Here is a 144,179-nt window from a genome sequence, read left to right as displayed (position 1 = left end):
ACTTAACTATAACTATGACTTGATCCTATTACATAAATAAGGGGGTTAGGGTGGGACCCTAACAGAGTAGCCAAAGGAATCTGAATAGCCTAAAATTTCAAAAGAGCCTACTCCACCAAAGAAAATCATGAGCAATCCTCCCATTTTGCAGACTCCTCTAAATGAGGAGAGGAACCTCAAAAGAGACAGAGAGGAGGCCACTCCTTCTAGTAGGCCTGTTGCCAAAAACTATGCTAAGAGGCAAAGGTTGAATCCATATTCAGAGCAGGAATACACTGAGGAGACGACAGGAACTTCAAGAGTAGAGAGGACAGAAAGCAGACACACCACACCTTCATGAGGGAGACAAGAACCTTCCACCTCACAGGCTCAAATGTTGGAAAGGAAACAGAGTGTGGAAGTATCCTCCTTCAGGGCTCCTACTGGGCAGAGCCTAGATATCAAGGAAAAATACAAGGAAATCAAAGCAAGGAATGAAAGGCTAAAGGTGCAAAGTTATGCACATTATCTGAAGATGGCTCCAACAAACCAAACAAGGCTAATGTCAGCCTTTGATATAAAAGAAGGGAAAATGCAGATGAGTTTTTTGAAGCCAACCATACAGCAACCTAAATCCATGGCAGATTATCTTAAAACATATTTTGAGGTATTACCAAAGGATATCCATCCTATTGACCAAATTGAGCTTCACAAACAGACTGATGAAATGGTTTATTCAACACTAACCAGCAAGGCAATCACAACCCACCAACTCCAAAATTCATTAAACAACATATCAGCACAGTTCCAAGGCCTCCTCACAGGCCAAAGACACTAGAATAAAGTCCTCAGAGGACTTGGTCATAGAGTTGGGACATGATCCCAAAGATGTAAAAGTCGCAGAGAAGCTCATCGAGAAGAAAAATGATGATATAGCTGCACTAAATAAACAACTTAAAATTCCTCCTCTGCATCATCCTCAAACAGCTGAAGTGTTAGAAACATAGAAGGAGGAAGAACTTATGGACCTAGTACTTAAGTTGAATGACCAATTGAAGGAAACTGAAAAGGAATTGGATAATTTGATACAGTCCAAGCAAAGTGAGCTGGCCACCGCTCCTCGGGCTATAATACCTACAGTTTCCATAGCAGTGCCCTCCACCTTGGTTGTTGCATTAGCACCAACACTTCCACGAGCAACTGCTTTGCCAGTAACAGGTACCCCAGTAGGCACATCTACATCAACCCACACAGGGGCTTCAATAGAGAAAATGGATGAACTTGTAAAAGCCATGGAAGAAATGAGTATCTAGGCCACTGAGCTTAAGAAACTCAGAGAACAAGTGTCAAGTTTAGAAACCAATTGTAAACTTGCACAAATACAACAGAAAGAAGAAGCTCAGAAGAACCAAAGGATGGTAGACAGGATAAAAGCCCTTGAAAAGGACTTAACATTACAAGAGCCATTGGGAGACATGAAAGAAATCCTTTGGGCCAACATCATTGATTCCATCAATGAGGTTTGGCCTTCTATTCAGATTATTTTTGAACAAACTGAATTAGTCAAGATGGCTACAGAAGCAATCCACAAGACAGTGGAAGAATTGGGAAATAAACCTGAAGAAGCCAATCAGTTAATCACATTTTTGAACAAAAAAAATAGATATCAGCTTGATGAACTAGAAATAGAAGACCGAACAGCAACAATCATAGAAATCAAAAAGGTTCTCACCAAAAGGAACCTAATGCTTAATCTGGAGAAAAGATGTCAGAGCATCCAAACAAACATTGACAACTTTATGCTAAAGTATGGCATCTTAAGAGAAAAAGGACTTCCCAGTCCTATGGTAATAAATGACAAGTTGATGACCCAGGAAGATTACAATGAAAGGTTAAACAAGTTGGCCAAAAGCCAAGCTAGTACTTCAAGGGTGAAATCTTTTCCCATTGGAAAAGTGTTATATGATGGTCTTGAGAATCTATTCTATATAGAGCATGAAGTCAAGCACTTGTTCACAAGCAAACCAAATTTTGCCAAGTACACAGAAGCTGATGAGATTTACAGGAAAATGATAAGGATGAAATTACCTGACAGTGAATGGTGGACAAGTTTGACTGATTTACTATAAAGTTACTAAGGTAAATCTGTATGGTAAAACATTGTTGTCAGGTGAAACAGGTAATACAGGGTCAAAGTAGAACAAGTAAAGAGTATCAGTAGGTAGAAGATAGAAAGTGATTCCAACACACAACTACAAAGCAACTGAAAGAGCCAAATCTGAGTTGCAACAGCCAGCATAGTCACAATAAAAGGGACAGCAAGAAGACAGTTTTCCATCTGTCTCTATCTTCTTGCTAAAGATCTTCTCATTCCCTCGAATAATTCTCATGTAGTTATGAGATATTTTTGTAAATATTTTTGTATAAATACTTCACAAAACAAAGTAATTAGTGTGGATGAAAATGCATTTCTGTAGACATTTTATTTTGAGCCACTGAACTATTGTACTCAATACTGGACTGGTTTTGCTAGATATGAAATAAAGCTAAGGACATTTCACTGGATTCATGTGCACTATGGAACAAATAAGTATTATCTTTTTGTGTTGATTTACTGTTATCTCTTCATGTTATGAATAGTCATATGTGTTTCTTATAAAATCTGTAAAGTAAACAAGGAATAATATCTCAGAATTAGCTTAAATTCTCTTTGTTTTAACTGTTTACTTTCTATATGTTTTCAACTAAGCTATCTTGGTTTGGGAATTATTAATTGCTCCCTTACTTCCATAGTTTACCCCCTTTTGGTCCATAGTAAAGGATCCTTCATTTCCCTTTGCTATTGATCATCCTTCCTTTCTTCATCTTAATCCCGGTTAAGGATTCTTCAATGGAATAACATGTTTCTCACACACCTACCATTACATGAACTATGATCCCGTATTACTATATTCTTTAGGGGCCACCCAGTATGATCTACCAATTTGTAGATCTACCGTTAAATATTACCTGTCCATGCTTGCTCTGGAATACCACCATCTAAGGAACTTGAAGGCCCTTTTTTTATTAGATAAACATTAGTATCTACAACATTTGCCCAAAATTTTAAAGGCAATCCTGTATGCAATCTCATGCACCTTGCACGCTCCATGATTGTCATGTTCATCCTTTCTGACACACCATTTTCTTGTGGTGTTCCTGGAACTATCTTCTCTCTGCAAATTCCATTCTCTAAATAGTACCTACCAAACTCTGCTACAATATTCACCTCCATTGTCTGATCTAAGACACTTGAACCTTTTTCTTGTCTCATTTTCAATCAAAGCTTTCCATTTCTTGAAAGTATCAAATACATCATATTTATTTCGAATACAATAAATCTAGGTTTTTCTAGTTGCATCATCAATAAAAGTAACATAATAACGAGATCCACCAAGAGATGATACCTGAGCAAGTCCCCATGCATCTATATGCACAATCTCTAATTTTTCACTCCTCTTTTCTTTCCCAACACTGAGGAATCTGGCTCTCTTCTGTTTTCCATAAACACAATCCTCACAGAATTTTAAATCAACATCATTCAAACCTGGCAACAAATTTCTTGAGTGAAGAATCAGCATCCCATTCTCACTCATGTGCCCAAGCCTATGATGCCACAATGTCATATCTTCTCCTCTAGAGGTTAAATCATTAACATAATTATAAATACTATTTCATAAATACAATGTACCAACCTTTTCTCCTTTTGCTATTACCAAGGATCCTTTAGTGACCTTCCATATTTGATCTATAAAAGTAGTCACACGGCCTTCACCTCCCAACTACCCTGTTGAAATAAGATTTTTCTTCAGATCTCAAACATGCCTTACCTCCTTCAATAGCCATTGATTTCCATTCTGTTGTTTTATGAAAATTGTACCCATTCTAATGATTTTACAAGGCTTATCGCCACCCAATCGAACCTGTCCAAAATCTCCTTGAACATAATCATGAAAATGTTTCCTATCAGGTGTGGCATGGAATGATGCCCCTGAATCTACCACCCGGGAATCAATAATATTTTCTAAATAAAGAATCAAAGTGTCTTGCAACACATCAACTGTTACATTCACTTCATGATTATTTTCTTGCCGCGTGTCTCCTTTTGTTCCCTTCTGAGACTTGCAGTCTTTCTTTAGGTGTCCTTTCTTCTCGCATTTCCAACACACTACCCCTGATCTATACTTGGATTTTCCTTTTCTTGACTTACTGCGATATCCATGGCTCTTTCCTCTTTCCATTTTTCTTCCCCTAGCCTTTGCAGTCAAAGCATTACCTGATGTCTCACCAGAGATTTTCCGTCGCATTTCCTCGCTAAGGATTGCACCGAAAACATCATCAAAATTTAAAGTACCAGATCTAGACACAGAGTTACTAATGGCCATAACTAAGCCATTCCAACTTTCTAGCAATGAGCACAAAAATAACAGAGCCCTAACTTCATCATCAAAATTTACCCCTATAGAACTTAACTGACCAGTAACTATATTAAATTAATTTAAATGATCAGCAACATATCCACCTTCTGACATTTTCATACTAAATAAATGCTTCATAAGAAATACCTTATTTGAGGCCAAGGGTTTTTCATATAGTTTGGCCAATGTTGACATTAAACCCTCTGTTGTCATTTCCTTTGAAATATTAAACGCTACCAACGCTGCTAGGCATAGCAGTATTGTTCCAAGTGCCTTTCTGTCGAGAATATCCCATTCTGTGTCTTTCATACTCGTCGGCTTCTTTGCCTTTCCACTCAATGGTTCATACAGATCTCTGTGATATAGATAATCTTCCATCTGCATCTTCCACAATTGGTAGTTTTGGCTGTTAATTTTTTCAACCCTAAACCTACCATCTTCTGCCATTGCTCCCACTCGAACTCCTGCGAGTTTATCAGCCAAATACACCTTCGGCTCTGATACTAGTTGTTAGAAAAATTATGTATTACAGAGTAATGGAACACATAAAATATTGCAGAAATATAAACACAAAAAATGCATAAAACAAGAGAGACACACATATACGTGGTTCACCCAGTTTAGGCTACGTCCACGAAGAAATATCCAGTACTTCCTTTTATGTTATCCAGCAAACTGAAGAGATACAACCTATAGCAGATCCATTGTAATTCCCTCTTTGCTCTCAATCTCCTCTCTCTTCCTCACTCAAAATACAGATCTACATAGAGGCAATACAATTCCCTCATATACAGTGAGGGGTTTCCTTCTATGGCAAAAAACCCTAGATTAAACATAACTTCTACCGTCAGATCTCCACCTAATGGACGACCCAGATTGACTACAAAATTACAACAGTTTACAAGGCAATTTTACATCTATTTTTGGCTTCGAGGGCGCTGCCCCCGATCCCCCTGCCAGGGGGGGGCTCCCAAAGGTCGTAGTCGCCCCCCCTAAACCCTCCCTGCAGCGAATATTTTATAGGCGACGTTGCCACCCCATTATGAACTGGGGTCCAATGCAGTGATACCTTTGAATACAGAATATAATCAGGCTCCACACCCAACAACTCATTTATATTATATAATTCTATTCTCATTAATGCAATCACATCCAAGTTTGGGACTTACTTTTCCTAGCCTAACATGGTATCTGTGCTAAGTTTAGGTATTGTCACTTAGTGTGACTCCTAAGCTTGACTGTCCTTCTTCCCATTAGTTTGTCCATCACTCTAAAAAATGTTCCCTTCACATCTAATGATGGTATTTTATAAATACATATTGCATACGATACAATAACGCTCCCTCCTATAACTCTAAAATCGAAATGGATTTGGTAAACTCACATGATTCTCCTTTCTTAGAATATCAAGGCATTTAATGGAATTTGGGTTGGTCAGAACAGAAACCTTCCCAAGTTTAATCATTCACTTTCTATGTTTGTTAATCTTGCTCTGGCATCATCATCTAATCCATCTTTGTTGTCACAAGCAATTGTGTTCTCGCCTTCTATTTAGAGCTTGCTTGGATCATTAGGGTCATATGGAGTGCACCTTATCTTTAGGGGTTATGGGTCTATATTGTTATTGGGATTTATGGTTGTTATACTCGAAAAAACCTCCTCATAAACTCAAAGTATAAGAACATGTTTTAACTAGAATAAACCCTGGTTACAAGCCTATTTGCCACAATTCACCACCCTGAAAGATATGCACAAATCATGGTAATGCAAGGCAGGGTTTGGTAACCTGCGTTACCCTAGAAACTGATACTCTAAATATTCATTAAGGCCATGTTACTTGACTTTCATGAGCCCACAAGAAAAAATCATGAGTTAACTCACATAATATTCATTGTTTACTCAAAGTTGACTCTGAAAAGCTGGAAAATATCACCTCAATCCCATCTATGGATGTTTTTTATCCTAATGGAGACTATTAAGCTGTGAGAAAGAAAATAAAGTAGAGGAAACATCTTCCATCATCTTGGCTTTTCCCAAAGTTAACTGGTGAAGCGATTGGTAAAATAAGAGCCTCCCATTGCCTATATATTGGAGGCTAGGTTATTGAAATCAAGATCGAAATTCATGCATTGTTATGCTGCCAACATATTGATTGAGAGGGAGGTTAAAGAGCTAGGATTTGGAGGAATTTATGTTGCAACCATCTATGGTTGTATTATTTCATCACTGAATACATAGATTCACTAATGTTTCATCCATATCATTGTCTCAAGCTTATGTTCCTTATGTTTATGTTGTACTGATTTGGATTATGATTGTTGTTTATGCATTTAATGGTAATATGTTGTTTACTTGCTAATGCTTTATATTGCTGAAGTATATATGTTGTGAATATCATGTTTTTCATTCTTGTGTGTATGTTTTTTCCTTGGAATTGGTTGAGGAACCTTTCTCAACCACACTGACTATTTCGGCTAAGTTGTGTGTAAGGACAGGCAAGTTGTTATTCACCCTTCCATTGTCAATTTTAGTCTAACATTAGTTTAATTGAATGCATCTACTTCTCTTGCAGTAGATCCCTTGATCTATTTGCCTTATGTTATGGGAAACATGAGAGGGTTTTCTAATTTTTCTAACCGAGAAGAAACCCATATAGCATAATTGGTTACTCCACTGGGGATCATTCTGATTCCCGGTTTTGTTTCTACCTCTTAGAACTTGAACCTATGCCTCCATTTGGTCTTGTCACCTTTGAATTCCTATCATTTGTGTATCTATATGCTAGAATTTCTAGTATGAGTCTCTACTATAGCCTTGATTTTTCTTTCTATGAGAAAAACCAAAGTAACAAACCCTACTAGTGCCTTCATGTGTGAGTTAATAGAGGTTTCATTCTTATATAGTGCATTGCCCTAGCTGTTAACGCACTATAAAGCATAGAACCCCTCGTTAGTGCCCTAAAAAGGTTTTTCTCTACCATGCATGTGAATTTTATTATTTTGGCCTTTTTCTATTTGCTAGTCTTGAAGTCCTTTTTGTCTCAACTCTGATCTTTTTAGCCACTTACATATAGTTTTCCTTCAAAAGAGTAGCTTAGTTACATTATTTGAAAAAGAATTTTTTTTTTTTTTTTTTTTTTTTTATGTCATTTTGGTTTATTTTGATTAGTTTGATGATGAGTTGTTTATTTTGAGTTCTAAATGTCTCCATGTGATGAAATATATTAGAATCTACATTAGGATTTTTTTCTTTGGAAAAGACGTTATTACTCTCTCTTTGTAAAAACTTTTTCATCAAGTTCAATTGAAAATCATTTTTTCTGCATGGTTTGAGTCAAGTCTCATGAACATCATATGTCAACACCCCTACGAAGACACTAATAAAGTTCCTTTAAAAAAACTTAATAAAAGTAATATGTAATTCTTTATTTCAGAAGAACACACAATAGCTTAGGTTAGGGTCTTGGGTTAGGCTGTGAAAATCAACTCCCCAAGGCTGTAAGACTAAAATGGTGTTATTATAGAGAGAAAACCATTTTGTACTCACATCATCTAGGACTTATCCTCTAAGACAGGAGTTAAAGGCAAGATAACATGATAGTGTGAAAGAAGGTATACCACCTTTGATTACATTTCAGTGGGTATTCTGTGTACTGGGGATCCCTTTAGGGATATTGGAGCCGAGTTGGGGATTGTGTTATCCTACCCACACAACATATTTTTTATTCCCATGCCCCCCAGTGGTGTCTATGATTTGAGGTGAACTTAGTGGCCATATTCCTAGGAAACTACAGGAGGCAACTAGGGTGGGCTTCCCTGGTACCTAGACAGACCAACCTACTTCATCTTTGGTTTTTTGGGAGGGTGCTCATCTTCATGAGTGTAGAATTTTATACAAATCTAACTCCGAGACCATGTAGAAAATATGATGTAGGTTAACCCGATAAAGCAATATAAATCAAAGCAGAATACTACAACCTACTTCTACTATCAATTTGTGGAAGCTTAAAGATTGAGATGAACAATATAACCAGAAAGAAGAAGAATCAATCACACAATACACATGAAAATACTTTGGGGAAAGCCTCAGCTAAAAACCCCACACTATTGTATTATCATACAAGTGGAAATATATAGGAATTATACAAATACTTAGCTCTCACAGCTAGCCATCTCTCAGTAAAATCCTCACAGATTCTCACAGGCAATCTTGGCTTCTCTCCATCCTTCCTCTCTGCCCTCCAAGCTCCTATTTCCTTGTGTTTTTCCTTGTGGATGATTTCTTGTTTACCAAGTGGAAAACCTCTCCAAAACTGCACAATCCTCAAGGGATAAATCCTTGACTGCATGCATGAGTTTTCTCTTTGAGAAAAAACAGACAATTGATAGTACATTGTCCTTGAAATTTATCTCAACTGGGTCTTTCTCATAATAGAGATGCATGAGTTTCTGATGAGGGAATCTTCAGTTAACTGGAGTAGCACTAGTCGAGTGCATGCATACATCAACTGACTGTTAACTCACTTTTAGTTCCTCAAATAGTTTGGAACTAATTTATCTGGACTTAACTCAGTAAATTGATTTAACTAATTACAACTCAAATATAACTCAATCTTATCTCCTTACTTTAAGGGATAACTCTTGCATGACTTCAGAAAGACTTCTAACTTGAATTTCTCCAACTAATTAATTTGAAACAAATTAATTAATTATTTCCAAGTAGCTGTTAAGACTAAATTTCATTTTAATTCACAATTTAATTCAAGGACAAATTAAATTGGAATATTCTTGTTGCCACATTTCAACACTCCCTCTCAACAAGAAATGGATTATCTGCCACCCCGATCCTGTCTCTATGGAACTCGAATTTACACTTTGACAATGCCTTTGTCAAAATGTCAGCATCCTGCTTATCTGTCGAAATATACAGTAGCAACATGATCCTCTCGAACTGTGAAAAGCCATGGGCAACAAATATTACCTTATGCTTCTCCACACCACCATCAGCTGCTTTCTTTACCTTGTAAAGCCAATGGGAACTCACCACTAACTTGTTCTCCGGTCTCAAAACCATGTCCCAAACACTGTTACGAACTATGGAGTCATACTCCTCCACCATAGCATCAACCCAAATCGGTTGATGCACTGCTTGCTCAAAGGAAGATGGCTCGGTCTCAACACATTCCCCAGTAAGGGCCATGTATCCAGTGTACCTCTTAGGTGACCTCCTCTGTCTGCACTGAGAAGATGGAGCTCCCACATTCTCTCTTCCATCGTCCAACAATCTATCAACTTCTCTTGTGCACTTTCGTCCATCTGTGGAAGACTCTGCTTGAGTGGCTGTCTTCACTCCTAGAACCTCTGCATGTAGTTGCTTGGCATTAGTCTAAGGCTCCTCCTCCTTAGGAACCAACAGTTCCTCCACAGCCTGTAGTTGGAACTCCCTCTCAAGGGAAACTCGCATGGCCTTCTGCTCATCAAACTTGAGATCTCTGCAAACCACTATCCTCCGACTAGTAGGAAAGTACACCCGATAGTTGTGAGGTGTATCAATGTACCCCACAAATATCCCCAACTTTGTTGTCGGCTCAAGCTTCTTCCGTGCATCCTTTGTCACACGGAAATATACCGATGAGCCAAAGATCCTGAAGTGACACACATCTGGTCTCTTACGGGAGAAAGCTTCCTCTGGTGTCTTCATCCGAAGTATGCAATGCAGGCTTCTATTCAGAAAATAGACCGATGTGCTGCATGCCTCATCCCACAAGTGAAGTGGTAGGCCTTGGTCATGTAGCATTTCCCGTGCTACCCCTACAATAGTTCTCTTCTTCCTCTCGGCCACCCCATTCTGTTGTGGGTTATGAGATGTCATCAACTCTTGTTTAATTCCTTCCGTTGCATAAAAGTCCCTAAACTCTTGAGAGACATATTCTCCACTGTTGTCACTTCTCAAGGCCTTGATCTTCTTCCCTGACTCTTTCTTGACCAGAGCTTTGAACTCACAAAACTTTGTGAAGTTTTGGTCCTTCTTCTACATGAAATAAATCCAAAATTTATGAGAATAGTCATCAATGAAAATCACATAATACCTTTGCTTCATTGTGGATGCCATTGAGAATGGTCCACACACATCAGTATGAACTTGCTCTAATATAGCCTCTTCTCGATTGTCTCGATCATAAAAGGAAGACTTGGTGTACTTTCCCAAGGTACAACCTTTTCATGTGTCAGCTTGCTGAGGTTTACTTTTGGGAAGTCCTGTAGATATCTATTGCATTATCTTCAAAGCCCCATGATGAAAATGGCCGAACCGCCTGTACCACAACTCACCAATATCTTGGCTTTAAATCAATTCTTCTTTTGTACTCAATGTTGACAATCATCTACCTCTAGTTTATAGAAATTCTTCACCCGAATCCTAATCCTCATGGTCTGACCAATGGCTATGTGTCTTAGGAACACCTTTCCTTTACTAAAGACAACATCATAGCCTTTGTCCTCCAACATTACGACTGATACCAAGTTCTTCTTCAGTCCAGGCACATACATCACATCTAGCAAGGTGAGAGGAGCTCCATGCTCCCTTTGAAAAGCAACCGTGCCCACTCCTGAAACACTATACCTTCCATCATCACCTATCTCTATGGGCATCTTGAGGTCTTTCTCCTCGAAGGCACTGAATAAATTGTTATCGCCGGTCATGTGGAATGGGGCTCCACTTTCAAGATACCAGACACAACCCATCATCGATGACACCATGCATGCGATGAGGGTAAAGTCCATTTTGAACTGAGAGGCTAATGCCTCACCTTCTGATCCTTTCGAGGATCCCTTCTTGGACTTCTTTGATGGGAAATTAGTCGCATAATGTCTCATCTTGTGACAATTAAAGCATCTTACTTTAGACATGTCAGCCTTCTTCCCTCCATGAGAAGAATTTGATTTAGAATGGGAATCCTTCCCCTTCCCTTTCCTTTCCTTACTTGATAAGGCCAGATTTTCTTCATCATCATTCTTGGATGAAGAACCATCTCGTGTTCTCCTCCTACATAAGATCCGACCACAATCATTCCCAATCTGGCAGTTTCTCCCTTCCATTCACAGAATCCTGGTAGCTGTTCCAACTCTTTGGAAGGCCAAGGAGAGCGAGGCTCACCATATCATCATCGATAGTAGTTATTCCCACACTTCCAAGCTCATCTCTACAGGTGGTGAGCTTGTTCAGATATGTGGAAATAGTATCGCCCTTCTCCATCTTGATTCTTCAAAGCTTATCCTTGAGCGCCAATTCCCTTTGGTCGCTACTATTCTGGTAGAGGTCCTTCAATGTCTTCCTCATTGAAAATGGAGTATCCTTCCCATGGAGACTCAAGAAAATATGGTCTCGAACTCCCTCAACGATGATTCGTCTTGCCTTTGCCACACACTTCTTCCACTCAGCCAACTCTTGTGCATTAGTTGAAGCTGGCTTTGGGATTTCTTAATCAATGAATTCCTTCAAGCCATTGTCTTCTAATGCAGCCTCCAATCTATCTTTCCATGCTATGTAATTCAAGCAACCTTCCAAGGCATACTCGAGTCTCAAGCCATAGAATGCCATTCGCCAACCTTGAAGTATGATATGAATTCGATTTTCACCTGCAACCCTGAACTTCAAACTTCAAATTCTCTTCCCAGTATATTGTTCACAGCTCTGATACCATGTAGAATTCTCTGCAAATCTAGCTCTAAGACCATGTAGAAAATCTGATGTAGGTTAACCCGATAATGCAATATAAATCAAAGCAGAATACTATAAGCTACTTCTACTATCAATTTGCGGAAGCTTAAAGATTGAGCTGAAAAATATAACCATAAAGAAGAAGAATTAATCACACAATACACATGAAAATGCTTTAGGGAAAGCCTCAACTAAAAACCCCACACTATTGTATTATCATACATGTGGAAATACATAGGAATTATACAAAGCCTTAGCTCTCACAACTAGCCAGCTTTCAGTACAATATTCACAGGTGCTCACAGGAAATCTTAGCTTCTCTCTAGCCTTCCTCTCTACCCTCCAAGCTCCTATTTCCTTGTGTTGTTCCTTGTGGATGATTTCCTATTTACCAAGTGAAAAACCTCTCCAAAACTACGCAATCCTCAAGGGGTAAATCCTTGACTGCATGCATGAGTTTTCTCTTTGAGAAAACACATACAACTGATAGTACACTATCCTTGACATTTATCTCAACTGGGACTTTCTTAGAATAGATGTGCATGAGTTTTTGATGAGGTAATCTTCAGTTAACTGAAGTAGCACTAGTTGAGTGCATGCATGCATCAATTGATTGTTAACTCACTTTTAGTTCCTCAAACAGTTTGGAACTAATTTTACTGGACTTAACTCAGTAAACTGACTTAACTAATTACAACTCAAATATAGCTCAATCTTATCTCCTTAATTTAAGGCATAACTCTTGCATGACTTCAGAAAGACTTCTAACTTGAATTCATCCAACTAATTAATTTGAAACAAATTAATTAATTATTTCCAAGTAGCTGTTAAGACTAAATTTGATTTTAATTCACAATTTAATTCAAGGACAAATTAAATTGGAATATTCTTGTTGCCACATTTCAACAACGAGAGTACTTGGCCCCTTCTTACCGTGGTTTGGGCGCAACTCGGGAGTACTCTAAAATTTCTAATTTTGGCCAGCTTTCTCTTATAGTTCTTCGATACTATGTTTCATCTCCAGCAAGTTGTGACTATTAGACAAAGTCTAATTTCTTGCTGATCTCGTAGAGTTTTGATTTTTTAGGAGTGTGTAGTTTTGGTTACTGAGACGATATTAGAACATCAGTTAATAATTTTATTTTTTAAATCTATATCATTCACCGTGGCTCCCACTGGGCCCCGTCATCAATCTTGCTAACTGCAAGGTATTTTCCAAGTGAATCAAATTCTCCTTTTACACGGGGGATTTGATCTCTAGTTTCTAGTTTTGAATAATTACAAATTGACCTAGAGTTTACTCTGTTGGAGGACTCTTTCATTAAATTTTTCGTACCCCTATATAATCCTCCACTAACAGATCCTCTTGGGCCTGTTTTGATCTAGGTATCACTTATTCCTACAATTCCTTCACCTGTTTCCACTCCAAACATCCCAATTACTAATAGTGAGTCATGGTATTTTGTGGACACTTTTGGTCCATTTCCATATGTCCCACATGTTTTAGTTTATATACCATTTTTTAGTTATCCCACTATCCAAACCATGTCTCCTGGAGCCTTAGCTATGCCAACTATGGGTAGCGGGTTGGAATTTTCCTCTTACCAAACCTTCTCCTTTTGTGTGAGCTCTTAGACCTTCGACTCATACCCCACTGGGAGTGGAAAGTTCGCTAACCTTCAATAATCCTTTCAGTTGGAATGCACTTCTAAGTTCAACCCCACCTCCACCACAGGGTGGGGGTCATGTTTGTGGTACTCATCTGATAGTTCGGTGCATTCCTTCACCCATAAAACCCACGATACAATGAGGTATTTCTTTGATCAATTATATTCCTATTGGTGTTTATCCTGCAAATGTTATTCCAATTATCATAAAATGTGTTAGTCCTATGCCTAACCCGCCTTATGTGGCCAGTGGTGTCCTATATCCTAGGCATGTTGCATCTCCTTGGGGCCTTCCAACTCAACTATCAAAATCTGTTGGAGGAAACCTCCATTCAGAGGGTAACCAGTTTATTAGTAACATCCCTTGGGCTAAGGGCATGCCATATGTCCTAGCACTTTATACGACTCCACCTCCACCACAACGGAATTACTATCTGACCACACCCATGTACCCTTCTAGAAACCAGTCGATGGATGGACCCTCTAGTCCTTCAAGCCACCCTAGTTTACCCTAGTCATATTTTTTGGTGCCTACTCCATTACTATCTGACCACACCCATGTACCCTTCTAGAAACCAGTCGATGGATGGACCCTCTAGTCCTTCAAGCCACCCTAGTTTACCCTAGTCATATTTTTTGGTGCCTACTCCATCGTACCTTGATTGGTAATTCTATGAAGAGATACATTGAGTTTCCACGTGCCTCTATTAACAACTTTAACTCCCTTGCCATGGAATTTCTTAAACTTTTTCAGTTACCAATCCATTATGAAACCGAAATGGAATTACTAACTACTCTATGCCAGAATACTTCCACCCACATCTCTGATTGTATCCATGAATGGAGAAGATGACGAAGGTTAGTGAAGGCATCCATTTTAAACTACCTACTTGTTGATTGGTTCTACAAGTCACTTTTAACTACCATCGTGAAGGATGTTTCCATGTCCAGAGCAGTCACTTAAGACTAGGTCATTAGACATTCCCAACATCTTGATATTATATATTCATAATCGAGAATTATATATGACTTGATACCAAATTATTTTGGAACTTTGAATGCTTCTAATACTCAGCAGCCTGATCCACACGCCGAAGGGCTCGTTGGTGCTAGAAATACAATTGTTGTCAACCAGTTAAGTGGGAAATTTTCTCAGTTATTCATTACTGTGGCTCCCACTTCAAATACAACGACCCGCCCTATTTCCACTCCTACTGTTGCGATAATTTCAGTCTAATCTACAAAATCAACCAGCAGTAAGAAAAAGAAAAATAAGAACAAATATGCTCCTTCTAAGAAGCCACAAACTGGTCAAAACACCCCAACATAGAAAGTTACTTGTGCTGCCAAATATGATAAAGGAAAATAGAAAGTGGTTATGTGTACTTGTAAAATTTGCGTTGAGGACCATTTAACTTACAATTGTCCTCATTTATAGGAATGAGAAGATCTTCTTGCTCAGAAATATTTCAGGACCCCTGTTGTCCTTAATATCCCTTTCCCGGCCTAGCGGTAGTAACACCTTATTGCAAACCCACCTCCACCCACGCAATGTGGGAACAATGGTTCTCATCCCTCTCCTTCAAGAGCATGATTATTGATTGTCTATGATTTTAAGGTAATTGACTTACAAAGCAGGCCAAGAATTATGTGACTCCCTTCCCTAACTCTCTAGACCCCTCGACAAGCTCCACTCCACATCCATATAATGATTTACATATCGAGAGGCCCGTTGTAGACCCTTTGAATCGTCCCTGAAAAGGGACACTTCGTTGTACTTCGGAGAATTAGTCTGCTCATGCTGCAGAAAACTATAATATTGTAGAATAGCTCACGCAGGCGCCTTGTGCCATTTCTGCTCTCAAAGTTTTACAAAGCTGTCCTATACAACCGAAGGATTTGCTTACAACCATAGGGGGAGTTGACCATTAGGACTCTAGTTTAGTGGTATTTGAGATGGATAAAATTACACCTCGCCTTTCCCATCAACTTTCATTTCAAGTGTAAGTTCAAGAGAAGGGAAAATTCATCCACTGCGCCATCATTAACAAATGTGCTTCAACCTATGTGAGGGCTACTTCTTGTTGGATCACCTTGGGTTCTCATTTTATCCCCGTCATCGAATTCCCTGAAATATTTTGATGGCCACACCTTCACTCCTAAAGGATATCTAACTAGATTCCCCATCACTCTTGGAGGAAAAATTGTACCCATTTATATTGAGGTTGTATATCATTTGCTCGACTATAATATTTTTCTTGACTGTAGCTAGACTTAATAAACGTAGGCCATTGTCTCATCGATATTTAGGGTTATCTCCTTCCTTCATCAGGGAAATATTATCACTTTAGATCAGCTATTCTTCTTTACCCCTAAGTTTCAACCATTAGCATCCAACAATGTTCCTCTAGTGGGTGGCTCTCTTAACACATTTTTCAGCATCAATACCAGTCTCTTGAGGGCATCCTCACTTTTAGGGTGGTTCCCTCTTCTGCCGCCTGAGGTTCCTCTGAATGTTTCATGGTATTCACTATTTTTTATGGCCTTACCAATCCTTGGATCCTCTTGACCCCTTCTACCATTAATTCTTTTGGAGACCAGATTCCCCTCTCACCTGTCGTGTTAGCATATCAAGCTATCTAGATGACATATGATTCGCTATATTCCTTGGTTCAAACCAATGGTACCACCAACTCTCCCATCATGCCTCTATTGACTTTCTTAACGATGTATTTCCTTCTGACGAGGCTATCATGGAAGTCATGTCTTTCGATGAACTGCCTTGGGATGAATTTCACCATCGTGCCTTGGTGTCTCTCCAAACTGACGTGGGCACTTATCCTTTACAAATATTGTCTATTGATTGCCTTGACATTGTACCTTCCCCTTTTACAACCATCCATGAGATTGATGGAGAAGGAAATTGAGAGAAAGTGATGTTTATCGATATCTCAATCAAGGCAGTTGTCATGGAAAACATATAGATTGGAACAAACTACATTCCCAAGGAGATCGCTAGCTTCACTAGTCTCTTCAAAGCGTTTTGCGACATTTTTTCTTGGGCTTAGAAGGGAATGCCTAACATAGAAAATTCTATTGTCGAACATGAGATAAAGACTTATATTGGAGCCAAACCCATTCAACAACGACTTTGACTAGTCCACCCTCATAAATATGCTACTATCAAGGTAGAAATTCAAAAACTTTTCAAGGCTAGTTTCATCTACCCCATGAAATTGATAGAATGGGTGTCTAACTTAGTCCCCATAAATAAGAAGCATGGAACCATCTATATATGCGTTGATTATCACAATTTGAATATCACTTCTCCCAAAGATAACTATCCAACACCTTGCATCGACTAAGTTATCAACAAATGCACTAGTTGTAATGGTTTTTCCTTTATGGACAATTTCTTGGACTACAACCAAATCACTATCAAGCCAGCCAATCAATACAAGGTTTCCTTTATCTTTCCCTGGGGTATGCTTTCTTATCGCAAGCTTCCCTTTGGTCTTAAAAATGTGGGAGCAAATTTTGAGATGGCTATGGACTATACCTTCCTTGATATCAATCACATTATGCGGACCTATTTGGATGACCTCCTTAATCATTCAAAGCATTATTCTGATCACCTAGCTCACCTTCGAGCATTTTTTCTTAGGTGTTGATTTTATCACATCAACCTAAATCTACATAAGCGTGTTTTATTTGTTGAGTTCAGCTAACTCCTTGGTTTCATAATTTCAAAACATGGGATTCAGGTTGATCCCACTAAGGTCGAGGCAATCCTAGAATTCCCCCCCTCCACAATCCATCCTTTAGCTCCAATGTTTGCAGGGGAAGGAAAAATTTTGATGACATTTTGTCGTTAACTATGGAGAAATTACAAAGGGTTTTATGCACTTATTAAAGAAAGGAATTGCCTTCTCATGGGATGATTAGGCTCAAAGCTCATTTGATGCCTAGAAAAAGGCTTTGACTTATGCACCATTATTGAGTCATTCTGATTACACACATTCTTTTCGTTATATCTTGCGGCATCACCATCCTCGATGGGTATGGTGCTTGTTCAAGAACATGACACTCATAGTGAGCATGTGATTTACTACCTTTCCAAAGAACTTATTGGGTTTGATCTTAGATACTCACATGTGGAGAATATTTCAATGGTAGTATTATTTTATATTAGTTCAATCTGTCACTAAATACTCTTACTCCATGTAACTTTCATTTCTTTAGAGAACCCTATCAGACACATCCTATGTTGTCAAATCACTTGTGGAAAGTATTCTACGTGGATTGCTATTATAGGAGCTTCCTCGATTCAATTTAGATGACATAGACATGATCCCATTCCAGATGAATTTGTCTATCTATTCGACTCTTCTTACATGTGGTATGGAGATATCGTTGTGTATCTTCAAACCAAACGTTTCTGCCCTAATATATTAGAGGGAAATCATTGTTGTATTCACCACCATGTGAAGCATTACTTAGTTCTTAACAACATTTTTTACTAGCGTGGTGTTGATTATGTTCTTTGGCGATGTCTCACTCATGTTGAAGTGGAACATGATATAAATGACTAGCATGATGGGGCATGCGACGGTCATCTTTCATTTATTGATACTACCCAAAAAATCTTGTGTGCTAGATACTATTAGCCATCTCTTTTCAAAGAAAATATTACTATAGTCAAGAAATGTCATCCTTGCCAAATATTTACCAAGAAAATGTGCACACCCCCTAACCCTCTTCACGTGGTAGTTATTGTTGGTCCATTTTCAAAATGGGGAATTGACTTCATCACTTGCAATCCATGGACCCATGAAGCCCAAATGTTAGTGTTATTCTATATTTTGGCCATCTTTTAGGTATATTTTTTGGGATAATTTTATCTAAAATCCAACAAATATTTTTTGGAATTGCAAGTTTAACATGTGTAGTCTACACAATAAAAGTTCCCAGGGCGATTTTAAAGGATTTTTATCTATTTAATTATTCAGAAATGTGATTAAGGGATCATATCTCTTAAGATGAGCAACATTTTTGATGTTTTCGACTCTAAAATAGGTTTGCAACTCAAGTGATTTGATTCCTCTTGGCCCTTGATAGAGCCATGGTTAAGATGGATTTACAGTGGTCTCTATCTAAAGTTGATATAAAATTATGTTACTTAATATAGACATCAAAATATTTTATTTATGGAAAAGAAAGAGAATAAAATATGTGTACATCTCCTTCATACTAGGTTGTAATATCAACAACGAACTATTAGAATAGATTAAGAGAGAGATTATTGACGCTTTATGTTTGTAATTAAAACTAACCAAATATGGTATTCATTTACTTTTATTATGGTCGACATTGTCTTGTTATTTAGAGAATATTTTATCTTTATTTAAAAAGACAGGTTGAAAATGGAAAAAACTACAAATCTCTCTCATATTTGACTATAAAATGTATCTATAAGTGCAATAAGGTTTATTTTTTTATTTGCTCTATGTAATATATATATTTTTGGTGCTTCTTGTGTAGAAACGTCAAGGAATCAGTCGCTCATATTTTTATCTCCCAGTTATACACTCCATATATCTGGAAAATTATAAATTATAACTTCAACCCTTCATCTTCTTCATGTCATAAAGTATCCCTGCGAAATTACGTCAGTTACTTCTTATTGAACTTTGTCAACAGTTATGATAGATCCTATCTAGTGGGCAAGAAATTCGACAATATTTCAAGATAATATTATCCTGGCCATGGTTGTAATGGTTACCATCAATTTCACTACTAGTGCATACAAGGTGGAATCCAAACGTAAGAAGCTAGGAATTTGAAGAATGCATCCTTTGAAAGAAAACACTCCATGGGTATTTTTTGACAGTGGGAGTTAGGGACATCCACTGATTTTCATGGATGGTGCTTTAAGGAGGGGGACAAACAACAAATTTGAGTTCTCATTCTGTTGGGAATTATTGTTCCAAAATTACTTTGAACTAAAAAAATACAGACATTTGGAAACACACAATTTGTAATTAATTGGATGCATGATAAGGTAAGTATCATCTTCTCACCTCTATCATATCATTCAAGAAATTGGAGTTGAAGCAACCAAACATATCTTGAGAGATCAACATTGATGGAGATCCCTTTTGAGAGGAAGATTTACAACTTTGACTGGGAGGATTGGAAATTATTGAGTTTTTGGTCAACTAGGCTCTTCGAAGGAATAGTCATACAATTTCAAGTTTAAAAAATGATGGTTCCTTTCTTTTATTTCACATAAACCTTAATGATAGTAGCATGTATTTTGTGAAGATACCTCTCCTTCTTTTCGTCACCTTCATGCTTAATCCTGTACACCCATTTGTTTTGTAGAGCCTTTCTACCTTTTGGGAGGTTTACCAACTCCCAAGTTTTATTTTCCTGCAAAGAGTTCATTTCTTCTTCCATTGCTTTCTTCCATTCTTTACTGTGCTCGACTTTACAAGCTTCTTGAAAACAATTAGGTTCACCTTCATCAGTCAACAAAATATAGTTTGAAGGAGGATACCTTTGTGAAGGCTTATGAGGCCTAGAAGATCTGTGAACCAACTGTGGTGGTGCATTATCAGGTTGAATCTCCTGTAAAGGTTCCTGCAAGATTCCTTCTTCTTGTTGTTCATTATTTTCCACTTGTTGTTCTTCATGCTCCTGAATTTGCTGTTCATTTTCTTGTATTGGTGGTATGTTTTCCTGCTGCTCTTCAAACCTGTCAATAACCTTCTTAACCTCCAACTCACCTACAGTCCTCTTGAACATTTCTGACTCATTAAATATAACATCCCTGCTTCTAATAATTTTATGTTTGACTGGATCCCATAGACGATAACCAAGATCTTCATCCACATATCCCAAAAAAATGCATTTCATAGATTTATCATCTAGCTTAGTTCTATTTTCTTTGGGAATATGTACGAATGCTTCACATCCAAATATTTTCAAGTGAGAATAATTCAAATTCTTACCAGTCCAAACTTCTTCAGGGATACCACCATCCAAGGCTATAGTTGGAGATCTATTTATGAGGTAGCAAGCGGTCTTGACTGCTTCAACCCAAAAATTCTTCTCCAAACCGGAATTGGACAACATACTTTGCACCTTTTTGATACTAGTACGATTCATCCTTTCTGCGATACCATTTTGTTGAGGAGTACCAGGCATAGTCTTCTCATGCTTTATGCCAAACCTGTTACAATATTCCTTAAATGCATTTGAGCAATATTCTCCACCATTATCTGTTCTTAAACACTTCAGCAATTTGTTAGTCTCTTTTTCAACAGCAACATGGAATTTTTTAAATATTCCAAACACTTCACTTTTATTTTTCATAGGATATGCCTAAACTTTCCTGGATGCATCATCTATAAATGTTACAAAATATGATGCTCCTCCTAATGATTTGATGTTAACAGGCCCAAACACATCCGAGTGTACCATTTCTAACACATTTTTCTTTCTGTCATGGCCACCTCTAAGGAATGAAACCCTTCTTTGTCTACCATATATACAATGCTCACAAAGATCAAGACTGTAGGATTTCAAACCTGGCAATAAATTTTTACCAACAAGGATTTTTAAGCCCTTCTCACTCATGTGACCCAAACGCTTATGCCACAGATCTACTGAATTCCCTTCTTTTGTGACAGCAACCAAATCTAATTTTCCTATCAATGTCTTCAATGTGTATAATGTTCATGTCTTGGGTCCTTTGGCCACGACCAATGCACCTTTGCTAATTTTCCAGCCTCTTTTTCCAAAGCTTGTCAAATAGCCTTCATCATCCAGTCATCCCATAGAGATTAAACTCATGCGCATTTCTAGTACATGCCTGACCTATTTCAACAATATATTTTGTCCATCTTTCATCTTGATCTGGACATCTCCCACTCCAACAATACTGCAAAAATGATTATTCCCCAAATGCACTCTACCATAATCACCGGGATTATATGAAACAAAACTATCTTTGCATGGGGTTATATGGTGAGATGCCCCAGAGTCAAGGATCCAATCAAAGCTACTGCTAGATGTATATACACATGCATCCTCTACTGAAACAGTAAACAACACATCACCATCTGTGGCTACAGCAGTAGTCTCACCTTCATTTGTGCTGGATGACTTGTGATTTGTACTAGACAGTCTTTGATCCTTTTGTCCTTTCTTCCAGAATCGACATTCTTTCTTCATGTGCCCAAGTTTGCCACAATGAAAGCAGATGATCCTTCCTCTCCTTGATTTTGATCGGCCTCTCGATCTTGATCGCCCTTGCTGGCCTCGATCCATTCTCCTACCATGATCAACTAGAGCTAGAGCCTCTCCTCCCTAGTTTTCCGCAATTGACTTGCGTCACAGCTCCTCATTCATTAAACTACTGCTGACATCATCAAACTTCAGGGTCCCTATAGTTGTTGAAGTGCTCATAGCTACAATTAAATTTTCCCAGCTATCTGGCATAGAACACATTAGCAAAATAGCTCTAATTTCATCATCTAAAATTATTTTAACAGAGGCAAGTTGATTAGTAATAATATTAAATGTATTCAAGTGCTTAGCAACTGAAGCACCCTCCTTCATTTTGAGATTATAAAGCTTCTTCATCAAGAACACTTTTTTTGATGCTGTGTTCTTCTTGTTAGCTCTGCTATACAACAACGTTTTTCTAAGGTCAGAGACAGGCTTGCTCTGCTCGGTTGTCTTCAAAGGAAAGCTTGCATTTGGTCATTTGGTTATTTGAAAAAGAATTTTTTTTTTTTTTATGTCATTTTGGTTTATTTTGATTAGTTTGATGGTGAGTTTTTTATTTTGAGTTCTAAATGTCTCCATTTGATGAAATATATTAGAATCTACATTAGGATTTTTTTCTTTGGAAAAGACGTTATTACTCTCTCTTTGTAAAGACTTTTTCATCAAGTTCAATTGAAAATCATTTTTTCTGCATGGTTTGAGTCAAGTCTCATGAACGTCGTATGTCAACACCCCTACAAAGACACTAATAAAGTTCCTTTAAAAAAACTTAATAAAAGTAATATGTAATTCTTTATTTCAGAAGAACACACAATAGCTTAGGTTAGGGTCTTGGGTTAGGCTATGAAAATCAACTCCCCAAGGCTGTAAGACTAAAATGGTGTTATTATAGAGAGAAAACCATTTTGTACTCACATCATCTAGGACTTATCCTCTAAGATAGGAGTTAAAGGCAAGACAACATGATAGTGTGAAAGAAGGTATACCACCTTTGATTACATTTCAGTGGGTATTCTGTGTACTGGGGATCCCTTTAGGGATATTAGAGCCGAGTTGGGGATTGTGTTATCCTACCCACACAACATGTTGTTTATTCCCATGCCCCCCAGTGGTGTCTATGATTTGAGGTGAACTTAGTGGCCATATTCCTAGGAAATTACAGGAGGCGACTAGGGTGGGCTTCCCTGGTACCTAGACAAACCAACCTACTTCGTCTTTGGTTTTTTGGGAGGGTTCTCATCTTCATGAGTGTAGAATTTTATACAAATCTAACTCTGAGACCATGTAGAAAATATGATGTAGGTTAACCCGATAATGCAATATAAATCAAAGAAGAATACTACAACCTACTTCTACTATCAATTTGTGGAAGCTTAAAGATCAAGCTGAACAATATAACCAGAAAGAAGAAGAATCAATCACACAATACACTTGAAAATACTTTGGGGAAAGCCTCAGCTAAAAACACCACACTATTGTATTATCATACAAGTGGAAATACATAGGAATTATACAAAGACTTAGCTCTCACAGCTAGCCAGCTCTCAGTACAATCCTCACAGATGCTCATAGGCAATCTTGGCTTCTCTCCATCCTTCCTCTCTGCCCTCCAAGCTCCTATTTCCTTGTGTTGTTCCTTGTGGATGATTTCTTATTTACCAAGTGGAAAACCTCTCCAAAACTGCACAATCCTCAAGGGATAAATCCTTGACTGCATGCATGAGTTTTCTCTTTGAGAAAAAACATACAATTGATAGTACATTGTCCTTGACATTTATCTCAACTGGGTCTTTCTCATAATAGAGATGCATGAGTTTCTGATGAGGGAATCTTCAGTTAACTGGAGTAGCACTAGTTGAGTGCATGCATACATCAACTGACTGTTAACTCACTTTTAGTTCCTCAAATAGTTTGGCACTAATTTATCTGGACTTAACTCAATAAATTGATTTAACTAATTACAACTCAAATATAACTCAATCTTATCTCCTTAATTTAAGGGATAACTCTTGCATGACTTCAGAAAGACTTCTAACTTGAATTTCTCCAACTAATTAATTTGAAACAAATTAATTAATTATTTCCAAGTAGCTGTTAAGACTAAATTCGATTTTAATTCACAATTTAATTCAAGGAAAAATTAAATTGGAATATTCTTGTTGCCACATTTCAACACTCCCTCTCAACAAGAAATGGATTATTTTCCACCCCAATCCTGTCTCTATGGAACTCAAATTTACAGTTTGACAATGCCTTTGTCAAAATGTCAGCATCCTGCTTATCTATCGAAATATACAGTAGCAACATGATCCTCTCGAACTGTGAAAAGCCACGGGCAACAAATCTTACCTTATGCTTCTCCACACCACCATCAACAGCTTTCTTTACCTTGTAAAGCCAACGGGAACTCACCACTGACTTGTTCTCCAGTCTCAGAACCACGTCCCAAATACTGTTACGAACTATGGAGTCATACTCCTCCACCATAGCATCAACCCAAATCGGTTGATGCACTACTTGCTCAAAGGAAGATGGCTCGGTCTCAACACATTCCCCAGTAAGGGCCATGTATCCAGTGTACCTCTCAGGTGACCTCCTCTCTCTGCACTAAGAAGATGGTGCTCCCACATTCTCTCTTGCATCCTCCAACAATCTATCAACTTCTCTTGTGCACTTCCGACCATCTCTGGAAGACTCTGCTTGAGTGGCTGTCTCCACTCCTAGAACCTCTACATGCGGTGGCTTGGCATTAGTCTGAGGCTCCTCCACCTTAGGAACCAACAGTTCCTCCACAGCCTGTAGTTGGAACTCCCTCTCAAGGGAAACTCGCATGGCCTTCTGCTCATCAAACTTGAGATCTCTACAAACCACTGTCCTCCGACTGGTAGGCAAGTACACCCGATAGTTGTGAGGTGGATCAGTGTACCCCACAAATATCCTCAACTCTGTTGTCGGGTCAAGTTTCTTCCTTGCATCCTTTGTCACACAGAAATATACTGATAAGCAAAAGATCCTGAAGTGACACACATCTGGTCTCTTACGGGAGAAAGATTCCTCTGGTGTCTTCATCCGAAGTATGCAATGCAGGTTTCTATTCAGAAAATAGATCGTTGTGCTGCATGCCTTAGCCCACAAGTGAAGTGGTAGGCCTTGGTCATGTAGCATTTCCCGTGCTACCCCTACAATAGTTCTGTTCTTCCTCTTGGCAACCCCATTTTGCTATGGGTTATGAGGTGTCATCAACTCTCGTTTAATTCCTTCCGTTGCATAGAAGTCCTTAAACTCTTGAGAGACATATTCTCCACCGTTGTCACTTCTCAAGGCCTTGATCTTCTTCCCTGACTCTTTCTCGACCAGAATTTTGAACTCACAAAACTTTGTGAAGTTTTGGTCCTTCTTCTACATGAAATAAATCCAGAATTTACGAGAATAGTCATCAATGAAAATCACATAATACCTTTGCTTCGTTGTGGATGCCATCGAGAATGGTCTACACACATCAGTATGAACTCGCTCTAAGATAGCCTCTTCTCGATTGTCTCGATCATGAAAGGAAGACTTGGTGTACTTTCCCAAGGTACAACCTTTTCATGTGTCAACTTGCTCAGGTTTACTTTTGGGAAGTCCTGTAGATATCTATTGCATTATCTTCAAAGCCCCATGATGCAAATGGCTGAACTGCCTGTACCACAACTCACCAATATCTTGGCTTTGAATCAATTCTTCTTTCATACTCAATGTTGACAATCATCTACCTCTAGTTTATAGAGATTCTTCACCCGAATCCTAGTCCTCTTGGTTTGACCCATGGTTATGTGTCTTAGGAACACCTTTCCTTTACTGAAGACAACATCGTAGCCTTTGTCCTCCAACATTGCGACTGATACCAAGTTCTTCTTCAGTCCAGGCACATACATCACATCTGGCAAGGTGATAGGAGCTCCATGCTCCCTTTGAAAAGCAACCGTGCCCACTCCTGAAACACTATACCTTCCATCGTCACCTATCTCTATGGGTATCTTGAGGTCTTTCTCTTCGAAGGCACTGAATAAATTGTTATCGCCGGTCATGTGGAATGGGGCTCCACTTTCAAGATACTAGACACAACCCATCATCGATGACACCATGCATGCAATGAGGGTAAAGTCCATTTCGAACTGAGAGGCTAATGTATCACCTTCCGATCCTTTTGAGGATCCCTTCTTGGACTTCTTCGATGGGAAATTAGTCGCATAATGTCTCATCTTGTGACAATTAAAGCATCTTACTTTAGACATGTCACCCTTCTTCCCTCCATGAGAAGAATTCAATTTGGAATGGGAAGCCTTCCACTTCCCTTTCCTTGCCTTACTTGATAAGGCAATATTTTCTTCATCATCATTCTTGGATGAAGAACCATCTTGTGTTCTCCTCCTGATCTCCTCCTGCATAAGATCAGACCACAATCATTCCCAATCTGGCAGTTTCTCCCTTCCATTCACAGAATCCTGGTAGCTATTCCAACTCTTTGGAAGGCCAAGGAGAGAGAGGCTCACCATATCATCAGCGACAGTAGTTATTCCCACACTGCCAAGCTCATCTCTACAGGTGGTGAGCTTGTTCAGATATGTGGAAATAGTATCGCCCTTCTCCATCTTGATTCTTCGAAGCTTATCCTTGAGCGCCAATTCCCTCTGGTCGCTACTATTCTGGTAGAGGTCCTTCAATGTCTTCCTCATTGAAAATGGAGTATCCTTCCCATGGAGACTCAAGACAATATGGTCTCGAACTCCCTCAAGGATGATTCGTCTCACTTTCACCACACACTTCTTCCACTCAGCCAACTCTTGTGCATTAGTTGAAGCTGGCTTTGGGATTTCTTAATCAATGAATTCCTTCAAGCCATTATCTTCTAATACAACCTCTATTCTATCTTTCCATGCTATGTAATTCAAGCAACCTTCCAAGGCATACTCGAGTCTCAAGCCATAGAACGCCATTGGCCAACCTTGAAGTATGATATGAATTCGATTTGCACCTGCAACCCTGAACTTCAAACTTCAAATTCTCTTCCCAGTATATTGTTCACAGCTCTGATACCATGTATAATTCTCTACAAATCTAGCTCTGAGACCATGTAGAAAATCTGATGTAGGTTAACCCAACAATGCAATATAAATCAAAGCAGAATACTATAAACTACTTCTACTATCAATTTGCGGAAGCTTAATATAACCAGAAAGAAGAAGAATCAGTCACACAATACACATGAAAATGCTTTAGGGAAAGCCTCAGCTAAAAACCCCACACTATTGTATTATCATACATGTGGAAATACATAGGAATTATACAAAGCCTTAGATCTCACAGCTAGCTAGCTTTCAGTACAATCTTCACAGGTTCTCACAAGCAATCTTAGCTTCTCTCTAGCCTTCCTCTCTGCCCTCCAAGCTCCTATTTCCTTGTGTTGTTCCTTGTGGATGATTTCCTATTTACCAAGTGGAAAACCTCTCCAAAACTACGCAATCCTCAAGGGATAAATCCTTGACTGCATGCATGAGTTTTCTCTTTGAGAAAACACATACAACTGATAGTACATTGTCCTTGACATTTATCTCAACTGGGTCTTTCTTAGAATAGACGTGCATGAGTTTTTGATGAGGGAATCTTCAGTTAACTAAAGTAGCACTAGTTGAGTGCATGCATGCATCAATTGATTGTTAACTCACTTTTAGTTCCTCAAATAGTTTGGAACTAATTTTACTGGACTTAACTCAGTAAACTGAGTTAACTAATTACAACTCAAATATAACTCAATATTATCTCCTTAATTTAAGGGATAACTCTTGCATGACTTCAGAAATACTTCTAACCTGAATTCATCCAACTAATTAATTTGAAACAAATTAATTAATTATTTCCAAGTAGCTGTTAAGACTAAATTTGATTTTAATTCACAATTTAATTCAAGGACAAATTAAATTGGAATATTCTTGTTGCCACATTTCAACAACGAGAGTACTTGGCCCCTTCTTACCGTGGTTTGGGCACAACTCGGGAGTACTCTAAAATTTCTAATTTTGGCCAACTTTCTCTTATAGTTCTTTGATACTATGTTTCATCTCCAGCAAGTTGTGACTATCAGACAAAGTCTGATTTCTTGCTGATCTCGTAGAGTTTTGATTTTTTAGGAGTGTGTAGTTTTGGTTACTGAGAGGATATAAGAAAATCAGTTAATAATTTTATTTTTTAAATCTATATCATTCACCGTGGCTCCCACCAGGCCCCATCATCAATCTTGCCGACTGCAAGGTCTTTTCCAATTGAATCAAATTCTCCTTTTACACAAGGAATTTGATCTCTAGTTTCTAGTTTTGAATAATTACAAATTGACCTAGAGTTTACTCTGTCGGAGGACTCTTTCATTAAATTTTTCATACCCCTATATAATCCTCCACTAACAGATCCTCTTGGGCCTGTTTTGATCTAGGTATCACTTATTCCTACAATTCCTTCGCCTGTTTCCACTCCAAACATCCCAATTACTAATAGTGAGTCATGGTATTTTGTGGACACTTCCATTTCCATATGTCCCACATGTTTTAGTTTATATACCATTTTTTCGTTATCCCACTATCCAAACCATGTCTAATCCTCGAGCCTTAGCTATGCCAACTATGGGTAGCGGGTTGGAATTTTCCTCTTACCAAACCTTCTCCTTTTGTGTGAGCTCTTAGACCTTCAAATCATACCCCACTGAGTGTGGAAAGTTCGCTAACCTTCAATAATCCTTTCAGTTGGAATGCACTTCTAATTTCAACCCCACATCCACCACAGGGTGGGGGTCATGTTTGTGGTACTTATCTGATAGTTCGGTGCATTCCTTCACCCATAAAACCCACGATATAATGAGGTATTTCTTTGATCAATTATATTCCTATTGGTGGTTATCCTGCAAATGTTATTCCAATTATCATAAAATGTGGTAGTCCTATGGCTAACCCACCTTATGTGGCCAGTGGTGTCCTATATCCTAGGCATGTTGCATCTCCTTGGGGCCTTCCAACTCAACTGTCAATATCTGTTGAAGGAAACCTCTATTCAGAGGGTAACCAGTTTATTAGTAACATCCCTTGGGCTAAGGGCATGCCATATGTCCTAGCACTTTATACGACTCCACCTCCACCACAACGGAATTACTATTTTACCACACCCATGTACCCTTCTAGAAATCAGTCGATCGATGGACCCTCTAGTCCTTCAAGCCACCCTAGTTTACCCTAGTCATATTTTTTGGTGCCTACTCCATTACCATTTTTTTCTACTATTGAAATCTTAGATTTGAACAAGTTAACTAACAACCCCATCAACCACAACTTGTTGTGGCCTCCAACCCCACACAAAATTCCTGCTGACATTCTAAAGTTTTAAGGCAAGCAAGGAGATGACCCAATAACAAATGTCACTACATACCATCTTTGGTGTGTTTCCAATTCCATAATTGATGACAGTGTCTGGCTTAGGCTCTTCCAACGTACCTTAATTGGTAATTCTATGAAGAGATACATTGAGTTTCCACGTGCCTCTATTAACAAATTTAACTCCCTTGCCATGGAATTTCTTAAACATTTTCAGTTACCAATCCATTATGAAACCGAAATGGAATTACTAACTACTCTATGCCAGAATACTTCCACCCATATCTCTGATCATATCCATGAATGGAGAAGATGATGAAGGTTAGTGAAGGCATCCATTTTAAACTACCTACTTGTTGATTGGTTCTACAGGTCACTTTTACCTACCATCGTGAAGGATGTTTCCATGTCCAGAGCAGTCACTTAAGACTAGGTCATTAGACATTCCCAACATCTTGATATTATATATTCGTAATCGAGAATTATATATGACTTGATACCAAATTCTTTTGGAACTTTGAATGCTTCTAATACTTAGTAGCCTGATCCACATGCCGTAGGGCTCGTTGGTGCTAGAAATACAATTGTTGTCAACCAGTTAAGTGGGACATTTTCTCAGTTATTCATTACTGGGGCTCCCACTTCAAATACAATGATCCACCCTATTTCCCCTCCTACTGTTGCGATCATTTTAGTCTAATCTACAAAATCAACTAGCGGTAAGAAAAAAGAAAAATAAGAACAAATATGCTCCTTCTAAGAAGCCGCAAACTGGTCAAAACACCCCAACTTAGAAAGCTACTTGTGCTGCCAAATTTGATAAAGGAAAAGAGAAAGTGGTTAAGTGTACTTGTAAAATTTGTGTTGAGGACCATTTAACTTACAATTGTCCTCATTTATAGGAATGAGAAGATCTTCTTACTCAGAAATATTTCAGGACCCCTGTTGTCCTTAATATCCCTTTCCTGGCCTAGCGGTAGTAACACCTTATTGCAAACCCACCCCCACCCACGCAATGTGGGAACAGTGGTTCTCATCCCCCTCCTTCAAGAGCATGATCATTGATTGTCTATGAGTTTAAGGTAATTGACTTACAAAGCAGGCCAAGAATTATGTGACTCCTTTCCCTAACTCTCTAGACCCCTCGTCAAGCTCCACTCCACATCCATATAATGATTTACATATCGAGAGGCCCATTGTAGACCCTTTGAATTGTCCCCGAAAAGGGACACTTCATTGTACTTCGGAGAATTAATCTGCTCGTGCTGCAGAAAACTATAATATTGTAGAATACCTCACGCAGGCGCCTTGTGCCATTTCTACTCTCAAAGTTTTACAAAGTTGTCCTATACAACCGAAGGATTTGCTTACAACCATAGGGGAAGATGACCGTTAGGATTCTAGTTTAGTGGTATTTGGGATGGATAAAATTACACCTCGCCTTTCCCATCAACTTTCATTTCAAGTGTAAGTTCAAGAGAAGGGAAAATTCATACACCACGCCATCATTAACAAATGTGCTTCAACCTGTGTGAGGGCTACTTCTTGTTGGATCGCCTTGGGTTCTCATTTTATCCCCGTCATCGAATTCCCTGAAATATTTTGATGGCCACACCTTCACTCCTAAAGGATATCTAACTAGATTCCCCATCACTCTTGGAGGAAAAATTGTACCCATTTATATTGAGGTTGTATATCGTTTGCTCGACTATAATATTTTTCTTGACTGCAGCTAGACTTAATAAACATAGGCCATTGTCTCATCGGTATTTAGGGTTATCTCCTTCCTTCCTCAGGGAAATATTATCACTTTAGTTCAGCTTTTCTTCTTTACCCCTAAGTTTCAACCATTAGCATCCAACAATGTTCCTCTAGTGGGTGGCTCTCTTAACACGATTTTCAGCGTCAATACCAGTCTCTTGAAGGCATCCTCACTTTTAGGGTGGTTCCCTCTTCTGCCACCTGAGGTTCCTCTGAATGTTTCAATGGTATTCACTATTTTTTATGGCCTTACCAATCCTTGGATCCTCTTGACCCCTTCTACCATTAATTCTTTTGGAGACCAGATTCCCCTCTCACCTGTCGTGTTAGCAGATCAAGCTATCTACATGACATCTGATTCTCTATATTCATTGGTTCAAACCAATGGTACCACCAACTCTCCCATTGTGCCTCCCTCTATTGACTTCCTTAACGATGTACTTCCTTCTGACGAGGCTATCATGGAAGTCATGTCTTTCGATGAACTGCCTTGGGATGAATTTCACCATCGTGCCTTGGTGTCTCTCCAAACTGGCGTGGGCACTTATCCTTTACAAATATTGTCTATCGATTGCCTTGACATTGTACCTTCCCATTTTACAACCATCCATGAGATCGATGCAGAAGGAAATTGAGAGAAAGTGATGTTTATCGATATCTAAATCAAGGCAGTTGTCATGGAAAACATATAGATTGGCACAAACTACATTCCCAAGGAGATCGCTAGCTTCACTAGTCTCTTCAAAGCGTTTTGCGACATTTTTTCTTGGGCTTAGAAGGGAATGCCTAACATAGAAAATTCTATTGTCAAACATGAGATAAATACTTATATTGGAGCCAAACCCATTCAACAACGACTTTGACTAGTCCACCCTCAGAAATATGCTAGTATCAAGGTAGAAATTCAAAAACTTCTCAAGGCTAGTTTCATCTACCCCATGAAATTGATAGAATGGGTGTCTAACTTAGTCCCCATAAATAAGAAGCATGGAACCATCTATATATGCGTTGATTATCACAATTTGAATATCACTTCTCCCAAAGATAACTATCCAACACCTTGCATCGACTAAGTTATCAATGAATGCACTAGTTGTAATGGTTTTTCCTTTATGGACAATTTCTTGGACTACAACCAAATCACTATCAGGCCAGCCAATCAATACAAGGTTTCCTTTATCTGTCCTTGGGGTATGCTTTCTTATCGCAAGCTTCCCTTTGGTCTTAAAAATGTGGGAGCAAATTTTGAGATGGCTATGGACTATCCCTTCCTTGATATCAATCACATTATGCGGACCTATTTGGATGACCTCCTTAATCATTCAAAGCATTGTTCTGATCACCTAGCTCACCTTCGAGCATTTTTTCTTAGGTGTTGATTTTATCACATCAAACTAAATCCTCATAAGTGTGTTTTATTCGTTGAGTTCAGCTAACTCCTTGGTTTCATAATTTCAAAACACGGGATTCAAGTTGATCCCACTAAAGTCATGGCAATCCTAGAATTCCCCCCCTCCACAATCCATCCTTTAGCTCCAATGTTTTCAAGGGAAGGAAAAATTTTGATGACATTTTGTCGTTAACTATGGAGAAATTACAAAGGGTTTTATTCACTTATTAAAGAAAGGAATTCCCTTCTCATGGGATGATTAGGCTCAAAGCTCATTTGATGCCTAGAAAAAGGCTTTGAATTATGCACCATTATTGAGTCATTCTGATTACACACATGCTTTTCATTATATCTTGTGGCATCACCATCCTCGATGGGTATGGTGCTTTTTCAAGAACATGACACTTATAGCGAGCATGTGATTTACTGCCTTTCCAAAGAACTTATTGGGCTTGATCTTAGATACTCACATGTGGAGAATCTTTCACTGGTATTATTATTTTCTATTAGTTCAATCTGTCACTAAATACTCTTACTCCATGTAACTTTCATTTCTTTAGAGAACCCTATCAGACACATCCTATGTTGTCAAATCACTTGAGGAAAGTATTCTAAGTGGATTGCTATTATAGGAGCTTCCTCGATTCAATTTAGATGACATAGACCATGATCCCATTCCAGATGAATTTTTCTATCTATTCGACTCTTCTTACATGTGGTATGGAGATATCGTTGTGTATCTTCAAACCAAATGTTTCTGCCCTAATATATTAGAGGGAAATCATCGTTGTATTCACCACCATGTGAAGCATTACTTAGTTCTTAACAATATTTTTTATTAGCGTGGTGTTGATTATGTTCTTTGGCGATGTCTCACTCATGTTGAAGTGGAACATGATATAAATGACTACCATGATGGGGCATGTGACGGTCATCTTTCATTTATTGATACTACCCAAAAAATCTTGTGTGCTAGATACTATTAGCCATCTCTTTTCAAAGAAAATATTACTATAGTCAAGCAGTGTCATCCTTGCCAAATCTTTACCAAGAAAATGTGCACACCCCCTAACCCTCTTCACCTGGTAGTTATTGTTGGTCCATTTGCAAAATGGGGAATTGACTTCATCACTTGCAATCCATGGACCCATGAAGCCCAAATGTTAGTGTTATTCTATATTTTGGCCATCTTTTTAGGTATATTTTTTGGGATAATTTTATCTAAAATCCAACAAATATTTTTTGGAATTGCAAGTTTAACATGTGTAGTCTACACAATACAAGTTCCCACGGTGATTTTAAAGGATTTTTATCTATTTAATTATTCATAAATGTGATTAAGGGATCATATCTCTTAAGATGAACAACGTTTTTAATGTTTCGACTCTAAAATAGGTTTGCAACTCAAGTGATTTGATTCGTCTTGGCCCTTGATAGAGTCATGGTTAAGATGGATTTACAGTGGTCTCTATCTAAAGTTGATATAAAATTATGTTACTTAATATAGACATCAAAATATTTTATTTATGGCAAAGAAAGAGAATAAAATATGTGTACATCTCCTTCATACTAGGTTGTAATATCAACAACGAACTATTAGAATAGATTAAGAGTGAGATTATTAATGCTTTATGTTTTTAATTAAAACTAACCAAATATGGTATTCATTTACTTTTATTATGGTCGACATTGTCTTGTTATTTAGAGAATATTTTATCTTTATTTAAAAAGACAGGTTGAAAATGGAAAAAAACTACAAATCTCTCTCATATTTGACTATAAAATGTATCTATAAGTGCAATAAGATTTATTTTTTTATTTGCTCTATGTAATGTATATTGTGTTGGTGCTCCTTGTGTAGAAACGTCAAGGAATCAGTCGCTCATATTTTTATCTCCTAGTTATACACTCCACATATCTGGAAAATTATAAAATATAACTTCAACCCTTCGTCTTCTTCATGTCATAAAGTATCCATGCGAAATTACGTCAGTTACTTCTTATTGAACTTTGTCACCAGTTATGATACATCCTATCTAGTGGGCAAGAAATTCGACAATATTTCAAGATGATATTATCCTGGCCACGGTTGTAATGGTTACCATCAATTTCACTACTAGTGCATACAAGGTGGAAGCCAACATAAGAAGCCAGGAATTTGAAGAATGCATCCTTTGAAAGAAAATACTCCATGGGTATTTTTTGACAGTGGGAGTTAGGGACATCCACTGATTTTCATGGATGGTGCTTTAAGGAGGGGGACGAACAACAAATTTGAGTTCTCATTTCTTTGGGAATTATTGTTCCAAAATTACTTTGAACTAAAAAAAATACAGACATTTGGAAACACACAATTTGTAGTTAATTGGATGCATGATAAGGTAAGTATCATCTTCTCACCTCTATCATATCATTCAAGAAATTGGAGTTGAAGCAAACAAACATATCTTGAGAGATCAACATTGATGGAGATCCCTTTTGAGAGGAAGATTTACAACTTTGACTGGGAAGATTGGAAATTATTGAGTTTTTGGTCAACTAGGCTCTTCGAAGGAATAGTCATACAATTTCAAGTTTAAAAAAGGATGGTTCCTTGCTTTTATTTCACATAAACCTTAATGATAGTAGCATGTCTTTTGTGAAGATACCTCAGGTCTATAAAAAATGATGGTTCCTTGCTTTTATTTCACATAAACCTTAATGATAGTAGCATGTCTTTTGTGAAGATACCTCAAGTCTATATGTCACATGAAGGAAGACAAGGAAAAGAATGCCTTCAAATTATGTATTTTATATATCACTAAAATTGTATCTTTTTTAACAAACCCATTAGTTTTCACAATGTATATTTTCACTATCAAAATATGAATTATATAGTTGGCTCTTCGAAGGAATAGTCATACAATTTCAAGTTTAAAAAATGATGGTTTCTTGCTTTTATTTCACATAAGCCTTAATGATAGTAGCATGCCTTTTGTGAAGATACCTCAGGTCTATATGTCACATGAAGGAAGACAAGGAAAACAACGCCTTTAAATTATGTCTTTTATATATTATTAAAATTGTATCTTTTTTAACAGACTCAGTAGTTTTCACAATGTATATTTTCACTTATCTATATATATAAATATGTATATAAAACAATAGAGCCAAATATTTTATTTATGAATTTTATGGTTCACATTAAAATATCTTTTACTATTAATATTTTTAAATACAATATATTTATTTTCTATTGAATTACACATCTTTTTTTGCTATCAAGTATTTTTTAATTGTTGTTAACCATTATAATTATAATTATATATAGTAAAACATTTTTAAAATATAAGAATTTAACATACAGAAGGGAAAATATAAAATCTTTTTTACTTTAAATTATTTAATTTTTTAAAATGTTTTTATAAAAATATTTTATTTTATATGAATGTAGATATATCCATCTTCTTCATATTCATATTTGCTTTTATATTTAATTATAACATATATTGTCAATTAAAATTATGAAAATTATATTCCAAAATAAACATTTTTATTCATGTAATTAATTTTGTTTATAAACAATAATAATTTTAAATTTTAGAAAATATTGTTAATTAAAATTTTAAAAGTTTAAATAGATATATTTATTTGTGGAATTAATGTATCTCTCTCATATTCATTTTTGTTTATAATTATTGCAAATATTTTTAATTAAAATTTTGAAAGCTTTATTAAAAAATAGACCTGCTTATTTGTGTAATTAATTATGTTTATAATCAATAATAATTTTTAATTATAGTAAATATCGTCAACTAAAATTTTGGAATCCCTATTCCAAAATAGACATGTCTATGCATGTTATTAATTCATCTCCTTTGTATTCACTTTTGTTTTTTATTATAGGAGATATTTTCAACTAAAATTGGGAATTTCAAAAGAGACATACCTATTCATGTAATTAATTTTGTTTATAATCATTAATATTTTTTAATTATAGCAAATTTTGCTAATTAAAATTGTGGAAGTCTTATTCCAAAATAAACATGTCTATTTGTGTAATTAATTCATCCCTTTCATCACATATTTTCAATTAAAAATCTGAAAGCTCTATTCCAAAATAAAGATGCTTATTAATGTAATTAATTCTGCTTATAATCAGTAATATTTTTTTATTGTAGCAAATTTCCTAATTAAAATCAATAACAATTTAAAATACAATTATAATTTAGTTAATTTTAATATTTTTTTTTTAAATATCATGAAATAAATATTATAATTATATTATAAAATGTTTATTAATCATTATGTATATTATCATTATATATTCACTAAATATATACTTATTTTTACAATAAACATGCTTATTTATGTAATTAATTCATCTTTTCAATATTCATTTTTATTTTAAAGTTTAGGATACATTTTCAATTAAAATTCTGAAAATTCTATTCGAAACTAGAGATGTCTATTTGTGTAATTAATTATGTTTATAATCAATAATAATGTTTTATTGTAACAAATATTCTCAATTAAAATCAATAATAATTTAAAATACAACTATAATAATTTTTATTGCAGCAAATATTCTAGATTAAAATCAATAATAAGTTAAAGTACAATGATAATTTAGTTAACTTTGATGATTTTTAAAATCTTGCAATATAAGATGTACCATGAAATAAATATTTTAATATCTATTATAAATTATTTATTAATCATTTAATTTATATAACTAATTAATTTACTTATCTTTATATATTTCAAATCTATAGTTTTTTACAAAGTGGGAAAACTTATTATAACTCAGTTGTCAAACCAACAATGAAAACCATCATCTCATCATAGTTATTCAAAGAAATCACCGAATATTGCTACATTATGATTAAACCTACGTGGATGAGGATTGAAAGAGACAATATTTGATCATTCAAAATTATCAACCACTCATGGACAAATAATTATCAACCTCAAAAATATCAAAAGTATCAACCACTCACAGACAAAAATTTGTCAACCAAAAAAATATCAGAAGTGTCAGCCACTCATGGAAAAAATATCAAAAGTATCACCCACTCATAGACAAAAATTTATCAACTTTAAAAATATCAAAATTAAATATCAAAATTATCAGCCACTCATTGACAAAAATTTATTACCCTCCAAAATATGAAAATTGTTGAAGTCCTATTCAAAATAAACATGCCTATTTGTGTAATTAATTCATCCCTTTCATCACATATTTTCAATTAAAAATCTGAAAGCTCTATTCCAAAATAAAGATGCTTATTAATGTAATTAATTCTGCTTATAATCACTAATATTTTTTTTTTTTTTATTGTAGCAAATATTCTTAATTAAAATCAATAACAATTTAAAATACAATTATAATTTAGTTAATTTTAATAATTTTTAAATATCATAAAATAAATATTATAATTATATTATAAAATGTTTATTAATCATTATGTATATTATCGTTATATATTCACCAAATCTATACTTATTTTTACAATAAACATGTTTATTTATGTAATTAATTCATCTTTTTAATATTCATTTTTATTTTAAAGTCTAGCATACATTTTCAATTAAAATTCTGAAAATTCTATTCGAAAATAGAGATGTCTATTTGTGTAATTAATTATGTTTATAATCAATAATAATGTTTTATTGTAACAAATATTCTCAATTAAAATCAATAATAATTTAAAATACAATTATAATAATTTTTATTGTAGCAAATATTCTAGATTAAAATCAATAATAAGTTAAAATACAATGATAATTTAGTTAACTTTGATGATTTTTAAAATCTTGCAATAAGATGTACCATGAAATAAATATTTTAATATCTATTATAAATTATTTATTAATCATTTAATTTATATAACTAATTAATTTACTTATCTTTATATATTTCAAATCTATAGTTTTTTACAAAGTGAGAAAACTTATTATAACTGAGTTGTCAAACCAACAATGAAAACAATCATCTGATCATAGTTATTCAAAGAAATCACCAAATCTTGAGCTACATTATGATTAAACCTACCTGGATGAGGATTGAAAGAGACCATATTTGATCATTCAAAATTATAAGCCACTCATGGACAAATAATTATCAACCTCAAAAATATCAAAAGTATCAACCACTCATGGACAAAAATTTGTCAACCAAAAAAATATCAAAAGTCTCAGCCACTCATGGACAAAATATCAAAAGTATCACCCACTCATAGACAAAAATTTATCAACTTTAAAAATATCAAAATTATCAGCCACTCATCGACAAAAATTTATTACCCTCAAAAATATGAAAATTGTGGAAGTCCTATTCAAAATAAACATGCCTATTTGTGTAATGAATTCATCCCTTTCATCACATATTTTCAATTAAAAATCTTAAAGAATATGAAAATTGTGGAAGTCCTATTCAAAATAAACACCCCTATTTGTGTAATTAATTCATCCCTTTCATCACATATTTTCAATTAAAAATCTTAAAGCTCTATTTCAAAATAAAGATGCTTATTAATGTAATTAATTCTGCTTATAATCACTAATAATTTTTTTATTGTAGCGAATATTCTTAATTAAAATCAATAACAATTTAAAATACAATTATAATATAGTTAATTTTAATATTTTTTTAAAATATCATAAAATAAAGATTATAATTATATTATAAAATGTTTATTAATCATTATGTAGATTATCATTATATATTCACCAAATCTCTACTTATTTTTACAATTAACATGTTTATTTATGTAATTAATTCATTTTTATTTTAAAGTCTATCATACATTTTCAATTAAAATTCTGAAAATTTTATTCGAAAATAGAGATGTCTATTTGTGTAATTAATTATGTTTATAATCAATAATAATGTTTTATTGTAACAAATATTCTCAATTAAAATCAATAATAATTTAAAATACAATTATAATAATTTTTATTGTAGCAAATATTCTAGATTAAAATCAATAATAAGTTAAAATACAATGATAATTTAGTTAACTTTGATGATTTTTAAAATCTTGCAATATAAGATGTACCATGAAATAAATATTTTAATATCTATTATAAATTATTTATTAATCATTTAATTTATATAACTAATTAATTTACTTATCTTTATATATTTCAAATCTATAGTTTTTTACAAAGTGGGAAAACTTATTATAACTCAATTGTCAAACCAACAATGAAAACAATCATCTGATCATAGTTATTCAAAGAAATCACCAAATCTTGAGCTACATTATGATTAAACCTACCTAGATGAGGATTGAAAGAGACAATATTTGATCATTCAAAATTATCAGCCACTCATGGACAAATAATTATCAACCTCAAAAATATCAAAAATATCAACCACTCATGGACAAAAATTTGTCAACAAAAAAAAATCAGAATTCTCAGCCTCTCATGGACAAAATATCAACTTTAAAAATATCAAAATTATTAGCCACTCATTGACAAAAATTTATTACCCTCAAAAATATGAAAATTATGGAAGTCTTATTCAAAATAAACATGCCTATTTGTGTAATTAATTCATCCCTTTCATCACATATTTTCAATTAAAAATCTGAAAGCTCTATTCCAAAATAAAGATGCTTATTAATGTAATTAATTCTACTTATAATCACTAATAATTTTTTTTATTGTAGCAAATATTCTTAATTAAAATCAATAACAATTTAAAATACAATTATAATTTAGTTAATTTTAATATTTTTTTAAATATCATAAAATAAATATTATAATTATATTATAAAATGTTTATTAGTCATTATGTATATTATCATTATATATTGGAAAATAGAAATGTCTATTTGTGTAATTAATTATGCTTATAACCAATAATAATGTTTTATTGTAACAAATATTCTCAATTAAAATCAATAATAATTTAAAATACAATTATAATCATTTTTATTTAGCAAATATTCTATATTAAAATCAATAATAAGTTAAAATACAATGATAATTTAGTTAACTGTGATGATTTTTAAAATTTTGATGTACCATGAAATAAATATTTTAATATTTATTATAAATTATTTATCAGCCACTCACTGACAAAAATTTATCAACCACATGTCGCAATGATCTATACTGCTTCAACACGGCACTCCAAAATCCGCTTACCTTTCAACCAGACGGTTCTGAAATTCTTTCAAGTTTTCCGGAGATTGATCCAACATGGTCTGTAATTACAGACGGGAAATGATTCGCTTCACATTCACTGCAAATTCCCATTTCTGTGGCTCCTTAATGCTCTTTATACTAACATTGCCATTAGTTTTCGATTTCATACACTCAATACCTCCGTCGGATATTTATAATCTTCTCCACCCATACCATTGCAGTAACGATAGTATCACGAATGGAAGTGCTCAGCAAAGGAACTTGAACGTGGTTATGAATTCAGTGCTTGACAATGTTAACAAGACGGGCTTCAGTCATTCAATTCATGGACAGAACAGAGATGAGATTTATGGCGATGCTCAGTGCAGGAGAGATCTGAATGCCTCTGCTTGTCGGGGATGCGTTTCAAAGGCTATAGAGCATTTACGTGTATGTACTGGAAGTCTCAGTTACGCAAGCATTTATCTCAGTGCATGCATGTTCAGATATGCCACTCACGACTTTTATTCAAAATTAAATGTATCGGATGCATCCCGCGCTATCTTTACATTGTGCAACAACATTACAATAAACGGCACAGAGGCAAGGGGTGTCACGGAATGGAAAATTATTTCTGTTTTGGAGAGGCTTATCGAGAAAGCTGGGTCCAGTAAGTTGGGTTACAGTACACTAAATGATTATGGGGTTTATTCTCTGGCTGATTGTAGCAGGACATCTACTATGAGCGAATGTAGTCAGTGCCTAAACAATATGTACAATCATTTCGGCTACTGTCCAGCTGGTACTAGCCAAGGATTCGTCTTCTTCGATGACTGCATAATTTGCTATGACAGCCACAAGTTTTACGGTGATGGTGTGCCTCTGCCCTCACCCCTAAAGGGAAGTGAAAGTACAAGTGGTAATATTTTCATACATATTTATATTACCTTTGCAGATTAGTTTAATACATATTTAATATTACCTTTGCAGATTAGTTTAGTGATGCCAATTATTGTTAGCTGCAGCAAAACGTCACGCCAAAGTGTTGGGATTGAGCATTGGTGCTGCGGTTGTTGTGGTGGTCCTGCTTGGGTTGGTTGTATTTTGGAAAAGGAAAGTCACTAATCCCAGCAATAGGAAACAGCTTCCAGGTAAGATGAATTTCTTGAAAAAATAAAAATGAAAATCCAAATAATGAAAAATCAATCTCTTTTACCCGATGTTGAAGTAAGCATTTTTCGAATTAGAAATATACTCTAGAGCCTATAGTGATGTGTGTTTTAAATATTACTCCCTCATGAAATCCTTCTCTACAAACATTTGAGAAAAAATGAGAAAATTCAGTAAAGATGAATATACATCATTTTATTTTATTTTTATTTTTCCTCCAACCTTTTTTTTCATTAAAATAAAAAAGAGAGTACAATATCATGGGTCTACTTAGTAACTTTCTTTTGTTACATTTGACGATATACCTATTTGGACATATCGAGTAAAAATGCCAATCTATGCCACCTTATCAGTAAAAATGCCAATCTATGCCACCTTTTCATCTTCTATGATAGAAGTAAAAGATCCATGTTGTTTAAAAAGAAACCAATTTGTTACATTTAGTATTTTCATTATTGTTCACCCCAAAATTAAAATAGGGCCCTCGTGGGCTTACCAAAAAAAAAAAAACAATTTTCTCTACTAAGAGTATATAATGCTACCAACTTTAATCATGACATCTTGTTCAAAAACTGTGAAGTAGATCTTACCAAGCTCCTTGGAAATATCTCGTTTGGATAGTAGATTTGTAGTAAGATTTTTCTCCCTGTAAATATGACCAAATTGAATGTGTTGGAAATTACTTACAATTCATCTAGTTTGATAAAATGGGTGGATTAAATCGATTACAATCCTTTACCCAATCAATGATGCCCTTAGTATCACAAAAAACCTGTAATCTTTCCAACCCCAACCACTTTGCAGTAATAAGTACACCCCACAACGCGATAATCTCTTTGTTATTAGTGTCAAATCCTCCCTCCCACCACGAGTGGTAAAAGTTACCTGGATGAATTGCTATAAAATCTCCACATCTACATGTTCTCTCTATGCATGCCCCATCAAAGTATCCCACTGGAAGTCCTTCCATATGTCTTTATACTTGTTTTGTCTTCTTTTTGTGCACATCTTTGTCAAACCTATCTCACTAAAATATGACACAACCTTGATCACATCAGAACAGACCGTAGCCATTTTTTTCTAAAAAAATTAGTGCATTCCTACTGCACCAAATGGTCCAAATGATGTAGGATGGAAGCGAGCGATTTGTTTTTTGACATGGTGTAATTTTAAGGGCATCTAGAACCTCGCCCCAAATTGCCATAGCATAAGGTAAACATAGGAACAAATGATCCATGTTTTCAAGCCCCCTTAAGAATGTATGGCAGATGTTAGTACCTACAAATCCCTGGTGCTAAAGGTTCCTCCAGGTTAGCACACGGTCATGTGAAGCCAACCAACTGAAACACTTGAGCTTGTATGGCAACTCCCATTTCCATGCATCCTGGAACCATCTGAAGTGGTTGCATTCCTCTTCTAACATAGGCATTCTGTAATAAATTTCCTTGACCAGTGGTTGTCCTTTTCTTATCAGACCGTCTCAAACAATATAGTCTTCTTTGTTAGTGATTGTAATGCCAACAAAACATAATTGAGAAAGGTAATACTCCCATTCCTCAACGTAAGCTCCTTGTAACTCCATCTCCTTCGTTGATGTCCAACACTACAAATTGATGTTATTATAGTGAATATAGTAGATCTAGTGAAGGAGGTATATGTCTTTGTCGTGGATAAAGTAGAGCATATGATATGATAAGGTGTGGTTCCCAATTAATCCCTTCAATGCATCTAAGACAATCTCAATCTTTGTACCATCACCAACGTCCCAACGAATGATACCCATCAACCATTGCAGGTTTTTCATCATGCTACACCAGATAAAGGACACACTTGTTTTCATTCTCACACCAATCCTGATCCATGAAGAGAACGATTGGTCATACATGTATTTTTCTCTAATTATGAGAGACCATAGGCCGGTTCTAGACATAGCCCTCCACATGTTTTTGACAATCATCGACTTGTTAAAATTATAAGGATATATGATCCCCCAACCACCCTCCTCAATTTGCCTGGACAACACTGTCCATCTAACCAAGTGAATCTTCCCCATATGATTGCTACCTGCCCACAAGAATCTGGCCATAATCAATTCTAGCCTATGTATAATTTCCCTTGGTAACATGAATAGTTGCATCCAATACTCCAATTTTTTTTGCAACACCAACTTCATCAGAATCAGTCGACCTCCCTACATCGATAACCATATATGCTACCACCAAGCCAATTTTTTGTCAAACCTGTCAATCAACTAGTCCCAATCCTTAATATAGTACTTGTTAGGTTTAAGTCTGAAACCTAGGTAGACAAGACCAGTGTCAAAATGTTGGGATGTAATATCAAAGATTTTACAAATGTCCCTGATCTCTCAGTCCTTCCTTTCACCATAAACCAAAATAGACTTAATTTTTCTCATGTATATACTTGTTGCCTCTCCAAAAGTGTTAATGCTCTTATGTATATGAGACCATTCTTCAAGAATTTTCACACCACCAAATAATAAGTCATCCACAAACATCAGATGTGTAACAACAATATGTCTGGTTACACATACCCCAATATCCCTCGCATCTCCCAATTTGTGACTCATACAATCTATAACGAGGAGAAAGACAAGAGGAAACGATGCACACCTCTGTCACAAACCCATATATGCCCTGAAAAATTGAGTAGGTAATCAATTAATAATCACTGCAAAATTAGCAGTATTGATGCATGTTATTATCCATTTAATGTTATTAGGGGGCATACCAATTTTGATCAAAACCAAATTCAGTAACTCCCAATCCACACAGCCATAGGCTTTGCTCAAATCAACTTTAAGAAGACATGCCTTTAATTTCTGATATTTCATAGAATGTAGGACCTCCTATGCAATGGCAATGGCATCCTGTATTTGCATGCCCTCCAGGAAACTGGATTGTTCAGGGGTGATGTGCCTCGATAGAACTGGTTTGAGTTTACAAACACTTAATTTAGAAGTCATGTTATAAGCAGAGTTATTGAGGGAAATGGGTTGATAGTCTACAAAGGTCCTTGGTTTCTCCCTTTTGTATATCAAAGAAATGAAAGTGGCATTAATGGCCTTAGAAATGAATTCTCGTGTCCTAGATTCTTCAACAACCGCGAGAAGGCCCAGAACCATTAGGTCTATCAAAGGAAGAAATAATTCCATCCCCCAACCATCTGGGTCGGGGCTCTTCTCCTTCACACAGACCTTAAGTACCACTAAACAATGTAAACTTTAAAACGGGAACTCATACTATTACCCGTTTTGTAGAGATAACAAAAAAGTGACCCGATTTTGAAAAGTGGTGATGCAGAACACACGTGTTTTTTAGAGCATAGTTTTTGGCACTATAAATTTTGTTATGTACATTGTATTTTATAATGGTAGTGTTTTTGATGCTGATTTTAAAAAGTGGTAATTCTACATGAGGCCCTTTTTTTAAAAGGCCTTTTTTTATTTTTTTATTTTCTAATGTATGAAATGTAAATAATTATTTTGTAAATTTAATAATTTTTGAAGTGGTTGTTTTCTTCATATTTTCTTGTTTTTATTTTAATTTTAATTTTTTTGTAGTGAGGTTTTTATTGTTTTGCATTTTTAAATTAGAAGGTCGATATTTTGAATTTTCAATATTCTACATATTTAAACATCCTTAATTAAATTTTCAATCCACATGAAATAATTGTTTCTAAAAAACAATATTTTTTAACAATGGACATAAAAATAACCATTTTTAACATAAATATAACTAAAAAACTACATGCTTTGATAATTTTTTGCTAGAATTGACATGTCGAAATCACAATTTTTATACGAAAATTTTAACAAAAAATGGTTAAATAATAGTTTTTTTATGAATTTCATGTCAAAAAAATAATAATAATCACTTTTTTTTCAAAAAATAATAATTAACTTAAAAATTAATGCGAAAATCACATATTACAAATATTGAACGCATAACAACCTTAATTGAGTGTTTATTCTTCTCATAAAATGTCAAAGTCAAAACATTACAAATATAACTACTTAATAGTTACAAAAAATGAGCTTGATTTCCAAGTGTAACTTAAATTTAATCAACAATGTCACGTAATCCAAACTCTTCGTCCTCTAGAGTTTCATCATTGTCTTCTTCCACAATATTTTCTGCTTCTTTTTGCTCATTTTCCACTTCTAATGGATCTTTGATGTCTGCGAATCTCCCAATGTATGTCTTTCCAAACATTCCATGTAATGGTGGTTGGGGTTCCTTTGCCTTTTTTGCCACATGTGATTCACTAAAGTCCCCTTTCTTCAACTCAATTTCTTGCATTGCATCTGGATGAAATTGAAGAGCCTTAATTCTTTGCTGAATGGAATTGCACTGTATTGGATCTTTTTCAATTGCAATGCAATTTCTTCCTTTTTGAAGGCAACATGCTAGTGTTGTACCTAATTATCAAGCACAAAATAAATAATGAAGTAAATTAGTACAATGACATATTAACTAAAAAATAACGTATTGAAATTCAATTCCATATAATAAAACTTACCTGAGTTAGAAAATAAATCCAGAACCCAATCTCCTTCATTTGAACATATGTCTATAAGATAGTTAATCAATAATTGTGGTTTCTGATCAATGTTAACTATCTCTCATTTTTCTTCTTTGTCTTCATATGTTAACTTTCTCACAATAGCATCATAAGTCAGTATTTGGCTATGAATTTTTCCGTCTACCTGATTAAAAATCATAGACATATAGCTATCATCTTTTGCCCAACTATCAATATGAATGAACTCACAATCATTTATAAATTGTTGATCTTCACGGTTAAGAAGATTTGACTTTTGCTTGTAACATGAAATAGTGAAAGTTCAATTAACTTGTACATAAATGAATTTTTCAACATTAATCAAATATACATTTTAAACGTCTTACCATGTAAGCTACATCCTTGAATTTGTTTTCCCCTTGAAGCTTGACAATATCATTGCCAATTGCGTGTCTGAATGAAATGCTACAAATCTCCATAATGGTGATGACGTGACTTCTACAAATCCCGCAACCACTTTACTAAGAGCTTAATAAGTATAAGGGTCACTATCATAGTCAATGTTTGAAATATTGAAACCATGGGGAATATTTGTAATAACTAGGGCATAATCCCTTTTAGGTATGAGTTTAGCAATGTCTTCACAGTCGCCTTGTATTACTTGATATTGAATAGTGTCTAGCCCATTCCAAATGAAATGAGTAAGAGTTGGATCAAGTTCAACATTCTTAATACGTTGCTTCCTCAGTCTTTCGATCTTTATTTTTTAAATAAAGGTTTTGAAACTATCTGGTGCTCCATTATCATCCTTCTTCATCTTTTATAAAATAAACAAATATATGTATAAGTTATAAATTAAAAATAGTACACAGATGAATAAAAATGAATGTATAAATCAAGATACCTTTTTAAATGCAAGATAAAAAGCTTTTAATGTTGATGTAGAACTTGAATCTGGATAGTTGCGTACAACATCATCCCAACTATCTTCATTCAACAATTTAACCATTTGTTCTTGAATTTTCATGTAAACTTTGTGACTGCATAGATAAAGTAACAAAAAGTTAATATAATGATATGTATAACAAATACTACCAAGAAGAACATGTTTTATTTAAAAGATAATTATAATCTAGAAATAAATAAAAATAATTCAACAAACTTAATTTTGAAATTCTTCAGACATTTCCTCCAATGATAATTCCCCTGACCTCACACGAGATAATATTGTTTTGACAATTTTTTCATCTTTCACTCCTTGCATTGCTCTCCAAGGTGTGATAGTCATATCGTCTGGAAGTTGCTTCATTTCAGGCGCTGATTTACTGCTGCTACATATCAATGGCTTAGACTTTTTGACCTTTTGGTTTTTAATGCCAATGTTTTCCCACATGCTAAAGTCTCATCAATCAACTTCCAAACATCTCCAGTTCCAAATGCCAATTGGAAAATGTTATCAACACCTCTGAATAAATCACTAATTTTGTTGCCTTTTCGACCTTTTGAATTGGTTTTCTCTTCAATTTGATAGCCTATTTTCATACAACATTCCTTTCGGAAATCTATAGTAACATTTATCCTATCCCTACCACATTTTTCTTGAAATTCACTATGAATAAATCTAACCTTTTTGATGAAAGTCATAGACATCCTATATTCATTATCTGAATTATGATCCCATGCCACTAACTTTGCTTCTATATCTGATACACCAGCATAAATGATACATTTCATTGTTTCAAAACGTGGGTTATTAGGATATTCCTCCATCAATTGTCTTTGAGCTTCTACAGAATGGTTCCCCCCAAGCACATAATAATTGTATTCAAAACATTTTGACTTATCAAATGCTTCTTTGTTGGGAACTTGAAGTGGATCAGCAAGAAGCACATAACTAACCACATGAGCATATGAATTGTACCTCATCAATGTCTTCAAGTTGTGAACATGCAGATGATGTGGCTTTCTGACTTGATATTGACATTGTCCTTCACTTGCCTTATAGGTTTGTCTGACATTAAGCTGAAATGTACGACGACCATCAATTAAGTTTCTCTTTGTCAAATTCTGTTGAATGGCATTTTGTTTTGTTTTAATAATGCCATCCTCTAAATCAGCTCCCGGTGTAATGATTTCTCTGCTTTCTTTTGAAGTTTCACTAGGTTCTTGACTGCTGGTAATGACTACTTCAAAATCTTCAACTTTAATTTTCTTCGTCATAACATTCTCAATAGATTTATTCTTGGGCATTGTTACTTTTGGTCTTTTACAGCTCTTCTCAGTTCCAATGTGATCTTCAGTAATGGCAACATATGCTTCACTGTTAGTTTCAACTTCATCGTCCTCAAAAGTAACTTGTCTACCCTTGCTAGATTTATCCACTAGAGGCCTTTTTTTCTAATCCTTTGGATGTAGTTTTGTAGCATCATCAATTACTACATTTTGCTTGTTTTCCATATCTTCTTCTGACACATAGTACAAACTACTGACAACTTTCATGATATCATGCTCTATGAAATGAATGCCTCACAACCTAATTGAACAACTTTCAACAAAATTCTACCAAACAAAATATCATATGTCAATAAAAACAAAGTTAAAAAAATATAGTGAGACACTTTCAAGAACACAAAATACAAATATAAATAATAATACTTATGTTGTTTTGTTTCATCTCATTTACGATTTGTTTACACAACTTTGTAGATACCTCTCTTGTGTCATACAATGACTATGATAGTCGGTATTTAATCCTTTCATGTGACTTGGGAGCTTTTGTAAGTATGTAAACAACTTCAATGTCTGGTACTGAACACATATCTATGACTCTTCCCATCACCTCATAAATTCCATTATCATTTAGTATATCAATATATAGATATATATTCACATTTTGGCTTTCTTTTTCTTTCACATACCAGACTCTTGATGGAAATTTCACCTCTTTTGAATTCTTCCAGTAGGAAATCATCTTCTTACCATTTGAGGCACTTGAAAGATATGTAGCCATGAGCTCAGGTGGAGTTCGTTCACCAATGTTTTTTGAAGATGCACCTTTAAGAGTCTTCGGTCCAGAAAGATTCACAGAAATATTCTTTGATGCCATTTTCTGGAAAAATAGAAACACATAAATCAGTAAATAATGAAAACATATTAACTTAAATTAACAATGAAAATATATCATAAATTTTTTATTTGTATAATCAGATAATTGAAATTAAAAAAATATTAACACTAAGAAAATTGCTCGCCACCCCGTGGGCAGGTGGGCCACCGAGGTGGCGCGGGGGGAGGCTGTGGCAACAACTTCTACCATTTCTCCCCACATTGATCTCCTTCTCTGTCTTCAATCTACCCCTCAAGGGGGAGGCTGAGGGGTAGATTGAAGATGGAGAAGGAGATCAATGGGGCGAGAAATTGTAGGAGTTGTTGCCACAACCTCCCCCCGCGCCACCCTGGCAGCCCGCCCGCCCGCGTGGAGGCCACCAGGGTGGTACGAGGGGCTGCCACAACCTTCCCCCTGTGCCACCCAGGCGGCCTGCCGAGCGGGGTGGCATGAGGGGGGCTGCGGCAACAACTTCTACCATTTCTCCTGATATTGATCTCCTTCTCCGTCTTCAATCTACCCCTCAACGTCCCCCTTGAGGGGTAGATTGAAGACAGAGAAGGAGATCAATATCAGGAGAAATGGTAGAAGCCCACCAACACCACCCCATCCATCTGCGGAGTGGCGGGCGATTCCGAGAATCGCCCAACCTCCGTGGGCAGACGGGCGGGCCGCCATGGTGGTGTAGGGTGGGGTTGCGGCAGCTCCACACCGTGCCACCCTGGCGGCCCACCTGCCCCCTGGGGGTGGCTGGGCGATTCTTGGAATCGCCCAGCCACCCCCGGTGGGCGAGTGGGCAGGTCGGCACCAGGCGGGTGGGCAGGCGGGCAACCCCGCGGGTGGGCGGGTGGGTGGGTAGGCGGGAGGGTGGGTAAGCGAGGGCAGCCAAGGGTAGGCAAGGCGGGGTGGCCAAGCGGGCAGGTGAGGGCGAGCGGGGTGAGCAGGCGAGGGTGGGGTGGGACGGCGAGCAAGGGCAGGGTGGGAGGGCGATGAGGGTGAGCGAGGTGGGAGGGCAGGTGGGAGGGCAGGTGAGAGGGTAGGTGAGGGTAGGCGGGTGAGGGCGAGAGGGCAGGAAGGTCGAGGAGGGCGGTTGAGGGTGGGGTGGGTGGGCGGGTGAGGGCGAGCGGAGTGGGCAGGCGAGGGCGGGCAGGGTGTGTGGGCGAGTGAGGGCGGGCGGAGTGGCTGGGCGGGGGTGGGCGTGGGTGGGGTGGGTGGGAGAGGGTGGGAGTGGGCAGGAAGGGTGGGCGAGAGAGGGCCGCTAGGGTAGGTGGCCACGGGCAAGCATGGGCAGGCTGGCCGGGTGAGGGCGGGTGAGGGCGGCATGGGCGAGAGAGGGCAGGCGTGGGAGGCAGAGGGCGGGCGTGGGCAGGCGAGGGTGGTCGGGTGAGGGCAAACGGGCAGGAGGGTGGGCAATTAGTTGAGATCTTCCTCACTTCGACCTTTTTCAGTTTTGAAGGTGAGTTCTTTGAGCAAACCTGTGGGGTTGCCATGGGCTCACCCCTTTCCCCTATTGTTGTGAATCTTTTTATGGAGGATTTTGAATCCAAGGCTCTAAACTCAGCCCGCCTCCTGCCTAAGCTTTGGAAAAGATATGTAGATGACACTAATGTCATCTAGTCTCATGGCCAAGAGGAGTTAGACCTCTTCTTCGATCATCTCAATAGTCAATCCTCGGCCATTAAGTTCACAAAGGAACAAGAAGTCGATGGTTGCCTCCCTTTCCTTGATATTCTTATCTCTAAGAATAGTGATGGTTCCCTCTCCCACCAAGTGTTTCGTAAGAAAACTCATACGGAGCAGTATCTTCATGCTAGTTCCCACCATTTCCCAGCTCAGAAGTTGGGGGTTCTCAACACCCTTGCTACTCATGCCTTAAGGATCTCTGATGAAAAGAGCTTCGAGGAGGAGAAATCCCATCTCCTTAATGTCTTTGTTGAGAACGATTATAGTAGGCACTTAGGACAGAAGGCTTTCCTCAAAGCAGTTAAGAATTTGTTAATTAAAAGAGTTAAGAAGGAGCGGATTCCTGGTGTCCATCTTCCGTTTGTTCAAGGGGCCACGAATAAGATTGCGAGGATCTTAAGAAGCATAATGTCCCCTTGACCTTTAGACCTCTTAACACCATTCGTAAGTCCCTCAGATCAGTGAAGGATCCTATTGACCCCAAGGACATGAAAGGGGTATATATTATTCCTTGTTCATGTGGGACCCCCTATATTGGTGAGACTGGTCGCTCCATTAATCAAAGGATTAGTGAGCACGCAGCTGACCTTAAGCATAGGAGAGCCAAGTCTTCTGCTTTAGCAGAGCATGTGGAGAAAACCAATCATCATGTCTGTATTGAGGAGGCTAGTGTTATTGCTAGAGTGTCCCAATTCCATCACCGGAAATTTAGGGAAGCGCTTGAGATTGAAAAAAGGCCGAACAATCTCAATAGAGAGGATGGCTGGAAGATCAGTAGTTGCTGGGTCCCAGCCCTCTCCTCCTAGTCGTTGTCTTCCTGTCTTCCCCTCCCTAAGTATAGCTTTTTCTTGTTGTTTTTTAAAAACAATTCCCCTAGTTTCCCGTTTCTTGTGGCCTTTGTTCTTTGAGGTTGATATAGTTGAAGGTATTGTAATAGCACTTATTTATGCTATTTGTTTTATTCTAATAACAGAAAGAAAATAATATTGAAATTAATCTATGTGTAGGTTTTAACCCAGTACAGAAATTACCTGCATATGAATTCTAAAACACAAAAAATAAACAATGCGAGAGCATAACACATAAAACACATATACACGGAGATTTTCCCCTGGATCCCAAAACCGGGACTACCAGATTGATTTTTCATTATGTTCCTTTCAATGATACAATACATATTTATACATGCCGAAGCATCCAATACCATGGACTGAAAACCATCGCATCCAATACCATGGACCGAAAACTATCGCGTCCAAAAAACATGTGTGAAAATCATGCACAAAACCATAAGTGGGTCTGCCCAACCTAACATAGGGTCCAAAACCAAAAATTTTCGGGGCAGCGGACCCCATAAAGTGGGGTTAAGGGTGCCCTTCAAACCCCTTGTTAACTACGTGGAAAGAATATAACACAACCCAACATTCTCCCACTTGTTGTTTTCTTTCCACAGGGAGCCACAAGAGAGCTTAGTCATTTTCCTAGCCTTGAAATTCCCATTGTCTCTCTACACCAAGAGAACTTCTCAGAGCTCACAGATTTTGTCAATGTATCTGCAATATTCTTCAAAGTGTCCACCTTTACCAGCAACACCTTTTTGTCTTCTGTCATATCCCTCACATAGTGATACTGAACATAAATGTGCTTTGTCTTTGAATGATATGCAGGGTTCTTTGCCAAGAAAATTGCACTTTAGCAGTCACAGTCTATCCTTATAGCTTCCTGTACTGACCCCATACTTGAACACAATCTCTGCAGCCAAATTGCTTCCTTGCTTGCATGAGTGGCTGCCATGTATTCTACCTCTGTAGTTGATAGTGCCACTACAGATTATTTCTTACTCATCCAACTGACTGCACCTCCAAATAGGTTAAACACATACCCACTTGTAGATCTTCTCTGATCTAGATCTCCAGCCCAGTCTGCATCAACAAATCCACGAATATCTAACACTCTATCCAATCCTGGTCTTCCTTGGTAGCACAGACCATAATCACTAGTGCCATGCAAATACCTGAAAACCCACTTCACTGCTATCCAATGCTCCTTTCCTGGTTTTGACATAAACCTGCTCAATACTCCCACTTCATGTGCAATGTCTGGTCTAGTATAGACCATTGCATACATCAGGCTACCGACTGCATTTGCATATGGAACATGGGACATGTCCTCTTGCTCTTCTTGTGTCTTGGGACACTGTTCAGTAGATAACCTCACACCTATAGGAATAGGAACCTTCACCGGTTTACTATCCCACATATTAAACCTCTGCAGTATTGTCTCGACATTCTTCCTCTGGTTTAACTAGAGCTTCCTCTTTGTGCGATCTCTTTCAATTTCCATGCTCAAAATATAGTTTGCAGCACCAAGATCTTTCATGTCGAATTTGGAGGACAATTGGGTCTTCAAATCCTGGATAATTTCTTTGTTATTTCCAACCAGCAACATATCATCCACATACAAGACTAGATAAATAACACGGTCACCAACTAATTTAAAATACACACAGTGATCTGCTTTGCTTCTGGTGAAGCCAAGTCCCCGTATAAATGTATCAAATTTCTGATACCACATCCTTGGTGACTATTTTAACCCATACAGAGACTTCTTTAACTTGCATACCATTTCTTTCTCACCCTTTGCTGCAAAGCCTTCGGGTTGCTTCATGTAGATTTCCTCTTCCAGACCCCCGTGAAGAAATGTTGTCTTCACATCCATCTATTCTACCTCAAAATCAAAAGCAGAAACAACAGATAAAAGTAATCTAATAGAAGTTACCTTGGCAACAGGAGAAAAAATATCACCAAAATCAATTCCCGACACCTGGGAATAACCTTTTGCTACCAACTGAGCTTTGTATTTCTCCACTTTTCCTTCTGCATTTGTCTTCTTTTTGAACACCCATTTGCTGCCAATGGGTTTCCTTCCAGCCGGAAACTCCACCAGATCCCAAGCCTCATTTTTGTGCAAAGATGCCATTTCATCAACCATGGCCTCTTTCCAGAGTTTTCCATCCTCTAAATCTACTACTTCCTTCACAGTTCTGGGATCATCATTAGTAACAGAAAAAGAAAAATTTGAACAGAAAGCAGATGGACTATAGCTTTCTGGCTACCTTCTTTCTTGAACTGATCTTCTCACAGCGGGAGTTTGTGGCTCTTCATCTTCTAATTCCTCCGCTGTTGTAGTCTGATTCTTCCTCCTTTAGCTCAAACTCTATCTTCTCAAGTTCCTTTGGTTGGACTTCATGTTTAATAACATCTTTCACCCCTCTAAACACCACATCTCGGTTGTACACAACCTTCCTTGTTACTGGGTTCCAAAGCTTATAACCATTTAAACCATTCTTATACCCAATAAAGATGCACTTTTCAGATTTACTATCCAACTTGGTTCGTTTCTCCTTTGGAACATGTACATATGCATCACATCCAAATACCCTCAGATGTGAAAGAGAGGGGTTCTTACCAGTCCATACCTCTTGAGGAGTCTTATCCTCCAACGTTGATGAAGGTGACCTGTTGACCGGGTAACATGCAGTATCCACTGCCTCTGCCCAGAATTCCTTTCCTACCCTGGCACCACTAAGCATGCTTCTTGCCCTTTCCATCAACGTCTTATTCATTCTTTCTGCAACTTCATTTTGCTGAGGTGTATATGGAGTAGTCTTCTGCGATGCTATACCACACTTCTTACAGAATTCTTCAAATTCCTTACTGCAAAACTCTCCACCGTTATTTGTCCTCAACACCTTTATCTTCTTATCTGTCTTGTTTTCCACCAGAGCCTTAAATTCTTTAAACCTGTCAAAGACTTCAGATTTCTTCTTAAGGAAATATATCCATGTATTCCTTGAGAAGTCGTCTATAAATGATATATAGTACATAGACTTACTCAGTGATGGAACCTTCACAGGTCCAAACACATCATTGTGCACAAGTTCTAATATCTGTTTTGCCCTCTTACTACCAGAGGGAAAACTCACCTGATTCTACTTCCCATATACACAATTTTCACAGAAATCAAAATCTAGAGAGCTATTACTCATACCTTCTACCATACCTTTACCATGAAGTATCTGAAGGCCCTTTTCTCCAATATGTCCAAGCCTTTGATGCCACAACATGGTCTTCTCTCCAGAGACCAATAGATTTTCTGCTCCACTTTCAAGAACCACAGAACTATTGCACCCATCAATAGCAGTGCTACCTTGCAGCTTGTACAGAGTTCCAATCCGAACTCCCCACATCAATACCAGTGCTCCCCGAACCATCTTGTAGGTATCCTTCTCAAACACTGTTTTTACACCTGCATCATCTAGCTTGCTAATAGAAATCATATTTCTGGCTAATGCAAGAATATGTAGAACACCTAGAAGCGTTGTAACCCTTCCACCTTGCAATTTCAACTTTACTTTTCCGCGACCAATGATTCTAGCCTTCCTGTCATCCCCCAAGAAGACATCACCACCATCATATTTCTCATACTCGCAGAACCACTCTCTATGGGGAGTGAAGTAAAAGTATGCACCTGAGTCAATCAACCATGCCTCATGATCTACATGCATACTTGAAGAAGCCAAGTACACATCCCCACCTTCATTTGAGGTGGTTTTCGCCTCTACAGAAGGAGCCTCATCAGATCCCTTTCCTTTATCAGGGGCTTTAGATTTATAGTCCCTTTTGTAGTGCCCTTCCTTTCCACATTTCCAGCACACCACCTTTACAGGTTTTCCTGGAGATTTAGATCTCCCTTTAGATTTAGATCTCCCACTCGATGACTTATTTTTGTTTCTGTTCTGGGTCCGCCCTCATATAGACAAGGCATCACCATTTTGGCTCTCCATATTTTTCCATCTCATCTCCTCCGTCAGCAAGGATGAGACTATTTCATCAAAATGCAAGGCAGTTGCATTGCTACCTATTACAATAACTAGACTATCCCACGAATCCGGTAGAGAACACAACAAACTGATGCACTTATTTTCATCTAAAATTTTAATATCAACAGATGCTAACTGACTTACCACAGTATTAAATGCATTCAGATGCTCTATCACTGAGTCTCCATCTTTAATCCTCAGGTTATATAGCTTTTTCCGCAGGAACAGTTTATTCACCAGAGACTTAGATTGGTACAAAGTCCCTAACTTGTCCCACAAAGCCTTCGCCGTAGCTTCCCCTAATACATTCAGCAATACTGAATCTGAGACACACAATCGTATTGTGCTCTTTGCCTTCCGATCCAACTTCTTCCATTCTTCATCAGACACTCCTATTGGTTTAGTACCCAGATCTACCACAATCCACTGGTCTTTATCCACCAACAGATCCTCTATCTTGATTTTCCACAACTCAAAACTCTGATCATTAAATTTCTCAATCTCTATCTTTTCACCGCTCGCCATCTTCTTTCACCACCAGAATCGATCTTGCAGATCTTCCACTGAACAGGGTCTACCACAGGCCCGAGTGAAACCCCTCAGCAACAAAGGCGTCCCCCTGAAGCCAAATCTTCTCTGATACCAAATGTAGGTTTCAATCCCATATAGAAATTACCTGCATACGAATTCTAAAACACAGAAAATAAACAATGTGAGAGCATAACACATAAAACACATATACACAGAGATTTTCCCTTGGATCCCAAAACCGGGACTACCAGCTTGATTTTTCATTATGTTCCTTTCAATGTTACAATACATATTTATACATGCCGAAGCATCCAATACCATGGACTGAAAACCATCGCGTCCAATACCATAGACCGAAAACCATCACGTCCAAAAAACATGTGCGAAAATCATGCACAAAACCATAGGTGGGTCCGCCCAACCTAACATAGGGTCCAAAACCAAAATTTTCCGGGGTAGCGGACCCCATAAAGTGGGGTTAAGAGCGCCCTTCAAACCCCCTGTTAACTACGTGGAAAGAATATAACACAACCCAACATTATGATAATATACTAATTTTAACCCGTAAATAAACCATTAATTTTAAATATTAAAATATTCTTTCTAACCCTTAAATTACTCTAATATTTATATTTAATTAACTTTTATAAATAACTATTAAATTGAAATTAATTTATTTTAATATATATTTATAATTATAAGTGTATGAAACAGTCCCTTTAACTTACATTTTAATAAAAATATAACTAACTATTTATATATTACTCTAATATTTATAACTTTTATAACTAACTACTCTAATATTTAGATATAATAACTTGGATAACTTACTATTAATTTAAATTTATTTATTTTATAATTTATTTATTTTAATATATATTTATAATATCATAATTATAATTTAAATTACTCTAATATCATACCCTTAAATTACTATAATATTTATGTATTTATTTAATTTTTATAAATAACTATTAATTTAAAATTAATTTATTTTAATATTTACTTATAAATAAGTGTGGGAAACAGTGCCTTTGACTTATATTTTAATAAAAAATTAACTAGCTATTTATATATTACTCTAATATTTATATATTTAATAACTTTTATAACTAACTATTAATTACTCTAATATTTAGATATAATAACTTTGATAACTAACTATTAATTTAAATTAATTTATGTTATAATTTATTTATTTTAATATATATTTATAATTGTAAGTGTATAAAATGGTCCATTTACTTTTATTTTAATAAGAATATAACTAACTGAAGTAACTTATTTAATTAAATAATGGTTACACCCCTAATCCAGTCCTAACTAACCGTTTCCCTGTAAAATCTAGTCGTTGTCAATATAGCCGTTACCTGGTCAAGAAATATAGTCGTTGGAGGTTCGGCTCTATCTATTTAACATGAAAAGCGAGATCTATTCATTCAACTTGTCCTGATGATGAACCACACTGGTCGGTTCGAAATGCGTCACAAATGAAATAGCATGTGATATACGCTGAAAAATCTCTCATAAACAAGGATGTTATTCCGTATTAAATAAACTTTATGACACTTTGACACAGTTTTGCTTTTTCAATTTTTAAGAGTCAAGAAAAAGCTAAAGATGAGTCTAGTCGCCTTCGATTTTTAATGACCCTGAAGTGACAAGTGCTCAGATGGACCTTTTCTTTTAAGGAGTCGAAAAGGAACGAAAGTGACTACTCTGGAAATCTAGACAAAGGGATTACCAAACCAATCGTAAAACTGCAATATACACCTTGGTGGTAAATTAAAGAGAAATTACCAAAGAATTTACATACGGAAGTCAATCTTCCCGAATGTTGTGTTCAATGCATTACGATCGATAGGGCAGTAGACACAGCTTCCTATGGATAAAGGAAATCAGCCTATTGTCGTCTGCCAATATATACTCGACGGTACAGGGAGCACAAGTCCATACTAGTACTTGTCGTATCAAAGAGGAAGAATCACCCAACCTTCAATGAAAACGATAGTTACCAGGTTTTACGACGCCGGAACACGTCTCTAGCCTAGACTTCTAGATGTGTTGCGTTAGGTTCCAAAGCGTTTTTATGTTCATTGAGATTTATTTTAGTGTTGATCTTGTTTAGAAGTTTGTCTTTCAAGGTTCACCGTGTGATGAACATGTAAAATTCCTAAATATGCAATCTAAAATGATAAACAATCGTTTATTTTCTTTTAACAATGAAAATCCTAGCTACTAAGGAAAGAAGATAACGATTCTTTCAACAGAGAGCAAAGAGCACACACTAAATGCACTTTTCCTAAATCATCTTTCCACATACAGTCTAAATGCAAATGCACATGCATGTATTTGTTTTTCCATTTCCTTAATGTGAGAATGCCAAAAAGGAAAACTAAGTACAAATCTGAACTATTTTCTTCAAAGCGACATTTCAACAATTTCTTTTCAAAATGAAAGGAAGACTAAAACAACACTTTCGATTTCGAATGGAAAACTGGTTTCGACACTTCAAATATTGACAATTCAAATCAAATACAATGACAAAAGTACAATTGACTATCTAGAGGAGGAAGACTTTACGACACTCTTCTTCTTGACCCAAAATGACAGTTACGACACTTTTGAATCAAAAACGACAGTTCGATTAAGCTACTCTTGACAAAGAAGGACTGTAAATGATGAAAAATACATAAAAAAACATTTACAAATCCTAATCAATGGAGGTTGAATAATGTAAAGGAAGAAGGCTTCAGCAATGAGATACTGATCATATGCAACAAAACTACTGAATAGAGCTGAAAACAAGGAGGAAAAAACCAAGTTCCAAAGAGAGAAACAATATCACTCAATCATCGCACCTATCCTTAAGGGAAATAGGGATGCATCTCACCTGCAACACACGGGAGGTGCGATGCATACAGGCTGCCAGTTACAGACAGTGCGATGGGCTAGGGAGCGAAACTGAGTTGGGTTTTTGCTCAAAATTTGTAGCTAAGTTCAGTTATTTCAGCTAAGCTATGATAGACAGTAAAAACAAAGTATAGGGGTATGATCTTAGGAGGTTATTGAGCTACCACAAGGGCACTTAGGATGTTTGCAAGTTAGATGTTCAGTTCATAAACCAACTTGGAGATTGACTGAAGCAGCATTCATCTACTTTGCACTTGCATAGCAAGAGCAGTTCGAAGGCTAGCTAGCTAACTTCAGGCTCCATTTGTAGTTTATAAAGCAAACAACAATAACAAAGAAACAAACTAATTGCTCCCCGGTGGATTCGCCATTTTTTTTCCTAGAAAACTAGTGTCTTTTCGATCTGCTAGTCCCACTAAGATGGGTAGCTATCTTAGAAACAAACAATCAAAGAAAATTGTGATTTCCTTTATGTATGATAGATAAGAGAGAAGCAAAGAGTACTAACCTGAATCTTCTGCCTAGCTCCTTGCTCGTTTCCTCTCTCCTTTGATAGAACTTGCCACTCCTCTCCTACTTGTCCCGCTTTAGAGAATACCTTTAGAGGCAAAGAAACAAAACACCATCAAAGTGTCTCGATCTATAATACCATAAACAATGCAGAATCAGAAATATATTGACCATACAATTGCATTCGCAAATAACAAGATTCACAAATACACGATTATATGGAGGAAAACTCAAATAACTTTATTAATAGTAGAAGAGAGGATTACAACCCAGCTGTCTGATCCAGCATCATCCTCCCAGCATCAAAGCCCTCTTCACCTCGTGAAAAGCAAGATCACCCAACAATATAATGTTCCTTCTCAAAGCGAAACCAACAACACTTCCTTACAAAATACAAAATTCCATCCCTCAGATCTCTCAGATGAGGAATCCATATATAGATGTCTTGCAAAGGGGTGAGTCAGCTCTAGGTTTTTGATTAGTGTCATTCCACTGATAGTTCTTGGTTCCACTTGGAGATTTCCTTGATCTCTTACTCATCCCTGGGTGAATTCAGAGAGGCAAGTGTCATAGGCGAAGTTTCTAGAAGATTCCATGAGCATCCACTTGGAAAACTGTCTCTACCATTTGTCTATTCTCGCTCATTGCACCCCACAAAAGGCTCTTTCAGTATGCATCGCACCTGGCTAGTGTAGCAGCCAGTATGCATCGTACCCTGACCAAGGAGCAGTTAGTATGGTCCAATTTTGGCCAGTTCTGAGTGGTTTTTCAAGTGGAACTTCTGAGAAATGATTTAATCAGTTGACCATGATCCTTTAGGGTATGAAACAACACTTTTAGGGGTTAAAGAGCCCTTGGTTTATCGACATATATGATTAGGGTTGCAGTGCCCAAATATGTCTATAACAACGGTGTCCACTTAGTCCTAATTCTAAGGACTATGAGAGCAGCAGTGTTGAAGAGCATGATGGTGAATTTCAAAAGAATGGACTGTCATGGTGTCCACTTAGTCCTAATTCTAAGGACTATGAGAGCATCAGTGATGAAGAGCGTGATAACAAATTTCAAAAGAATGGAGTGTCAAAGTGTCCACTTAATCCTAATTCTAAGGACTATGAGAGCAGTAGTGATGAAGAGCATGATGATGAATTTCAAAAGTATGGAGTGTCACGGTGTCCAGTTAGTCCTAATTCTAAGGACTATGAGAGCAGCAGTGATGAAGAGCAGGATGATGAATTTCAAAAGATTGGAGTGTCACGGTGTCCACTTAGTCCTAATTCTAAGGACTATGAGAGCAATAGTGATGAAGAGCGTGATGATGAATTTCAAAAGAATGGAGTGTCATAGTGTCCTCTTAGTCCTAATTCTAAGGACTATGAGAGCAGCAGTGATGAAGGACAGGATGATGCACTTAGTCCTAATTCTAATGAGTATAAAGGTAGCAGTGACAAAGGACAAGATGTAGCATCTTCAATAAGTAAACAATCACATTTTCAACGTAGTCCTAATTCTATGGACTATGAGAGCAGCATTGACAATGCACATGAGGAAGAATATCCATTAAACATCGAGTCAAATTTTCCATTCAGTTCGAATTCTAAGGACTATGACAGTAGCACTGAAGAAGGGGAAGATGAAGAATATCCTCCAAGTCAATATTTGAAAAGCACAGCTGATCATAGTGTGGATAACATTCCTCTTAATGATGATGAAAATCCTTATACAAATGATGATCCAATGATGGAGATGTTGACAAGAAATATTGTATCAAGGAGTAGGAGTAGACCTTTTCATATCAATGCAAGTTATTCTAGTTATACAAGGGGTAGAGCAGAATATCTGATGAGAAGAAGTTCTATCAGCGCTCTCATTTCAGGTGAATGTTGCCAAAAAGATTGCTTGAAACATATGGATTTCAAATTTGCATTAGATAGCAGGAAGAGATATTTGTCAATGAATAAAAGCATGAAAAAATCATATTTAGTTAGGTGCACGCAATCTACATTGTCAGGTTATGATTATTAGATTAGGACTTTATTTATTTGTAGAAAAGCTTTCAAAATGTTTCATTCGATTGGGAATTTTCGTCTCTCGAGAATTCAAGAAAATTTGGAAAAGGATCCCACATTTTATTCAGAAGTATGTCATAAAAGACAGTTTGGGCCATTATCAAATACTGCAATATCATGGATGAAATATTTCTTTTCAAAGCATGGAGAGTGTATGCCAAAGAGATAGACAATACATATTCCAGATAATTTTTCAAGATGAGAAATCTACAACATATACAAAGAATATGCAGAAGGTGTTGAGGGACATGGCTGGTTTATTACATATCAATATTTTGTGAAGGTATGGAAGAAAGAATTCAACAATGTTCGTATTCCTAAGAAGAGAAGGATGGGGATTTGCAGTACATGTGCTTCTCTTAAATAAAAAAGGGACAAATGTGAAGGGTCAAAAAGAGGTAAGCATTCATAACTTTAACTTTCAAAATTGTATGGTCATCAACTATGAAAACATATTTCTTAATGGCTTTCTTTTATGTTGTGTAGATTCAACTGTCAAAGAACTTCAGGAGCATCGCAAACAACAAACAAACGAAAGGAAGAAATCGTACAAGCATCAAAAGAAGTTTTATGATAATCCAAATAAATATTTGGGTTTGATAATTAATGGTATGGACCAGAAGAAAACACTTTTACCACATTTTGTTCGCACACCCAAAAATTTACAGGAGGAAAATTTTATTCAGTATCACTTGGTCGATTGTATGGTCTTCAATGGGAAAATGTTGCCAAGGGTGTACTTCACAGCTCCAAATATTCATAATGATGCAAATCTGACCATAACCATAATTCATGATGTGCTTTCTCATTGGTCTGGTAATCTTCCTGAAGTTTTGTATCTACAATTGGACAACACTTGCCATGAAAACAAAAATCAGGTTGTTTTTGGATATCTAAACATGCTTGTTGAATTGAGAATTTTTCAAAAGGTAAAGGTTGGTTTCCTTCTTGTTGGGCACACTCATGACCATATTGATCAGATGTTCAGTCATTTTTCAGTCACATTGAGGAGGAAGGAAGTTGGGAGCTTGCCATCACTAATTGAATGTATTAAGAAATCATACATGCCAGAGCCTACTTTTGATGTGTTGGAAGAAACTGTTGACATGCGAAGGTTTATTCTGGGATCATATGGTGAGGGGAAATGCATTGAACAACTTAATGACATTAGCTTCCAACATCAATTTCGTATCAAAAAAATTGATGGGAAAACACTAATATGGGGCAAGAAGTATTCAACTACTGCAGAATGGGCACCGTCATCAGGTTTGCAATTTTTGAAGTTCATTCCAGATCATCCAATATTTGCATCAAAAATATTGTTATTACAATCAGTTGGTGAAGTTCATAATGCATGCAGACAAAATAGAGATATAAATTATTCTGATTGCCTGGAAGAAATTAAAAAATGTATTAGATATACATGAGTACTTTGACATTGCTTATTCACCTTGGTGGGAGTCATTTTTCAATAATCAAAGTGATATCATTTCAACAACAACAAATGAAGATATACCTTTGAAAAATCCATTTATTTGGCCACAAAATGTGTCGAATGAACATGAGGAAATAAACATTGTTGAACAACAACAATCTCAAGGTATTATTAATTCTTCATAGGCAGAGGAAAGAGAGATGTATATTAGTTCCAGAAGATCTCGTGCACAACGTGAAGCCATGGAATACCTTTACAGGGATTCAGTACAGGATATTAAGGAGGGTTGCATGATCGCAGTGCTAGTAGATGGAGATCCCAATGGCTAGCCATTCTGGGTTGCTAAAGTTATAAAGGTCTTTACAGAAAATGAGGATGTTACAAGTGTTGAAGTAAATTGGTATGCCACAAATACACACCCATTCAATGGTGTGTATAAGCCAGAGATGGTAGTTGACAAAAAAATGGCGGAAAGAGAAAAAGAAAGGGTACAAATATAAATCGTCGCCGCACAGACATATTAAAATTGGAGGATGTTGACATACTTGTTTGTGACTTCAATTTATCAAAGAGAGGAACTCTTCGCTTCAAGACGATAGAGATTCTGAAAAGGTTGTTACCAAAAGGAACAGTGTTGAGATGGGAGTCTGCTGAAAACAGTCGTAGATCTAGAAGAATTTTGAAACCTGAAATGATGGGCATTGATGTGGACTCAGATGGGGCACTAGTTGATGAAAGAGAAGAATATGGAACATCTTCATCAACATCCAGTCACTCATCTGAAGATGTGAATTCCGATGGTGTGCAAGAAAATATGAGTGATTTTGAATAATTGTTTAAGACAGTTTATATAACTGATGTATGCATCGTATCTTGAAATAAAAATTATGATTTCCATATGGTGTTAAATGAGAAGTTATGAGGAATTTTTATGTTGTTGGATTATATGTCTTAATTATGATAATTTTTATTGTTTAAAATATCTACAATGCAATATTAAATTAGAGATATAATGTGTGTTTTATTCAATATACAAATAATGACTTTTGAATTCATTTAGTGATGTAATTTGTTCATAATGTCATGGTTTTTTAATTTTATAGTTGAAAAAATTTCAATTTCTTTTGTATCTAGCATGTTATGGTTGAGAACATGTTGAATTTATACTTAGGAAAGAAAAATGATATTCTACCAAAAACATTAATGTGTTTTTTTCCTCATAAACAACTTTGTTTGGCACATAAAAATTTGGTTTTACTAGCATTTTTTTTAAATTTTGAAGATTGACCCTAAAAAAAATTCATTGTTCCAGTATCATCACTTTTTTGTTTTCAAGTTGTATTTTGCATGAAAATTTTGTTTTCACTACCATTTTTAAAACATGTTCAAAATTGACCCTAAAAAAAAAAAAATCATCGTTCCAGTATACACACTTTTCGTTTTTACCACTGTTTTTGATGTTTTTTCGGGGTTTTTTTGCCAGAGTTCCCATTTTGAGTTTATAGTTCCCGTTTCAAAGTTTACATTGTTACTATCAATTCTTCCACGGTAATCAACATACCCATCATATCATTATCATCCTCATAAAACATCTGAGGGACATGTGTAATAAATTCCATTTGTGCATAAAAATCTTAGTTTTATTGCTTATAAATCTTACTAAAGTGTTTGACAACAACCCGTTCTATATGCAATTGCGAGTTATGATTTTGTCCTTCATCATCCTAGATATCCCTAATGGAATTATCCTACTTCCTCGGATTGGCATGCGTGTAAAATAATACAGAATTTTTGTCCCTGACTTCAACCCATATAGCCGAACTTTTCAAGCATAAGTCTTCCTCCTGTGACAAGAGAATCTCTTTTTTTTTCTTCCATTTCTAGAATTTTGGATCAATATTGACCCCAAAAAAAGAGAGGGTCAATAGGATCATTGTAATTTCGAAGGACATTTTCTATATGTAATAGAGATTTAATTTATGCTTCCTGCTTACCTTTGGACCAAATGAAAACATCCTTTTTCAGGCCTTTAAATTTCACATAAATGGAGGACATGTAATTTGACGGGGTAGGAGTCAATTCCCAAATCTAGGCCTTATGCACGAGTGCCTCAAATTCCTTCAGTTTCAACAATTTAGAGTTAAATTTGAATGGGTGGAATCTTCTCATACCAAACCCTTCCTAGTTTAGCATGATTGGTTGATGATCAAAGATAAATGAATGGATGATATGAGATTTGAGCCCCACCAATTCATTAAACATATATTGTCTCAAAATTAATCCTTCTAGTTTCTTGGATATGTCCTCTATACCAATATGACAATTCCTCCAAGTAGGGGTAATGGCTATCAGAGCCAAATCTTTAAGAGTGTTTTCATCCAACATACCTTGGATATATTCGCACAAGATGTCCTCCTTTGCTTTATCTCCCCAAATTTCCCCACATCCCATGGAAAAGTTGAGATCCCCAACTATAATTAGTGATTTCAGTCCCAACAGGCCCGATCCAGAAACAAGGATCCCACAATTTTTTACGTCAAACATATGGTGCATAAGAACTGATAATACATACCCTTTGACATGAGCCCATCAAATGGTCAGTCAATATCATTCCTGCACATTATATAAAATGCCTTCATATCTATTACTTTAGGGTTTCACAACACCCCCAAAACACCAGAGTGACCTATTGTGTTGGTGGCACATACAAACTAGTCTAGGCAAATCGATAATAAGGCCTCCTAGGACTTCTCGTGCAAGGTCATAGTTTCTTGAATGAGTACCAAAGAGGGAATATGCATACTGATAATACCTCTAAGGGAGCTTATTTCATGTGCAACACTCAAACCCCTTATATCTAGGGATAAAGTAATCATGGAGGCACCAACCGCTTGGGTTTATCCCCTCTAAGGACCCACATGCCATCAAAGTCGGAAATGGAAATATGAGCAGTAGTAAATTATGTGTCAATATTAGAAAGAGACCCCAGGGCATCCATCCCAGGAGCATCTGGCCCCGTGGTTATCATCATCTTATTTATCATCATCTTTGTCCTATATTTGAATATAGTAATATTTAACTTTTTAATCTTTATAGGATGTAAATTTTAAGGTATCAAATTTTGTGTGACTTTAAATGTTTATTTTATTTTGAATTTAATTATTAGTGGTTAAAATTAAATTTTAAATGTATATTGATATAAGATATTTTGAATTTTAATTTGTTAGAAGGAAGCATAATTAAGCCTTGTTTTGGGGAGATGCATGGAATTAGATGGTCAAATTCAACGATCTTGAAAATGTTCAAGACATACAAACAAATATGGGAAAACAAGAAAGATTCAAGGTTAGCTTACATTGAGATAATCCAGAAGAGAAAGAAAAATGGATAACGTAACTATTCAAAAAGAAATGGAATTAGGAAAGGACTAAAACGAAATGGCATATTTTTTGGAAGGAATTCACCAAGAGAAAGATTAAGGTTTGGTTCTAGTTAGGACCTAAAAAGTTGTGTTAGCGATAAAAACCTATTTGTATGTATAACATGAAATAAGATTACGACCTTTCCACTCATGCCAATTCCATTCCAAATATCCCTCCTAGATAAACAACTAGAATGAAAATATCTGACCTGAGGTCTCCTTATTTCTATGGCTATTAACTCAAGGAAATTTTTAAACTTTATATTGTTTATATCGTTAACTTTATATTAACTCAAGGACTGGGGCTTTGTTGAATTTATTAAGAAAATTCAGAGGATGCTAATCATTTACTCAATGTTTTTTCTTTTTATTCTCCTCTTTGAGATAAAGTTGTTGATAATTTCAAACAATGAGATCGATCAAGTAATAACATAGTTCTCACAATAACAAATTGGTAAAGAAAAATATTTTTTCATCCAATCATCAATAGGGCATGACAATTACTTTTGGGGTTAATTGTATGGGATATTTCAAAGGAGAGAAATAAATAATATTCAAATACCTTTCAACCTTGGAATATTTTTTTTAAAAAAGAATAAAGAAAAGTGTAAAAGAATCAATGCTTGTGTAAAACTCGTCTACCTAGCACTAGACTTGCAATGCTCAAGAGTTCTCACTTCTTCAAGCCCTTAGAATTTTTCCTATAGCTTCCACTCCAATTATTGCTCCCTACTTTCCCTAATTCTCTAGCCAAAACCATCAGAAGCCTCCTCCCAGGGGACTCATTAAACATAATTTTCTAGCAACATTTGAAGGAAACCCTCGTCCAACAAGTTTTAGTGGGGTGTTTAGGGATTGCAATGGATCAGTGCTCATATTCTATGCACACATCTTAGGAATTGACAATAATAATGATGCATATCTTCCTGATTTGGAATTTTTCTTATAAGTAGCCATCAAAAGTCACTTTGGGAATCTTATTATTGAAGTAGATTCTCAATTAACAATAAGGATGATAAGAAAAATTATAAAATGGCTTGTCCCCACCAAAAGTTTCAATATGTTGGAGATTGGAGGAAGGTGGAAGGAGGCCTAAAGTGAATTCAAACACTTCTAAAATACCTTTCTACTTCAATAATTAAACATGTGAGAAGGATTGGAAACAAACTTGTCGATAAACTAGCAAATGAAGATACTAAACATACCGATCTCCCTCTAGGCACTCAATGGAATGAAAATATAAGTGATCCACTCAAATCACAATGCCCATGCATTGCAATAGAGGATTATCACCCCACAATGGGTGATAATCATGAGTGATAACATAGATTTAATGGGATGTGATGGGAAAAGGTGATGGAGGTTCAAACAACTAACCACTTGGAATGTTTGACATTCTATGGTTTGATATGGTAGTTAGCTCCACTAGAAAACATCATTTTGTTGAGAAGGTTCTCATCCATACTATTTTCATGGCATGGATTGGAAATCGAAAGAAAGGACACAAAAATTTGAGAATAATTTGGTAAGACACAAGCCACACTTTTGGATGATTGGTGTCATTTATATATTAATTAGATTCTTGTTGAATATTTATATTCTCTTAGTAACATGTAGTTTCAATTTGTTCTTTCTGAGCTTAACTTCATGGGTGAAAGGCATATCTAAGAAGAAGTCTCCCTATATTGATATCATAGACAACAAAAAATCAGAGATAAAAATCAAGGGGTGGGCTCTTTGGCCTTCACTGGGAAATCAAATGCAGTTCTCCAAGTGGTCAATTTAGGCTCAGGGTATGGGAGGTACGCACAGACACCATGATTTTAGTTTCAAAAGTAATCTAACTCTGTTGTCTAAAACCAATTATTTCCCCTCTATTTTCTCTCATCCCTTCATTCTTTTCTTCATCTATTTATCTTTTTCTTTAGTCTTTATTCTAAGATTTATATAGGATAAAAAAATTTCTATGCCCCTGTGTTCAATTCTCTCAATCATATTTCTATGTTTGGATTGTCGTTTCCCTCGGTTTTAGCTTGGTTGAGGCCTCTCCCTTTTACTTGCTAGGATTTCTCCTTGGATTCTCTTCGTGGATTTTCTTCAAATGAGCATTATACCCTTATTATTTTTGTTATGTTCTCGACACCCTATATCCTCTTAGGGACCTTCATTTTATCATTCCTTGGGTTTTCTAGGCTTTAGCCTCTCTCTCTTTTCACTTCCCTTACCTCTTGGTTTTCCATTAGTCACAATGGTTCATCCTAGTCATACTCATAATCATAGAGGGAATGAATTTTGCATCTCCCCTTCCAATTTGAGGGCCTAGCATGCGACAGAGAGATTCATTTCTATTTATGTTTATTCCACTCCTCCTTCCATATGCAAGGAAATTGAAGAAGTCAAGCGAAAGGCTAGAACTAAATGATGCTTCATCACTGACATAGAATTCGAAGAAGAGGTAGGGAGTTGGGTACTAGATATTGGAAATACCAAAATCAAACAAACAGGGTATATGCAAAAAATGGATATCTATTGGTAGTTGAAAATTATAATGGGGAAAATATTAGTAAAATGTTCATATGCATAACAAGAAATTCTCTAATGAATTGAAAAAATGTAGTGGCATATTAAGAAGTTGATGGACAAAGTCTTTATCCCTACTAAGAATTTGACAGACCTTGAGTTATCCACCTATGAGGAGAAGTGTGATATACTTGACACCATTCAGGTCACTTCTCCATTGAAATATATGACTTCTATTTAAATTTTTCTTAAATATGACAGTAACGACCTGGATGGAATAATAGATATTGTTAGTTCAAATTTACCTTGTAAATTTTTAAATTGTTTTAGGATAATTTATCTTTTTAGTTTTCCTATATAGTTTATATAGTATAAATGGACAAAAGATCTATTATTATGTTGCTTGTATGGTTTCCCAAGTGGAAGGCTATTGGACATAAAATATAATTTATGCTTTATTTTTTTTAAGTAATATAATCTCTATTTGATATATACAAACACCCCCCCCCCGCCCTCAATAAAAAAAAGAGATCTTTTGATTCTAACCCTTCTTAAGCATGATTACACTTTCACCCCTCGCATAGCCATAAAATATTAAGTTGATGTAATCCCTAGATTGTTGAAAAACCATTCAACATAGACCCATCCTTTACTTTTGTTATCGAAGAGTCCTAACCTTCGCTCGACCTAGACCCCTGATATATTTCCATTTAGTGTACTCACCCTATTTATTAACAAAACTAAGAAAGACTAAAGTTCCACATTCCCTTGCCATCTGCATTATTGTCCTCTCAATATACCATCATTGAATTTTCTGAAGTCAGTTGGAAATAATTTAAATGGTATGACATATTCAACTTAGTGTTGAAAAATGAGAAAACACACACTCTTGGGCACACATGGAAGTAAGAAATAATGGGCTAAAATTGGGGGATGTGGTCTGGTTAAGGTAGTTGTTTCAACATTGTATCTTTTCCTTGAATTCATTATTTTGTGTGCTCAATATTACAATAAATATATTAGGTCTAAATATGGGATCCTAATCATGTTTTTATAACCCTAGATCCCCTCGAAAATATGGTGTGTGTTTCACCAAGTATTGTCCTTATCAACCCAATTGTGCATAGGGACAAATTCTTTGATTTATCACTTGAAAAAAAAATGATTTATTTTATATATCTAGGGAGAGGAAAAGTATTTCCTTAGAATGATCCCCTTATTAGGGATTTATTTTTCTTTTTTCAGAAGGAGCAATGGATGTAATTTTTACCATTAAATTCTTGATTTCAAAGAACAAAATAAAAGTGCAAATTTAGCATTTTCTGGGTTATTTTGGGACAATTTCTTGCATGTTAGAGAATAGTTCTTCGATTCCCAAGGAAATCACTGTGTATGTATGTTTTTATACCACACTATTTCTCTAATTTTGTGTAAAATTTGGTCCTCTCTATATATAATACACACTAGTGGCAGTCAACCTATGTGCACTTCCTCTATTCTAAATTTTTTTACCTTGAAAGAGAGCATGGAAATAAATTTTAGAATTCAGTACAATTATAATGGAAAGATGTGGTATTATATATATGAATATACATAGATAAAATTATTGCATATACAAGATATTCTACATATATTATTATCATTTTCCAATATTATATATTTATATAATAAGTTATGCATTAATATAAATTACTTATCTTAGGCAAACATTCTAGTTAATTGAGAGAATATCTCAACTATAGACTAATTTAGGAGCTATCTTAGTTGGACCAAATATCTAAAATCCAACTAACAAACAATATCCTAAATAATAAAAGAAAACAACTCACATAAATATTTCATATGATAAACAATATCAAATATTAAGCACAAGACATGTAGGAGTTAATATCTCCAACACTCTCCATGAACAAGTACTTGTCATTGATCTTTGTTTGGTAAATTCTTCATCAACATATCTAATCATTTTGAAATATTGTAGATTGAATTTCATCAAGCTATCTCTTAACCCTCGTAAAGGTGTAGTTTCCAAGTTGAATTCTCAAGTTCTTGGATTTCCATCTCCTCGAACTCCCAAATCAAGGATATCCCAAATTCAGTTATTGAACAATGTTCCACATGTTGTCTCATAACCCCACTAGTACACTACAATCCACATGTCGGTATCTCCAACTAATGAAGGATATTTCCCTGTATACATAACTTCCAAACTAACTAGAAAACCATACTAATGAGTTGTACTTCCACTTGATTCCTTGAATATACAAATGCTTCAAACCACTAAATCAATTCCATGTTTGTAATGACTAAACTACTAATCATTTTATGGACTTACTTCCATCTACTGAGATACATGGGTGCCATCTATTGTACTTGTAATTTATCTAGGAAAACAGTCTAGATATTGAATGTATCAAAGTTAGTCTTACACTATAACCTCTTTCATCTCATTTTTAAGATTCGGCATTATTTGTTTCACAAACAAAATATAAATGTAACAAAATTTTCCTACTAAAAATATAATATAACTACATTGTTGGCATTATGATGTATGTGTTGTACTTGATGGAAACCCACTTGTAGTAGAAAAGCTCTCTTGTATATGGTAACTAGATGAATCTATAGAAGAGATATCAAATGTGACAAAATGCATGACAAGAGTGTTTACAAATGTGATGAAATGCAGGGCAGCTTCAAGGAATCAGTTTAGAAAGCAACTCACTCAGATGACAGATCACAGTACTACAGGTTAACAACTCAAAGTTACAGATCAGACTACACAGAATGAAGAAAGAGAGGTATACGCAGGTTCACCATTGACCAAACCGCGTATACATGCGGGTTCACTGTATACAAGTCGCATATACGTACACATGCACTTTCACAAAAAGAAAAGCACGTATACCTTGGAAAACTAAATGTTTGGTCCGAAGTATTTGGTCCATGGTATTTTGATCCATGGTATTGGTCCAAGGTATCGGGTCCAAGGTATTGACCCCACGTATTTGGTCCATGGTATTGTTCCTAAGTGGTTTTGGACCATGGTATTGAGAAAGGCCTAACACTATAAAAGGAGGAGAAGATCATTAGGCCAAGGTGTGCAAGCATCAAATATCTGATATAGTGTGAGATTTGAACTTAGGAGAAGATCATTAGGCCAAGGTGTGCAAGCCATCAAATATCTAATATGCAGGTTATTGGCTTATGGTGTTGTGCTGGATCTGAACTGAGGAAGAACCTTAGCACTTGATGAAGGATAAGATCTAATGATGCATCAAGATCTTAAGGCTTGAAGTGAATTATATTTATGTGGTTTGATCTTGTATTTGAATAACTAACGCATGTTGTAGTCTGTAAATATGATGATCTGGGTATGATTGAAGTCTGGAACAGTTGTTATGTTTAAATCATCTTTTACAGATCTATACACAGGTTCACTTCAGAAAAGAAGCGTATACACGCTGGTTCTGCATATCAAAACATCGTATACATCATAAATTTGATTTGCATATCTGTACACTGGTTCGCTCTGAGGAAAGCGCGTATGCACACAGGTTCGACAAATGGAAGTAGCGTATACCTTATAAAATATGTTTTAGTTGCTTTTTTTTGCTGTTGCAGTGTTCTGGGTTATTGCTTGGGTTCTGGTTATTATATTCTGGAGACAGCATTCTGAATGATCAGAGCAATTGATTGATTCGGTTGTGGTTGGTTCAAAAGGGAGATTGGTTGATGCAGATATATTTGATGATTGAATGATGTTATTGATGGATCTAGTTTGAAAATTTATGAAACGTGGTCCCTGGAAGAAAAGAGAAGGTTGTAGCCTTCTGTAGGCCAGCACCTACGTACTAGTAAGCATATCAGCTAGTACAAGAGCTAGGGGGTTGTAGCTCCCTTCCAGTAGAAGCTGGAGAACGAAAGAAGGTTGTAGCCTTCTACAGGTAGAAGCCTGCGTACTGGTATAAGACTGCACCAGTACAAAAAATTGTAAACAAAATTCTCTTATTATTAAAAAAAGACAGAGACGATTGCAGCAAGTGGTTTTCACCCACATTGGGTTTCGACCTTATATCTTGGAGTTCATGTATGTTTCTTATGTGTGATGATCTGTTCTATTTTTACTACACTTGGTTACTATTTATATGGTTCTAATGCACTGATTAAAGATCATTATATGATGAATTAACTGAATCATAAGTTTGCTGGATATACGATAGTTGCTCTAAACACAGTTGCGTGTACACGCGAGTTCCCTTAACTGAAGTGGCGTATATAAATTTGATTATGGAAATGAAAAAATATTAGTTTGATAACACTGATCCACCCCCCCTCTCAGTATTATTTCCAACAATTGGTTTTAGAGCAGGTCCTTCAGAAGAAGCTTGATCGCTTGAAGGAAGATCCATCATCATGAGTAATCAAGAAAGTGGGGGATCCATCAGACCGCCAAGATTTGATGGGAGCAACTTTTTTTATTGGAAGGTAATAACCACAACCTATATTCAATCTCTTGGAACAGATGTTTGGGAAATCGTGGAAGAAGGATATACTTTTCCTTTAGCAATTCCTACAAATACAACAGGTAAAAAGCAATATGAAACCAATGCCAAGGCTGTCAATACATTATTGGGAAGTCTGTCACAATTAGAGTTTGTCAAAGTTATGCAGCTCAAATCAGCCAAAGAAATATGGGACAAAATTGTTCTAAGCTACGAAGGAGACTCTCAGGTAAAACATGCTAAACTGCAAACTCTCAGAATTCAATATGAAACTCTCAAGATGCACAATGATGAAAGTGTAGCTAGTTACTTCTTACGTATAGATGAGATTGTTAATTGCATGAATAATCTGGGTGAAGAGATAAAGGAAGTTACCTTAGTTGAAAAAGTTTTAAGATCCTTATCTGCTAAATTTGAATCAAAAGTATCTGCCATAGAAGAAAAGCAGGATCTACAGACTATTACTATGACACAGCTTCACGGAATCTTAACTGCCTTTGAGATGAGAAAAGGAGGTCCATCAGATATGAGAGAAGCCGCATTTAAAGCTTCAGCAAAAGGAAAAGAAGAACTCAATGAATCAGGACATATTTCAGAAGGAGAAGAGGAAGCGAACATTGTCAAGAATCTTCAACTAGGTTCTGGTAGATTCAGAGGTAAACTACCTTTCAAATTTTTTGCCTGTGGTAGAGTCGGTCATTATGCTACCAAATTTCCTCATAAGGATAAATATGATAAAGGGAAGGAAACTACAAAATGGGATAGAAAACAAAATGTAAGTAAAAAGAGCTACTATACTTATGAAGATAGCGATGGTTTATCAAATAGTGATGAAGATGAAAATAGTAATGACTATAGACTTCTGATGGCTTATGAAGATGATGATTTTTTGGATGCTTTAGATGAATATGACCTTTATGAAGAAATCTCTAAAATCAAAATCTGTTTAGAAGAAAATAATATGATTATAGATACCTTGACATTCCAACTTACTGAAAGAGAAAAACACAATGAAAAGCTAGAATGTGAAATTGTGAGTCTAAGAAAGGATCTTGAGAAAACAAAAGCTCTCAATCTTAGATTTGTTAAAGGATCAAAAGCCTTAAATGAAATTATCAAAGTGTAGCGCTCTCCTCTGATAAAGACAAGTCTTGGATACACTAAAGAAACATCTCAATCATAGAAGCCGTCAACCTCCACTAAAAGCTATCGTGATGCAGCAAAGAGCAGTGAACAATTCGACAATCATCAGCAAAGGCATAAAATAGATCACCAGGTGAAGCAGGCTCAATCTACTTCAAGGATGAATAGAAGCCACAATCAACCTCAAGTAAATCATATTCAATTTGCTTCAAAGAATATCAATCAACAGGTCAGTAGGAGGAACTTCAACTATAATCAACAGGTCAGTAGATTCGATAATCGCAGGAACTTCTTTAATGGTCATTGTTTCTCATGTAATAATTTTGGACAAAAAGTTGCTCAATGTGTTGCTTACAAAACTATCATGACTAGAGAAGCACGAAATCAAAGAAATGTGACAGGGATCAAGAAAAGTTCCTATAATAATTTTTCTCTTCTTGAAAATGAAATAGAATGCTTAATCTGTAACAACTTTGGCCATGAAGAATCTAAATGCAGGAGTAAATTTCGGCAAATAGCTCGAAAAGAGAAAACTCCATTAAATCCAAAAATATGGAGAAAGAAATAACCACAAACAAAAAGATGTGGTATAGCCTTGTAAGCATAAGGACAAGAAAAATGGTGGTACATCGACAGTGGATGCTCAAACCACATGACAGGTGACAGAGAAAAACTACACTCATATAATGCCTTAGAAAAGGAAAAGAGTGTCTCATTTGGAAATGACACTCCTGCTATCATAAAAGGTAAAGGCTATGTTTTCTTGAAATAAAAAGTTAAAGCTGGGAATGTTATGTATGTTGATGGCTTAAAGCATAATCTATTGAGTGTGAGTCAAATGTGTGATCAAGGAAATGAAGTAGTGTTTCAATCAAATGGATGTGTTGTTCGTGAGCTTGATGCAAGAGAAACCGTGATTAAAGGAACTAGAACTCCAAACAACCTATACTTACTCAAGGGAGGATAACAACAGTGCTATCTAAGCAAAAATGATGAAAACTAGCTATGCCATAGAGGATTGGGACATCTAAGCTTTTCTAAAATAAGAAAAGCATGCAGATTCCAGGCTATTCGTGATCTTCCAAATATCAACATTTTTGAAAATACTATATGAAAATCATGTCAATTTGGTAAACAAACCAAATCTCAATTCATCAAAAAGGAAGGGTCAGCTAGTAAGCCTCTTGAACTTGTTCATACTGATTTATGTGGTCCATCAAGGAAAAAGTCACCTCGTGGAGAAGAATACTTTATATTGTTCATTGATGATTTTTCCAGAATGTGTTGGATAGGTCTTCTAAAGCATAAAGATGAAGCATTTGAAAATTTCAAAGACTTCAAATCTTTGGTTGAAAATGAATCAGATCGCAAAATCAAATGCCTCAGATCTGATCGAGGAGGGGAATTTACCTTAGACGAATTCTTTGACTTTTGTGAACAACATGGAATAAAAAGGCAGTTCTCCACCGCAAGGACTCCTCAACAAAATGGAGTGGTAGAAAGGATGAACATAACTATTCAACAAATGGCTCGTGCTATGCTAGATGAATCTGGAACTCCTGCAACCTTCTGGGGTGAAGCTGCATTCGCCACCGTCACTATTCTCAATCAAGAAAATGTTCGGGTAAACAACACTCAAACTCCACATGAACTTTGGTATGGTAAGACTCCTACTGTAAAATACTTCAAAGTTTTTTGAAGCAAATGTTACGTCAAAAGGACTGATGAAAAACTTGGCAAGTTTGAAACCAGAGCAGATGAAGGTATTCTTCTTGGCTACTCTTCCCGAAGTAAAGGATATAAATGTTACAACAAAAGACTTGGGAAAATTATTGAAAGTATTGATGTTGTGGTTGATGAAGCATGCAAAAATCCAAAACAGATAAAAACTGAAGATTATGAAGAAGATGAGGAACATTTTCCCACATCAAATCACACTAATTCTGAAGAAGAAATCAATGAAGCACCAGAAGAAGAGACAATGATAGAAGAAAAGACTCTGTCTAGGTATGTTCAGAAAAATCATCCAAAAGCTCAAATCTTAGGAGAAAAAGGGGTAGGTGTGCAAACTAGAAGAACCATTGCCGAAGCTTCAAGCTATCTAGCATTACTATCTTCCACTGAACCCCAAAATGTAAATGAAGCATGCAGAGATGAATGTTGGGTCAAGGCCATGAATGAAGAACTTGAGCAAATTGAAAAGAATAATACTTGGGAATTATTTCCTAGACCTCATGATAAGAATATCATAGGAACTAAATGGATATTCAAAAACAAGTTGAACGAAAATGGAGAAGTTATTAGAAACAAGGCCAGACTTGTTTGTAAAGGATATGCTCAACAAGAAGGTATAGACATTGAAGAAACTTCTTCACCTGTTGCTAGACTTGAAGCCATCAGAATGTTTCTTGCTCTTTCTAGTTTTTAGAAATTCAAAGTATACCAAATGGATGTAAAATATGCCTTTCTTAATGGAGACTTAGAAGAAGAAGTCTATATTGAACAACCAGAAGGATTCATTCTTGGAAATGATGCAAAACTTGTATGAAAACTCAGGAAAGCTCTCTATGGTCTAAAACAGGCTCCAAGGGCATGGTATTACCATCTTGACAAATATCTCCACCAACAGGGTTTTTCAAAGGGGTCAGCAGATAGCAATCTATATACAAAGATGGACACTAATAAATTGCTAATAATTGTTGTGTATGTTGATGATATCATTTTTGGTAGCAATGAAGAATCCATGAGTCAGAATTTTGCTTCAGTAATGCAGCAAGAATTTGAAATGTCCTTGCTTGGTGAGCTTACCTACTTTCTTGGTCTACAAGTTCAGCAAAATAAAGATGGTATTTTTCTCTCACAAACCAAATATCTCAAATAGATCCTGAAAAAGTATGGCATGGAAGATTCTAAACCAGTATGTACTCCAATGGTAACAGGATGTAGTCTCAGCTCAAATGATGAATCAGCAGCAGTACATCAACCAACTTACAGATCCATGATTGGCAGCCTGATTTATTTAACAGGGACTCGACCGGACATCATGCATGTAGTGGGAATAGTTGGAAGATTCCAAGAAAATCCAAAGGAATCTCACCTTCAGGTAGTCAAAAGGATCTTCAAATATCTTCAAGGAACATAGAACTTTGGTTTATGGTATCCTAGAGATACAGATCTTACACTTCATGCATATACAGATGTAGATTGGGCAGGAAGTGTTGATGACAGAAAAAAGAACTATTGGTGGTGCATTATATATGGGTTCCAGGTTGGTGTCTTGGTTCAGCAAGAAACAAAGTTCAATTGCATTATCTACAGCTGAAGCAGAATACGTGGCTGTTGCATCTTGCTGCACACAATTACTTTGGATGATGCAAACCTTGCAAGATATTCAGATCACATGTACTCCACCCATCTCCATTCTATGTGATAACACAAGTGCCATCAGTATTTTGAAGAATCCAATCATGCACTCCAAGACCAAGCACATACCCATCAAAAATCATTTCCTACGTGAACAAGTGCTTGAACAAAAAGTCAAATTGGGGTATGTTCCCTCCAAAGAACAAGTTGCTGATATATTCACTAAATTACTGCCCAGAGAGACATTTGAATATCTCAGACAAAAGCTGGGAGTAGTTTCTGCATCATCCTACTGTTAAATCCTATTTTTCAGAAAAAGGTGGTTATACGCGAGTTTCATGAAGTGTAGTCGCGTACATACGCGAGTTTCTGTGGACACAGTCACGTATATGTTGGTTTGAAGAAAAACAGTGGGCCAGACTCAGAAAAAAGGGGGTCTGCTATGGATCTATCAATTATCTTCTCTATTTGATGATGATTTCAATCTATTGATATATTGGTCCTCATAGTCTTATTGATCACTTGATGTATATCTGATTGATGATTATGCTTTGACGTCTCTTACTGACATATGTAATGATCAGATCTGAAAATGAACAGGTGGAAGAGGTTCAGGGGGAGAACATGGTTGTTGATATTTTGGGAACTACTGATGACCTTATACAGGTTGCTGGTCTGGATGCTGTATGCTGATGCTAGTGTTGGTTGTTGACAAATGTTGTTGATGATAGTTGTTGATGACTATCATGGTCTTGTTTAAGACATTTAGTCTCTATTATATGTCATGTATATCTTTTACTGTAACGGTCATGAAAAGACCTAATTTGTAACCCCACTATGCATGGGATGAATGATGTAATGTTTCTTGACTTGTATAAAAAATTGATATATCCCCACTTGGTTGGGTGGATGAGTCAAATTTGGTATATCCCCACTTGGTTGGGAGATGGATGCATGTATGAGTCATTGGTGATAGGAAGGTCATTTGTGATGTATGTATAAAGTCATGTTCTTCTTTTAGAACATCGTTTTGCAGACTTTGCTTATGCTCAGGGGGAGCATGGACTGGCTCATGGATTCTCAATCAGCATATCGGAGAATTCAACATGCACTTAGGGGGAGCATGACCCTTTGCCCTTGATGTCAAAGGGGGAGAGTGACTTGGTGTGGTTGTTGCCATCAAGTCCAAAGGGAGAGATTGTTGGCATTATGATGTATGTCTTGTACTTGATAGCAACCCACTCGTAGCAAAACAACTCTCTTGTATATGGTAACTAGATGAATCTACAGAAGAGATATTAGATGTGACAGAATGCATGACAAAAGTCTTTACAAATGTGATGAAATGCAGGGCAGCTTCAAGGAATTAGTTCAGAAAGAAACTCACTCAGATGAAAAATCACAGTACTACAGGTTAACAGCTCAGAGTTACAGATCAGACTACATAGAATGAAGAAAGATAGGTATACGCAAGTTCACCATAACCAAACCGCGTATACACACGGGTTCACTATATACAAGTCGCGTATACGTACACACGCACTTTCACAAAAAGAAAAGTGTGTATACCTTAGAAAGCTAAATGTTTGGTCCGAAGTATTTGGTCCATGGTATTTTGATCCTGTTGGGGCCTAAATCTACCTCAAGCTGAGAAAGGCAGGATCTAGGGTAACATCAAACCACACTTAACCTAGTAGCTAGCCCTACCAGGTCGGTAGAGGGCTATCTCCTTGTCAATCTCAGGAAAATATGATCACTAAAGCTTGAGATGACTGATGGAAAGACTAATTTTAGGTTAGGTATGTGCTCAGAGGAGTTTGATTGAATTTGATGATGTTTTGCTGGCTTAAAAGTGAAAGGCAGATTTGGGTCCGGGGATTGGACTCAGTTTTACAGAGGTTTTTGTGGGGCGAGGTAGGAAAATTCTTTAGTGCTCTAAATTGAATGAGATGGAGAGTGCATGAGAGTCTCAGGTATCCTCTTCAAAGAGTAGAAAACATAAATAACTAAACAAACCCTAGGTAGAGCACTGCAACTTCAATGATTTCTACCTTTATCCTTGATTCATTTAGTTCAAGAGAGAGAGAGAATGGCATACATAAACACATGTAAAACTTGAATTACAGAAGAAGACACTGTACCAAATCAATTTTCCACAAGAATCCCACAAAAGGCTACAAACCCTGGTCTATTCCTTTGCCAAACTACAGAGATGAATGTATAATGCTGCTCAAATCTTTCACAAAAGTCCAACCTTGACAAATGATAGAAAAGTACTAGATATAGACAACAAAAAACTCATGCTAGGCTTTAGGGGTCAAATTCATGATTTTGGGAGTTGTTCCAACAAGATCTAAACTAAGAACTGAAAAGTAGGCATTGGAATAGCTTTCTTCTAAAATCTAGGAAACTGATTCATTCAGTTCAAAACTACCTTTTCATGATGTATCTACCTCCATGAGTGAAATTTTAGCATATTTACATCAAATTCCATAAAGTTACATCAAATTACATCATGATTTTGACTATGAGAGAGAGAAAAGTCAAACTGAGAAGAAACTAGGTGAAAAACAGAGTTTTTGTGCAAAAAAGTCAATTTTCCATCTTGTGTGCCGAGCCTCTGTCCCTGTGCATAGCACCTTTTTGCAGCTAATTTTGGAGGCCTTTCCATGCACCAAATTTTCTCCAAGTGGTCTTGTTGGAAATATATGTCTGTCTACTTTCTAGAACAAGTGGAATTTCTGAATTTGGAGTCTATTTTCCCCTCCAAAAGTGAGTTCTCCCAACACTTCTTCTTGTGTGGCCAAAAAGAGGCAGAAAGGGCATTTTTGAGGTGTTTTTGACCCTTTTGGAAGCTCAAAACTTGGAAAACAAAATTAGCCATTTGTGGGCATTCATATTTTTTCCTGAGGAATCCAAAAATGCTGAGTTTTCCTCGAAAGGAGGTCCCTAGCAAAAGCGCGCACCAGGTGGCACGACGCATCAGGCAGAAAAACTTGTGTTTTGCTTCAAAAATTCAAAATTGGCAGAAAGTATCCCAAATTTCTTTAAATTTGGGCTGAGTGTCTTGCATCAAGTGCTATGTTGGGCTAAGGAGGCCTTAGCCAAAATCTTAAGCTTGTCTTACTCTTTCCTCTTCCTCAAGGCTTTCCTCAACTTGGCCTTCAAAATCCTAATTCTTGCTTTGCAAACTTTGTTTCTCGCCAAATAGTGATAGGCCATGTGCCTCAACATCTTTTTCTCTTTTTTGGCCTTCTCCAGCATCTTTTCCAAGTGCATTTTTACCCTCTCAAGCCAAGATTCATGATCAGCATCAATTTCTTGTTCAAGTGGTGTCAACTTGACTTTCCTCCTCTTGGCAGCTTGCCGATTTTCTCTTATGTTTTGGAGCTCCATGATGGTTTGCTAATCCTCTAACTGTTTGTTCCTCTGCTCAAGATAGTTGATTATCCACTTGGCTCTTTCTAGGTTGAGAGACAAGTCATGAATGTCAGCTTGTTGTTCCTGAATGATCTCCTTGAGCTTTGAGCTTTGGGAGCCCAAATCAGTGTCATCATCCTGAATGAGAATGAAATCTCTCTCTTGACCTTCTGAAGGCCCCTCATCATGCAATGGCTACTTACCCTTGTCTTGTACCTACTTTTTTGTTGAAGGAAACGAGACCCCTTCCACCCCGGGTGGAGATAGTACTCGTTTTGCTGCTGCAAACAATCTCCTTGTGCCCTTTTGATAAGTGACAAACACTGGCACACTGGTGGTTTGAGTCTCATGCACCTCTTGCTGATGTGAAGGCTCTCCTGCCTCATGAAAAACTGGTGGGGGTACTTGAGAGCCTGTGAAGACCTCATGTGAAATGAAATCCTCCCATGAAACATTCAGTAAACTAAGTTGATGCAAAACCACAATCTTGATTAATGCAAAGTGATAGATGTTGTTATACTGCTGATGAGGAGGTTTCCTTTGCACTAATGTGGTCATTTTCTCGATATTCCGGCATATGAAATAGGGGAGGTTCATCATCCTCACCCTAGTGAAATGCATTAATAATCTGATGTGGTAGGCATACAGGCGAGAAAATATGCCTTCACAGCTGAAATATTTAATTATGAGCTTCATCAATGGAGCATATGTGTCCTGAAGATACCTAAAAGGGAAAACTCTAGTAATCTGCCTCTAAAAACCGGCCTTGATATAAGGCTCATAATGTTCCCTGTCCACCAGTTGTCTCTTATTCCATTGCTCACCCACATTTGGAATACCTGTTGCTTTAGCTATAGATTCCGATGTCAAAGTGAATGTCACACCTGCCAAATTGACTTGACCGTTGTGAAGATGGAGGACAAACAATCTAGCCAGCTCATGATGGTATTTGACTCTTTTCACCATCTCACAAAATTGATAGTAGGACTGATGTTTGAAGCATGCTACAGCAATTGGGCAAGCCAACAACTCAGTAAGTGTAGTGGGCTCCTCCGGGATATGTTTTCCACCTTTGTGAGGTCTCCTTGGTGCATGAATTTCTTTGGAGGAGTCACTTATTGTTTCCTCATTTCTGTCATAAGATGAATATGACTCCAAGTTTTCCTCTGTTTGATGTTTCTTAGATGAGTATGAAGAGATTTTATAAAGACAATAGGTATTTAGGTATTTGCTGCTAAATAATAGGGGTTTGATATGATAGGGAATGTGAATGAGGGGTTGGGATGCTTCTTGTAGGGTTTCTGGGAATGACAGGGTTTGGAGAATGATATTTATGGATTAAGGATGTTAATTAGGGTTTTGGAATAGGGGAAATATGTAGGTGTAAGTGAAAGAGGGAATGAGAAAAGAGGTGAATGAAATTGTAGTGAGGGGATGCGAAAATGGTAGGATGGGAATTTAACAGCAAAAACTGTAACTTTGCAAACCCTACAGAGCTTTCTTAATACAAATGTGCAAGGAACTAGGGTTTTGTTTTTAACCTATAGAAGTACCATGCAAACTGATGAAAACCCTTGCAATGGCAATATGGAGATGTTAGCTTACTTGTGTAATGAAGAATTTGCAAGTTTGAAGCTTGGAGGAGGCAATTTGAATGAGTTCGGGCTTTGGAGGCAAGTGGGTCGCGCCCACTAACAGGTGCACCACGCCTCACTGGTGCATCGCACCAGTTACAATTTCAATGTAAAACTTGCGCTGTATGTGCCGCGCTGGCCGAGTGCACCGCGCCTTGACCCAGGTCTGCCACGCCTCAAAATTTTCAGGGTTTGGCTGCAAATTCACTCCTTCGGCTCAAAGACGACTTGACTTTTTTTCTCTTTCAATCTTTGGACACAAATGAACTTCTTCAACATGACAAATACTTTATATACAAAGGGTTTTAATTTTCCACTTATAAAAACCCACTTTGTAATGTTTGCCTTTCACTTATAATTTAAAACTCTATTTTGGCATTTTGACTATTTTTTGCCTTTGATGGACTAAATGCTTTGACTTTTTGACTCTTTTGCAAGGGTTGGGATGCAGGAGCTTGGCAAAGTGACCAGGGCTGTATCTCAAAATTATTACATATAGGAAAAATGAAATTACATAAAACATAAAAAACTCTGTTTTTCCTCAAAACAGGGTTTTGAGGAAAAATCAATCATTGAGCATGTGATTCTTGAAATTTTGGTTGTTGAGACTTTATTTGACCTCCTCATGCACCTGCTGACCATTATTGAGCTTTTACAAGACCTTGAGGACAAACCCTAGACCTAATGAGACCTAAAACCCTAAAAATGACTTTTTGCAGATGTAAAGACAAAAATGACTGTAAATGACCTGAAAATGGGCCAGCAGGTAAAGATCATGAGGGAAAAATTTATAAAATGCCACTGCCATCAGATGATCCATGATCCTAATGGAATGCAGATGGCCAGATGAGACACCTAACATGCAATGCAACAAGAGTATTTTGATCAATGATGGAGGGATGAAGATACCGACACTAACAGATCCAAGGTATTGGTCCAAGGTATCGGGTCCAAGGTATTGACCCCACGTATTTGGTCCATGGTATTGTTCCTAAGTGGTTTTGGACCATAGTATTAAGAAATGCCTAACACTATAAAAGGAGGAGAAGATCATTAGGCCAAGGTGTGCAAGCATTGAATATCGGATATAGTGTGAGATCTAATATGCAGGTTATTGGCTTACGGTGTTCTGCTAGATCTGAACTGAGGAATAACCTTAGCACTTGATGAAGAATAAGATCTAATGATGCATCAAGATCTTAAGGCTTGAAGTGAATTATATCTATGTGGTTTGATCTTGTATCTGAATAACCGACGCATGTTGTAGTCTGTAAATATGATGATCTGGGTATGATTGAAGTTTGGAATAGTTGTTATGTTTAAATCATCTTTTACAGATCTGTATGCAGGTTCACTTCATAAAAGAAGCGTATACACGCTGGTTCTGCATATCAAAACAGCGTATACATCATAAATTTGATTTTCAGATCTATACGCTGGTTCGCTTTGAGGAAAGTTCATATGCACGCAAGTTCGACACATGGAAGTAGCGTATACCTTATAAAATATGTTTTAGTTGCTTTTGTTTGTTGTTACAGTGTTATGGGTTATTTCTTGGGTTCTGGTTATAGTATTCTGGTGATAGTATTCTGAATGATCAGAGTGATTGATTGATTCAGTTGTGGTTGGTTCAAAAGGGAGATTGGTTGATGCAGATATATTTGATGATTGAATGATGTTATTGATGATCTAGTTTGAAAATTTATGAAACGTGGTCCCTAGAAGAAAAGAGAAGGTTGTAGCCTTCTCTAGGCCGGCACCTATGTACTAGTAAACATATCAACTAGTACAAGAGCTAGGGGGCTGTAGCTCCCTTCCAGTAGAAGCTGCAGAATGAAAGAAGGTTGTAGCCTTCTATAGGTAGAAGCCTACGTACTGGTATAAGACTACACCAGTATAAAAAATTGTAAACAGAATTCTCTTATTATTAAAAGAAGACAGAGACGATTGCAGCAGGTGGTTTTCACCCACATTAGGTTTCCACCTTATATCTTGGTGTTCATGTGTGTTTCTTATGTGTGATGATTTGTTCTATTTTTACTGCACCTGGTTATTGTTTATATGGTTCTGATGCACTGATTAAAGATCAATATATGATGAATTAACTGAATCATAAGTTTGTTGGATATACGCTAGTTTCTCTAAACACAGTTGCATGTACATGCGAGTTCCCTTAACTGAAGTAGCGTATATAAATCTGATTATGGAAATGAAAAATTATTAGTTTGATAATACTGATTCACCCCCCCCCCCCCCCCCCCCCCCTTCTCAGTATTATTTCCAACAATAACCAACAAGAACTTTTTAATCGGCCTTCCTCCAACATGATAGAGTAGGTTAGCATATTGAACACATAGTACTATCATATTCTTCAAATATAAAATGACCAATAGAGACTAAGGGATATTTTTCAAATCTTGGCAGCTTGCTTCATCTCATGAAAACAATGAACGAAGCACTAGGAGAGTAGGCTTGCATCTACATATACTTTTGAGTTATAATTTGCACACTAAAGATTGAAAATATGAAGAGGCTCTATCGGACTATTCTATGACAAAGCAATATGATGTATGTCTATAGAATACTAAATAAATAAAATTGACCCTTGGATATGATGTCATGTAGTATCTTTACAACAACTAACCAAACCATAAAAAACCAATGACCAAATTGTTACAAACATGTGTAACTAACATTCTCAGCATTCAAGCGTTCTAGATCTTATCCTCCAAGACTTGGACCAGTGGTATCAAAGTGGGCATATCCTATCCTTCTGAATATTTTTGGGGATTTAGTTTTAGCTCTGCATCTAATAGTTGGTAGCACATCCTTGTAGATTTAATTATTTACGTGGATATTTCCACCTCTCGCTTGAATACATGATACTTTATCATCATATAAATGTTTCAAAGAGTGTCCAATTTTATATTTTGGTTTTTTTATCATCTGTCAAACACATCTCTTATTTTATCTATGAGACGTAGTCCTAGAATAGATCATAGGTTTGTTGAAGTGTTGATGCAGACTAACAACAATGAAGGATGAGAGATGCTCAAGTCTAAGGAGAAAATAATACCAAATATCTTAACATGCTCACTATTGTCGAGGAAACCCATTATGACAATAAGAAAAAAATTGCAAATTCGTGTAGCAATAGCTAAGATGCTTGGCTTCGATTCTTCTTTCTCATTAGACATTAAAATATAGAACATGAAATTTTCTAAACATGTTATGTGTTGCACTAAAGAAATAATTCCTACCACAAATCCCTACAAGTAAGTAGTGTCCATCATCATTTCTATGTGCATGACATGATCAAAGAGCTTTACCTTTGCAAAAATAGATCCCTTACATTCTTAGCCATTCCAGAAGGCCTGGGCTTCTTGAAAAAAAAATAAACTTAAAGACAATGAATTAGCGTTTGTGCACATATAATTCCACAACCATGAGTCACTTTTCCATTATTCAAAGCTCGAATGAAGCACCACCATTTTTTTTAAATAATTCATGGCCAAATCCAACAATGCAGATGGAGACTACACAGAATCCCCCAGTTTCTAGCTCCGGACCCTATTTGGTAAGGTGTGGGGAATGGTTGACATTTGGATAAGTGTAGGTTGCAGGTTCAATTTGTAGGCTTGTATGATTCAAGGTATTATACTTTGAAAAATGGTATTCCTTTTGAAGATGATGGTGAGCTAGTGACTGCTTATCTGGTGGCTCCCCTGTCAAGAATGTTGTCAGGACACCCAAATAATTTCCTGCCACTAGATTTCCCTTACACTTACCCTCTCAAGAAAACCCTTGCCTTGAATCAGGAATAATTTTAGGGTGTTTCCCATCCTCCTAAAAATCCTAATTATCCTCACCCTCCTCTAGTTCAACCTTTAATGGAAAGCTTCAGTAGGTTTGTGCTTCCTTTCATCTTTGTGGGTTTGGAAGATGTTATGGAAAATTTCTTTGCCCATATATTTTCAGGAAGAATAATATTAAACCATAGAGAATTTTTAATAACTTGAATGCATAAGAGATAATAGTCTTGTCTTTCATTAAATAAAGCATTGATGTAAACTTCTCTTGACTGACTCATTTTTTGACTTGTGGTCTGGTTCTTGATATGGTTGGGGAGTGATTCTTGCTTGAATTTTACTATCAACAATTTGAAAGAGGATTTTTTTCTTGTTTAATGTAATTTCCAAGGGAAGGAGTTTAAAGGTTTTCTATTTTCTTATGTGTCTTCTTACTTTGAGGGGAAAGTAGAAGTATTGGAACATTTCAAGGATAATGTTCAATCTAGCTTGGAATACTTGGAATAGAAGGAACTCCCATCAATTGTAGGAGCTTTTCGAGGCCCATATATCTCTATGGAAATTCAAAGTAAAAATGTAGGACATATAAATGTTCTTTCAAATCCCAGTCGAAATAGGGTCAATGCAACTGGTAACCTCTCTTTCACCTCTCACATAGCTAGCATGTCAAAACCTTGGTTTTATGACCTTATGTCTCAAATGAAGGTTCTCATTAAAAAAAATGAATAGTAGGCTTGCTAGATATTGGTTGCAAATCTAACAATGACAAAAACTATATTTCAGGCATAAATAATGCTTGGTATAATGCAACCTTCACAAGTGATGCCTAACATCCAATGGTCATTAATTCAACCTCCTCAACCAATGCAAGTAGGACATCAGGGGAAGATTCAACCCAGACCACAAGGTTAGATGAATTCAATACAAATTCAATTAACATCTGGGCATCCAACACAAATGCAAGTTGGGAAGGATGGTTATATGTCGATGATACCATAGTATCAGCCCCAAAGCACTATAATGAAACCATCTATACAACAACCTTTACTCATACCTCAAACTTAGATTCAAGTTTTCCAACAATATCAGGCTCATTTTCCTCTTCAACTAGCATCAAAATCTATGCAACAAACACTGCAAGGTCTAATTTTTCCAATAAAACCTCCCATTTATTCTTCTCCCCAAAATACGAAAATGTAGTGTCAAGTTCCTACTTTTCTCTTAGGTCAACCTCAATAGTATTTCAACTAAATTCAAAGAATCTAGAAGTGAAAATCTCAAATCAGATATGGAGGAGTTCCCTATTTGTTTATAATAGTTTTTTCCGAAGGAACAAATTATATCCCTTCTATGCTTCCATAGGTTTCCCATTGGCTATCTAACTCAATGGCTCATAATTTGTGGATAATTCCCATATTTTCAAGAGATTTTTCCTTTGGCATCAGCATGATTATGTAGGATAACCTGAGTTAGGGCATCATCAAAAATGATGACTTATGTCAATAGGATGAAGGAATATATAACTAGGAATAAATTTTCCTTCTAGTAAAGCATAACTATTGTGTTTTTCACCAATATTCAATTTCCCAAAATAATACCTCCTAATGTAGCTGATTAGAATAGCATGACACCATTGGTACTATCATACGATATATTTGCATCGTGATGCCCTCTTTAGTTGGCATCATGAAATAATTGAAGGTGTTGGATCTCAGCTCCAACGTGCTAGGTAATTTGACATATGAACTAGGGTTTCGAGAAAATATTGGGGTCAAAGTTTTGCAACAATATCCAACCTCATTTTGGAACTTTCATAGTGTTAGAATAAAGACTACACTGAGAGGGGGGGAAATTAATGTAGTGGCAAATTTTCATTAATTTAAACAATTCACCAATTAATCAAAATTGTATTCATAAACATGCATCATTAAATAACAAAAGAACAAAAACATAACAAGGCACCAGATGTACGTGGAAACCATTACAAGAGAAAACCACAAATTATTCTTGTCTTCTTGAATTTGATTCCATAGAATTGTAGGAACCAATCTATTGGAGGCACCCACCCCTAAAACAAATTTGTAGCCACTAACCTGTTGGAGACACCAATCCTTAAAATGTGCAAGCACTGACATGTTATAGGCTATAACTTGATTTAGGTACCAACCTTGATGATATAAAAGCACTAACTTGCAGAAGGATTCAACCTTATTGAGGCACCAACCTCGATGATATGCAAGCACCAACTTGCAGTAGGATTCAACTTGATTGAGGCACCAACCTTAATGGAGGAACCCACCTCCTTCTTGAACTTTATGTGGAACACTTTTCACAATATTTCAAACTTGATCCATAAGATCACAAAATACTTCTTCCAAATTTGTTTACTGCATGAGCTTGTTACTCTTACATCAACATTAGCTTATACTGCATTTGTTGCATCACCATATTCCCTAGTAATATTTATCAAAAAGACTTTGAAACAACTTCTTGTGCCTCAAAATATATCCTCACATATTTTCATGTTTCTTACATTGATCAAAAGGTTATTCAATGCATTTACCATTTTTTAATAAATCAAATTACCCTTAATTTAACCCAAAAACATTATAAACAATTAATTTTTCTACAATTTGCACATTTTTGGTCTGTCACCTACAAAATGAACATTTTTCCGTTGTGTTTTCTACACAATGCCCTTTTCCAATCTATTTAAGTGTTTGACAAAATACATTTTGGCTGAAAAAATAGACTCCACCAAATTCGAACCTATGACCTCTCCTAAATAAAACATTGTTAAAATCAATTCAGTTGCAGAGTTAATTGTTCATTTTACGCAAAAAAATGTATATATTTAATTATCTAGACCATGTTTGACAAAGTAAAGGATAATCCTTTGGGCTTAACCATGAATATCATATTTAAGAATACAACCATTCAACACAAAAAAGTTCATGACCTACACATTCAAGCCAAAGCACCACAACAAAACTTGTGACCTATACCTTTTGGCCAATACCCACAACCTGCACCTTCGAGCTTGCGCAACACAATAGAGCTCTTGATCTTCACTTAAGGTCCAACAAAATAGAGTTCATGACCTGCGCCTTCAAACCAATAAAACAAAGTTCATGACCTTGCACCTTCAGGCCAACACAACAGAGTTGACGACCTTGCACCTTCAGGACAACACAACAGAGTTGACAACTTGTGACTTTGAGCCAACAAAAAAAATATCACAACCTACGCCTTTGGGAAATAAACACAACAAATATCACAACCTGTGCCTTCGAGAAATCAACACAACAAGGAGCATGACATTGTGCCTTTGGGAAATAAATACAATAAAGATCACATATTCTTCTTTCAGAAGCTCAACATAATAGAGAGCACATCCTATGCCTTCTGACAATCAACACAACAGAGAGAATGACCTATGCCTTCATGTAATAAACACAATAGAGAACATGAATTGTGCCTTTGGGAAATCAACACAACAAAGGGCATGTCTTGTTCCTTCAGGAAATCAAAACAATAAAGAGCACATCCTATATCGTTAGGAAATCAACACAACAAATAACAGATCATGTGCCTTAGGGAAATCAACAGAGATGCACTTCTTGTGCCTTAGGGAAATTAACAAAAAAGAGAGCATGTTGTGTACCTTTGAGAAATCAACACAATAGAGAGCAAGAATTGTTCCTTCGGGAAATCAACATAACAGAGAGTATGACCTATGCCTTTGGGAAATAAACACAACAGATAGCATGACCACAATAGAGAACATGACCGCAAGAAAGAGCATAACCTTGCACCTTTGGGAAACCAACACAATAGAGAGCACAACCACACCATAGAGCATGAATACAACAGAGAACATGATCTTGCACCTTTGGGAAATCAACACAATAGAGAACACAACCTTGCTCCAATACATCCCAGTAGATCTGACGTCCTGCATCGATACAATGTGCAAACATACAACAAAGATAGAATGCTCAGGCCAAAAACATAACAAATTTGTCAAGTCAACTCTTGATGTCTCTTAACTAGACATATATTTCAATGGTCAAGCATAACCCCAATCAAAATGATCACCTTCATATATATAAGAGTGAGTGGACATAAAATCAATTAGGGATGACACAAATTTAGAAAGATTCATGTGCACTTTCGATTTGAACTCGTCCTGGGATCCATGGACAAAACAATGTTGATTTCATCATGACATCATCCTTGACAATAGACTTGCTCTTAATGGGCCATGTGTCACTCATAAACCATCCCATTGGTCAAACGAACTACCCATTTAGCATGCCATGTGGCACCTACCACATCAGCGTGCACACTAAATCTCTAGCTACGACATGTCATCGGAGATGCCACTTGTACTTCTAGTCACACCACCATGTATTTTGTAGAGGGGCCACCTAACATCCTTTAGATTATGCCATGTATCATGTGCTTATTTTACCAACATGGCAAAGGTAAAGTGACATTGGGAAGCAATTAATGTTCATGCAAGTCATAACACAATCCATCATTCACAAATTATTCAATGGTTAGATTAGACCTAAGATGCATGCTCTTTAACCTATTAAACAATGTGCAAGCCCCTATTCCATTTTACATGGATTGAAACATAGGATCATAGATCCAATCTAAATATGTTCAAAATTTAACAAACTTGGTGTTTTTCATAATAATTTTGGTGTTTTTTCCTTCATTACAAATGTCAAATTCAAACTAACATATCTTCTTATCTAAGAAGAGTTTGACCAAGTGTGATATACTGTTGGAAAGGTATAAGAGAGTATTATACAACCACACTATCCATAGCTTTATTTCAACAACATAAATTCAACAAAAACCCAATAAACATTGATCCACTTTGACACGATCCAATGTGACATTGTCAAGACATCAAACTTATCTCAGAGAAGTCTATGCAACCATGCCATCTATAACTTTATTTGAATTCCCCTTTCACATCAATGACACATGTTGTCATCAATGAGAAAACTATGTCAAACAAACTCCCCCTTATTCATTGACAACAACACCATCATACATTGAGAGTCATTGATGAAAATAACCTGAACTCCCCTTGTCAACCTACTACTAGACCAAGTTCATATTTCTCTACTCCAAAGCATGATTTCTCCCTCCCTTCTATATCTACGTTATTTTCCCAATGTTTTCTTTCTCTCCCAATTTGACATCAATGGTAAAGGGTGCTACTAATCATAGCTACTCATTAACGATTCATAATTGGTCCTGCATGTTCCTATGGACATGTTTTATTGTGAAGGAATTCTCCCCCTGAGAATATGCTCCTAGATATGTGAATCTCTTCATTTCAATAAACTCTCTTTTGGTGAAGTTTCTTGTAATAAGCATACTCCTCCTATGTAGTCTTGTTAGTCAAACTTCTTTATAACTACATTATGTCATATCCTTTTTGAAATCAACCATGTATGAGATATCACTTTCACCTATCATTTAAACACATATCTGACTCAAAATGAGCTACTTAGCTTCCTTAGGTTGCTTAATTTCTCCTCTCATGTGAATAAACTCATCTTTCATAACTTCCCCAGTCAATTTTTCCCTCTTCCTACTATATAATCATCCTACATTTATCTTCCATAATTTTTCTTCTTCAAGTTTCATGTCAAAAATTTATGATATTTGAAGAAGCATTCCCCAAAGGATTAGATCTAAGAGGTTAGAGCTAACCTTAGCTCTTCCTGTTTTACTCTCCATGCCTTTGAATTTGTTCTCGAGTTAATAAATATCCATTCTCCCTTATACCATCTCAAATTGATCATGTCGTTACGTGCTATGTGTCCTTCATTATGGCACTTGACACATTCTATACTGGGCTTGGAGATTAAGGTAAATAACCCATATGACTTTTTATTAGAACTCCTAATTTGATTGCCTATATATTTGATCTTGGGAATTCAATCATATCCTCTATACCTAACATAAAAATCATAGGTTTTGAAATCCCTTGCTTTATGTCCAAAATTCAAGCATTGAAAACAATGACCAAAAAACAAATTTTGATATCTGGTTGCATGAGGCCAACTTAACGAGGCATATCTTTTGAAGTTTTTCCTTAGAATTGTTTTATTCTTTGCTGAGATTTTACTCTTGTTTTTTTATTTCTTATGGATCCTTTGAGAGGATTTTCTACCATGGGGGCCCTCATAATTTCATTCTAATTTTTCTTACTTGAGCTAGATGGATCTTCTTGAATCTTGGAGCCTTTCTTAGAGACTTCTAAAATGTTGAAATGACCATGTTTGGGAATATTCATAAATTTCTTGCAATCTTCAAATGAGTTATTGTTAGATCTAATGAATGTAGGCACCTATTTTTTTGGAGGTTATTCATTTGATGTACCTACAAAATCTTTATCTTTGGATTTCCCACAATTTTCCAAAAAACTAAGACTTGTTTTAATGAGAAGATATCTTTGGATGTTGATAATGTGATCTAATGAATCAAATGCTTTGAGAAAATTTGAGTTGTGATTGAGTTGTTCCAATTATTCTTTCATAAGCATAACTTATTCTTCTAATTTTTCATGATGTTCTTCTCTCTTTTTTTTTCAATTGTTCTGACAAAATCTCTTTTAACGTTTTGGCTTCTTCTAGTTCGAGTTTGAGAGAGACAATGGAATCTACATCTTGATCTTGGTCTTGCACTTTCAAATCTAGTTGAACTACCATCTTTCTAAGAGATCTCATTTCTTTCAATGCACTTCTGAGTTCCCCTTCATATTCTATTTATGCTTCAATTTATTATGCTTCAATAATGAATAATATCTCACCTCTTTCAACATTAGTCACACTTTTATTCTTTTCATAATCGCTTTCTTCCTTTGAGAAGAAGTTTTTTATTTTTGTCATTTCATATTTTCTTTTAATCCTTAGACTTAAATTTCACTTCTTCATCATTATCAGTCATTTTTTCATAAGGACATTTAGAAGCATAAATTCATATTCTTCCACATTCAAAAGGAAACTTACCTTTAAACTTTCTAGTTCCATTCCTTAGCTTTCTAACAAACTTAGCTTATTCTTCATAAGAATCGATACAAGAGTCTTCTTGATTCCCTTACCTTCCTCCATCCTTAGCTACTTTAAAATATTCTTCATTGATTCCTGATTTTTACTTTTCTATCCTTAGCTCATATGTTGTGAGCGCTCCATGAAACACATCCATGTTCAACTTATCCATGTTTGATAGATATTCAAGGATTGATATCTCAGGGTTGAATCTTGAAGGAAGTGATATTAATATTTTTCAAACCGTATCACATTCCTTGACTTCTTCACCGAGACCTACGATAGATTCTACTTGTAGAAAGTACAAATCAATATTCTCGTCTTCTTTCATTTTCAAACATTCAAATTGACCTCTACAAGTTTGTATCTTGGCTTCCTTCACCCTTTTTTCCCCTTCATAGTAGTTTTTTAGGTTGTTCCATATATCATGGGTTGATTTTCAATGCATTACCTTGACAAATTCAATATCCGATAAACCACTCAAGATATAATGTTTATCTATTGCATTAGATGTACAAATAACCTTCCCAACTGTATTAGTGGGCGGAGTAGTAGAAACTTGATAATAATTCTCTACAGTCACCAAAGCATCATCTCCTAAGGACATGATGTAGGTTTCCATTCTTATCTTCTATAAATTATAGTCGATTCCATCAAATTGAGGCTTTCCTGATGACCAAATAAAGGTCATCTTTCATGAGATCAACCTTCCAGTGATTAATTGTTCATGAAGGAACCTATTCTAATACCAATTTTTAGACTAAAGAATACATTGAGAGGGGGGTGAATTAGTGTAGTGGAAAATTTTCATCAATTTAAACAATTCACCAATTAATCAAACTTGTAGCCATAAACATGCATCATTAAATAATACCCATGCATCATCATAACAAGACACTAGTTGTATGGGGAAATCCTTGTAGGAGAAAACCACAAATTCTTCTTATCTTCTTCAATTTGATTACATATATTTGTAGGTACCCACCCCCAAAATGAATTTGTAGCCACCAATGTGTTGGAGGAACCAACCCCCAAAATGTGCAAGTATTGAATTGTTGTATGCTCCAACATGATTGAGGCACCAACCCTGATGATATCCAAGCACCAACTTGTAGAAGGCTTCAACCTGATTGAGGCAACAACCACAATGATATACAAGAACTGATTTGTAGTAGGCTTAAACTTTATTGAGGCACCACATCAATGGATACACCCACCTCCTTCGTCAACCTGATGTGGACCACTTTTCAAAGTATTTCAAACTAGGTCCACAAGCTCTTCACAAAATAATTCTTCCAAATGTGTTCACGACATCAATTTGTTCCTCTTAATCAATATTAGCTTATACTTCATTTATTGCATCGTCATCTACTCTACTAATATGGCTCAAAAGCAATTTGAAACAGCTTCTTATCCCTCAAAAAATATCCTCTTAGTTTTTATTTTTTCGTACATTAATCACAAGGTTATTCAATTGATTTCCCCCTTTTTAATAAATAAAATTACCCTTAATTTAACCCAAAAACATTATAAAAAATTAATTTTCCTACAATTTTCACCTTTCTGGTTTGTTGCCTACAAAATGAACTTTTTTTGGTGCATGTTATACAAAATTCACTTTTATGATTTTTCTAATTGTTTGACAAAATGCACTTTGGCTAACCAAAAAAAAACAAACTCCATCAAATTCAAACCTATGACCTCTCCCAAATAAAACACTACCAAAACCAATTTGGTCATAGAGCTACCAGTTCATGTTACCCAACAAATATATATTTGATGGTATGGACCATGTTTAATAAAGAAAAGAATAATCCTTTGGATTTGATAATGCATATCAGACAAATTTGAACATACAACCATTCAACATAATATAGCTCACGAATTATGCCTTCGTGCCAATGCACCACAATAGAATTTGTGACCTATGCATTTATTTCAATACCCACAACCTGTGCCTCCAAGCCAATGTAGCACAATAGAGATAACAACCTTTGCCTTATATCCAACACAACATAGTTCACAACCTTTGCCTTCAGGCCAACACAATAAATTTCATGACCTTGCGCCTTCGAGCAAACACAACCGAGTTCATGAACTTGTTCCCTCAAACCAACAAAATAGAATTCACAACCTATTTCTTTGGGCTAACAGAACAAATTTCATGACTGTTATGCAAAATTTATCATTGCGGACAAAAGTATCTTCTCTAGACCTAGTGGATTGGTCTACAACAACAGATAAATTGAAGAATGGAAAGAGGCTTACTTGGAACCTGTCTCAAGATTTTCTCTCCTCTCAACTTGTAAGCTCTAATCATAGCTCTAATTTCTATAATTAGAACCTACATATACATTCATAACAAGCCAAAGATACACAACATCCACGTAGAATTATTCAATTACTATATTAAATGGATTAGTGGAGCATTGAAATACATGAATGTAAATGTAGCATAAAACATACAGGAAAACAATATACTCTTTGTATTAATAGAAATAGGAGAGAGTTTACAACCAAGAATAGTAGTTGATATTCTAGAGATCTCCCCACGTTGACTTGTCCTTCCCTGTCACAAAGAACACCTCAATGTCACCCTAATGCATGAAGATGATGACTCTCTTATATTCAAGGCAACAACATCAAGGCATGATCAGTCTCCAAAAGCAAACCCTGATGATGTAGATGGCTGTAAATTTATAGGAGAGGGATGGTAGTTTATGAATTCTTATCCATTTACCAATATTTGCTTGAGATCCACTTAAGATGGGAGGATGAACTCAAGGGATAAGAGGTGAAGTATCCAAGGTAGGATCAGATAGGATTTGAATTTCTTATCCAAGGCAAATAGTTAAAATAACCCCTCGTAGCTTTTGGAAGAGGAAGCTTCGAGATTATTTTTAATTCTCCCAAATTTCTATAATCAACACACCCTCGGCAAGGGATAACCTATTGTTGATCAGTGCTAGTGAAAAGGGAAGCAACCTGTTGCTGAATGTAGGTCCCTAAAGGGGCAAGGTGTGTTGGGCCTTAAAAGCATGATTTAAAGCAGTGAGGCTCAGAAACTTAGGGATTTGGAAGAGTCATTCTTAGGTATTTTTGTGGGGATGTTGACAAGGTGTTCATGGATGTTTATTAACTCGGTCTGTAGGCCTATTCACCATATGCGAAAAAATGGCTTATAACAATGACTTGTGCCTTCGGTAAAATCAACACAACAAACAGAAAAATCTATGCCTTTGAGAAATCAACATAATAGAGAGCATGACCTCGTGCCTTCAATAAATCAACATGATAGAGAGCATGTCCTCTTCCTTTGGTAAATCAACACAATAGAGATCATGGCTTGTGCCTTCAAGAAATCAAAACAATAGAGAGAAATACCTTTTCCTTTAGAAAATCAACACAACAAATAGCACAACCTGTGACTTTAGGCAATAAATACAACAGAGAGCACATCCTATGCCTTAGGGAAATCAACACAATATAGAGCACAGCATGTGCCTTCGGAAAATCAACACAACAAAGAGAACATCTTGTGTCTTTGAGAAATCAACACAACAGAGAGCATGTCCTATGCCTACAGGTAAACAACAAGATAGATATCATTACCTTGCATCTTTGGGAAATCAACATAACATAGGGCATGGTATATGCCTTCAAGTAATAAACATAACAAAGATAAGGAGATGTTCCTTTAGGGAATCAAAACAACAAAGAGCATGACTTGTGCCTTTGGGAAATCAACAAAACAAGGAGCACAACTTGTGCCTTTGGGAAATAAACACAATAGTGATATTGACATTGCACCTTCATGCAATCAACACAATAAATAGCATGACCACAATTGAGACCATGACCTTATGCCTTCATAAAATTAACATAATTGAGAGCACGACCATAATAGAGGCCATGACCTTATGCCTTCAGGAAATCAACACAACAGAGAGAGAAACCACAATAGAGGGCATGATACTATATGTAAACACACCCATCCTAACCCCAAAACCCACCAAGAGTTAGAATTAGGTGGTTGCTCTATTGACTTATCTCCCAAGATATAGTTATGGGAAAGGGATTTAATTTTTTCTATTTTTCCAACTTTTCCATAACTTCATATGAACAACATCATTGCATTCATCTCGCCGAGATGATTCTAACCATATAAATTTCATCTCAATCCAACTTACAGATAAAAATTCATGCCCCTTTAATTTTGGACCAATTCCACCCTACCAAGTAATCATGACCTCCACGTGGAAACCCCATAGAGGCCCACATGGTAGGTGACAAGTTTTTACCCCGCCATAACAGGCCTACGTGGGACCTCACACATGGATACCGTAGGTACATCCATGTGGAAAACACGTATTCCAAGGGAAGTCAAGGATGGCTCTCCTTCCACCATGACACGTTTATTATTTAATAAAAATTTCAACCTGGCCTCCCACCTAGGTTGGGGTCAGCCCAACTTCCATGGCACTATAATGTATTAGGTCAAGGTTGGCATAACTCCTAACCCAACTAACCTCCTGACACCTTTGACCTCTAACCTGCGGGTTGCAAAGAGCCAAGTCAGCCCATCAGAGGTTGATACAAAGCCCATCAAAGGTCCGATCATTTTGACCGACTGACAAACCTATGACTTAGCTGACTTTCTAACCAAATTTGCAAATTTTAACTTGAAATTTACTAGTATCCAACGCTTTAATAGAGAAGTGGTTTTCCTATGTTTTCAAACTTTTCAAGCATTGTTCTCAACACCCAATGGCCATTAAATTCATAAGAAATTTATGAACAAACTTGATAAACAATTAGTCATATGCATCATAACAAATCTATATCACTTTAAAGTGAATTTTCTTCCAAAATAGAAAGACTTGTAACAACTCATTAATAGAGTGGAAAACTATTTTTCTTGGCTCAACAACCCTATCAACTAAGAAAATAAGTAAACTATGCTCTCCATCTCATGCATGTCTAATCAACATGTGACTCCAAGGGATGGTAATAAGACCTCTTTCCCTTCAATTCCAAATTGAACAAACTAGCATGCAACAAGTCTACTAAAACTTATACAACAATTTAAACATGCAATCTACACTAGATTACCAATCTTTCCACAATTGCCATTGAAACTACTAAGAAATCACTTTTACTAGTGCAACCCAACACCATCACTATTAAATAATCCCTGCATCCATGATGTTAGTGTAAAAGTATGAATCTCATGTAATCATGCTTTCACATCTTCACGTAGCTTCTAATAAGCATTTTACACAAAGTAAGCATGCATAGAGTTGGTAAGAGCCTATAATAGACAAAATCATATGACTGCATTAATAAAATACTTGCATGTTTGTTTCTATAATAACATAATCAATACTGCAACATGTTATTCTAACACTTTTAAAATAGTGACAACATCACATTGGTCAATCACATGGACAATGAAATCATAAACCGTGCCATCAATAAACATCATCTCAGGCCAACAATGTGTGTGTGTGTATATATATATATATATATAGATAGATAACCGATTGAGTTCTAAATATAAAGTTGCAATGTGTACCTTTTATGTGTGTTGCACATTATGAAGTTCAAAATATTGCTCCATTTGTAGTATCCATGTTACTAGATCCTTGCCATCAAACTTTATCATATCGATCTTTGGAATATGATAGGTCTTAAATCTAATGTTAGCATCTATGAAATCATGATTAACATTTCTTTTCTTCTCATCATGAATTTCATCTAATACCATTTCGCCATTAGGAAGCATTTCTTGTAGCAACTTTTTCACACCTTCCTTCAAACCTTCCATGTCTGCTTTTAAACCATTCTTCAAATCTTCCATGTTGCCTTTCATTTTTGCTTCTATACCATCCATATTAGCTTTCATGCCATTCTTAAAATGTTCCATGTCTAGTTTGAAGTATATCTATATATATCTATATCTATATCTATATCTATATCTATATCTATATATATATATATATATATATATATATATATCTATATATATGCCTATTTACATTGTTGGTCTGAGATGATGTTTATTGATGGCATGGTTTATGATTTCATTGTCCATGTGATTGACCAATGTGATGTTGCCACTATTTTAAAAGTGTTAGAATAACATGTGGCAGTATTGATTATGTTATTGAAGTAACCAACATGCAAATATTTTCTTAATGCAGTGATATGATTTTGTTTATTGCAGACCCTTACCAACACTATGCATGCTTATAGTGTGTAAAATGATAATTATAAGCTACGTGAATATGTGAAAGCATGATTGTACTCTTGATTTCATGAGAACATGAGAAATACTTATCTCAAAAACTAATGGGAAATTGTGTCTAGGACTATGACTCTCCACCCAACTATAGACAATTGCAACCAAGTCTCACTTGCAGCTATCACCCTTGAGATGGATTCCAAAGACTGAGGGATCTTTTACTTTAGGGGTTAAACACAACCATTAGTTGAACCAAGTACTCTAGATATTCATCCACCTCCACCCACCAATTGAGTTGAAATAAACAAAGTGCACAGGGATTCTAGAGACTAGTTGTCTCCACCCATAAAAAGTGAAACATCACATGTTATTAAATATTTCCCATCATTACCAAGGCCAAAGGAAGTTTACCAAGAAAACAATGGAGCAAGTCAATTGCCAAAGCAGTTATGTCATGTAGCTCCAAGAAGACTATGGCAGCCTAGTCAACACAGTATGATGCAAGAGCCCAATTCACAATTTCAAGGTTATGCACATCCATATCAAAGTAATTGGAACACACCTTTTCCTTGGAAAACTTGGCCATCTCAACCCCAAAACCAATCTTGGCAACAAATTTGGAAGGAACCCTCAATATTCTCCTCAATATCCTTCATACCCAACTTCATGCTATCCCTACCATCCACCTCCACCTCCACCTCAACCACAACCTCAACCACATCCATCTCAAAGATCCACTCCCACTCAACTACCTGTACCACCATTTCCAAACCCACACAAGGAAGTAGCTCATCACACTTACAATGTTGAGGTGCAACACTTCCTAACATCTCCTCTTGATCTCAATGGTATTCATCTTAGCTCAAGAAGATTATTGCAAAAAAATAGATTCTCTTAATGTCATTGAAGGACAAAAAAAAAAAAAAAAAAACAAAACAAAAACAAAACAAAACAAAAACAAGAACAAAAACAAAAACAAAAACAAAAAACAAACAAACAAAAACAAACAAAAACAAACAAACAAAAACAAAACAAAGAAAAACAAAAACAAAAACAAACAAACAAACAAAACAAAAACAAAAAAAAAAACAAGATCAAGAACAAAAGCAAAAACCAAAAAAACAAAACAAAACAAAAAAAAAAAAACAAAAAAAACAAAAACAAAAACAAAGACAAAAAAACAAAAAAACAAAAAACAAAAAGGAGGAAGAAGAAGATTCAAATGAGAAGACCAAAGAATCATGAGCTACACTTGATGAAGAGAAAACATCAGAATCAGAGATTGAGAAAGTTCTTTCATTTTTACCATCAAATCCTCCATGTGTTCAAGAGAAAAATCAGCAAAAAGAGGAAGATTTGAATGTTATGGTAGAATAAGACATAAAGAATCATCCAGATGAGAAAGAAAACCAAGGGCATCAAATCTATATTTAGGTTTGGTTCTAGAAAATCAACAAGGTGGAGCATCACTTTCTTCTTCAACAATACTTGTTATCGTCAAAGTGAAAGCATTTGGTCTCTAAAATATAGGTACATGTCCAAGCATACATTTCAAGCCTAAACGTGAGTTTATGTGTCATCTTGATATGCACATGGCTCCATTGGAAGTATCGTTATACTTAAAAGAGATTTTATTTTTCAAGTAGAGTGGGATAGAAAAAGAAATAAAAAATGAAAAACAAGAGGAAAAAATAAAATCTCAATTGAAAACCTCTTTTGAGGCACCTAAGATTTTCTCATTGATTGAAAACCTCCATGAGGCGGTCAATGGGTTGGAAAAAGAGAAAAAAAAGAGAAAAAGAAAAGATCCTAGGTGAAAACCTCCTTTGAGGTGCCTAAGTAGACCTACTAGTTGAAAACCTCATTGAGGCAGCTAGTAGGCTTAAAACAAAAACAAAAAATGAAAAAATTTATTTGCTCCATGTATCTCTCTCCAATGAGTGCAGGTGCTCTCCAACCTCTGCAAACAACAAAAACAAGTTAGCTACCAAAAGAAAAGTTGATCAAAAGCCTGGTCAAAGAAATTCAAACTTGGGCTTTATCCTCCTTTGTTCAAATTCTCCAATAGGACCAAGGCCATGTCAATCCATCACCCTCATCCATTTCCAACATCCACCTATGATTCCCAAGCCTTTCTCATCAATTTTCCTCGTTGTCCTAAAATGTTACAGGAGGGCTTTGTTTTGCTACAGGAGGCCAAAATACACAGAGCATAAATTTTTTTTATAATATATTGAAAACCATGTATCCATTGGTCGATATTTTTCATGGGGAGATGCATATGGATGATGGTAACATTCTCAAGCAATTTCAATAAATTCCAGGTCACACTTTTTGAGGAATCGACCTCCATCACCTACAACCATTTTTAATTTTTCACGAGATTCGTGCATTCATTGGCCAAGTTATTTTATGGGGAGGTGCATATGGATGATGGAAACATGCTCACAAACTTTCAAGTCATTCAAGTCTACCATTTGAGAGATATGGGTAAAACAATTATGCTACGGGAGGATATCCTAAAATGCTACAAGAGGGACCATAATTGCTACATGAAGCAAATCTGATTGGAGAAAGAGGCCAAAAGGTCATGTAATATTTAGGAAATTTTGAGATAGTTCCACCATAGCCTCATCATTCATTTTCCACACCACTTGATCTCTTCTCCACTCTCATTTTCATCCCTGTCCATGAAAAGAACCATTTTCACCCCTTCTTCCATCCCTTCCACTACAAAAAATGCCTATGATCCTTGTCAACACATTACTCATGAATTATTAGTAGTTTTAAAGGAGTAACCTGAAGAAAATTTTGATCTTAGTAGGGTCTATGTGACTACTACAGTAAGACACACAGTCCTGTAGCAATCTGCACATCCCCTGCCAGACCATAGCTAGAGTTCCAGATCTAGAAATCAGCCACCATGGAGAATTTGGAGATGATAACTTAGATCCTCAAGAAACTACAAGACCTTCTCTTAGTTGTTGTAAGATTCTTGATCACTCAAAAAATAACAACATCGGATCCAAAGAACATTTGCATGAAGGAAATACCTACATCATCAAGCATTAGCCAGCAAGAGAACATTAAAAAAATATGCATATCTTTCTCAAGAAATTATAGAAGACATGCACAACAACCTTACCTCTATTTAGAAATGACATATGATCAACTACAACACTCACATCAAGAGAATCTCAGGAGCAGAGCAACAACAGTAGCAAGAAAACCTAGAGGACCTCCAACAGATTATCACATGTAGCTTCAAGATCATCAAAGGCAGCCTCCACAACTACAACAACATCCTGCACAAAAAAAAAAATCATAGTAAGGCACAGGTATGCAACTCTCTAACCTCACCCTTCGAACCTATTCTAGCTTGAGAAAACATTAAAAGTGTGAGAATGAAAGGTCTTTTATAGCCAAAATTAATAGCAGGAAGCCTCGGTCTTATCTAGCAAGTCACTTAAATTTTCTCCAAAGGACAACCACACATGTGGGAGATAAATGAGACAAAAGTGAAAAATACTTAAGAAAGTGGGATGTTATCATGGAGTTCAAAAAGTAGTTGGAGGCCAACTCAGTTAACTCAAAGCACTTTGAGTTTATTTTGCATGCAATGAAAAAAAAAGAAAAAAATAATGAAAAAATCAATAAAAAATAAAAAGGTGGACCCACCACCTCTTGGCATGCAAGGAGTAGCTACTACAGGATTCGAGTTGGTTTCTATAAGAGAAAACAAAGTTGCTACAGGAAGAACATAACTGCTACAGGAAGGACATATTTGCTACAGGAAGGAACAAAGCTGCTACAGGAGATAGACAGATTGCTACAGGAAGTTAACAAAGGGCTACAAGAGAAAAAAATTTCTACTAGGGTGTTGGATAATGATTAATTAATTGCTACAAGGTACAAAGAAACACAACAGAGTTGCAAAGGATTTTCTACAGACATGGTAAATTCTCCAAGGGTGAAAGGTATCCAAGTCACCAATTTGGTCATCACATCATTCCTTTCTTTTGCTTCAGTTTATTGACCATCATTTCTCCCTTTGTAAGAAGAAATAGCTCTATGTTAAGTGTTTTCAATTCTAGAATTTAATGAGCAAAGAGAATTTAGATTGCTAATCAAGGGTGTTCATAAGAATTTGATGGATAATATGATGTGTCATGGCCAAGAATTTGTATCAACAATAAGAGGCTTGGACTTCAATGAGAATGACATTAGTAATGAGGTAATGGATGCCAATAAATCCTTATTTTCACAAGGCTAAGTGTTAGAGGAATACCAAGAAGACAAACCAAAAGCAAGGTGTTGCCCTCATAAATAGAAAACTTTACAATTGAAGAATCACCTGAGAGAAAGAAGTAACCTAAAGTTGCATTAGAAGTTCTATGGAAAACTAAGATAGGGTAAAAAATGAAAATAGAAGAGTAGCAAGAAGAGAAGCGGGAGGAGCAACACATGGACTAACAAACAGAGAATGAAATAGGCCAGCATACATGAAGAACAACAGGGAAGGAATATGGATAGGTTGCTCAAAGGTTGAGAAATAGTTTCAGTGGGAGGGTATGATGGGCCCCTAAATTAGACAGAAATTAAGGCTCATCTAACCTTTCTTAGACACTTTAAGGCTATATTAAACCTCTCCTTCTACACTTAATAATTTTTTTTTGTTTTAATATGTTATTAGGAAGCTCCACTGATGATTTCATATTATGTGCCTTATATTATTTATTTTTTAATAATATTGTGAGAATATTTGGCAGATTATGAATATTTAGAGGAGATAATCTAGGGACTTTCTCCCTACTACAGGAGGATAAAGATTGGATAATAAATTAATAGGATATTATGAAATTATTGCATAAATTCTAGAGCTCCAATAATTGAGAAAACCTAGGAATGTGTTCCCTGTCATTTAATGCAGATTCCTAGTGTTGGGAACCAAATCCACTATTTGAGGGATTTTGGAGGGGAAATATTCCTCCTTTAAAGGAGAATTATTCCTCATATTTTTATAAGTACCAATTCGAATTTTCCTCTAGAGGCATGTATTTCTTAGTCTTCTTGTGGAGAAAATTTGTATTTTTGCAGCTCCACTTTCATTTCTAGCAAGGATGTACTTGGATTGATTCAAATAATGAAGTTTGGTGCCATTTTTAGCTTCTAAAGCTTGGTATCCTTCATAGGAATCTGATTATCCTTGGGCTTGGTCATCCCAAGAGCCTCAGAACCCTTTTGTATAATTTTCTTTTCTTCTTTTCACTTCTTATTCACATGCATCTCTTATTCTTGTTTTTCATATTTCTGCATTTAGTATTAATGCTTCTTTTGTTGTAGGATTGGGTTAAATGATTAAATTAAGTTATTTTACAAGTTATTTACAAAGTCACAAGCATGATGCATCCTTCCAACAACTTTGAAAATTCATCTTCATCATTGAGCTACTTAGATTGGTTTACTAGTTCACAAACTTAGAATTTCTGGAAGTCCCTTGTAGCAAAAAGTAGTAATTTTCTGTTATTTTTTAGAACATTTTAATGAGATTTAATTGAGTTTATTCCACCCATATTAGGTCATAAAAACATTCAAGTTAATAAAAAAAATTACCCCAATTCATTTTCACTTGATTAGGTTAGGCATTTGATAGATTAACTAGTTCACTAGTTCTTGAATTTCTAGTTTTTAGAGTAGTAATTTTTTGCTATGTTTTCTGCACGTGTTAACAGGGGTATTTTGGAGTGATTCCATTTGGAATGGAGTACTAAGAAATCCTACTTAATAACAATATTTTTCCCATCCCATTTTAATTTTATTTACTTGGTCATTCGGTGAATTATCTCCTCCTGTAGCAATTTTGTTTCATTTGTAGCAATTATGTTTTGCTTGTAGCAACCTCCTGTAGCACATGTAAACTTGACCAGATTTGCTCCAAAAGCTTGGTTTTTGTCTCTTAGGCTTGAATAATAACCCCTAGGCTCTAAATCCATGATTGAGGAAGAATAAACACCAATTAGGACATGCCTTTTACAAAGTAGATTAGGCTTATTTATTTGAATTCATGCTCTTAGGATTTCAATTACAAATTGTTGTTCTTGCTTGGGATTAATTTCTTTTCAAAGTAATATTTCCATTTCTTCAATTAGTTTAGGCTTTGAATTCATGACATTCACTCCATTACATCGGATCAATGAAGGAAGGACACATTGTATGTTTCACATATAGTGGCAACACCTCTTAAGTTTGTATGAATCCCAGGTTGATAATTTAAGGTTGTAGCATTGGAGTTGCAACATTCTTGTTGCAATACCGGGGCTCATCAAAAATGTTAGAATAGGATATTGTTGACTATTCAAATATTAATGATAGTTCGAGCTCATCATTTCATTAGTTAATGATTCCCAGGTTTTTCTAGAAGTCACTATCATAAAGATGTTTCGATGCAAGGTAAACATGAGGTAAGAAAATTATTTTAAGTATCTCTAATGTATTTAAAATGTGAACCAATAACAAGATAGCCTCGGTCCAATGAAATGACAAAGCATACATTATCCTTTTCAAATATTATAATTTTATTTTATTTTCTCTACCACCTTATATAATCATTGATTGTCATGGTTGATTTACGAGAGTAGCAATTCCACCACTTAAATCTAATGATGACCTCCTTAGTACCCTGTCAAGCACCATCATTACTCGTTAAGGCTTGAACCCACAATTATCCTAAATACCATGTAACATAATTCAACTACCATACAATCATTTCAAATAATTCGTATTAACTCTAACCATCACTCCCACTTTGAACTATCTCCCTATTCCAGCAGAGTTTGGCTAGTATCACAAGTTGTTAGGAGAAAAAACCTTTAGTGTCAAACCATTGAAGAGTATGGGGAAACTGGGAGCGGTTAGACAAGAACATGTATCTTTGACAATCTTGGATGGTTCCCTGGAATACAATGCATTTAATCCCATTCCTAAGGTTGTAGGATGGCTCCCTTTCTTGAAAAAGTTTAGGGATGTGATGACACTGCAACAATGTCATTTGCGTAGGGATTTAATGGTGAAGTGGCCCATGTGTGCAGTTTGGTCATGGCATTGACAGAAGGGTCTTTGGCTTAGGCCATGAGACTCCCATGAATAGGGGACCACTAGTTTAAACATAAGCATGTAGAAAAAGGGGTATAGATGAGATTTCTCAACTCCAAAAAGTTGAAGCCAGACTAGGGGTGAGGTGTACCGCAGTCTTGGATCATAGATATGTGGAGAAACCTACTCTTCATCCTGCAAAAATTCATAACATGTAAGGGTACGTATGCTATCAAATTTCTTTACCATATTGATTTCTCCTCCACTTTGAAGTCGATATTCATATCAATTTCCCTTACTTTCTCTAGAAACTCTTGGGTCACATGAAAAAATGAGTGCAGAATAACCCTAAAAATGTCAAGCATAGTATCTACACCATTGCCTTATTAAAATGATAATTATGTAAGAACTTCATAAAAGGAGACATAATTTGGATTCTTTCTTGGTTTGGAACAAGTTTGGTAATCTGCTTTGGGGGTTATTGAATTTAGCACCATAAGAACCTACTAAAAAGACACTTGAGGGAGTTCACAATGGAAATGAGGAAGCAATTGGGCATAAAACTACAAGTAACGATAGGGATGTCATTTTGAAGATGTTGAAGACCTCACTCCTCATAAGAAAGTCTCTAAGAAAGCTAAGAAATCAGAAGGATAACCACTTATTACACCAAGAAGGTTAACAAGATGTATGGTGAAAAATAAGTTACTAGAAGTAGTTGAGACTATCCCCCTACCTCCTAAAGAATCTCTTGGGAAGGTTGCATCCCTATCCCCTCACTCTCCTAACAAAGCTACTCCCATGTTGTCTAATTTATTTGAAGAAACTACTCCTAGCCAAATTGTCATTGTCTACAACCATGAAAAAGGGAGAGAGTTTGCAACCTCTTCATTTAAAAAACCAAGAACAAAATTTTCAGCATTCCAGGAAAAAATCCCTGAATGCCACGATTTCGTTGTGTTAGAAAATTATATATTACAGAGCAATGGAACACATAAAATATTTCAGAAATATAAACACGAAAAACGCATAAAACAAGAGAGACACAGATATACATGGTTCACCCAGTTTGGTCTACGTCCACCCCGAACAACTAGTCCTTCCTTTTTATTATCCAGCAAAATCAAGAGACACAACCTACAACAGATCCGATGTAATATCCTCTATTTTCTCTCACAGTCTCACCTCTCTGTTTCTCGCTTGGAGAATACACATCTATATCACAGCCTCAATACAATACCCTCATACAAAGAGAGGGGTTGCCTTCTAAGGAAAAAAACCCTAAACTAAACATAAATTGTACCGTCAGATCATCCGCCTAATGAACGGCCCAGATTGACTAGAAATTACTATACCTTTACAAGGCAATTTTACATCTGTTTTTAGCTTTGGGGGTGCTGCCCCCGAAACCCCCGTCGAGGGACCACTGGCACTCAGACCCCCCAGCGGGGGGGATGGGCCCCCCCGCACCCCCCCCCCCCTACGTGGAGAGGTGTGCAATCTTCTTGGGGTATACATCCGGCTAAAACAAAGACCTCTAAATTAGGATGATAATCATGATCCACACCCAACAATCTCCCACTTGGAGAATGATTGTAGCAACTCCACCGCTGCTTCATTTGCTGGACAATGACTCCTCTTTGGACCTGGCTATTTCTCATCTTCATCATCATCCTTGAAGACCAATTGAAACTGAGCATATTCTCAGTTTCTCCCTAGTTACAACTTTTGTTAGCATATCTGCAGGATTCTGGCTAGTGTGTATCTTTCCCAGATTCAACTCTCCATCTTCCAACACTAATCGTATGAAATGGTACTTGAGCTTTATGTGTTTAGTCTTGGAATGAAATGTTGAGTTCTTTGCAAGATGAATGGCACTTTGGCTATCACTGTATAACGTGCCCATATCAAGCTTCTTACCCAATTCATCCATAAACCTTTGTAACCAAATCATTTCTTTACTAGCCTCTATAGCAGCAACATACTCTGCTTCTGTTGTTGAAAGTGCAACAACACTTTGGATTTTTGAAACCCAACTGACAGTTGTTCCGCCTACAGTAAATACATATCTTGTACTGCTCCTCTTGTTACCTCTGTCACCTACCATATCTGCATCAACATATCCTTGTAGAGAAATGTTTGAACCACCAAAGCATAATTCTTGATTTGTGGTACCTCTCAAATATCTGAGACTCCATTTCACTGCCATCCAATGTTTTTTTCCTAGATTGTTCATGTACCTGCTTACAACTCCCACTGCATGTGCAATATCAGGCCTTGTGCAGACCATTGCATACATTAAGCTTCCAATTGCTGATGCATATGGAAATTTAGACATATAATCCATGTCTTCTTGGGTCTTTGGGCACATCTCCTTACTAAGTTTGAAATGGCAAGCAAAAGGTGTACTAACTAGTTTTGCATTGTGCATATTAAATCTTTTCAACACCTTTTGTATGTACTCATTCTGAGACAATGTTAATTTGTGATTTTTCCTGTCTCTAGTTATTCTCATACCAAGGATTTGTTTTGCAACTCCCAAATCCTTCATTGCAAATGAATTTTCCAATTTTCTTTCGAGCACATTTATTTCCTGCATGTTAGACCCTGCAGCAAGCATGCCATCTACATACAATAACAATATAATATAGCTGCCATCATTTTGTTTTTTTAGATAAACACAATGATCAGAGTGACATCTAGTATAACATTGTTCAGACATAAACTTGTCAAATTTTAGATACCACTGCCTTGGAGCCTGTTTTAAGCCATACAAGATCTTCTTCAATCTGCACACTAGTTTCTCCTTCCCTTTTACCTCGTATCCTTGTGGTTGTTGCATATATATATCTTCCTCCAAATCCCCATGGAGAAAGGTTGTCTTTACATCTAATTGCTCAAGATGCAAATCTTCAACTGTTACTAGACTTAAAATAGTTATGATTGAAGTCATTTTAACAACAGGAGAAAATATTTCATCAAAATCAATACCTTTCTTCTGTGTAAACCCCTTCACCACAAGTCTAGCTTTGTACCTCTGTTTTCCTCCATCTTCTTCCTTCAGCCTGTAAACCCATTTATTCTGAAATGTAGTTTTACCTGCAGGAAACCTAACTAAGTCCCAAGTCTAGTTATGCATTAAGGAGTCCATCTCTTCTTCCATGGCTAGCTCTCAATTCTTCCTGCTTTCAACCTGCATTTCTTCTTCATAACATTCAGGCTCACCAGAATCAGTCAACAATAAATAATATAATGAAGGAGAGTATCATTCACGGGGTATACTTATCCTGGTAGATCTTCTAACACCACTTTTAGGTGTTTTGGGTGCCTGTTGCTATTGTGGTGGTTGTTGTTGTTGGGGTTGTTGATTATTATTATTTTCAGGCACCTTTACTTTTTCAGTGATCTCATCAAGAACTGTGTATTCCTTATTTTCTTTTTCATGTTTCTTTTCCTGCAACTGATTCTTATACAAGACCTTTTCATTGAATATTACATCCCTGCTCCTAATGATTTTGTGATTTTCATAATCATATAAGAGATAACCAAAATCATTAACACCATATCCAATAAAGGTACATTTCTTTGATTTTTCCTCAAGCTTTGCTCTATTTTCTTTAATAATATGGACAAAGGCCTCACAACCAAAAGGCTTTAAAAAGGAGTAGTTTACTTTTTTACCTATCCATGCTTCCTTTGGAATACCACCATCCAAGGAACTTGAAGGCCCTCTGTTTATTAGATAAACAACAGTATCTACAGCATCTGCCCAAAATTGGAAAGGCAATCCTGCATGCAATCTCATGCACCTTGCACGCTCCATGATTGTTCTCTTCATCCTTTCTGACACACCATTTTCTTGTGGTGTTCTTGGAACTGTATTCTCTCTGCGAATTTCATGCTCTGAACAGTACCTATCAAACTCTTTGTTGCAATATTCACCTCCATTATTTGATCTGAGACACTTCAATTTCTTTCCTGTCTCGATCTCAACCAAAGCTTTCCATTTCTTGAAAGTATCAAATACATCAGATTTATTTTGAATACAATAAATCCAATTTTTTCTAGTTGCATCATCAATAAAAGTAACATAATAACGAGAGCCACCAAGAGATGATACCTGAGCAGGTCCCCATACATATGTATGCACAAGCTCTAATTTTTCTCTCTTCTTTTCTTTCCCAACTCTGAGAAATCTAACTCTCTTCTGTTTTCCATAAATGCAATTCTCACAGAAGTCCAAATCAACATTCTTCAAACCTGGAAACAAATTCCTTGAGTGAAGAATCTTCATCCCCTTCTCACTCATGTGTCCGAGCCTATGATTCCATAATGTTGCATCTACTCCTTTGGAAGTTAAAGCATTAACGGAGTTAGAAATACCATTGCATAAATACAATGTACCAACCTTTTCGCTTTTGCTGTTACTAGGGCTCCTTTGGTGACCTTCCAAGCTTTATCTGTGAAAGTTGTCACAAAACCTTCACCGCCTAACTACCCTGTTGAAATCATATTTTTCTTCAGATCTGGAACATGCCTTACCTCCTTTAGTAGCCATTGGTTTCCATTATGTTGTTTTACAAGAACCTTACCCATTCCAACAATTTTAGAGGGTTTATCATCACCCAAACGGACTTGTCCAAAATCTCCTTGAACATAGTCATGAAAATATTTCTTATCAGGTGTGGCATGGAATGAGGCCCCTGAATCTACCACCCATGAATCAGTAATATTTTCGAAAGAAAGAATCAAAGCATCTTGTAACACCTCGCCTGTCACATTTGCTTCATGATTGTTTTCTTACTGTGCATCTCCTTCTTTTCCCTTCCGAGATCTATAGTCTTTCTTTAGATGTCCTTTCTTTCCGCATCTCCAGCACACTATCCCTGATCTGGACTTGGATCTGTCTTTCCTTGATTTACTGCGATATCCTGAGCTCTTTCCTCTTTCCATTTTTCTTCCCCTATACTCTGCACTCAAAGCATTACCCGATGTCTCACCAAAGCTTTTCCGTCGCATTTCCTCGCTAAGGATAGCATCGACAACATCATCAAACTTTAAAGTACTAGATCCAGAAACAAAGTTACTAATGGCCATTACTAAACCATTCCAACTTTCTGGAAATGAGCACAAGAATAACAGAGCTCTAACTTCATCATCAAAGTTTACCCCTACAGAACTTAACTGACTTGTAACTGCAAAAATCATTTAAATGGTCTGCAACAGATCCACCTTCCGACATCTTCATATTAAATAACCGTTTCATAAGAAATACCTTGTTTGAGGCCGAGGGTTTTTCATATAGTTTCGCCAACACCTAAATCAAACCCTCTGTCATTGTTTCCTTCAAAATATTGAAGGCGACCAATGCTATGAGGCACAACCGTACTGTTCTGAGTGCCTTTCTATCGAGAATGTTCCATTTTTCATCTGTCATAGCCGTCAGCTTCTTTGCTTTTCCGCTCAATGGTAGGTACAGATCTTTCTAATATAGATAATCTTCCATCTGCATCTTCCACAACAGGAAGTTTTGGTGATTAAATTTCTTGGCCCTGAACTTACCATCTTCTGCCATTTCTCCCACTCAAATGAGAAACCCTTCTTTCCTACGAGTTTATCAGCCAAATAGACCTTCGGCTCTGATAACAGTTGTTAGAAAATTATATATTACAGAGCAATGGAACACATAAAATATTGCAGAAATATAAACACGGAAAATTCATAAAACAAGAGAGACACAGATATACATGGTTCACCCAGTTTGGGCTACGTCCACCCTAAACAGCTAGTCATTCCTTTCTATTATCCAGCAAAATGAAGAGACACAACCTACAGCAGATCTGTTGTAATATCCTCTATTTTCTTTCACAATATCACCTCTCTGTTTCTCGCTCGGAGAATACACATCTATATCATAGCCTCAATACAATACCCTCATACAAAGAGAGGGTTTGCCTTCTAGGGAAAAAAACCCTAAACTAAACATAAATTCTACCGTCAGATCATCCGCCTAATGAATGGCCCAGATTGACTAGAAATTACTATACTTTTACAAGGCAATTTTACATCTATTTTTAGCTTCGGGGGTGCTGCCCCCGAAACCCCCGTCGGGGGACCGCTGGAGGGGTGTACAATCTTCCTGGGGTATACATCTGGCTGAAACAAAGACCTCTAAATTAGGATGATAATCATGCTCCACACCCAACACATTGTCCCATTAGCTCCAAATGATTTCAATCACTTTATTTACTTTTATGAGCATGAAAACCCTATTGCACCCTTTGTTGTTTAGACTAAACACTCAACCTTAAATTTGAAGAAGATAGAAAAATTGAAAGATTGAAGACTAAAATTGAGGAGTTTAAAGTTTTGGATCAATATGTTAAAAATGACAAATACATCTTGAAAAATAAAAATGAGTAGCTGAGAGAAGAAAATTCCAAATTGTCAAAAGAAAATAAGAAATTCCTCAATATGGTTGGTAAATGGTATATGAACAATTATTATATGGAAATATGTAATAGGGCCTTGCAAAAGAAGCTATAGACAACAAGAAATAATAGTGGAGCCAATGTAAACATTAACATTGTCAATCAATAAAGCTCCAGAACCCTCCCATTTTCATCAATTTTTGCTCAGGAGATGCCCAATAGTAATTATTCTTGTGTGAGTTATGTTTTGATTGTGTGAGGACACACAAAGATTCAGGGTTGGGGGAGATGTTTGGCTTTGAGCCAACACTCTTCTTGTTATCAAACAAACCCTTTTTCATCCCTATAAATTGTATTTTTTCCTAGTGGCTTCCTTCCTTTATTTTGCATTATTGAAAGTGAAATGATGCAAACATGGACCATGAGATAAATAGTGTTGTTTATAAAAATTTCAATGTGTTAATGCATTAGAGGAAGCTTAATCTATAATATTTCCATTGATGATGGTTTATGAAGGTAGGTCTTGTAACTTATACAAGTTCTTGTAACCCAATTCCATGGTTCACATATTTGTGCACCTCTAAAGGGAAATAAAAAATGGGTTCTTTCCCTTATGCCCTTAAGGAGATCTCTCTTCTATTCAACTAAAGCGATTGTTATTGAAGAAGGAATAGTTGTTTTAACTCAATAGTCAACCTTGGACAAGGTTTAGGAGGGAAAAGAATTTGCCAAATTACGAACATGTATAATGGAATCACCAAATTTGTGCATAGTTATCAGATCTAGATAAGAGAAATTGTGCTCATTTTAAAAATTGAAAGGGGATCCATTTGGATCATCTATTTATTGTTGGCTTATACATATGGTGATGGACCCTATGGCCATCATAATGTACATTGTAAATTATATAAATTACTCTGGTCCCTATAAATAGGGGTTAATGATATTCTTATCATATAGTTTTAATTGTAAAGTGTATCAAGTAAGATATTTGGGCTTCTTTGCACACGATGTAACCCAAGACTGTGATATGAATCCATTGTTGGTATTTCTTTGATATGAATCTATGTGTTATTGCATTTTACCTAAATTTTCTCACATAAGGTTTGTTGGTTGGGAAGTGCCTACCAATGCATCCATGTTTCCTTTTGTATTATATCTTGTGTGATGCATTTCTAGTGTAGATCATTTCTCGATTGAGTTATTTGATGAATCAGGTGTTTACAATTCTTGGTATTCATATCTCTTGTGGATGTCACAAATGACTAACCAAAATTTGTGTGGTTGATACATTATACTTGGACTGATATCATGCACAATATATTCACATAGTTTAGAAGTTGTATAACTGAAGCTAACCCTCCAACCATGGAAAACCATAGTTCATTAGTTTCCCTAGAAAAATTATGTGTGTCAACTTTATGGTTATATGTAATTTGATTTTACACTTCCTTGCTTTGTTTCAAACTTTGGTTTATGTTTGCAGAAGTGGAACTAATCCTTGAAGGAGAGTATTGATACACTACAACCTTTTGTGGTAATAGGAACTCACCAATCTTGAGGTGTGAAAAAATATGATCCAATCAGGAAGGGCCCTGTATCTACGCCCAGTGGTCCCTCTAGTTAAGGGTTTACTATTTTGATTATTTTCTTCTTGAGATGATCACTGGAAGGTGTTATGTTGCATTGCAACTCTGCTTAGGCCACTAAAGGAATTCCACGAAGAGACCTCACATAGGATATTCCCTAAAGACTAGGGGATTTTCCATAAACACCCTAGAGAGAAGATACTTTGTATAATTTTCCTTTGAATGTAGTGTTCTTTTCTCACAATTCCAACAGGTGAAATTCGTTGAAGGTAAGACCTAGAGGAAATCCACATAAACCCTTAGCTCATAGCTAAATAAAGAAAATGTTTCTTATTATGGTTTTTGGTCAACCAATAGGTTTTTTATCCAATGACCTGATCCCCTAACTTCTTGCTAGTAAGTTGATTGATCTGCATTCTTTGTTGTAGCATAGGCTCCTTAATGTCTTAAACTTTTCACATATAATGTAGTTCCTCAAAGTCTACATTCCCATATTGGCAAAGTAGTGTTATGAATTTGAGGTAAATAAATTCAACCAACATCCTTAGTGTTGTAACCATGGCTATAATATCACTTTGTAACATACCAAACCACTCTTGTTGTTGGGGTAGTTGTATAAATCAAATTCCTCTCATATATGTTAAAATATTTCTCTAATATCTGTTATAATTTTCATAGTCATCTAACAAACTTGGTATCTACCTTTTAAGCTACACCATGAGTCCTATGAAATGACTTATGCATGCAATGTAGGGAATGCAAGTCATGTATACATAACTAATTCATGCATGATTATAAATGTGTATCTATACATACAAAGAAACACCATTCCACTTTATATTATATGCAATATTCAATTAATAATATCACAAAATTAAATTCAACATAATAACCAATTTACCATGACACTTTTATTTACGAAAATAGGACACCAATTGACTATAAATGTTGGACGTTCTACCCAACCATAGGCTTTGTTTCACTTAATCTCTCTACAAAAAGTAACCCTTAAGACGTGGTTGTGAGACCACATAGATAAATTTCTCTTATGACTAGTTTGATCCCCTCACTCTACTCAATTCAAGGAATTTTCACTTTGTTCACTCTTACACAATCCAAACTCACTGGCTCTTTTTCCTCTTTATCCTACACAACCCAAAGAAGGGGATCTCCTTATCTGCCACGCAATCCCTTGGGCTATCCCACTTTCTTCTCTGCTCCAACATAGATTGGACTAAAAACCTCATTTCTAGAACTAAAGGGATTCTTTGTTATCGTTAATTTTCCTCACTTGCATTAGTTTTCCTTCCACATAGGTAGATTTTCTCACATAACTCTCATAATAGGAACAACTAGCAATCTATTATAGTCATGGCAATGTAGGATTTTCCCCAAGGCTTCATGTAGAATAAAGGGATAATTCTTGTGCATAATTGATTCATTGAATATGTATGCATGCTCACAACTCACCACATGGCCCATCAGAACCTCACAAAACTCACTTGCAACTCATTCCAAATATGGTTTGTATGACATAGGATGACATAAGAAAAGAATTTAGGCTAGAAATAATATAATAATTTGGCTTTGGTCCATTTAAGCACTCTTAAGCTACCTTTCTTTTCTCTCTTGTGGATTCATAGTCCCTAATGTTTTTGTTCTTCCTTGTTTGTAATGGGTGATGTATTTTTATTATTAACTTTCATTGTATAATAGTTACATATTAGATTTGTTGCACTTGGCCATTTATTGTATACACAAATATACATTGCTAATCCAAATATCAAAACTAAGGTGTTGCATCTCCCATCTCCAATAATGCTTTGAAGGATGGAGTATGTGTTATGTTTTAAAAACAAACACAACCAATTCTAGGGTTTCAATCACCCACCACTCAATATCCACCAAGTTGTAACTATTGAAATAATGTTAACATTGATAATGAAAGTATATCACAATCCTAATAATATCAAAAATTGCCAATGATCATAATTTATAAGGGTGTTAAAAACTTAATTTGTGTTACATGATAAAGTATTGAATGTTTTCATTGCATTTTTTTATGTTTATTAGAAAATCAAACATCTAATAGAGAAAAATGCATAGATCTCATAAAATAAAACCGTGTAGTAATTGATAACATGGTTATACTATATTTCTAAAATCATTAACATGTTATACTCTTTTTTGCAGGATGTTACAAACCATCAGGTCAACTTTCAACGGCAATATCCAAATCAAAACTAAATTACAAATTTAAAACTTTACAAACCGCGACTAAAAAATTTGACCCCACAAATAAAATTGGTCAAGGCGGATTTGGTTCAGTCTATAAGGTGATTTCCATATCCATTTTATATCATTGATTTTTTAAATACATTGATGATTTTACAACATCATTAAACAAAAAAGATTGGACATGTTGGCAGGGAGTTATGCTAGATGGCAGACAAATCGCTGTGAAGAGATTAGTTGCTAATAGAGAAGATAGTGTGAGTGAGTTCTTCAATGAAGTGAATTTGATAAGTTGTGTTCAACATAAAAACCTAGTCAAACTTCTTGGTTGTAGTGTGGATGGCCCAGAAAAACTCTTGGTCTATGAATACCTTCCCAACAAAAGCCTTGATCACTTTCTATTTGGTAATATTTCTTCTCTATAAATTGGTTTTCCTTACAGTCAATATTCAAATTTTAGGAATTATTAATTTTTGGAGTTATATTTAAGTTATTTGAGATAAAATTGCACTTTGCAACAGATGAAAACATGGGAAATGTACTAGATTGGAAGAGGAGGTTTGACATTATATTAGGAATTGCCAATGGGCTAGCATACCTCCACCAAGAATCAAATATACGTATCATCCATCGAGACATAAAAGCCAGCAATATTCTTCTAGACCACATTTTCAAGCCTAAAATTGCAGATTTTGGATTGGTTAGATACTTCTCAGAGGATCAAACTCATCTTAGTACGGGAATCGTTGGAACCCGGTGAGAATAATTTTAATAATTGTAAAAAAGCACTCTTCATAGAAAATGTGTATAATGCTTATTTTTTCTTTTGCAGAGCTTACATGGCCCCAGAATATCTCGTTCATGGCCATTTAACAGAAAAGGTTGATGTTTATGCTTTCGGGGTGCTAGTCCTTGAGATTATTAGTGGCAGAAGGAATAAAACCTCTATGCACACAAATGACATGCCATCTCTCTTAACAATGGTAATGGCCTCATCATATTCATAATATTCATTTCTTCTTAAAATAAAATAGTAATAATATTCAAATCTATAATATATGTTTGGTGCAGGTTTGGAATTGTCATCTGTCAGATACTATTTCAAACATAATTGATCCCAATATCCAAGAAAACTACCACGAGGAAGTACTACAAGTTGTTCACATAGCGCTTCTTTGCACACAAGCATCTGCAACACTACGCCCTTCAATGTCTAACGTTATTATGTTCCTCTCTAGTAAAGACCAAAATCTTCTAGAACCTAATCCACCGCCCTTTATAGATGTCATCAATTTGCAACCAAACATTAATACTAGTGTTGCATCAACCACCAATGTTTCATCAAACCATTCAGACTCAAATACTAACACATCAAAAACACATAATTTAGTTTCAAACATTGCTTCATCTTCTCATGCTCCAAATTCATTAAACACAATTTCAATGAGCTCTTTTGGTCCAAGATGAAGGAATAAATGTTTCCGTGAGAAAATTAGCTAATCCTACATGGATGGGATTATTATATTTTATAAATATTATGAACATATATTAACCTTCTTGAGAGAAGGGTACAAATTATTTTTTATTAGATTGAAATTATTCCAGTGAAAACGTATTTGATGTTCTTCTATTAGAATGGATTGAAAAAAAGGACATGTATTTGACATACAGTGTATTCAAATTAGAATACGCACAACAATGTTGAATTGGTACAAGAAATCTATGGATTTAATATACTATTGAAATGTGGCAATATATGGATTTACTATATTGAATTACAATAAGTGCAGCGCTATTAATGTGGATTTATTTCAAAAATATTAATGTGGATTTATTTCAAAAAGAGTGTAGATTTTTTTTTATGAGAACATGATTGTATGAATAAATATGTTGGCTTTCTTCCTCCCTTGTACCCTGCAATTGTAGATCGAGTGGCAAATGTTATTTTCTTCAGTTTTTGTCCATTTCTTTTTAAGCTTGTTTTCGGCTTTTAGCATTTAGTAGGAAAAATCCTTGAAATTGGATGTCAACTCCCACTGTTGTGGAAATTTACCCAGATCTAAGGATTTAGTGTTCTAACGTAATCTAGATAAATAATGAGATGCCAAGGGTCCCACTCTCAAGAGTTTTTTAATTTTACAATGAAAAAATGGATTCTATATTAGATGGCACTAGCAGGGAAATTTGTTTATCATTTTTTAACATCAAATGTCCCATTCGTGGTTCTGTTATGTTCTACAACCTTTGATTCTCTTAAAATTTTGAGGCTGAGGCTGGTCTTATGATCATGTTGAAGTAACCCATCACATAATTCTTTGTATCTCTCAGATAGATGATGCAGTTCTGGCTTTCTGCAACCAATGATTATGCAGCTTGATCCTTGATTTTTTGGGCAGCAGCCATAAATCCTGGGAACTATGTCAACCAATGATTATGCAGCTTGATCCTTGATTTTTGGGGCAGCCGCCAATGATTATGCAGCTTGATCCTTGATTTTTGGGGCAGCCGCCAATGATTATGCAGCTTGATCCTTGATTTTTTGGCGCAGCAGCCATAAATCCTGGGAACTATGTCTAGGAGGCCCTGAATAATAGCCAGCCTCTTTCTCAGGCACAGCTTCACGGCTTCCAACTCGCTTTCATCTAAGGTGGAATTCCACTCTGGCCATTTCTGCAAGATGTGGATTGTGCTTCTTCCGAAATAATTTCATATCCTTGCAAATGCACAGCCTAAGTTATATGCATCCTTGAATTTCTTTTTTCAGATAACCTCCCTCTATACGTTGGGGTTCTAATGATAGAAAGTGCTCCTAAAAAGAAATCTCTTTCATTTCTGGCCGTTAAAGACATTCCAAAGCATGGATATAGGCTTCGTAGCGTTTATTTGGAAATATTAGGAAAAATATAAAATCAAATTAAAGAGCAAAGAGAAAAGAAAAAGCCATTCTATATTTAAAAAAAAAAAAAAAAAAAGTTGAATAGATATAAAAAAATATTAAATATGCTTAAAAAAACCTTCAATCACAAATTGGGTTTCAATTAGGATCATGAATATTATTTAACCTTCAATCACAAATTGGGTTTCAATTAGGATCATGAATATAGTATGGAATTTTTGCAAAAAGTTTTTAATAGATATAAAAAAATATTAAATATGCTTAAAAAAACCTTCAATCACAAATTGGGTTTCAATTAGGATCATGAATATAGTATGATATTTTCATAAATTTTATTTATATAAAATATTGAATAGCTTAATGTTCATAAGCTATGAGTTTTGTGGATGATATGTGAATGTAAGTCCATCAAGCTAGGTCTAATAGTGGATGTCCTATAATATTGGGACCACATCTAGGTATGAAACTTGGTTAAACCACTTATCCGGGCTTCTGGAAGGTTTCATTAAGTTTAGGTGTTGAGGTTTGCAATTACACCATAACTTGTAGATATTAGTAAACTTCCAAACCTTTACCATTACCTAGAGTGGTAGGTTATTCCACATGAGGTGCGGTGATCAGTCACCATCCCCCCTCCGACATAACTCTAGGGAATAATACCTAAGCCATGGTTGTAATACCATGTAGGAATAACAATTACTTATGGTGTAAAGCACAACTATATAATTACATAGAATATCTCTATTATATAACAATGGGTGAGGTGCAATGTTGGATAAAGAACTATTACAACTGGGAAAATGCAAATCCCTACATTTTTCTTAAGGGGGAATCAAAGTTGCGATAATCAAAATCAGGATTAAATTGACAAGGGTTCCAAATTGGAAATTTATTTTGATATACAATGTGAGCTTTGTGACATGGTCGTGAAATTAGTTGATTTACAAGATCAACTATCATCCGTTACAGAGGAAAAAAGGTTCCTTGAAGATAAAAACAATGAAATAAAGAGAAAGAAATTGGTTAATGATGAAGAACAGATGCATCTTAAGGGCAGAATCGGGGAATTGGAAAGAGATTTGGATCTTGTCAACAAGGATCTTGAATCGTCAAGGGTCTTGGCAGTGGAGAAAGATTGTCAGTTAAATGATTTACAATACTGCTTTCACACCTTGGCAATGCAAAAAGGCGCCTCCATGATGAAAGCAACTCTTTAAGGACTGAATTGAACAATTGTACAATGGCTTTAGAGAAAATTCTCCAGCATTCGGACAAGACAAGGGAATTGGAGAGTGCTTTAGAATCTATCAACAAGGATCTTGATTCCAGAGATGTGCAGTTCCAGCAGTTGGTGGCAGAACATCAGCATTTGCTTGAACGTGTGCATGAAAAATGAAAATCAGACAATGTGGATAATAATGGAATTATTGACAGTGGGCATGGAAAGGAGAACACTAACAGAGTCCATGAAAATTGAGAACCAAAAGGTGTGTACACGAATGGAAAGCCTAGCAATGTTGCTGAAAAGCAACTGCCAAAGCAGCGACAAGGAAAGGGAAAATCTAGAAGGTGAAAAAAACAATTTTGTTGAACAAAATATTTTCCATGTAACCAACATTGAGGAAATTTCATACAAATTTATGTATCAAGTAACATTTAGGTTTTTTTAAAAGGTTGTTATTTCTGAATTTAGGCTTTTTTGAAAGGTTGTTATTTCTGAATTTATAGTGTTAGGTTGTCTAATTATGTTCATATAGATCAAAATCAATGGTTGTTCGAGTAAATTTGTTGTTACAATTACCACAAAGCCACCCCACTGGTGGTAAAACTAGGTTGTTTTCCAAATCTATATCAATTATATTCCATGTATTTTTATTTACTTTAAAACTATGAGACTTTTGTTTCTTAAGTGTATCCTTACTGTTTTGGATTGCACCTGTGTTATGAATACATGTGGAATAAATATGTTGATATGAATTGGGTGCATTTATTTTCGATTGGTGAAATTGAAATCTAGATGTATGAATGGAATGATAAATTATCATGATAAGAATTTCAGTTTCATTTCGTAGTGACATTAGGTTAATGAGGATATATTTGACCAGCACATAGTTGCGAAGATATCCATGTATAATTAGTATGAAAACCCATCTAAAAAAACTCAATTTAACATATGCTTTAGTTTGGCTTGAAACGATTTATAGTTCAGGTTTTAATGTGCATGTGGGAAGTTGCCTGTTTCATATTTCTTTTAGTTTTTTAAGTTGATATCTCATCAAATTTGTTTGTTCACTAAGCTTATTCCATATTTATTTGAGATTGTATTGATATGCATCAATCAAACATAGTTTAGTTTCTTTAGTCAATGAAATATTAACTTTTTGGTAAGAATTTTCCATATCCTTTTGGTATCATTTGGTGATCCTAGATTTTTGGTAAGCATTTTCCATGTAAATTTTTGGTATTATTGGTGATCCTACCTGTATTTTCTTTTAGTATTTAAGCCTATATGTTTTTATTAAATGTATTAAATTTTTTGGATGGTTAGTTTCATGTGTAAATTAGTTAAATATTTTCTATTTGATATTATTTGATGATCCAATGAGCTATCAACATTCAAAATTTACAATGTAAGGTTCAATTTTAGCATATGAACCTGAGTAAATGTTTCATTTTGGGAATGTGTTATATTATTTATATAGTTAGTCTCATGTGAAAATTAGGTGATTGCATGTTATATGTAAGAATGTATTGGTGATTATAAAAAAAATAGGATTTCCAACATATATAAATATTAGATTAGATATAATAAATAATTCAACAGGGACCCTTTGTTTTCTCAATTTCTTTGTCCAGTCCCAATCCATGTGTGGCAGCTCAAACCACAAGACCAATGCCTAATATTTTCTTTAGATGGCTTGTGGGAAAATAGCCAGTTTGAAGATGGTGATATTATCTACTTTCAAAGGGCTCTCACAATAGATGATGAGGTTTTCCTAGTGCCTATCGAGCCTCTCGTTGAACATCCAGCTGATGTCATCAGAGCACACTCAAACTTCGAGGTAGGTCGATGCTAGGGGCAGGGAGATAACCGAACGCTCGATCATGATAAAGACAAATAAATTGCAATAGGCATGAACACTTTGGAAAGAACAGAATTAGGTATTACATCTCCAACTTTAGTCTTTGAGGAAACATATTTCATCTTAAGATAAAGATATTTTTATAACATTTTTACTGGGGTTTATATAGCATGAAAAATAAGGTCCAATAAAATTACCAGTGCTATGGGAAGAAAAATTGAAATTTATATTACATTGTTGCTCATATTCAATTGACTTTCAAGGTATAGAAGTTGATCATCATAAAAGAAAAATACAATTTTCTATGTTACAGAAAAATGAACTAGGCATATGACATGTATTTCTTATAGCACTAAAAGAAAAATACAATTTTCTATGTTACAGAAAAATGAACTAGGCATATGACATGTATTTCCTGTAGCACTTTTGGTGTTGGTGTTTAAATTAAATGATCTTAAATTGAAAAGTGAAATTTTAAGAGTTGAAGCTCTTGATGATAGAACGCTTTGGTTATGTATGATGAACGTGTTGGTAGAATCACAGGTTTCTGTAAATACTTGGTGAAAGAACAAGGAATACAGTACCAAAGTTTATATTTCTGGCAAGTCCTAGAATAATCGATGATTCACATTGTTTCGTACTTAAATTAACAAAATTTCGAGAGGTCAATGAAATCAGAGTTTAATTAATGGAGAGCCCCCGAAAGACAGTTTAAATATATTATTTTAATTTCAAATTGGTCAATACTTCTGTTTTTTTTGCTTAACCTATTACTTTATAACATTGTCATAGCCAATTGAACTACTCCCATAGATTCCATTACCTTTATTTTCATAACTATATTGTACATCATTTTTTTTTACTTTTATGAATATGCAAATGCTATTCATTATTCATTATTATAATTTACAAAAATATTTTAATAACTATCCAACCACCAAAATAATCTATTATCAACCCCATAAAAATATATTTTATTAATAATTTTGATACCATCGACTTATTAAGCACGACATCTCTGCAGAATCTTTCATATCAACCCTCTCTCAACCATTTTTCAATTCTAAACAACATGCACACTAAGCCAACAAACTCAAGCTACACGAATTGTTTTACACATATTTTTCTATGTAAATTTTGGAGGAAAGAGGTTTGCTCACACTATAATATAAAAATAATTATTCTATTGTGAACATATAATTCTATTTTGAACATATAATTCTATTATGAACATAATAATTCTATTATGAATTTATAATCCAGTCATTTTAATTGAGTTTAAATGGTGGTTTCTAATAGTATTTTATTAGAGGTATATCAAATTAGTGGTTTTAGTTTAAGCTCTAGAAATTATCTATATATATATATATATATATATATATAATAAAGATCCATATAAATTAAAATATGCCAAAACATATGGCATATGGCATACATATGTGTTCTTCATATAATTTTTCCAATTTAAGAAACCTATCGGCCTTTCTTTGCACCTTTTGGGTAATTGCTAGTCTATTTCATTTGTGCATTCTAAGTCCGTTTGCACACTTTTACCTTTTCATTATTTGTCTTGAGAAGACTGTACATGGAAGTGGATAGATCACTCTAACGGAAAATGGATGTGTAATAGATTATCACTTTAAGAGAATTTTAGATGAAACAAAAAAAAAAAAATGATAAATTAAAGAAGAAGATTTGTGGTCATTTAATTTCATAAAAAAGTAACAACTAAGAATTAAATAATTATTTATACAAAACAATATAACATTGTGAGAAAATACTTTTTAAAATTAAAAAGATAAAAAAATATAAATACAAAATAGTTTTGTGTTACACCCAAAATTACATCGAAAGGGGGTAAATCAGTGTAATGGAAAATTTATCATTTCAAAACTATTTCATCATTAATTGAACATTTGGCAGTAAATCATAACAATGAACGAAATTGTGCATCAAGAAACCATATCACATCAACACATAAGAACACCAGCTTTTATGTGGAAACCTTTGCAGGAGAAAACCACAAATTCTTTTTGTCTTCTTCAATTTGATTACATAGATTTGTAGGCACCAACCCCTAAAATGTGCAAACACCTACTTGCAATAGGCTACAACATGATTGAGGCACCAACCTTAAAAATGTGCAAGCTTTGACTTGTTGTAGGCTTTAATCTGATTGAGGTACCAACCTCTATGGAGGAATCCAACTCCTTCTTCAACCTAGTGTGGACCACCTTTCACAATATTCCATACTAGATCCACAAGCTCAAATCATAACCAAACCAACTTTACTTTTGTTCATATGTCAAAAAATTGTTCACGTGCTCATATTTCCAATAACCATGACCTCCTGATCTCAACAATTGTTTATGGCTTCTCTTTATCAAATTACAAATAATTCCAACTAGTAATCTCTTTTAAAAATCATTTTGCACTCAATTTGACCCCCAAAACATTAGAAAATACTAGTTGTTCTACAAAATAGTTATTTCTAGCCCACATTCTACAAATGCAAAGGATATGGTGTTTGTTATACAAAATGGTTACCTCTGGTTGGCTTAAATGTTCAACAAAATTATTATCCATCGAAAATTTAAACAAAAAATAATAATAATCAACCCTCTGCCAAGCTCAAACCCTCGACTTCATGAACGAGCGACTATACACCAACCAAATGTGCTACACATCCCTTATACAAGATCGAACCATCAAATTCATTTGAATGTTCCATGTCAAGGCAACCAATTGGTGCTTCTCCTCATCAAAGCAGCCAACCAACTTGTGCTTGCGGTGCTTTCCACATTAGGGCGACCATCCGAAGTGTTCTCTCAATGCTTTCAATGTTAGGGAAACTTGCCAACTTGTGCTCTCGGTATTCTCCGTGTTAGGCCAACCAATTGAAGTGTGCTCTAGGCACTCTCCATGTCACACTAGAATGGACCAATCAACGTAACCATGCTCACGACACTCTTCGTGTCACACTAGAATGAACCATAGTTACCAAGTTCGGCCATACCAGCAAAAAAAAATTGGAAATTCGCCACTATGCTGCCACTGTGTTGTGTAGAACAGTGAAGCGCGGGCTCTGTGTAACCATGGATCGGAACGTTGACCTATCGCTGCTGAATAAAATCATAGAGTAAGTAAATCTAGTATTACCTGTGGAAATTTGAGAATTGAAAAATAATGCAACGATCTTTAATCCTAATTTTTTTTTAGTTTTTATAATATTTTTATACGGGTACTTTTTTATACGAGGATTAACCAGAAAACTGGGAAAAATATAAACAATAATTTTTATGAAAACAAAATAAAAAACAATAATTCTTATATTATAAAAAAGACAATTTCTATTAAATTTCTCGATAAATGCTAAATATTGTTAACAATTTAGTTAGAAAAATGATTATTTTAATCTAGTCTGCAATAATAATTAATTTGATGCATTTTGATCTTCATTATTTCTAAGCTGTTCTAGAGAGAAGGGGTCTATAACATTTTAAATAGGAGAAATTAACATTGGAAATAAGTAAACATAAATATACTTGGTAGAGAAAGATTTAATGAATTTTCATATAATGATTGTTTATTTAAATTAAAAAAAAAAAAAATTAAAAAAAAAAATTAAAAAATTAAAAAATATTAAAAAAATTAAGTGTGTGTAAGATATATAATGTCGAATTTTTTCTGTATTGAATTTTATAGGGTCGAATTTTTTTCGTTTCAAATCGAATTCAAATTCGAATTTGGTAACTATGGAATGAACCAATCATCATAATCATGCTCTCATCACTCTCCATGTCACACCAGAATAACCTATCAACAGAACCGTGCTCACAACACTCTTTGTGTCACACTAGAATGAGCCAATCAATAGAATCATGCTCTCGACACTCTGCATGTCACACTAGAACAACCAATCAACAGAACCATTCTCTCAAGACTCTCCACATCAACCAAAATGAGAAAATCTATAGAACCAATCAATAAGATTGTACTCTAGAGGTTCTTCATGTCACTGCTAATAAAAATAATTATTCTCTTGGCACTCTCCACGTCAACCAGAACGAACCAATCATAAAAAATAATCAATAGGATTGTGCTCTCACGGTTCTCCATGTCATGCTAATAAAAAGAATTGTTCTCTCGGCACTCTCCACATCAACTTGAACCAACTAAAAAAAATGTTCTCTCGGCACTCTATACCACATGGTTTCAACCCTACAATTATCCAAAACATGATGCCTCAGAGTAGCCACGAAGGCTAGGCCTTAACCTTGTTCTCCAAGCTCTCATTCAATGCTCATAAGTCACAAACCATTCCTCAATTGTTGATTTTATTAGTGTGATTAGGATTAGCACAATATTTCTAAAATTTTGATAATTAATTTTTACGTAGATCTTCTTTTAACTTATTCCAATATATAATTTAGCAATTATACTTCAAAAATTCAACCATAAAGAACAATGGAATAGTAGAGATCACAACACACAGAATAAGACAAGATTTACCTTGGGAAAACCCACAAAGGGGAAAACCCAATAACCTTTTTCAATAGAGAAATTATTCTTGTTCAATGAAAGACACACCTAGACCTATGGTCGAACCTAGCCTTATCCTCCAAGTCAAGTCACCTAATCTGATCATGCACTTCACTCTGCTTGTCTGACCCATAATTTTGGCCCTCCTGTAATAGCCAGTTGCCCAAAAATTTCATTCGTGCAACAGTTGCCCTAGTAACCCAAAATGTTTGGCTCCCTACAACATTTACCCTAGAAAATGGTGAACCATAGAGACAAAGATACTAAACCACATGTGTGAGTTTTAAAGAGAGAGAGAGATATTTTGGCCTCCTTCTTCGTCCTACTTCATCCTTCTTATCCTTTGGTTGCTTGCCTAGAAACTGTATTGTATGAGAGAATGTGAATGTCCAAATGGAGGAGGTTGAGTTGCCTTTAGATAGTAATATGTCTTGGGTGAATGGATGTGTCTCTTGGATAATGATGACTTAACTTGGAGGGAAGTTGACTTGTCACTTTTGGAGCTAAAATTCACATTTCAAAAATTGAAATTTTTATCTTTAAAAAATCGCAATGGGACTTTGACTTAAAATAAATTTTCCTTTGACTCATTCATTTATAAATATGCTTTACATTGGTAAATACAATTATATCAAGTGATAAAATGTACATTATGGAAGCTAACCATGGTTACAAATTCAACACTCTCTCACTAGGGAGGTATTCATAATCAGTGTCATAGGTGTTCTTAGATTGAACAAATTTATCTAAATAAAAAGGTTATCCATCATTACCATCATCATCATTTATCATCAACATTCACTAGCGGCCATATCTAGGGCAATACCAAACCCATTGATCCAGGTGGATATTGGTGGCCACCTGCCAAGTCCACCTGGACCCCCACCATTGTCTTTCTCAGCATTTTCAGTTTCCTTAATTGTAGCACAACTTACTATTTTTAGCAGTTTTTCGGGTCCTGAACTTCCGGAGCCATTTTGAGGCCCTAAACGACGTTTTTTGGGTAATCCGGGGGAAACATGGGTCCATGGAATGGACCGATGTTGCCTGTTCCAACAATGATAGTTCTCGGATAGATCTTTCTAACGAGCTATTGTACGCGTCAAACGGAGATCATATGCCAAAGTTACGACCCCGGGAAGTTGATGTACCAATTTACCCCAAACGGGGCCCACATTTTGGCGTTTCATCTCCTAGGGTTAGGTTTTGGAATGTGAAGGGTTTTTCCATTGTTTCTCAACAATAAATAGGCCTTCGAGCCTCATTGTAACACAGTTCAGAGGCATGTAGCCATCACATCTCTTCTCAGAGATAAGCTACCATCGCCCTAGCTGATTTATTTCCATTTCTGATTGTAAGCATATTTCAGTATTTTTCCATTAATGAAATGAAGTATTATTTCCGCTGCATCTTTGTGTATATGGTTATCTCTGTAATTTGTTGCGTTCCTGTTTAAATCCGGATCAGTGGTATCAGAGCGGTCTGCTTTTTCTCTGTTTTTCTTTGCATGTCCCCAACAAGGTCGGGATATAAGGAGTTAGGGCTTGAACTGGTTGAACCTTTGCAAGACCAGCCTCGCAAATCCCGACGGCCTCCCATGGCGGACGAGAAGAAAGACGAGGGGGCAGGAGATCCCATCAAAATCTTGCTCGAAGAAGCCCTCGAGCGACAACGGAACGCGATGATGGACAGCGTTGCCTAGATCCTTCAGCGGCTACCCAGAAGCGGCGCATCGGCTTCCAGCAGCTACTCTGGAAACGCCACACCCTTTAAGGTACAAGTTAATTTTGAAATCCCCATATTCGAGGGTTAGATAGACGCAGATGCCGTAGATAAATGGTTAAATTTGCTAGAGGGTTATTTTTCTGTTCATGAATTTTCGAGTCGGGAAAAGATTGTTTTTGCTCTTCTCAAAGCAGCCCCCCACGTCAAGGACTGGTGGGAAACCTACTGCGAGCAGAAGGATGAAAGTACTGGCTCACTATTTTCAGCCGCACCCACCTGGGATTCGTTCTGAGATGCCATCAAGGAGCAATACTACCCTGTCGGAAGCTATGAGGATGAATACATAAAGTGGACCACGCTGTGGCAGGGAAGGGACCAAGACGTGCCGGAGTTCACAAATCTTTTCCATACCCTTCGCACAAAGTTGGGTATCAAGGATTCAGAGCAACATTTGATACTCAAATATCATGGTTGCCTGCACAAGTACATCCAGGAAGAAATACAATTCCTAAACATCCCCTCGCTCGGCGCAGCATACCGATATGCCGTCAAGGTCGAGCAGAAGTTTAAACAAAAGAAGCGAGACTTTGGATCTGCGAAACCAAAGCAGGGGAAAGGTGCCCCTAAACCACAGAACAAAGGACAAAGCCAAGGCGGGACAGCCCAAGACAACCAGCTGAAGCTGCAAGCAAAGAACAGTGCCGCGAAGCCGAGAAAGGACACTGGAAAATGGTGCGAGTTCCATAAGAGCTCCACTCACAACACAAGTGAGTGTCGGGCCAAGCAGTCACTGGTGAATGAGCTAAAGGTTTCAGAATCAGATGCATGTTCCGACTCTGAGTCAGAACCCGATAAGGGGTCTGAAAAAGGGAAGCAGATCATTGATGCGGATCCCAGCGCCACTGTTGCTACCGCAAAGATCCAGAAAAATGAACCCGAAGATCCAGAGGAGGAGGAGCGTCTCTTCCACTCCCAGATGTGGGTAAAGGGCTCCCCGATATAGTTCATTGTTGATAGCAGGAGTCAAAAGAACCTCATTTCGGCAGAGGTCGTGAAGCGGTTGGGCTTACCGACCACAGCACATCCACAACCATACACCATTGGATGGCTTCACCAAGGATGAGATCTTCGCGTGAGCCAGCAGTGTCGCCTTCCATACAACATCAAGCCCTTCACGGATGAGGTATTGTGTGACATTTCTCCCCTTGAAGTTTGTGATGTATTACTAGGACAACCATACTTGTGGAAGCGACATGCTATGTATGAATCAAGGCCCCGTGTTGTTATTATTACATTGGGGAATAAGTTGTTCAGGATACTAGAGGTAGCACCACCTGCCGCCCTCTTTTTGATTACTGCGAAACAATGCAGTAAGATCATTTCCAAAACCAGGAAATTTGTTTTCCTGATGATACGCCCTCAAGGAAAGAAGAAGACAGTGGTCGCGACCTCCAAACGGGGTCCCTCTGCACGACAACTATAGATGGACAAGGTTGTGGAGGAGTACGAGGACATCTTCACCTCCCCGGCAGGTGTTCCTCTGCACTGTCAAGTCAAGCACTCCATCGATCTGACCCCAGGTGCGCCGCTACCCAATGGACCAATTTATCGGTGCTCCGTTCTGGAGAACGATGAAATCAAGAGGCAGATTCAGGAGCTCCTGCAGAAAGGTCACATCCATCCGAGTTCATCGCCCTGTGGGAGCCCGATCGTGTTGGTACAGAAGAAGGATGGGACGTGGAGACTCTGTATTGACTATCGGGCGCTGAACAAGATCACTGTCTGTAATAGGTACCCGATCCCGCAGATTGACGACCTCCTAGACCAACTAAAGGGGGCGAAATATTTCAGCAAGATCGATCTGAAGTCAGGATATCACCAGGTACCAATCGAACCCTCCGATGTGTGGAAGACTGCCTTCAAATCCAAGGAGGGCCTCTTCGAATGGTTGGTCATGCCTTTCGGATTGACGAATGCTCCTGCAACCTTTATGAGGCTAATGGATGACATCTTGCGGCCATTCACCAACTCCTTTGTAGTAGTATACTTGGATGACATTCTAATCTTCAGCCAGAGTTGGGAAGAGCACCTCCACCACATCCGACAGGTTCTCCAAACACTGCGGCAACACAAGCTATGTGCCAATTTGGAGAAATGCACTTTTGGCATGACCCAGGTTCAGTATCTGGGATACATCATTGATGAACAGGGGGTGCATGTTGATCCAGCCAAGATCCAAGTCATTCGGGATTGGCCCTCTCCAACCACTCTAACAGAGCTTCGCAGCTTTCTAGGTCTTGCCAACTCTACCGCAGGTTTGTGTTGGAGTTTTCTCATATTTCTTGGCCCTTGAGTCAAGTCACCAAGGGCGGGGCGAAAGCAAAATTCTTTTGGTCTGAATCTCAACAGAAGGCATTCAGGGAGTTGAAGGATCGCCTCTGCACGACACCAGTGCTCGCGTTACCATATTTACAACAACCATTTGAGGTCGAGACAGATGCCTCTGACTATGCTATTGGGGCAGTCCTTACTCAACATGGACATCCAGTGGCATATCACAGTGAAACACTTTCAGACACAGTCCGGAAGTACCCCACTTATGATAAAGAGATGTATTCCATTGTACAGGCCTGCCGACAATGGAAGCATTACATTTTGGGGAAGGAAACGGTCATCCACACAGACCATCGACCTCTGCAGTTCATACAGACCCAAGGGAAATTGCAGAATGATCGCCATCAGAAGTGGTCTACATACCTGCAACAGTTTCACTTGAATATCAAGTATAAAAAGGGCAGCACCAATAATGTTGCAGATTGCCTCAGTCGACCACCGATCATGGCGCTAACCACCGTGCTCAACTCTTGTGGGCACGAGACTTCTGATTGGCCACTTCTCTACAAAAGCGACCCAGAATTCGGCCACACATACCAGACACTCTTGGAGGGTCGGCATGTTGCAGATTTTCACCTCCAGGATTCTTTATTATGCCACCTCGGTCACCTTTGTGTTCCTTCAAGCGAGCGTGCCAAGATGATTTGGGAAGCACACTACAGTCGGGCTGCTGGGCATTTCGGGGTCGAGAAAACAGTGGCAGTACTGCAAAATTATTTCTATTGGCCGAATCTTCGACAGGATGTTGGGAAGTACATCCAATCATGTACTGCCTGTGCCATTGCCAAATCGGCCATCAAGAAGCACAGCCTCTATACCCCGTTGCCTACCCCTAGTCGACCGTGGGAATCCATCTCCATGGATTACATGTCAGGCCTTCCTTCCACTAAGCATGGAAATGACTGTGTTTTTGTGGTCGTCGACAGGTTCTCGAAGATGGCCATTATGATGGCCTGCAAGAAGAATATCACAGCAGAAGCCACTGCTAAACTCTTCTTTGAACGAGTGTGGGTGCACTTTGGGATCCCACAGTCTATCATCTCAGATCGGGACAGTCGGTTTCTCAGCACATTTTGGTCCAGTCTCTGGTCAATGCTGGACACCAAACTCACGAAGTCCACAGCCTTCCATCCTCAAACTGATGGCCAGACAGAGGTTGTCAATAGGATGATTGTGCACATTCTGCGCATGCATAACTCAAAGCATCCACGCACATGGGACGAGAGCCTCCCCTATGTTCAGCATAGCTACAACCGAGCTCTTCACAGTTCCACTGGCCATAGCCCTTTTCAGGTGGGTTTGGGATTCCAGACACTATGCCCCATTGATGTGGCCATGCCACTTGCAGCTACTCACATGAATTCAGCTCATGTCCAGTCTGAAACAGATAAGGCCACCAGCTTCATTGAGCGCATCCAACATATTCGCCAGCAGGTCCATGACATTCTTGAGAAATCAAATGCCAAGTACAAGCAGCGACATGATCAACATCGGGTGCCACACAAGTTTCAGGTGGGCGACAAATTCTGGTTGCATTTGCAAAAGGAACGCCTTACTGGAGCCTATTGGAAATTGAGACCACTCCGATATGGTCCTTACACCATTACTAAGGCTATGGGAGACAATGCATTTGAGCTCAGCATTCCCCCATTCCTTGGCCTGCACCCAGTGTTCAATGTGGACCGCCTTCGGCCATACTTTCCACCATTGCTAGACACATCCGACATTGTAGAACAGCTCAAACCCACAGAATTAAATCCAGATTGCATGGAACAAGCTACAACTGATCGGATCATGGACACACAGATCAAGAACACTCGCCAACAGAATATCCAACTGTATCGAGTTGTCAAAGCAGGCCAACTCCTTCAGCAGGGCAAGTGGCTCACCAGGGAACAAGTTCAGCAGAAGTTTCCTCATCTCATGGAGGAGCTCAACGCAATGGGGACCATTGCTTCCTAAGGGGGGAGGAATGATCCAGGTGGATATTGGTGGCCACCTGCCAAGTCCACCTGGACCCCCACCATTGTCTTTCTCAGCATTTTCAGTTTCCTTAATTGTAGCACAACTTACTATTTTTAGCAGTTTTTCGGGTCCTGAACTTCCGGAGCCGTTTTGAGGCCCTAAACGACGTTTTTTGGGGAATCCGAGGGCAACATGGGTCCATGGAATGGACCGATGTTGCCCGTTCCAACAATGATAGTGCTCGGATAGATCTTTCTAACGAGCTATTGTACGCGTCAAACGGAGATCATATGCCAAAGTTACGACCCCAGGAAGTTGATGTACCAATTTACCCCAAACGGGGCCCACATTTTGGCGTTTCATCTCCTAGGGTTAGGTTTTGGAATGTGAAGGGTTTTTCCATTGTTTCTCAACAATAAATAGGCCTTCGAGCCTCATTGTAACACAGTTCAAAGGCATGTAGCCATCACATCTCTTCTCAGAGATAAGCTACCATCGCCCTAGCTAATTTATTTCCATTTCTAATTGTAAGCATATTTCAGTATTTTTCCATTAATGAAATGAAGTATTATTTCCGCTGCATCTTTGTGTATATGGTTATCTCTGTAATTTGCTGCGTTCCTGTTTAAATCCGGATCACCCATGGAAATGTTATCATCATATCAGGACTCACTCCTCTACAATGATTAGTCTTCAAAATCCATGGCCTCTACCTAGGCCAAAATGCTGAGACCATCAACTAGAAAGCATTCACTCACCATTCCTGGTGAGCACTTTGGGTCAAGACCTCACTCAACCCCTTCCTAGTTGGTGATCGTGTCTAGATGTTAAGAGGACCTCACTCCACCCTACCCTATGTGTGATCAGGGTCCAAGACCTCACTCCACCCTTCCCGATGTGTGATCAGGGTCCTAATGTTGAAGGACATCACACCACCATGCTTGGTGTGTGATCAAGGTCTACGGCCTCACTCCACCCTTCCCGGTGTGTGATTAGGGTCCAAATGTTGAATGACCTCACTCCACAGTGCGTAGTATGTGATCAGGGTCTTGTACCTCACTCCACCATTCCTGGTGTGTGATCAAGGTCCTCCTCCAAGAGAGACTCACTCAACACTGCCTGTTGAGCCCTCTATGTCTTTTGGACCCATTCTCCCTTCCGGAAAAATATTCATCTGTGCTACAGACATATTAGCACTTCCTCTCAATGAGAGGGGTAATCTGCACGAGGTCCATCTTGTATCTCGACAACGGCTTCGTTAGAACATCATTTGGCTCATCGGTGGAGATGTAATCAAGCCTTATTACTCTCCTCTACACCATGTCACAGATGTAGTGGTACTTAATCTTAAATTTGCTTTGACCTCTCATGGAACAAAGGATTCTTGGAAAGCTTCACACAGCTTTTATTATTGTAGTGTATCACCGTCGGTTCCAACTCTTGGCTGAACAATCATGTAAACAACTTTTAGAGTCATACTACTTTGGTACAAGCCTCATTAGTTGTGATGTACTCTGCTTCAGCAGTGCTGAGTGAAATCGACCTTTTCTTCCTACTCATTTGTTATCCTCCACAATATCCCAAGGCTGAAAGGAGATCGATGGAGGTAAACTCAAACCACTTAGGGTTCAATAGCTAGCCCTGCCAAACCAGAGAGGGATCTCTCTATGAGCTCACAGCCAATGATGACTAGAGTGGGGAAAGATGTTAGGCTAGTTATTATAGTACTAGGGTTTAAAGATTTTAGGGTTTTGTTGGATCAGAAGTGAAAATCATGGAACTAGGTCAAAAGATCAAAGGTTTAAGCTGCAAGAGATATAAAGGAGAAGGGTAGGTATGCCTTTGTGATACTTTGGGGTTTTGTCAATGTAGTGTAGAGTGGAAAAACAAAGATCAAAATGAGCATGGAAAGCATGAATTCATTTATCAGAAGATAGGTGACATAAACATGAAATTCCTAACAAAACATAGCTTAAACTTAAGAATTATGTTTAAAACCTCTTAGGAAAGTCACTGAAAAGCATAGGTATGGAAAGAAGATGAAATTATCATTCATATAAAACTATAATGAAGAGAAAACATTATCACAAACTCATAACACAAGAATTCATGAATAATAGTTGTAATTGTCCTTTGATTTCCTGTGAAAAAGATAATGAAATACAAGCTCCAAAAGTTCTACTAACTGATGTCCAACCTTGAATCTGACTGAAAACTAGATACATATAGACCACAAAACCATCTTCTCCTCTCTCAAGGGTCGAATTCCTCAATATAGAATCGGTTTACACAAATTCCTCCAACCAATTCTAATGACTAGGGAGGTTAAAACAAATTCCCAAATTAGCCTTAAACTGATTCATTTGGCCATAAACATTATTAAAAGCATGAATCTACTCATTTCTTACCCTAACAAACATAATTACATCTCAAAACATCTTTATCACATCAAACATGAGTAATTACATCAAGGAAACTCGAAACTGACTAAGAAAAATGGAAAAAAGTGATTTCCAAGCAAAAACATAGCGAATCTGCAGAAAACGTAACGAGCTTGCAGAAAATGTGCCGTGTTGCTTGTAAGTGACTTTTGGAGGGGTTCTGAGCTCCAAATCAAGATCTGAAAAATGATGGAGAAATATCTTTCTGTCTTCTACACCATAGAATCTTCAAGCAATAAAAAATACTACTTCCAGACCTCAAAAAACCATTTCTCCCACAGCTACTCCAAAAACATAACGTGCCTCTGAAAAACATGGCATAAAGGTGTTTTTTGGTACTTATTTTGACTTTTTAACTTAGAAAAAGTTGTTGACATGGATCTCCTGTTACATAAATTTAATTTTCAGGTCATAAGGAATACAAAAATGTAAACCTTTTGTCAAATGGAGGCCCCCAACAAAAGCATAGCGTGGGGCACGCTATCTTTTTGGACAAACAACTGTGTAAATTTTTTGGGTTTTCTGCAAAACTAGGCCTCAAATATGGAGAAATATCTCTCTAAAAATGAAACTTTTTATAAAACTGGGAGAGGTTTTGGTAGATAATGATGTTTTGAAGAAAAACCTCTCTTGGTTTCTGGAAATTGATTTCATTTTCTCGGAATACGTGCCAAAACATCATGACTAAAACAAGAAATTAACTTGGAAATTTTTTATTTTCTAAAATATGTCTCCACGAATGTTGCATATATCCCAATATATGATACCTGTTGTTAGTGCCTAGATTTACCTTAGGCTAAGGAAGGTAGGATCCAGGGCCAACATCAAACCACGCTTAACCTGGTAGCTAGCCCTACCAGGTCGGGAGAGGGCTCTCTCTGGGTCAATGTCAGCAAATTATAATCGATGAGGGCTTGAGATGACTGATAGAAACACTGATCTTAGGCTAGTTATATGTATAAAAGAGTTTGATTGAATGAAATGATGTTTTTGTTGGCTCAGATGGAAAGGTAGATTTTGGGTGTGGGGATTGAGGTTCAGTCTTGCAGAGATCTCAATGGGGCAAGGTAGGCAATTGTTTTTGGCACTTAAAATTGAATGAGATGGAAGGAATAGACAGGTGAGGTGTTGAAGAGGGCAAGAGCAATCATGGATCCTCCCCAAACAGCTGAAAACATCAAGAAACTAAAGCAAACTTCAAGTAGAGCACTGCAATTTCAATGGATTCTACTTACACTCTTGTTTGTTTAGTTCAGAAGAAACAAGATAGAGAATGGCATACATGACATATAAGCAAATTCAAAATTACAAAAAAAAGCATTGTACCAAGACAAATTGCCACATGGATCCCAAAGAGTGCTGCAAATCCTGGTCTCAATTCCTTAGCCAAAATGTTGATATGAATGTACAATGAAGCTCAAGGCTTTCTCAAAAGTCCAACCATGCTAATGACTGAAAAACAACATAATATAGACAACCATAGCTCATCCTTGCCTCTAGGGGTCGAGCTCACATGTTTAGGAGCTGTTTCAACTAATTCTAAACTGAGAACTAGAAATTAGGCAACAGAACAGCATGCCTCTAGAAACAAGGGAACTGATTCATTCAGTTTCAAACAACTTTTAAACTGATGAATCTACCTCTACAAGTGAAAATTTAACATATTTACATCATGATCCATCAATGTACATTAAATTACATCACAAATTTGCCATTAGGAAAGTGAAAAATTCAAACTGGCCAAAGTTGGGCGAAAAACAGAGCAATACTTGGTCAAACTGGCAATTTTTCCTCTATGCGCTGCGCCTGATTCTCTATGCATAATGCCTGTTTGGACCCACTTTTGGAGGCCTTCCCGATGTCCAAATTAGCTCCAAGTTTTCTTGTTGGAAAGGTCTGCTTGTCTACTTTCCAACCCAAGTGGAATTTGTCAATTTGGCCTCCATTTTTCCCTCCAAAAGTCAGTTTTCCCAACACTGCTTCCTGTGTGTCAAAATAGGGGCAGTGAGGTCATTTTTTGAGTGTTTTTGACCTTTTTGAGGGCTCAAAACCTATCCAAATTTCTTGGCCATTGGTAGGAAAACATATTTTTCCATGCCAAATCCAAAAATGCTGAGTTTTTGTGATTTAGAGGCTCCTAGCAAAAGCGAGCGCCACGTGGCGCGGCGCATAGGGCAGAAAATTCTGTTTTTTGTGCCAAAAATTTCAAAAATGCAAAAAGTGCCCCAAATTTTTTGAAATTTGGGCTGAGTCTTCTCCATCAAACATTGTGTTGGGCCAAGGAAGCCTCAGCCAATATCTGAAGTTTATCATGCTCCTTTCGCCTCCTCGATGCCCTTTTCAACTTTGCTTTCAAGTTTCTAATTCTTGCCTTGCAACTCATATTCCTTGCCATGTAATGGCGGGCCATGCACCTCAACATTGCTTTCTCCCTATTGGCCTTCTCCAGCAACTTCTCCAAATAATTATTCACTTTCTCCAACACATATTCCCGGCCCTCGTCCTTTTGCTCAATGGGTGTCAACTTGCCTTGTGCCCTTTTGACTTCTTGCCGGTTTTCTTTAATGATTTGTAATTCCATCATAACTTGTTGATCCTCAAGTTGCTTATTTCTTTGCTCCAGATACTTTATTGTCCACTTGGCCCTCTCCAAGTTGAGGGACAAGGCATTGATGTCCGCCTGCTGCTCTTGAATGATTTCTTTGAGATTTGTGCTTTGCGGGCCCATACCGGTATCATCACCCTCAATGAGAATGAAATCAGTCTCACGCTCACCTGATGGTCCTTCCTCCTGTAGTGGCCTCTTGCCTTTGTCCTGAACCTGTTGTGCTGATGACAGAAGCGAGGCCCCTTCCACCCCGGGTGGAGATAACACTCGCTTAGCTGTTGCAAACAACTATCTAGTGCCCTTCTAATAGGTGATGAACACTGGCATGCTAGCGGTCTGTGTCTCATGACCCTCATGCTGATAAGAAGGTCCACCTATCTCATGTAAAGCCTCTAAAGGTCCCTGAGGAGCTGTGAAAAAATCACGAGAGATGAAGTCCTCTCAAGTGATGCCCTGTAAGCTAAGCTAATGAATGACTACAATTTTAATGAGAGCAAAATGGTAAATACTGTTGAACTGCTGCTGAGGAGTCTTCTGCTGCACTAGAGTGGTCATCTTCTCGATATTTCGGCACATGAAGTAAGGGATGTTCATCATCCTTACCCTGGTAAAATGCATCAGCAGCCTAATATGATAAGCATACAAACGTGAAAACCGGCCCTCACAGCTGAAATACCTCATGATCAATTTCATCAAAGGAGCATAAGCATCTTTGAGGTACCGAAAAGGAAACACTCTCCTGAGTTGTCTCAAATAGCCGGGTTTGATGTATGGTTCATAATGCTGCCGGTCAATTTGCTACCTCTTGTTCCATTGCTCTCCAATGTTAGGAATACCAGTTGCTAGTGAAATAGATTCTGGTGTTAATGTGAAAGTGACACCAGCTAGAGTGGCTTGACCATCATGTAAATGTAGCACAAAAAAACGAGCCAACTCATGATGAAACTGAATGCTAGCAACCTTCTCACAAAATTCATAGCAGGACTGGTGCTGAAAACAAGAGATGGCAAGAGGGCAGGCCTGTAATTCAGCAAGAGTGGTTGGTTCTTCTCTAATATGTTTGCCACCTCTATGAGGCCTCCTGGGTGCATGTACCTCTGTAGGTGAGTCACTATGGGTCTCCTCTTCATAATCATATGAAGGATCAGATGCCATGTCTGCTAGTGGATGGACTGTTTTGGAGCTGTCTTGATGAGAAATAGGTGGGTTGTGGTGTGTTTTGACTTTTGCTACCAAGGGAAATAGTGATATGAGGGACTGTGGAGGGAGAAAATAGTAAGGGATTGAGGGACTGTGGAGGGAGAAAATAGTAAGGGATTTAGGGACTGTTGGGGTAGGTTTTAATTAGGGAAATATGGAATTAGGGAATGATTTAGGAGTTTTTGTATAGGACTAGGGTTTGGGAGTTTGTGTTTGAGATTTTGGGAAATGGGAATTGGGGTATGGGATTAGTGAATTTAGGGATATGTGAATGTAGGGAATAGGGAAATCAAGGGAAAAATGGAATAAGGGAATGTGAGGTAGGAGGAATAACTTGGCAGCCAAACAGTTGATACAAAACCCTAGCACTGTTTTCCTTGGTAGGGTTTGATTTTTTTATCCAACACCATAAGACAACCACCATCAAACAAGCACTACCCTTGGATGAAAAGCAATGATGGAAGCCCAACTTACTTGTACAAGTGATGATCCACAAGTTTCGGGCGATTTGGAGCAAGTTTTTGGAGTTTTCGGGCTTGCCAGCTGTATGCGCCGCACATCAAACCCAATGCGCCGCGCCCAGTGAGTGTGCCGCACCCGTGCAATTTTGAACTAGAGGTTGAAGCCCAGTGCACCGCGCCTGCTATGTGCGCCTATTTTCACCAATTCCTCTCACTTGCTCACCAACACGACTTTTCCTTGCTTCCACTTTGTCTTGGAGTGCAAATGAACTTTTGAAATTGAAGGAATGACTTATAAACAAGGAGCTTTTAAATTTTTGGCTCATAAAACCCATTTTTACAATGTTTTGAAAATGACTTTGTTTTTTACTCTGTTTTGAGCTTTTTCACTTTATTAGAACTTATGATGGACTGAATGACCTATGCTTTGTTTGTTTTGCAGGTGGTTGGAGCTACTGGAGCTAGGGAAAGAGACCAAAGTTACAAGTCGAGTGATTTACATATGAAGAAAATAAAATTACATAAATTTGTACCATAAAAGCAAAAATACTCTGTTTTTCCTCAAAACAGAGTTTTGAGGAAAGACACATTTCTAGATACTTGATGATGAAATTTATTGATGCTGGAACCTCCTCATGTGCTTGCTGGTTTTTATTGGACACTTTGAAACACCTTTGATGAAGCCCTAATGAAACCCTAGACCTAATAACAATGAAACCCTAAAAAAAAACTTCAGCAATCTTTAAGACAAAAGATGACTGTATATGCTTTGTAATGAACAAACATGAGCCAACAGGTAGATAACATGAGGGAAACTGTAGGAAAGCCACTACCGTCAAATGATCCATGCGCCTAATGGAATGCAGCTGACTGAGTGGGACACCTAATATGCAATGCAACAAGAGGATTTGATCTCTGACGGAGGGATGAAGATATCGACACTAACACCTATGTAAAAACTTAAGGAGGTTTTTGTTATTTGTTCTATTATTGACAAAATCCTCTTTCACTTTTGTGAAATTCATCTTCCTTACTTCAGAAACTGATTTTGACATAAGACTTTCCCTATGTGTGGAAAATGACCACAAAACCCTAAAAATTATGCCAATCACTTCTGCTGATATGATGAAGTCTATCCCTAATATTATGGATTTTCCTCTTTTCAAGTCAGTGGCAAAGAGTCTTATCAACTTGGCATGGTATCCCACTTGTTGAATTTGCTCACAAAACCCTAAACAACCCACCTTTTGAAAACATTGTCTAGCAAATGCTGAAGACCTCAATTATTTGGTGTCAAGTGGCTCAAACCTTGAAACCTGACCTCCTTTGTTATATGTCTTCTTTCCTCCCTCCATTGTTCAGAATTGCAAAGCAAAAACCCCAACCACAGAGATGGGAAAACAAAGTTTTTAGAGGAAGCAGGGGATTGGGATTAGTATATTTAGGTGAGGGAATGAAGGGGTTAGGGAAGAGATATGTCGGTAATAAAAATTGGGGAGGTAGGGAGATGTGTTAGGAAGTTTAGGGAGGTGGAAAATGATGAAAATATTGAAGGGATTGTTGTAGGGAATTTAAACACAATCCTAACCCTAAGACTGCCAAAAATGCAGCGTGGAGACTAGGGTTAGGGAAATGAGTGAGGAAGGGTAATGAGGGTTGTGGGGAGTGTATTTGGGTGTGGAGGAGGGTATAATAGGTAGTGAACTAGGTATATTTTCTTTCAACCCAAACTATGGAGCTCACCCACCAAAAACGTAGTGTGGGGACTATGGGAGGGTTTCTCCACTAAAAAGATGAAATAAATGTTGATAGGAGGTGGAAAGAGCTTTAAATTACTTTTCAATAGGATGATGGAACCTTCATTGGCCACAGAAAACCTCTGGATATGTATTATTTGCCTCTAGAAGTGAGAACGTAGCGAAGGGTAAAAAACGCAACGTGGTTGGCTAAAAACGCAATGTGGAGCTTTGGAGGGGGCGCCAATCACCTTTTGAGAGTGTCCTTCGATGCTTGCTATACTAAGATGGCATTTTCTAGTGAATTAGTGCTCAATGCCAATGGAATGAGTGAAAGAAATGCTTGTATGGTCTCTTATAAGAGTTAATTTCACTTTTTTGCATATGTCATGACATGACATCATCCTTCATTTTGTAACCAAAAGTGAGGTGTTTTGCAGTAATACCTTTATGAACTGAAGTAGTACCTTTACCTTTATTACATATGCCTCCTAAGATGATAACTCCCTTATGTGTGGATTGAAGACCATAAACATGGCTTTTTTTAGTTTAAAACTGACGTAATGATGACAATTACAAGTGATGACCTAGACCAAGACCTATGTGATTATTTGACTAATCCATGACCTGTAACACTTGAAAAATGACATGGCCATGATGAATAATGATAACCATGAATGTTGAAGGGAGTAGCACTAACCTATACACACCAACCAATGATCAAAGTTTTTTATTTGAAGACCTACTGAAACCATAAAAAACTTGACCTAGGACCCTAACAAAAACTTTGAAAGAGCACATTTGATCACTGGTGACTGGCAGGTCTGACAAAAAATAACATTGCCCACAACATCATAGTAGATCTGAAACTAAAGCATAATCTCGAGGTATTGTTCCTATCCTCAACACTTCTTTCCCAATTAGCATCTGTGTATCCCTTAAGTTGTGCATCCTTGTTTGTAAAAAATCTCAAGCCATAATTTATTGTACCATGCAAATATCTTAAAATGTGCTTTGCT

General features: G+C 36.5%; 1 protein-coding gene across 1 annotated transcript; it reads left to right on the top strand.

Moving 5' to 3' along the window:
* Positions 1-40,818: 40,818 nt before the first annotated feature.
* On the top strand, positions 40,819-119,841 carry LOC149206413 (cysteine-rich receptor-like protein kinase 1). Its single transcript, XM_089393717.1, has 7 exons — positions 40,819-41,702; positions 41,809-41,934; positions 118,068-118,210; positions 118,304-118,514; positions 118,631-118,865; positions 118,942-119,092; positions 119,181-119,841. The coding sequence occupies exons 1-7, from the start codon at positions 40,859-40,861 to the stop codon at positions 119,574-119,576; spliced, it is 2,106 nt and encodes a 701-aa protein (XP_089249843.1). The 5' UTR covers positions 40,819-40,858; the 3' UTR covers positions 119,577-119,841.
* Positions 119,842-144,179: the final 24,338 nt, after the last annotated feature.

Source organism: Pinus tabuliformis, chromosome 1_2, assembly GCF_031772625.1.
Source record: "Pinus tabuliformis cultivar Carrire ecotype Pingquan chromosome 1_2, CPIR1, whole genome shotgun sequence".
Lineage (NCBI taxonomy): Eukaryota > Viridiplantae > Streptophyta > Pinopsida > Pinales > Pinaceae > Pinus > Pinus tabuliformis.
The sequence above is the reverse complement of the archived record's forward strand: the minus strand, read 5'-3'. Positions and strand labels throughout refer to the sequence as shown.

Coding starts and splice junctions, on each gene's coding strand:
- LOC149206413 (XM_089393717.1), top strand. CDS start 40,859: ATGGTCTGTAATTACAGACGGGAAATGATTCGCTTCACATTCACTGCA. Junction 41,935..118,067: donor CAATAGGAAACAGCTTCCAG/GTAAGATGAATT, acceptor TCTTTTTTGCAG/GATGTTACAAACCATCAGGT. Junction 119,093..119,180: donor TGCCATCTCTCTTAACAATG/GTAATGGCCTCA, acceptor TGTTTGGTGCAG/GTTTGGAATTGTCATCTGTC.